Below are 121,307 nucleotides of genomic sequence, written 5' to 3'. Positions count from 1 at the left end.
TCACATAGTCCCTTTAAAGGGGATGAGGTTGATGAATGGGAATGCGTAGCAGTAGTAGTGACCCATAAGCCTCTGCTGAGATTACAGGCAGCCAGTCAGCCTGGCCTCGTCGGGGCACCAGGAAACAGCTACAGCTTAAAAAGGGATTGTTTAGAAAGACAATAGTGTCTACCTGGTTTTAATCCCTTGCTCTAAAACAGTCCAGGGGATTGACAGAGTTTAATAAATGAAAGTGCTCCTTTAATCAGGATTTGACAAAGTGCCCCTTTGTGTTAATCAGACATTTTTTACAGCATGGTTTTTGACATCTGCCGCAGTGAGTGGTGTTAACCCTCCGTTGCCCTGGCTGCACTGAGCAAACATTTCCACCATACCTCAGCAACAATAAAAGGGAAGAAACATTGAGTACAAACCCTTGTTGCTCACAACAATATCTCTCCTTGGGTTGAATCATCAGCATCATCTGAAATATAGGAGTTATTACTGAAAAACGTATATGTAGCATCAACAGCCTGTTTTAGAGTTAACTAAATACTAAGATACATTGTCAACTGCATAAAAGTGCACTTTAGGGAGCTGTCACAATGTCATTCAAAACCAAATGAAAAATAAACCAGAGCCTTAAATTAAGCATTGAGTGACTCATTTTAAAACCTGTATGAAACTGGACTTGCACAATCATCTGCAGAAACAGTGCTCTAGCTAAAGGTTTCTATAGCAGACTTTAATTGCTCAAAATGAACACAAATACAAATAAAAGTAATGTGATGACTATCATAACCGCAAAGGACTGCTTGGATGCAATACTTAGTAAGATTAATTTAAAGTAGACTGAATGCAAATTCTGCACGACAAGACGTTTGCCCTATTGGACAGACTTGTCCTTCATGTATATTTTCAGTGGACAAGATGTTTAAGAACAGAGTGGTGGGGACATTTAGCAAAAAACAAATACTAAAAAAACTAAAATAGTCAAAATGTAGGTTGATGCTAAGTGAAACATGCTTTCATATGTTTTTCTGTTATCTTGCAGCTCATATTTTAAGCATCAATCCAAGATTTGTTTTTCCAGCAATAAAGGAATGAAAGCCATCACTTAACAGTTTGGAGTGTTTAATATATAATTCAAAGGTCTAAAGATCAACCTTTCTAAGAAATTTATTTATTTTAGTTTCCTGCATACAAGGCAGCAGACTGTCATTACATCTGGCAGCATGTCCTTATTTATCTGCAACTAATCTATAGAGGCAGCTGGCCCAGGGCCATAAAGGGGGGACAACCTCATTACTTACTTAGCAGAAGCTAATCGAACAAGAATGTGTAATTACATCAAAACTAAAATGAAAATCTGCATTTTAATAATTAAAGTCCAGCGTATCAGCAGTGAAGCATGATAAAATAGTTCCAAAACGATGGATTACAACCGTAAATCCGAGCAGGCCAGATGTGAGAGCAGGAGGGGCCACATGTTTTCTGAGGCCAGATTAAGGCAAAAATCCCACAGCAGCGCTCCGTCTTTTTTCCACCCCAGCTTAGAGGCTTGTGTCGACTCAACATGCTGTAATCCACCGATTAGCTGATATAATCACCTGTAAATACACCTTGGCGTTGACGTTACCCGGGGCCAGCAAGCTTGGCTCCGACGACCTGAATGCATGCTGAAAGCAGAGATGAGTCGGATGAACTTTGTGGGAAGCAGACTGTGGTCCCAGACAGACAGCTGTACTCGATATGTGATCCCTGATTTCCCAGAAACTCAGATGAATTATCTTCAGCTCTAAATACTCCAAATGAATTGACTAAGTGCTTTGACAGAGCTAAAGTAATGTTTTACTTCTTCTCCCACAGATCAGCTTTTAATAAAGATTTAGAACACATTACATTGTTGTTTTAGCAGATGTGTGGACACAACAACTAATACATTCACAGTGCTTAGCAAGATTAACTAGTCCCTTTAAACATTTTCACATTTTTTCTAGTAATATCCTAATATGCATGAAATAAGAGAACTTACAAGAAATTTTCAGCAAGAAATAGGAACTTGTTTTAAGTCAAAAAAAGGGCTAAAAAGTATCACTGCCAGATTATTTCACTTATACAAGGTATTTTTCCTATAAGTGAAATAATCTGCCAATAGAATTAATACTTTTTCATCAATATTAAGGAATTATTGACTCAAAACAAGCATATATATTTACTAAGTTACTTGTAAGTTAGTTTTGTTTAATTTCTAGTGTGCTGATATTTGAACTAGAAACTTGACCAGTACTTGGTAAGATTGTATGTTTTTGCAGTGTGCATCTTGCTGGTATCAGTAAAAATAAGTTTTTGGCTACCATGTAACAAATTGCGAAAAGAACTGTATAGAGCTGAAACCAGAAGTTTACATACACTCAATAAACGTAATGACTGAATGACTTAAGTGGCATCAGACCAAACTCTTGTTTTTAAGGCAGAAATACCTGCATTATTTCCATTGCTATATTCCACAATGAGAGAAAGAACATGTCAGATTTAATTATTAATGTCTTTGAATTCAGAAGTTTACATACAGAATGATTAGCATATTTTTAACAATGAGGAGGAAAAGCCCAAATGATGTTATGGCTTTGGAAACATCTGATAGGTTAACTGACGTATCTGAATTAATTTTAGTCTCACATGTGGATGTATTTTAAAGGAACGCCTGGAACAAACTGCTTTGTTTGATACAATGGGGAAATCTAAAAAAAAATAAAAATCAGCCAAGAGATCAGGAAGAGAATTTGGAGCTGCACCAGTTTAGATTATCCGTGGGAACAATTTCTAGATACTGGAAGGCACTACTTTCCATCTGTTCAAATAATTACACCAGTATAGACATGATGAAAATGTCCAGTCATCAAGTGCTCAGGAAGGAGACAGTTCTGTATCCCAGAGATGAAAGGGTTTGGTCCAAAATGTACAAATAGACTCCAATAAAAAAAAAAAAAAGAGGAGGAAGTTGTTCCTTCAAAACAGACATTAAAAATGCCAGAACACAGTTTGCAAGCGTACACAGGAACAAAGATCTTCATTTTTGAAGACATCTCTTGTGGTCTGATGAAAGTGGAACTGTTTTGCCAATACAACCATAGCTACTTTTGGAGGAAAAACCAGGATGCTCCCAACTGTGAATTTTTTTGGTGGCAGTATTATGTCGTGGGGCCGTTTATGCTGCATCAGAAAAGAACATTTTGTGGAAATATTTATCAGCCAGGAAGCAAATTGGTCCTCCACATGGACAACAATCTTACGCATAAAGCCAAAGTGTTTACAAAATGGCTTAAGGACAACAAAGTTCTCATGGAAGAATGGCCCAGAACTTCAGCAAACTGTTATGAAAAATTTGAAGGGCAATCAAATCCGACATTCTCTCATTACTGTGGCGTTTAGAAAATATAAATTACTTTGGTAATTACAACTGACCTAAAAGGGGAGGTTTGGCCTGATTTAACTGCAAATAGGGAGAAAAAAGGTGTGTTTGTGTGGGTGTGTGTGTGCGTGTGCGTGTGTGTGTGTGTGTGTATTTCAACTGTATCTCTTCTGGTCTGAAAATGTCCTGGAATACCCCAGAACATGCTAGTTTCCCCCTGACAACCGGTCTACGGTTAGCAATCCAAACCAGACGGGTGGATCGATAAAATTCTGTTTCCATTTTAATATAAATACAATGATTGTATTGAAAACAAAAAATGTAAGGTATTTTGTAGGTTTTTTTTATTATTTCATAAGACACTTTGTAGTCATTCCTGAAAGAAAAGACATGATTTTGGTTCTTAGCATGTTAATGCCTGACATGACAAAAAAACCAAAATATTAACAAAACACATGTACAAATTATGAAAGCAAACATAAACAAAATCTTATATATAAAACATAGCAGGGGTAATAAATATTATAAACAAAAAAAAACAGAAGTAAACAATTTCATTTACCTATTTGGTTTGGGGAAAAAAAAAAGTTAGTGATCTGAAAAGCTTTTTTTAATCTCCTGGAGAACGTTGTTCAGCTAAAGCGCTGAAGAATAATCACCACAAACCTCTTTCTTCAACCTGCTAACATTACTAAGAAAGAAACACATGCTAGTGAGACTTTCCTTTCTTCTTGTGAATCCATTTTATTTTTATTTGTGTGCGCGCCTCAAGCCGGAACATGTATAGTGCAGAAAAAAAAAATACCAAAATGGCTTCAGTCACCCATTTTTAGTCATTAGTTCAGCAAAAAAACGCAAACAGTAAACACAAAGTTGAAATTAAGCTGAAATGCGATTGGCTTATTTGGATTCCTTTTTTTGTGGTTGTTTTTGTTTTAGTTTTTGCTCTCACAGGGTTACACAGGCCTCCCATCTTTGGGTGGGTTTGCATAATCAAAGGAGATGGTGATCAGTTTCGGTTCAGTCAAGAATCGAAAACGCATCATACACAAGCGACTCATTACATGGCTGAAAATTTCACTCCTTAGTTTTGTACTTAAAGAAAACTGTGCAATAATTTCCTTTGTTGAAGCAAATCAGGAGCAATACAAGTGTCCAGGTGGTTTTTTTTTGTTTGTTTTGTTTTTTCTTGCTAACACACAAGCGTATTCAAGATTTGATGTCTCTTTCTTCAACTCGTGAGTGAGAGGAAGGGAAGAGTTCAGCGTCTCCTGTGTGGAGTGCAGGGACGAGGTTGCCGGACCTCCGCCTGGACTTCTCCCCGCTGCAGGTTCCACCCCTCCAGTGCTACTTCTTTTGCAAAGTGCAGGCAGTAAATGTTCCCTCCCTTTTTGTTTGAGGAATTCAAAACCCAATGAAACATTAAAAAAAAAAAACTAAATGATGATGTATAAATAAAAAAGTCCAGAGTAGCAACTGCAAGGGAGAGGGCAGTGTGACAAAGAGTGCATCTGTGTCTATAGAAAATCAGTCTATCCAAACAAAACAAGCGCTAACCCTTGTGATGTTGATGCCGCTCTGCCGTTTGGAAAAGTTATACCTCCCTGGAAAGAGAAAAATAAAGATCAATAGGCATGTTGCTGTAGATGCAAAATGATCTAAAATCTACAGTTTGAAATTTCAAAAGCAGCGACTTACGATGCCGTCAGCGTGGAGTTTAGAACTAGAGTTGTGCGTATCTTGTAGAGCTGAGCTAACGTTAGCTTCTTGTGCTGCTGGGCTGGAGATTTCCTTTTTTTGTTTTTAGGTGAATTCGTGTCTGCTGTCGTCGTCTCGCATTTCCTATCTGCTCTGCTAGACGGTGCCGTCTCCCCATCCGCCTCTTCTTGCGTCTTACGGTTGAGCATGACCTTGGCCCGGCTCAGGCTGGCCTGCAGTTTGTCGGAGGGCATGCTGGAGCTCAGGCAGTCTTCGGAGCGGTTGAAGCCGTTCCGCCGCAGCTCCGACAGGCTCTTGCTTTGAGCCAGAGAGGACGGGTCTACGTCCGTGCAGTCCAGTTCCTGGGATTCAGAGTTGAAAGAGTGTGTGTGAGACACGGGGTTTTCCTCGCCATGGACTCGCTGCAGGAGGTTGTCCTCTGAGCGGGAGAAGGTCAAAGAGGTCAGCCTCTGCATGCATTGAACCTTGGACTGCACAGGAGGCCTCCGGCGAGGTTTGGTTGACTGCACCACAGACAGCTGGGACCCTACAGATGCATTCTCTTCCTCCTCCTCCTCCTCTTCTTCTTCTTCTTCTTCTTCTTCCTCATCTTCATCCTTCTGTTCTTCCACTTTCCCATTTTTGCCAAACTCCACCTCCTGGTCTTGCACTACCTCCACCTCCTCGCCCTCACTTTGGATGGGCTGTGGCTGCAGCTCCCGCTGAAACGACTCAGGAGAGAGGGTACCATACGCACTGTCCATAGAGAGCGACCGCCGCTGCGGGTCCAGCTCCTCGTTCTCCTCCTGAATCTGTCCAATGTAAACGATGGGATGAGCTCGGTAGGTGGACTGCTGGAGCTCGGACCTGTCTGACAGGAGAACCAGGTCGGGCTCCGAGTCTCTGCTGGAGCATTCCTCGAAGTTTGTGCTGGAGGCAGGGGATTGTTGGTGCTCAGTCGGCTCATCCACATCCATCACAGACAGGGTTTCGGTCGAACCGTCTGACTGGCTGAAAAGACAGGATTTTGAACTTTAACAAAAGTGGGTGTCAAAAGTGCTAAAAACAAGAATAAAGTCAAGTGTGACCATAGCAGACTTGGATTAATTCTGTGCAGCCCACCGAGTACATTTCCAGAATTATACAAATTTGGCCCATCCAGCACATGTGGTGGATACAGATAAAGATTTTCTTTAGTCAGGGTAAAATTATTACAAACATAATTGTCTTGCAACACAAAGTATTCTTTTTTTTATAACCAAGTTTTTAGAAGTAGAACCACATTTATCCAAAGACCTTTTCTGAAACAGCTTAGAAAATAAGATTAGCTATGCAGCTCCATACATCAACTGTAAATGTAATCAATGTACATGTCAATGAACTGAATGTTCCAGTTCCTTATCTGCCTTCCCAACGCTTCTCATCTTTTGACAGACATTGCCTGTGGCTAACCTTGAACTTCTTTAGCTCAGGTTATTTTTGACATTGTCTAGTCTACTTCATGTTGTCAGACATGACCTACTTAAGTGACGTCTTGATTTGACAAGTACTAGTAATAGAGCCTACAAGTCACTATGTGTTGCTGTACAATATAAATCAACTTTAAAACCATACAAAACATAAAACCAACATAACACACTAAAATAATATTTTTTTTTTAAATATATTTTTTAATATTTATTTTCTTTGCAGAGTGTAGCAGGGCAGCCACCTGAAATGTTCTTGAATAGTATAGTAAAAGACTTGAAATTAAACTATAATAAAATTATATTCATGTTGTTCTTTAAACCTGCTGTAGTTCTTAACAACTTTGGTAAAAAAAAAACGTAAAAAAATTGAGCAATGTTTAAAAAAGTAAAGGCAATTAAAAAGTACCAGTTTAAGAAGATTTTATTAGTTTATATACAATATATGCATAATTAATGCACAAAGGAAAATCCTTTTTCACCAAGTAATTTTTTTGGTTGCCAACTAAGTGCTTTGTGGTGTGATTTTCTATACGAAATGAATTAAAATACATTGAACCTAAAAGCAAAACTAAGTTTATTGTTCTTTTAAAAAAAAAAAAAGACTAACAAAAGAAACTAAACAAATTTTCTATGGTAAGTATTAAAAAAGCAAGTTATTTTGTTTTGAAGAGTCATGTTCCGATTTTTAAAGAAAAGTGCTTGGCTGAACCGAAGGCAAAAAGGCTTTTAGGGTTGTAAAAGTTGCCAATCCCTGACTTAGGCAGAAAACTTTTTACAAATGGTCATAATAAACTGATTGCAGTACTTATTAACTAATTTGAAAGGATGCAATTGACTTTGAATCTGCAAGCATTATTACATTGAACTGACTCTGTATTTAAGTGCAAAATTGTTTTGAACTGGCACCAATTAAACTGTACTGAACAGAATTGGTTGAAGAATGAGGCCAATAAGTGGAGAAAGTCAAGTGGAACATCACAGTACCTGGAGTTCGGCTCCTCCTTGTGCCGAAGGATCGGGGAGCTGGTAGCGGAGTTGCTGCTCTCATCTTCCTCTTCATCCTCATCCTCTGCTGTGCATTTCTTCTGAATGTCCTGCTGCCGGAGGGCTTCCTGACTGCGGAGCCTCTGCAGCTGGTTCTAAAAGAAATCACATAACGTTTAAAAAAAAAAAGAAGAAAGCACCAAAAAATAACCACATCATCATATAAATCTCTCAGCTGAAAATGGGAGAACCATTTCACCAACCTGGACATTGCAAATTGCATCAATCCAGCTTCGCCCCTGGGAGGCGCTGTTGGCTTGAAAAGTGTAAGCTGCTACTGCACTCTTGAACTCATTGAGGTAGATAAGGATAAAAGAACCTAAGAACACAAAGAAATTCATTATGTCAGTGCCACAGACAGAAAAAGATAATCACTTAATATTTTTATTTTACTGCTCATATTTTGGCATTTTATGCAGAACATTGTTACAGTTCTTCCATGTTGCGGATTTCCTGCTTTCCTCCAATTCACATTTCCAGACAAAACAAAACATTTGCATCCTAAATACTAAAATCTGGCCCAAAAAAAAAAAAAAAAAACTAGCACTCACCAGGATCTTTGAGCTCCTTACAGACGACGTTGTGAATGAGGAGAGGCTGTCTGATAATTTTAACCTTTTCAACTCGTTTCACCGGTTTGGTAATTAGCAGTAGGTCGGTGAACAGGAAACAGTAGACCTCCATCTGCAGGGCAAAAGTCAGAAACCAGGTGTGACTTCAAAGAGCAGAGCGCGTTGTGCGTTTACAAGCGGTCGTGTGACTCAGTCTTACCCTGCTGTCCTTGCCCTCTTTCATCCTCAGAGCTCCCTCGAGGTGCAGCTGTCGAGTCTCCTCCGGTGACGTTTCTCTCATGGGAGACATTAGATCGAAGCGGTTGTACTCTTTGAGGATCTGAAGAGGAGAATACCCCCCAAAAAAAGAGAAAGCGTGAAGCAAGAGCTTACATAAAGCCTTATAACTGACAGCTCTGTGGTGTCATAAATTAGCTTCTTGCCTTTTCCACTTCTTCACTGCTGCCCTCCACGGCCTCATAGGAGTCTATGCGGGCCGAGATGGTGGCCAGCTTCTGCTGCTCCTGACGCTGTCGCATCTGCGAGTCCACGCTATTGATGAAGCTCTCCACTGTGACCAACTGAGACACACAAAAATATTCCTGTTCAAACCTGATGCAGGGTGAATAAATCCCAGTAGGAATAGTAATGGTTACTGGGATCCTCACCATGCTGTTAACGATGTCGCGGGCCGACGGCTCGTCAGTTTTCTTCAGTATGCTCTTCAGCAGGAGGGGATACTTGGTCAGTCTCTGATGAGGCTTTGCCAACATGTCGGCCAGCTTCAGACGGTTACACTGCTTATGGGTCTCTGCCCACTAAAGACAAAGGCAGGAAGTCAAGCGTCAAAAACACAGGGGAAGGATGAGTGTGTCCGATCAGGGCATGCTGAAGGGATGTAGAATTAGCTTTATGGGTGACAGAGTGGCGTACTAACCGTAACGTATGTCCTGAAGGGTTCATTGTCCCTGAGAAGTGTGCGCATGTACTCCATGCAGCTCTCCTCCTCCATGCAGTAATGAATGTATGGCTGGAATCTGGACCCAAACTGAAAACATAAAGGCATAAAACAGATATTACTACATCGGCAAGAGGGGGATTCCTAATTGCTTCTTTAGAGCACATCTTCCAGCTCCGTTTTGTCGCTTGTTGGAGCCACAGGATGAGTCAGGTGCAAATCATCTGGGAGGTGATTGATAGGAGCAGAGCAGGGCAGAGCTGCCTAGGCATTTAGCTGTGCAGGACACTGCACTAGTTACAGGCTAAACTTATGCACCTTACTTTGTTTCTTTCCTCAACAAGGAAAACTACTTACTCCCCTATTTAGATTATACTTAGATTAACACAAAAGCCTTCTTAGTTTTTTCTGTTCTGTATGTACTGTACCATTGCTAAATGCTCCACTTCAAAGTTTTGAATGCAAATTTGATACTTAATTCTGGGTTAGCTTCAGGTACATGAAGCACCTGAAATCACGCTGCTGTCATGTTTTTCCGTAACTGTATGCGATAAACTTGGTAAATTCTCAAAAACTGAACTCATTTGTATTGTGCGTTTTTTTTCTTTACTTTCTCTGTCTTTTGGTCATTTCTTGCAGATAGAATACACACTTTTCCGGTATAGTTTAACCAATACTGACCGTTCTGAAGCCATCATGGAGGTGAGTTGGGTCGAGCAGGGCCCGGGCCTCCCTGGCCTTCTTCAGAACGGGCAGCATGACATGATTCCACAGTGAGATGTGGAGCCGGACTATTTCCTGGATGTTGCTGAACAGTTTGATGGGTTCCACATCCGTCAGCAGGCCGCTCTCCTGCAGGTTCAGCAGCCCACACTGGAACAACTGGAGGAAATGGCATTCAAGTTTTAGGTTTACTGCAGAGACAGCAAAACATTTTATTGCTTCAAAATCCCAACAAGGAAGTCATTGTGTAACTTATCTGCCAAAATACAGATGCATCTTGTTGCACAACACCCTGTAGCAGTATGTGAACTTTACATGTGTGGCGGCAGATTACAAAAGCTTTCTTTGTACTTACATCAGTGATGACTCTGAGTTTCTTTATGTAGGTGGCTTCTGTATTCAGCAGCTCCCATATCGCCTCCTGCTGGTGGAACTGTCGCTTCGTCAGCACCTACATGAAAACACAAAGGTTTTCTTGATGAGTATGACACATTGGCCCAAACCTTTGTCTCCGAAGTACAACTGACTAGTTTACCAACAGCCACCATAAATGAGTTTCAGCTAAGTTCCAATGAATTTCATGGTAATTTTTTTTTTTTAAAAGTAGAATAAACCTGTTAAGTATTAAGCAAAGATTAAAGAATCATTTTACTTTTAATTCTTATAAAGAGATGAGCAAATGTTTGAGCATTTAGATGTTTTCTAGGTCTGTTAAAATTTGTCAGCAACTTCTCCATATAAAAGTTAAATAAAGATTAGAATAAAGGACAGAATTCTAATTGAATAGCTTTACATAATATTTGACTTGCTCGTAAAGACTAACTTCTCTTGCTTTTAAGGATATACAACAGAAAAATAAAGAATCCTGCCACTTAGGTCTGAGAAAAGTTCAGTGATCATATTAGATATGCATAGAAACTACGTATGTGCTAACAAGTTTTTCCACACGTGAATTATCCAGCGACTTCATTTTCGTCTCCTTCCAGCTTTAATTTAAAATCATGCTGCCTTTCATGCAACACGGAAGTAGGACGTCAATACTCATTTCCTCTGGCTTGCAGGTGAAAAGCTACTACTCAGTGGTTATGTATGCAGCGTATTCATAATTACAGTAAATACGCTCTAATATGATTCTCCGTACCAAAATAAAGTAAAATTCTAAACTAAACCATCTTCCTTTTTGTCCCAACAGTGAAGTGGAAACATTAAATTCCAACTGTTTCCACCTTTATAAGCAAAACTGCAAACAGCGATTGAATTCAGCCTATAGAGGCGTGTCCAAAGTGTGGTCTGGAGGCCACCTGGAGCCCTTTGAATGATTTTGGGCAGGCCATACACCTAATATTAGATTAGTACAAACTTTCACCAAAAATAAAAAATTTAAATCTGCTTTTCTGATGCACCCTAGAAAGAGATACAAATTAAATATCAAACATAAATTTTTATAGTAAATCTGTTTAATAAAAAATTTGTGTTTGTGTTACATGTTACCAGATTTTTAGACCACTTTGGCTTTTATTAAAGATACAGAGTCTCCAGTTATAGTCTCCAGACATTGATGCACAAGACATGAGATTGCATTTATCTGCATCCCACTGTGGGTTGGGCAATATGGCTTTAAAATAAAATCTCTAATTTTTTCATACCACATCAGATTTCCGATACATTTTTTTCTCTCTTTCTCTTAAAAAATAAAGAGAGAAATATTTTCAAAAATTTTCCATCATCCCATATGGGAGTTGACCTGAGTCAACTCCCATAGTCCAAATAAATGCAAGCTGTAGAACATGATGGCAGACACTGGGTGGGCTGACATCACTCTGAACTACGGAAACCCAAAGAGCGCATTGGTGAAAAAAAACTTCCAGACATTCCAAAAATTAAATCTTCATAAACAGAAAGTTTGATTTATTGCCCAACTCTACAGATGGTTGGTTGATTCATCCTTTGACCTACAGACCGCACCAGGATGGTAACTACTTCCTTGCCCCCGTCCGAAATATGCAAGTCTTAAATGCATCTTCCACTGTCACCCCCCCAAAAAACTTTTTTTTCCCCTTCTGAATTAATCATCTAAAAGTGATGTCCTGTTGCGATTTGGAGCCGATTTGATTTATTTTTTTAATCTAAAACATTAAAAAGGGTAAATCTTATCAAAAACATGAGATGGTGGCTAAGTAAAGCTAAACCAAAGAAAGTAGAGCTAAAAGTAACAGTGGATCACTCAATCCCATAAACCAGAAAAAAGTAAATAAAAATCTGGAATTTGCAAATAATATTCTCATATTTTCCAGTGTTTTCACTGAGCAGCACTATAACTCTGAGTTATGCAGCTTATATAACCAGCCTTCAGCAGTAAATCTCCTATAGGAGGGAAAATACAGCAACCGGGCAACAATCTGATTAGCCATATACTCATTAACAGGTGAAAGCAAATGACAGAGTAAGATGGATGTTATCGTTTCCAAAGGCATTTACAGCTCTAACTGCAATATGCTTTGTAAGCTTTATTGCTGGAATACAGGTAAGAGGGGAACAGACAAGAATGGATGATAAGGAGGACACAAGGAATTTGATCAGCAGCATTGTTTGGTTAAATCACAAAATGGAAAATGTTGCTCAGAGGTAGATGTTGACATTTGTCGTATCTTTAATTATTTTTTAGGGAAATTTTCTTATAGGAATTTTGATTTATTGTTGTAAATTTCAATTAGTGATAAATAAAAGAAACTGACAGAATGATCAGTAATTTTATTTTTGCTGTTTGACACTGTTCTGCGAGAAAAGCAAAAAAATATCAGTAAATTCAAAAGTATGATTAAATCTAGCTATTGTGTGCAGACTAGTGATGTAAATCACACGTTTTAAGTAAAAAAGTCTGCAGAAGCCTGTTTTAAATGGGATTTTTTTCAGAAACAGTATTTAGGTTTGTGGCATTATGAATGCTGTCAGACATACAGTTCCACTTTTAAAACATAGTTACATTGTTACCACAATACTATAACTGAGTATAAAATAAATGAATAAAATCACGAGAATGTATGAGAATAAAAGTCACAATATATAAAGTTATAATGCTACGACTTTATTCTCGTATTATTTCAACTTTATTTTTGTAATTTTATGACCATTTTTTATTGGTATGGCTCTAATAGTTAGTCTTACAATAGTACCATAAAATATTCAGATAAAATTCTAAGTCCATATTGCCCACATCTACGCAGAGGGAATATATTAGTACACATGGGAACAAATAACGAGAAACTATTTTGCTTACAATTGTTCTAGATGTGAACAAAGTGTTCGTACCTCAGGATCGTCCAGCAGCGTCTTCCAGCTGTCCTCCATGACCAGGTTGGCCTCCTCCTCTCCCTCCCAGGAGTCGTGGTGGAAGGAGAGCTGCCGCGGCACCTTTGGGAGCCCAAATAACGAGTAGGAGTGGAGTTTGCTCTGGAGCTGCTCGAGACGGTCCAACTCCTGCAGCAGGAAAAGGTCCAGATCAGGGCCAAGATTGCATGCTGAAGTCAGTGTTTTAATGCTTTTAATGGCACCTTGATATTTAAATCCAAACGTTCAGCTCTTTGTTCAAGCTGGCACCCTTTACACAGTTATGAAAATGAGCTCTGTGCATTGAGACCACTTTAACAATAGACGACAGGGGAGTGGGGGTGAAGGCTACAGTTGGGTAAAGAAGCTAATTATAAAAGAGTCTGCAGTGAATTTAGAGAGAACATGATTAGATCTGAGCTTATTTGTCTGGTTTTGAGACAGAATGACTGACGGCTGCTGAACCCTGCAGCACAAAGGATGAGAGAGGTCCAGGTTCTGGTCCTGAGAGAGCTAAAGGGGGCAAATCAGCTAAAATAGAGATGAGTCTGGAACTGACAAACGACTGATTGTGTCTCTGAATGACGTCTGCAGTTGTGCCGGATGTGACCGCAGGGTTGGGTTGAACATTTTAAGACGTTAGCACAATGCTCTTCATTTGAGTCAAAGTGGATTAGAAATGTAGATAAAATGAGACGGAGGTTTGAGCAACCAATGAGCACCAGAATTTCTCCTCAATTGTTTCATATATATAAAAAATATATATAAATATGATATGGATAACTGAAAATAATTTTAAGTTTGATTTAAGGCTGAAACAATTAATTAGATTAACTGATGAATCAATTATTGAAATATTGTCAATCAGTTATTGACTGTGTGTTCTATGACTTTGTATTTTTGTGGGGTTTTTTTATGGCAAACACTTTGAACTTTATGATTATTGAAATGTGCTATGCTAATAAACTTCATTGATTGAACCAATAATCAATTAATCTGGAGTATACAGACAAAAAGAGGCCATTTGCTGAAACAACACACTCAAGTCTGAGCAGTAATCAAGTCAAAACTGTATAAAATATTTACATTTGGTATAGTTTTAGCTTCACTCAGTTCAAATTCTGTAAAATAATCTATTAAGCACCTTTTGCTTTCTAATTATCAATCCATTAATCAAAAGATATTAAGTGTACTGATGTTAAGCAGAGCAGACAGGGTTAACCTTTCACAGAAAACTGTAGAAAACTGTAAATGTATCCTTTGCCACAAATGATAAAGCGTTCACTGAAGAAATGCTTTTATTGCATTTTAGTAAATAAAATGTTTATTTTCATTAGTGAAAAAGGATTTGAAATATTTGTTTATTTGTATTTTTAATGTACTTCTAATATTGTATAAAATAAGCTTAAGTGCTTAAATGAAAAATCTACAGCAAGTGCAATTTTTTATCCGATTAATTGTCAAAAAAATCTGTTACTAAAATAATCAGTTACCGGTCTAGTTAGATTTCTTTCAAAATCTAAGAATCCTTTCGATAAAACTTAGTGAGTAAAGGCTTTCCCTTCCACCTACGCATTTCCATAGCAGCTGTGAGGAAAGTAAGTAAGCCAACAAGTCAAGAGGCTCTGAAGGGAAATGATTTCACTAGGGCTGGCGGGATGTGGCCTTGTGACCTCCTCCCACTCCAGCCAGCTACTGTTTTGTTTGCTTCTGAAAGCTTTCCTAATGCGAGACACGTCTGGGCAGCAGACCTGTTCCCCACAGCTTTTAACAACTCAGTTCTGGGGTAAGACAAAGCGTGCTGCTTTGATCGAACCAGCAGGCGCACCTTCTTGGGTTTCACTCTCTTGGCTGAGCCTTACCTTGCCAAAGGGCCCCGCTCCGGCGTTTGAGCCGAACAGGCCGCTGAAGCGGCTGGCGGCGCGGTTCTTCCAGCTGTCCGGTCCCGCCCCGACGGCGGGCAGCGAGCCGCCCAGCTGTCCCAGAGCATCCTGGGTCGGAATGTTGGTCTCCCCCAGGAACTCCGTCATGTTCTTCCTCCGTCGAGCCTGACCCTGACAGGAGACACAAACAGATAAAACTTACATGATGTACAGTAACAAAACAGAAAATGAAACAAACAGACCACTTATCAGTAATTGTGTAATTTCAAGAGAAAAAAAAAAGATTCCAGTCAGGGAGTTGGAAAGAACGGAATGAGGAATGTACAAAGACAGGATAAGCAGGAAATCAGAGGGGATTTTCATGGAGGATGACATCAACTGGCTCGTTAAAGCCATCCTCATGTTGGGACACAAACAGGAGAGGGAAGAACTGCCACTTCCTCCCAGCCAATGCTCATGACATCACAAGGAGCAGGCAGGAGGTTGTTCCATAGGAACAGACGATCCGAGTTTGGCCATTGTTCCCCCGTCCATTGTTACCCTGTCAGCAGGCCCCGCCGCGCGGCGCGCTCCGACAAACTCTGTCCACTTTACGAGCAAAGCAAATAAACAGGGGTCACCTCAGTATCGGAGGAAGCAGTTGTTTTTGTCGTTGGAGTGTCAGTGCTGAGGAATCTGCTGTTGGTGGCGGTGTTTGTGTGCCCATGACAGAGGGAGTCGATGACCCTCACCTCATCAAACAAGCGACGGGGAAATTTTACATTCCAGGACACTGACACCGTTGCTGAAACCGGCCGGCCGTTCCGACAAAATTCTTTAACTGATCAACCCCCCTCGACTAAACAGAAACGAACAAACACACACTGTGCAGTCAAAACATTGGAAATACCCCCCCACCACCACCACTCCACCACCTCCACTACACACACAAATATCTTTGCTTTCAGCATCTTGGCCAGACTCACAATGAAGAATGTTTTTTGTTGTTTTATTAATTATGACTGAGATGCACATCTGGAGTTACAGACGATTTGGACGAAGCTGAAAGTGCACTGATTTGTTTTGGGGGTTTTTTTTAACCAACCAATCCAAATTTTCTTTTTTCTTTTAAAAATTAGACAGTTTAATGTAACCAGTATTTAAAATATGTGCTGTAAGCTCCTTGATAGAGGTAGCAGTATTGACTGACAAAAGATTACAGGATTATCCCAATTCCAGCGTCAAAGCATGCACTCTTAACATTTACTGAGCTCTGTACAAAGTGGAGCAATGAACTTGCAGAGTGTTGATGCATTTACTAAGTGAGAGAAGGTGTTTTCAGCAAGAATTGATGAAGAAAACTTAAACTATATGTTTGATATGTTTTTCAACATATGCAGCCAGAACTCCCACACAAAAAAACACTAGAGAAAGGCTACCGTGCTCTGCATTACTGGACAGAATGCAGAACACATACATGAAAACAATCATGTTTTCATATATAGCAATCTTTGAATGAAACAACTATTTTTCCTTTTTCAATAACCAAAGCTACAACATCATCCCTAGTTATCCGTTTTGATGCATTTCATGAGCCAGATACATAAAATACTGACTAAAAGTCAGATTTTATGTGTCAGTCACTGGTCAAAGATGCTTAGGGATGCATAGTGAATTATTTGATTTTCAGCATTCATTTTGATTTTCTGATTACTAACCAACAATTCAGAAATTCCAAAATCTGATTTTCTGTTCAGTGAACAAATCAACCACGTTACAGTAATTGCTACATCCTTGCTGTGGATGTCGTTACTGAGAGACAAAGACTTGAAGCTGATTCCAGAACCAATAAAAGTGTTTAAAATGAGTCAGTATAGAAAAGACATAAGAAGCTATTCCAACAAAAACTGCTTTTTATGACATGTTCAGGCTTGTCTGAGGACCATTAATGCTAGAAGATAGTGAGAGAGAGCAAGACATGCAGCAGATAACAGGAAGCCTAATCATAGTATGAGAAAAGGGCTTTGTTTAATATGTCTGAACTATTGGCCTCCGTGTGTCCTGGATAATGCTGGAGTTGGAAATGTTAGGAGTCTTTTGAAAATCCAGCATTTATGTAAAGGTCAACATTCTTCTGGAAATGCTAAATTATGGCAGTGATAGCTGCTCTAATCGCTCCAATAAGATGGGAAAACCAGTGGGTAAACCTTCTGACTTTGTTCTAAGACAAGCACTGCTCTTGGTCATACAGTGTGAAGCTCAATCTGCTCCAGATGTAAATAAACACCGCCAGTATTGGCAGGGATACTAGAGAAGGTACTTTGAATGCTGCTTTCTTCTTATATTATTCATTAAAAAAATATATATAGAACATACAAAAAGATGGCCAGCCAGAACAAAATTTACAAAAATTAGTGATCAACACAATAATCTGGATAGTGCATCTCAAATATACTTAAATCAATGGTACTATGAAACAATCTTATGTTTTATCTATGAGAAAAATTTCTCCAAAGTAGATTAGCAATGTAACTAGAAAGACCATCCGTCTTTCAGAAAGTCGTGAAAACAGGAAAGTTTGCATCCATTTCAATGAAAAGGAAACCAAAATTGAGCCATTTTGGGTTTCTTTTAATAAGTGTAAGAGGATGCAGGTGTTAGGAAGTCCATATGGTGAGAAAAAAAAAATCTGGACCATTTCCCAGTTAGAGCACAGCACTTAAATCCTCACTCAGTACAGAAAGTAGACATGAGAAAGTTTTGAGCTAATCTGATCCAACATCAAGATAACACATTTTCTTCCTGAACACTTTTAGCAAAACAAAATGTTTCCATAGACTAAACCAAAGTCTGGAAGTTGCTATTAAAGAGAGGATAAAAGCTATCAACAGTTTCCCACCATAATAATGGAGCTTACCATTGAAGCCAGAGGCATGTCAAAAGTAACAAAAACCATTCTAATCCTTCTGAGGAGTTCATGGACCGCAGCCCATCCTCATGCCAGCTGCTGCCCTCACTCAACTTCTCGCCTCCTCCTTTTCCACTTCCACTGGTGGAACTCTTGTATATCCACTCCTTCACCCGGACGGTTCTTATGAAGACGACAAACCACTAATGTTTCCCAAAAAGCACTTCAGAAAGGCTCCAGCTTACAAGATCCAGTGCTTCCTAGTTTAAGCTGAGTCCTGTCAAGTTATCCGACCGGTCAAATAGCGGACCTTCTTCTGACGCGTCCAGCCTGCTTACATTTCACCCGAACACTGGTCTGAAGTCATAGCAACCAGGAGGATCCTGCCTCATTGTGCTGGCTCCTGAGGAGGCTGATCTGAATATCTGGAGGTGGAGTCAGAGTGTGACAGCTTGCAAGGAGGGAGCTTCTCGGTCGAAACAGCCATCCCGGTGCTTCTGACAATGACAAATGCTCTGTTTGGCACTTTCTTCAAGCAACCACGCCGCTCGTGTCTTGCAAAACACACCCGTTTTCATTTTTTTAAGATGAGTATTTCTTCACAAGGAAGAGGCTTACTAAAAAACCTGAGGCTTTTACAGGGGCGAGCATGTCATTTTCATGACACGTCCACCCCCGAGGCACAGTCTTTGTTCTCAGAAGCGCCTGTTTTTCTTAGAGACCTTTGAACAATGCCAGGCTAGATGGCAAAAACAAGGAAAGAAATTTCCATAGAAATAGCCAAACAGGAAATTCCCTTTGTTTACTTGTTTCAGCACATTTAATCGACTGCTGTAGCACAATAGATAAGCACATTGAGCTCCCCGCCTTTCCATCAGCAGCAAAAAAAAGTTTGAACGGCTTCCAGAGCCGAGAAGTATACCTCAAATATAAACAGAGATATTCTGTAATTTATTGAAGATATTACTTCAGGTCAGCATGCTGCCAAGTAGCCCATGAGCCCCTCTTGAACTAACATTAAGCAGCTGTATTCATGTCTGCCTGAATAATTGTGTTTACAGGATCTTTGTTGAGTCTACTATGTAAACTTGTCCGTGTAGAGGGAAGCAAAATACTGAGGCTTTCTCCATTTAAGTCCAGTGGTTCTTAAAAGACCATAACACCAAGTTGACTGACATTTTTACATAATAGTTCAACACGACATAGACTTTATTGCTATCTTATGTCATAAAAACAAATAGTGAAAAGAAAAAAATACCTTTCTATCCATGAGCATGGAAGATTACATAAAAAGTGAGATTTAATTATGCATTAAATTTTTACTAACATAACAGAAATGTTCCCTGAAGTCATAATTCTGAGTGGAAATGCAGGCGGTTTCTTACCAACATTGACTTCAAAATTCAATACGTTCCCCATGCAAATAAAACTCGGTGATGACTGCAGATAAATCATTTCCTTCTTTTTAAGATTTATTGTATTAGATATTTAACAGTATTATGCAATCTTCAGTGAATGTGTTGGTTGTAATGTTTGAAGGCACTACATGCGGCGATTTACATCCCATTTAGCTTTCGTTGCTAATAGTAGGAAGCATGCTTTCTTAGCTAATAGTTGTCAGCATGCTTCAGTACAGCAATTTCTCACTCAACAGATTTACAATTTGCGTCTAGAGAAATGTTTACTTTGATGTTTTTGATTAGCTTTCATTTAAAGCAGAGATAGGCGTGAACAACTAAATTTTTGTCTTGTGTATGCTAATTTTATTTCACAGTTGGTTAGCTTTTTGTTTACAATGTCAATTGATGACACCAAAACTTTTGAACATCTGGAAACCACACGGAACCATGAAGTTAGCAAAATGCTGAGTTTAACTGGATTACTTTAAGTTTTAATTTCATATCAGTTCAAGATCCAAGTTCTAACTTCAAAGGTAAAGATCTTGCCAGATGACGAGATTCCTGCTAAACCACGTTATCTTGCAAATAATTGCGTCAGGTTCTCATTTTGATACCACAAAAGAAGTCCTAGTATCACTGTAACTGTTTGGGAGCCATGGTTCTAGCCTGTTGGTTGATGATATCAAACTGAGCTTAGAGTTTTATCTTATCTGCTGCGGCTTGTGTCATTATCCTCAGCCTGGAAAAATCTTTAAAAAAAACAAAACACTGATTGCATTAAAATAAGTGGTGAAAAGAAATTCACTTCAACCCCCACCTACAACCTCTCACTCTACTACTCTCCTGCTGTGATGCCCCCCAGCCCCAATGGTAGTCAACTGATAACAGCTGGCTTTGATCATGTGGGGGGCGATTAACAATCGGAAAACAGTGTGACACCGACTTTCCTGAGAACCCGAACCCACATTGATCCAGTCAAATATAAATAAAACACTCACATCGAGAGTAACCAGGAAACAAGAGCCATAAAATGCCTCAGTGGTCTGCATGTGCACAAAACAAGCAGAGCAGCACATTTAAACAAAGCAACCAATCAAATGTCACAAGCTCCCAGTTGCATTCAAATGAAAAACAAAAAAAAATACCAAGGACAGAAGCTAACCTTTTTCATATTTGTAATTTAGGAGTATAGAGGTATCTACAAATTGGCTTTGGGACAATTGAACTTTACTACTTCATTTGCTCATTGAACTTAGGACCCATGTAATTAATTAAGCCAATGCCCGTCAGTTTCATTTCTTTGTAAGTATTGGGTTCCATGAATTATGATAAGTAGCTCAAAAATTGTCAAATTTTAAGTGGAAGCCAATAGTACATTTATCAAAATCTTTGTTTAAACTTTATTTTCATTGGTAGTGATTCTGATCAACAGTTGACACTCAGATCATTACCCTCTAATCAAAATAAAAGTCATCATTAAAGAAAAGTCATCATTAAGGAAAATTGTTTTAAGTCATCTGCAGTGAAAGTGGATAACAATGAAAGAACACTTGGAATAAAATATCCAGTGGCAAACAGGTACTTTCCATATCAAAAAACTAAGGTATGAATTGACTGCAATGAAATGAAATTGCCAAGAGGTGAAATATCCCACATCTCTGCAAGTCTCTCACCTGAGTGTAACTTGTCGGTTGTTTTGTGTCGGGAGGAGGCGACTCGGGGATCTCTGGGTCCAGGTGCAGCAGGTCCCAGCTGTGCCAGGATGTCAGACTAAAACGAACCATTTTCCGCAGAAAATATGGGAAATCCCACCAATACAAAGGTTTTAATTTAGTACTATCTTCTGAGGGATCAGAAGTAGATCAACCTCCACAAGTCAGGACAGACCCATGTATCCAAGTGGATAGATGGGAGAGATCTGTGAAGCATTGCAGTTTCTTCCTTTGTGTGGCTGCTGGCCGACCGGAGCCTGCAGATAAGGTGTGCTACAGGCCAACGGTCACACAAACAACAATTATAAAGGTGTGTTTTAGCCTTGCAGTAATCTCCACCTTCAGGCATAGAGGGAAAGTCTTTATCTTCCAGGCCCTTTCTCGTCAACACACACAATATTTATCTCCACCTATACCACGTGGGGAAAATTCAGCTTTCTGCTAATCGCTAATATAATTATTAGGTGCTAGCACACTGAGGTAGTTTCATGCTTTTCTCATTATCAGTGTAATGAAAGAGCAAGTTACCAAACATGAGTCATTAATCCATTCCCACGCAAGCAATGACTGGACAAACTGGATATTGAAAGCAGAAACAATAGCGAAGGGAATCCAATTTTAGTTGCAAACAGAGAATATGACGATAGGTGATTCACAATGTTTTGGAATGTGAGCTAATTCTAATCTATTATTCACAAGAAAGCAAAGATTACAAATGGTAATCCATGTCTAGAACTGACGAAGAACAGTCTAATACCAAAACATGCTGGGTTTAATGCTACTTAAAAAAAGGCAAAGTATGGTTTTACACAAAGTAGAGCTGACGCCATGGATAACAATTATGCGTCTTTCACTGATGTTTACCATGTTAAACAGTGTCTGCCCATGACAGATTTCTGCTCAGCTTCTGCTTTTTTATGGTCACATAAATATTTGACAGATTTTCACCAGATGAAGATTGTTAAAGTTATTTCGCAACTTTAACAACTGAAAATATCAGTTTTCAAACGATTAGTTTTTGAGTGGAAAAAGGCTTTCCAAGCCAACCTGGCCTTGTATGAAAAAGTAGTTATTCCCTAATAACTGGTTATGCCATTCTTGAGAGGAAGAAGTGCCATCAAGCATTTTGGATAACTCTCATTCAGTTTTTTACATCATTGTTGGGGGAATTTTTACCCACTTTTCTTGGCAAAATTATTTCAATTCAGCCACATCGGATAGTGTCTGAGCATAAAAACCCTATTTATGCATATTGACTGGATTTTTGTCCAGACCAAACTTATTATTTTAGCCATTTAAGAGAAGACTTGCTGGTGTACTTTGGATCATGCTGCTGCTGCTAAGACACAGTCTGATAACAGTTTTTTCTTTTTCAGGACTTTCTGATAGAGAGCAGCATGGCTATATCAATTTAGTCTTGTGGAGCCAAAGAACTCAAGACCATCACCTTATTAACACCAAGTTTAGTTTGGAAAGCATTTTTTGCACTAACTTCACTGCTTATGTATTTACCCTGATCATATTTGTCCGATACTGAATGAGTTTTATTATCTAAAACATTTCAGTGTGACAAAAAAAATAAATGAAATATGCAAAAGGGTACATACTTCAGTTTCACACTACATCTTTGTTAAATTGTAGATGCAGCTCAAAAAAATAAAATCAAAAAGTGGATGTATCTCAGATCTCCAAGTGAAGCTACAATATTTATTCATAAAAAAATTAGGAATTTAGGTGTTTAATGATTAGCTGCAAGCCATAATCATTACAATTAGCCTACGGATTATGGTATTCAAGCATATTAGTAGAAAATTCGATGGAAGAAAAAAGTGTGGTAGAAAAAGGCGCAAAAGCAGACAGAATAACATCTCACTTTTCAATTATATTCTAAAATATTGTGATGAAACTGCAGGTTATATTTTCACTCCATAGAGTGTTTATGCAGTTGTGTCTTAGTGTAAATCATAACTGCAACTTTGCCAATCTGACTGATGCTGATTATGCGAATGTCATTTGAATCAATAATAATGTCAATAAGACATCCATCCCTATGTTTTTAGGTCACAGAGAAAGTTACATTGCTGACCCATATGGTGTTATGTATAGAGTGAATTAAGCATTATCAAATAACAGCAAGCAATTAAATCATGTGAAGTCATCCACAGTTTACTCAAAATGACTACACTAAGGGTCAAACGCTTTCTTTCTTCAATGACTAACTTTTCAAAATAAACAATGCTTATACTAAGTTAGACAGTGAAACATCTGAGAAAGTGAGAAAGGTACTAAAATGCTTGTTGTTCCTATAAAGCTGTTTTTATTGATCTCATTTTTAAAAAGTTTTTAGACATAATATAAAAAGTCAACAGTAGATGGTGATTAGTAATGTTAAGAAAGAATTACCTCCTCATACTAAAAGACACTGATACTCCTGGATCTGCCTCAGAGCTGGGTGAGTTTGCTGTGTGACAGATAGATACCGTTTCTTTAAATGACTCAGTTCTGGGGAAATCTGTCAGTTGTCACAGAAACGCCTAAAAGCCTTCAGGGATGTAAATCTACAATGAGTCAAAAAGCCCAAAAGCCTTCAGCAGATTTCAAACTGTGGTTGTGTTGTTTTAATGACTTGCTGTATTCAGCTTTTGACAGCAGCCTCAATTTTCGTCACGTTTTGTCTTCTGCCTGGCAGAAGATGCTTGTCATGGCTTTTGTCATTTATTAAGACACAAAACAGAAACTTGGATCTGATTGTTTGCTATTTTGGACCCTACAAGTGATTTAGCATAAAGTGGAAAAAAATATACATCAGAAATGGCCTTAGAGAAGCAACTGCTGTTGGTCATTTCCAAATAATTTAGTTTAGTAAAAATACGAACATTTAAAACACTCCACAGGAATGAATCTCCCAGGAGTTGACAGACGATCCAAAGCTCGGGGAACAAGAAAAAACAAATCAAAACCAAAAGGTCTTTCTTACAGTCAAGCATTACGGTTCATTACAGTTCAATCAGAGGAAAACTGAACAAGTTTGGCTTGTTTAAAAAGGCTGCCTAGAGAAAACAATGTTCTCCAACAAGAATATGATCCACTTAAGTCTGTTTCTCAATTAATCACAAGACAAGTAGAACATACTGTTGGGGAAAAAGGAGGTCACACTATAATGAGTACCATTTTGGACATAAAGCATGGTGGTGGAGGGTTGATGATTTGGCCTGGTTTTACACCTTGTAGCCATTGAGCTGTCCATTAACATTTCTGTACGTCAAAGTATTCTAGAAAAAATTAGGTCAAAGTTAATCAAGAACTGGGTAATTAACATCTGAACCAAAGCATTGAATCGCCAATATTAGCTAATAAAAAAGCAAAGAATCAAGCTATTGCAATGGCCCAGTCAAAGTCCAAATCTCCACTTTCCTGAAATGATGTACCAGGACTTCAATACAGCTGGGCATAAGCAAAAGCCTATTATCCTCAATGATCTGAGGAATGTGGGAAAAAAATTCCTTCACTGGAAGTAAAACTGATGGAGACATGCAGGAAAAGAGCTACTGCTCATAATGAATCATGAGGTTTCCGTTTTTCCCCAAAGACTCCATTAACTGTCTGGACAGGAGTTTAGATGTTACTGAACAAAACTACAAAGATTCAACTGGCACCAAAATGCATTAAAGTGTAAAGAGCCTGCAATACATTTTGCGGTGTGTGTGTGTGTTTGGGAGACTGGTGATTTATTGTGGGTCTTGACACACACATGGAGGATCCATTAAATGACAGATCCACTCCTGGGAAAGCCAACAGCCTCCAACTGAACCCGTAATGCGAGCCTAATCACAGTGATTTGTATCTCTGGATCAAATAATGTCGCTGTGGGTTTACAGACACCACCCTGCAAGATGCCTGATTCGCATAAGCAAAAAAGGGTTTTTGCTAACTGCTCCATGGCAACAGAAAGATGGGAGGTTTTATGACCCAGCCAACTGACAGCAAGCAAGGACCAATGTACTGCACACACTTATACACCATCCCTGGGCTCCAGACGACAGGGATATCTTTATGATGACTATAAACCGATCTCAGTTTCAGTTTGTTGAAACAAGGACAATAAAGGAACAGCACCCTCCACCATTACTGGTATAAGTAATATAAGTAAAAATGTTGTAAATTTAATCTGACATGGAGCAATGAGAAATAATTAGTGGCACTCTTCTTGGCTCTCCCAACAATTCCTATAAAATTTATAAATGTGGGCTGCGGTTATCTCTGCCTGCTTTGTACCTTTTTTTATGACACTTTTTCCTTACACTTGATTTTCAATTAATATGCTTGAATACCACAATCTGAAGGCTTATCTTGATTATGGCATACAGAAAAGGAAATTTTGACTAATACCTAAATTTATCAGTTTTTGTGTTATGTGTCAATATCAAACTTTAGCTTAAGGACTTGACCTGAGATATCCATTTTTTGATTGACATCTTGATTTGAGATGTAATTTAGTCCTTAAGTTGTTCATAGTGTCAAACTTGCATTTATCTTATTCTTGTTTAACTTGATTCTTATCACAAAATTGATCACATGAGATGAAGGTTAGGCTTTTCACCAACAAACCATCCATAAATTTAGCTTAAAATGGCTGAATTTGAGTGAAAACTTCTGTTCACAAATGTTAAGTATGGTGGATGGTATGTGATGCTGTGGGCCTGCTTTCCTTTCAAATGCCTGCAAAGTCTCATATCATAGCTTTCTTTCTGCATGAGAATGTTCGAACATTATTAAACACAAAGAAATCCTATCTCTCCTACATAGATCGGTAGAGATTGTGCAAAGTAGAATGATCCTTCCTCAGTGTAGTGCAAACTTGTGAAAAATATAATTTTATAATATTAACAGCAGGAGTGCCAATTGTGACTTTGCAAACAGACATTTGCAAAGTTGAATAAATATACTCATATTAAACATTGGAGTTTTCAAAATATGTCAGCATGAGATTATCTGCAATTCAGAATGTAGATCCACAAATTATAGATTCACAATACCTTCCAGATATGTGTATAAACTGTTTCTTTTGATCAAACAGTGTAAAGCTAAAGTGTTTTAAGGGCTTAAGACTTCACTTTAGCAGATGTGTTGCATCTCCTGCTCTGTGTCTGGAGAGCTGGGTCTCTACTGCTCCGTTTGGCAAAACTATGCAACCATAGCCAGTCGCATTAACCCCTTTGCCTAATGAATGCGACGGACATTAGTATAAATTCCTGTTCTTCACTTGACCTCAGATTCCACGGAGTGAAGCTGTAAAAGTTCAGATCTGGATTTATTTTATGTATGGATTAAAAATGATCTGCTAAAGTACAAACACTGTAGAAGGATGGAATATTTAACAATAGAGGAACAAAGGGTCAGAAGCACTTGATGAGGTCAATCAGCAGGAGAGGAATGGAGCTTTGACTAATCAGAGGACTTTGCTCAGTGTCTGTTATAAAATAATCTGAATCAACAAAGCTCTCAGCAGCCAATCACAACATTGCCAGAGACTGTAAACTAATATTAATGCAATAAAAAAAACCTTGAAATTCCAATTTCAAACAAAAGAATACCTCAAAGTCGGCGCATGTTTATTTCCTGCTGAAGAAAATTCTTTAAGGATGCTGAAGGAGTGGTGAGGAAAATCTGCCCAAAAATACAAACTCAGAACTAGATTTTATCTGTTTTGGTTTTTTGAACTAATCAAAATAACCAGGGAATTTGAACAAACAGTGACCCCTGCTGGCCAAAAAAGTAAAAGCATCTTAGAGGTTGTTGAGCTTTTCCTGCTCCATTGATTCCCAGTGGAGCCATTTGTTTACCTTCATGTCTGGCTGAGATTTTAAAGCACTTTTCTAACAAGATTGTTTAATTTTATTTGATTAAATCCTGACAGCAAATTATGTAAAGTGCTGGTAAATGTTAGGAATGTGTAAATTAAAAAAACACCTAATGTCCCACTAATATTTTTGGAGAAAAAATATTAGTTTAATCTTGATTAAAAGTCAAGATGAAAGATCCAACAACACATGGATGGTCCATAGTACAGTTTTTACATATGCAAAATATTCACACACTCACCTGCCACTTTATTAGGTACAACTGTTCACCTGATAGAAACAATTCGGTTAAGTTTAAAGCATCAGGATGGAGAACGGAAAAATTTAACTGATTTTAAACATGAAATAGTGCCAGACCAGCTGGTCTGAGTATTTCAGACAGCCCTACACTGGCAGATTTTTACACTTTGAACAAGACATTTTTCCTGTAAGTGAAAAAACCTGCCAGTGGAACTAGTACTTTTCGTGATTACTGACTTAAAAGTTTATCTTGCTGAAATGTTACTATCTAGGTAGCTGTGTATTAGTTCAAGTGTTCCGAAATATTTGCACTAGAAGCTAGATGAAAATTCTTAAGGTTTTGTGCTTTTGCAGAGTTGAACAATGAAAATTAGTTTGCTGTACTCCAATAATCACCACAGTGACCAGATCTCAATCCAACAGAGCACTTTTAGGAGATTTCCATCATGGATCTCCATCCAAAAAATGCTGCAACTTTGTGATGTTGTTACTAATATGGACCAAAGTCTGAGGAATGTTTCAGACAAAATGCTGAATTTATGCCAAAAAGAACAGAATGGAAAAAAAATAATCCATTAATGTGTGTTTTCGTAATATTATGCACCACAAAACAGAACTAGACATTTTTGCTCTTGATAGCTTTGAAATTACAGCCTTGCACAATATTTTAGTAGTTCAAGTTATGTCAGATTTTTATTGTGAAAAGTAAAAATACATAAGAGCTACATTCTTGAAATCAATTTTCTATTTTTGAGTTGTACTTATTTGAAATTAGAGGGCAGAAGTCTTTGCCATGGTCTTATTTTTGTTGTTTTAGTTGCAAAATAGCACATTTACACACCTTTAATAGAAATGGATTCATATCCAATAGATTCTTGCTATCACCACTTGACTTGTCTGTTCATATCTTTTAACAATGTATTTTAATGCCACCAACAATTCAACACAGGTAACAGTTTTCTGTTAAATCAGAGCCAACCTACCGTAAGAACAGCGCTACTGCCACCCCGAGGAATAAACTGGGATTATCTCCGATTTAAACTCCACATTCATCGTCAGTAAAGCTGACGAGTCCTTACACGAACATCAGGTACGTACATTGACATTCTTTGTCTCATCAAGGAACATGTAGTAATTTTGGCCAAATTAACAAATGAGACACATGATGACTAAAACTAAACTTTCCTTGACAACCTCCAGTGTTTATGTCTCAGCCTTTATGACTAACCTTGACCATTTAGCTCCACAGATGGCAGGGAAGTGCTTTTACCGAGCCCCCACCTGTTCGCCCAGAGCAACAGACATCTGGTTTACAGCTTGCACACGTGAATGCAAAATCCAGCTCACCTGTGGATAGGTGGCTCTTGACTTTTGAGAAAGGTGATTAACAACTTTGTTTTAAGCACTTAAAAGGTCAGACGACAGGCCTGATTAGCCTGAACCTGAGCCAAACATGAGAGAAGTGAGAAGTTTGCCGCAGTAATGGATCACATAGGAAGAAACTGAGAGGGTTTGGGTTGAGATTTCTGCAACAAGTGGAAAAAAAATTATGTGATTGATGTAAAGGTCATTTTTTCCCTTGACAGGGTCAATTTAAACAAACCTCTTTGAAACGGAAGTTTCTTTTTGTGACTTTGACACTAATGCCTGGTGTTACTTCTAAAAGGGTTAAAACGGGTCAGCGATTTAGGAATCACAACTCAGGTCCTGGTGTCCCTACTTGCTACAGCCTGAACCTGCTGGCAACCGGCCTCATTTCCCACTTTTATGTTCTGCAGCCAAGTAGATCAAGAGGCCTCAGTTAGCCTCTTAGAATCTCTCATCAGTTACAAAACAGCCGCTTCCTGTGGCTGCAGGAAGCGTAGAAGTACCAGTGAGTGTTTCAGGGTACACTAATCACAACAGCAGGCGATCATGAAAAAAAAAAAAAAAATGTCCAGCATGCTCATCCATGAAGGTGAGGAAGGAAGAGGTTTTATGGGATGGAAGAAACAAAGGGGAAGCTGTGGAAAGTCGGAAAAAGGTGTGGTAGAACCAAACAGTCTGTGGGAGTGTCTGCGTTTGTGTTCAAAGTGTGTTTTTGAGAGCTGGGAAAGTTAAAAATAAGGAGCCGGAGGAGGTGTGACGAGCTGCAGCATGGCAGGAAATAAAACATGAACTGACCAGCAGATCGATGCTTTCACGGCGTCCCAGAGACTCGTGTGCCACCTTCTCTCTCGGGGTGAGGATGTAGGGGCTCTGGCCATCAGGGGGCTTCATGATGGGCAGGCTGTGCGATCGAAAGTCCTTCACACTCTGCGCCACCTTCACCTCGTCACCGGGACGTGCTACACAGATGAAAATGAGAAAAATCGGTCTCAATTTGTGCAAATTAAAAATATATTTGTACAAATTAAAAATATATTCTTAATTTTCAAAAGAAGCTCTATCTTCCATAGTTTTCTGTAACAGAAAATCCTACATTGCATAATAGCAACATTTTCCACTTCTGACCATGAGCTGGAACTAAGACCAAGTTTCAAACATAGATGAATGTTTATCAATGTAAAAAGACCTTTAGAGATTTTCTTTTCTTAGAAATGGCAATTATATGTTGAACTGTCGTCTTTCCTTGCTTAGCCAGTTATTTGTTATGACCTGTGACTGGACAGAAGTTCAGTGAGTTGGGCAGAAGTTCGGTTGTTAATGAAAGGTATGGTTGACAGTTTTTACCTTTAACTTTGAGGTAGTGTCCTCCTAAGCGATAGGCCTCGAAGTGCAGGGACAGCGGCGTATTGGACTGATCAAGGAACAGGTCGACCCGCGACAGCTCGATGCCATTCCTCTCAAACACTGGACCTAAAACCTCTCTGACAACACAAGACACAAAGACGTTTTGAAACAACACTTTTACTACAATTCATTTTGCTCCTACCATCATCTGACTTGTCTAACCTCAGTGTTTTCTTTTTCATAGCCGGTACAATCTCGGTGTTGATGTCTACGTTGAGGTCAAACTTGAGGCTGAAACACTCTTTGCTGGGGTCCTGCAGAGAACAGATGGACTATTAGACCACAGCGGTGTTTGTTCCCAGCTCATCCACAGGGGGGCTCCTTCTTTTTGAGCGGTCTGACTCGCTCAGGTGAAGGACAGTCGTGTGGAACCACAATGAATATTTCATAAACTCCCGTGAAAAGAAAACTGCTGTCCCGTTAAAAAAACAAACAGGAGAGTTACTTACATCAGTGTGTCGTCTCCTTGGCTTCTTCTTTCCCAACTTCATCCCCACCGTTTTACGCTCACTGCAAAGCAGTTGCAAAGATGAATCATTCTAAAAATCAAGCACCAGCTCTTCAAAACAAAAGAAACTGCCCGCTTAAAGTCAGCACGACAGTTAAAAACACAAGACACACTTCTCATGGCTTTAAATGATCCTCCAGTAAGAGCCTGAGAGGCAGGAGGAGTGAACAAACACTAGCAGGACACAAGAGGAAGGTTACCGACCCGCGGTCGTTGCTCCCTTCATCCTCTTCCTCCAGATCGGAGGGGGGGCTGGTGCGTGGGGGGCAGGAGCGCGTGGACACGTTCCGAGCCAGGATGGAAGCTGGAGGTTAAGAAAACACAGAAGTCACTCCCTCTGTTGGATCACAACTCATTTTACCTCAAACGCTGCACTCCACAGAGCTGACACAAATTACTAAAACACACACAAAAACAAACCATGTTAACCCTTGAGATTAGCACTCTGTGGTTCTAAAGACAACCCGCTGTGACTTAAAATATGAGTGTAGATCCTAATACATACAATACAGCCTCATATAATGATATATTTTATGTGGAGGCTGGAGCTGACACCAACAATTATTTTGTAATCAATTATGACAAATGAAAGAAATTGGCACATTCTGTACTACCTCACTTAAAGAGTGTCATAATTACCGCTGAATGTGTTCTTTGAGAAAATATCAAGAGTTGATGATAATATCAATCGATTAATCCTGATTAATCCATTACGCTGTTTCAGCCCTAATTTTGTGTATTAGTTAAACATACTAAATTTAACCCTAATGAGTTCAAAACAATCAACATTTTGTAACATCATTTATTCAACAAATATGAACTTATAGGAAAATAATCATAGTGGTAACCTAATCAGATAGCACAGGAAAGTTGCAACAACGTGTGGCTCATGGTAAGCATTTTTATTAACTCATCAGGAAATGTGATCATCTCTATAAAAGGAGGAGTTCTGTCTGTTTGATGCTCCAGGGCACACAGGTGTGTGTTAATACAATGCCACAAATGAAAGACAACAGCAATGTTCTTCGAGAAACAATAGTTGCTGCTGATCTGTCTGAGAAAGGTTAAAAGGTCATTTTCAAACATGTAGAGAAAAGAAAACATTGTTCACAAGAAAGAATATATTATTGCTTATAATCTTAGGCTTAATCCTGCTTGAGAACTGCAGGATTAAACATCTCAGCTAATTGACTGCTTACATCCTGGACTCAGTCTTAAAGATAGAGTAAGGATTATTATGACAATTATTTGGGGAGAGTTCAAAGTAAAGCCACTGCTTCTCCGCAATGAAAGGAGTAAATTGAGGTGGTTTGAACGTCTTATCGGGATGATCCCTGGGCGGGACATTTTGGGGAAATATTTTGGGAATAATGGCAGATTTAAAAAATGGGAAAGAAATATGTTTTTATCTGGAGGAAAAGCTGCACATCAAATTTAAATTCCCAGAACCAGAAGTAGTTTTGTTCGAACAGCAATAAGATGAAAGCAGAAATGTCCTAAATATGTCAACACTTGGAGATGGAAAAAAATGAAACACCCTCCGTGGCTAGTTTGCACAAGCCCCGGATCCTCAGATTACAGCCCACTCCCCGCTGCTCAGAGGTTTAGATGGGAAACTGGGGTTGTCTTTGTTGAAGATTTAGTCAGGGTTTGAAAGTCACCAACCAGTCAGAGCTTTGTGTGAGTGAGCCAACAGCGTCATGCGTCAGGTTTCAAGTCAGGTTTCTGTGGTTTCACCTGAAGGTTTACTGCATTTGCTGCTTCTTGTCGATCAGAATGTCTTTAAAGTGAGTGATCAGAGTGCTTAGGCACAAAAAGGGAAAATGATTGACATCACCTGCCTTATATAGACAACAATAAAGACCTGGCATGCATGATATTTACACAGTGAAGGTCCTGTCATGAGGTAATGGGGGATGACTTCATCCCCCTTCCAGGCAGAGGGGGAGGGGAATTGAGTACCAAATAAAGAAATCATCTACCTTGAGGTTGCAGGTCAAATCGGGGGTGTCGGTCAAAGTGCATGTTGTCGGCGCTCTCTGGATGGCATCGCGAGTCACATGAATCACACAGATGAAGGGGGCTTTTGCTGTTCAGGTCCTGGCAGTCTGGGTGGTGGCAAACCTGCACACAGAGCAATGCACAAAGTCTTTACATCGAAGCAGACACACGTTCAAAATAAAATAATAAAAAAAAAGGGTTGGGCTGGAGTGAAAATGCCATCATGGTCACACACTTTTAGAATAAACAGCTCCCTGCTCCACTATTGTTTCTGCTACAATTAAACGACCGCAGAGGCCACCACAGGCAGCCCTGAGGTTTGGCGACTCCCACCATCTATGCCCCTCTAAAGTCACCTCATGTGCTGGTCTGAGATCTGCTTACCCTGACATAATCCAAAACTGTACCCCCTACACTCAATCCACAAATCTGAGTATGGGTCAGCAACTGGGAGATGCCATGGTTCCAAATTAGGAAGCTTGAGAGCTGCAGGATTAAGGATCTGTCTGTCTCTGTTCCAGACATATCAAACCACACCCCCCAGCTTTTCCACCACCTTCAGGACCAGTAGACTCTTCAGTGTGTCGCAGCAAGGCAGCACCCACAGCCGGCTCAGGAAGCAAGGGATGTATGGGGAGATACAATGGAGGTCCTGCTAATGTACTTCCCGACATTGTTTCCTTGTGCTCGGGAGGAGTAGTGTGTGTCTGTGCAAACTGCGAGTAGGTGTGTGGGAGGGGGTGTGCGTGCGTGCAAACAGCAAAGATTGGAGCATTACACAGGGAGTGTAGCCCTCATGAATGCAAAAGAGGTAGATGTTAATCATACAATCATTACTCACTTGTTTCAAGAGAAATATGCTGTCAATGAAAGACTGTGTGCATCACATCAGGTTATTGGCTGCTTTTAATGCATCACCAGGTGAATTGGGGAGGAAAAATGACCAAGTAATGAAGGGAAATGGAAGATGAGGTTAAGTTTGGGTGAGTCCAAATTGAAGACAGCCTAAGGGTGTTTTCACACCTGATAGTCCAGTAGACTGATTGGGAACCAAAATTGCAACATTTGTGATATTTCCAGCTGGTGCGGTTCACTTTCACAGCACTGTGTCAAATGAAATAACCCTTAAAAATACATGTCTCCCTGCTCCCCCATTGTCTGTGGTGGCACTGCACAAGAACCACTGAAGACATGAGAGCAACTTCCTTTTTCCACACAATTTTATCAAAAATGAAGTGGCAGGTTTTATTGGTTACAGGATTTCTCTTTTTTCATTGGTAAAAGACTTACTTCTTCCACAAACTAGCAGGTTTGTTCTGGTTATATTTACCCAAAATTCCCTGCTCTATAGTCTACTTCCTGCTTTGGAGCAGTCTCTGGTCCATTTGCATCCACATTTGAACCACACCAGAGTTTACTTCAACTGAACAGAGACCTGGGTTTTTAGATGGACCAGAGTTCATTTTGTTTTGGTCCACATCAATGTTTGATTAAACATTCACACTTCCCACACAAACTGGACTTTCTAGTCAAACGAGCTGATGTTATAAACAAGACTAAATGGGGTTAGTGTGAATCCACCCTCAAAAAAAGACCAGAGGAAGTACAAATCCCCTAGCTCAATCGTGCAACCTAATTGGGTCCTGTACACTGTCAAAGCCTTCTGACGGTCCAGCAGAGATTAAAGCCCCGCTCCGAGTTGCACGAGCCAGAGTCTTTTCCTGCAGCACAGACTCCTCACTTCCTCCTCTACACCCAAGGTCGCTGCACCCAGGTCGAGCCACTGTCAAGCTTTAAAGCAAGAATAGATCACACTCTGAGAAAAAGTCCTGACTCAGACTAAAACTAAGGAAAGGTCAACATGAAACCATGCAGGATTCCTGTTTGTACTCACGCACTCATTCATTCCCAGATTTGTGTCTATCATCTCCATCAGTTCTGAAAATGCTACATATTAAGTACTAATTATGTCCGGGTCATTACTTTTTTACTAAACTAGTGCAGCAAATTGCAGGTAAAAATGATTTTTGCATCTCTCCTTCCATTGACTCACTGATGTCAGACCATCGCCCAAGGATCAAAAAGTAGACGTCTGTTACAACATCTCCTGATGTGTCATCAAAACCACGATTCTTTTAGTGAATTTCCCATCTGACAGAGGTAGAAGGGCAGAGAAAAGTGAGCGAATCAAACAGCAATCTAAAAAAGTGTACACAAATAGGTGAGCTCTCCATAGCACTGCACTGAGGGGTTCACATTCCTGCCATGACTCAAGCAGCTGAGGAAAAAGAAGATTTTAGCCAAATTCAAGAGTTCAAAGCAGGAAAAAGACTTACTAAAAACTCTGAAAGATTCCGCTGTCAGTGCTGGGTTTTAGTGTTTCAAATACTGAACATTCCTGTCCTTTTAAAACTGTGCATATGCAGATCCGTGGTTTAAATCCCTGGAAAGGGTTATGTTATTTTGGGAATTCTAATAAAAGGAGGGAATCAAGAGTTCCCAAGAATTAAACCACTGGTAAGGTCCATTAAGCCAAGATTGTTATAGAGATCAGACACAGTCGAGCTTGATGATTGGATGCAGGTCATGTATAAAAACCTTTTATGCAACCAGGGTTAGAAAAATTGTATGTTGGGGGAAAAAAAGTCAAGAGCAGAGTGGCCTTTGTCCTAATAGTGAGTCTGGCCTACTGATGGGGGTTTATGAGAACCTTGTTTTGTAGTCTACATGTGTTTTCTAGATCAGGAGGAGTCTTATGTCCACATCTCTAGAGGTATTTTGTGGGTGGGGTGTTGTAGGAATATGGGGCAGCTGGCTTATTCTTAAAAGTGGTCTGGTTCTTGGTATTACCAAAGCAAGTTGTGCTTGTTGCCAGTGTAGTTTTTCTCCACTAAACCTGCCCCTCACTACAATCACTACAAAGGTGTTCATGGACATCATCTCATCTCTGGGTTGTTGAACCTCAAGATCTACATGTTTGTATTTGACAGATTATGTGTTCTGCTGACCAAGTCTTGACCTTCATCTAGATTGGTACACAGTCTTGTATTAACATGGAAGGGCTGACAGTCAACTCCTTCAAGCCTGAGGTCATGATTTTCTGCCAGAAAAAAACAAAAATACTTTGTAAGATGTTGAGGTTTTACAGAGTTATGGTGAGAGACGTGGAGGACAGCTGGCACTGTGAAGGGCTGAATGTGCATGAAACAAATACACGTCATGTGATTGTGTAGTCTGCGTATCCCTTTGCGTGCCAGCTCTTGGATCTCCCTGGATTAGTGGACACACACATACATCCTCTCTCAAAACAGCTGAGAACACACACACACACACACACACAAGTGGTGCCACCATAGCTCTCATCTTGGCTTAGCACGTCCAACGCCACGTGGCACCTGACTTATGAACCCCTGTTTCAACACATCCTACAGGCATGCCCATTTAACACACAGACACACACACAAAGGAGGACAGACAGAATGGCTGCAACATCCTGAAGCAGTGGATGTAATAAAGCTTGACCTGTTTGAAAGGAAATGAGTCTATTGTGGCGAACCAAAATTATTATTCAAATAAAACTAATCTTTCCATAAGCACACCAAGGAGAGAGACTATTCAGTCATCCTGCACAGAGTTTGGTATCTTTATGGTGCAAACTAATGGATGCTTACACCAGCAGTTACATCAAGTTGAGATTCAAAGGACCACTTAGATTCATGACCATTGATGGTTTAAAAATCAGCCAAGCGGTGGAATTTGGGAACAGTTTCCTCACAGCCATCAAACCTTTGGCTACAGAAGACAATTCAAGGTGAGTTTGTGCAGGTTGTCACATCCTCACAAGCTTTTAAGTCTGTTGCCAGGAAGTCTTCAGATCTACAAAAGGGCTACTAATAATTTTAAACTTTCACCAATATAATGTCAGAGATGATGAGATTTGAAGAGAATGTGCTCAGTCATGCTCTTACCGACCTTTTTCTTCCAGAAAAAGCACTCCAGCTTTCTGTTTGTGGTTTGACTGAACTTCCTCTGAGCTCACTCGGGCTTTTCTGGAACAGCACGTCCCGCCAGAGTTCACCTATCACTTATGTAATAGCACACACAACAGAATGAGTGTGCATCATGACAGAAGTAGGTATGAGACCCGCTGGGGTTGATTTCTTAAGGAATGCATCTTCTTGCAGATAAGAAAAAATAACTGACTCCTTTCTTCCGATTTCTTTCCCTGCAAAAAGTCCATAAATCTGAGGTGCACCAACATCTTTTATGGCTGATTTAAAAGACTCACTTCCCCCAAAGCTGGAGAGTTCGCCGATATAAAACAAAATCCTCAATTTGTCATCAGAGAGAATGCCTAATGAACACTTTAGAAAACATTACAGACTTTTGATAGAGTTATAAAGGGGGGTCACACTGTGGTTAACATGAAGTTGGGTGGTTTTTATGCTTTCACATGTACATGTTGTGAGGGGTCAAGTCAGTCAAGACAGGCCACACCAACAATGAAGTCAGAAAATCTGCCTACTCAAATGTTTTCATAGTGCAGATTTAAAATATTTGAAAGAAAATGCATTAAGGTGTATTTGTTGTTTCAACGATTAAAATAGGTAGTTATGGGGATTTTTAGAGTTGGTCTCAAGTATTTGCAGATTTTACATATTCACGGCTGTCCCTAGACCCAGTAGGTTCACTGCATAAATACATATTTGCACAATAGAGAATTAAATACAAGATGCACCGACGTGAAAAGTTGAGTTTATAACAATATTCTGTTATTGACAACAATCAATATTGACCAATACTATATAGATATATAAATTTTCCTATCTTGTAGACATATAAACATGCAAATAAGCATTAGGAAATGTGTTTGGGATACAAATCACATACATATATTTCTGAGTGGGTTTATTGCCACCACTTGTGAGATGAGTGAACAGTCGCATCACTCGTATCACACCTGCTACCAGACACCTGTACTAGTTATCCCTTACAGCACTGTAAGGGATAACACTACAGCAACATCTGTTAGTCTGTGCAAAAGCAAAAACAATGACCATTTAGCCATTTAAATCCAAAATTCAGCAACTACTAAAACATGTCAAGAATGGGTTATTTATATTTAGAAGCCTCCTTGATGGCCACAGATCTTTCACCTCTATTACTGCCTTAATACACTCCAAGCTGTCACTTATTCTTAAGGGGTGTTCTAAAGTGCAAACCACAACTTGATAAAAGCTACATTTATTAGTAAAAGTTATTTTTAGAAATCTACAATTTGTTTCCAGGAACATACCAGGTCATGAGGTTCTATTTCTGAAATTAACTTGACGAGCTTGATGACAAGCTTATTGTGAAATTGCTTTCTCAGCCGTTTTTTTTCTTTTTTTTTTTTAGTAAATTCTGTGGGAAAGAGATAACACTGTCCAGATCTAATAAAAGAAGAGTGATGTTCCCTGGTGGAAAATAAAAAACCCCAATCAATATTCAGGTTTATTCACACTTTGAACTTAGATTACATTTTTTTCTGTATTACTTTTTAAGGCAAGTGTCAACAAAAATGATAAACTTTTAAAGTTATCAATCCTTAAACAGTTGTCCATAAATTGCTGTTAAAATATTTGCAAATGACTTATTTATGAATGGAAAAAGCCTTTTGAACCACTCTGGCCCCATGTAAAAATATAAATATCCAACTTGGTAAATCATGAATAAAGTGTGATTAACTATACTATCTTGATCATGCACCCCGGTCTGAGTTCTATCAGATCTGCACACCTACACAGAACCTGACAGCAAACCTGTTTAACTTTTGGTAAGTTAAAGAAACCAAAAGCCAATACATCATACAGCAATCTAACTAAATTCAAGGGCAGATGAGAAACAAAGTTTCTAGACTTTAATAAAAGAAAACAGACAGTGTAATAGTTATATATAGATATTTTAGATGTGTTAAAATTAGAATATATTTAAATTGTCACTATGACTAAGCTCCATTAGACTGATATTATATCCAAAAGTAAATTAAAGCTGTACATTCATGTGTTCTTAAAAATAGGCTTTACTTTAAGTAGGAAAAATCTTCTAAGCATAAAATTTGATTGGGTAAACATGTGCTTAACTACATCCCACATAGCCTGACTGTTGGAAATTATATGGAGTACAGAAAGCTTAAAGTATTTAGTCAACATTTCTGTTATGTTTTTTTTAAAAAATAAACAATGTTTAGTCATTGTTTATTAAAAAAAAAAACAATGACTATCACCTCTGACAATCACCTCTCCTCCAGGAGAGGAGAGGTGATTGTCATCCCTGCTGATTCAGTCTGGAGGTGAGAGTGTAACAGAGCCAGGCAGCAGAAAAACATGGAGCAAAAGGTTAAAAAAAAAAACCTTATCTGTGGAAACATGACCTGCCATGTATTACACCTCTGCTTCAAAACACACACATGCTGCCCACACCCACAGAGCAAAGTCGTATCTCGGTCATTGTTTTAAGCAACCATCACCAAGCTCACGTCCACATAGACTCATAAACATGGGGCCTGATCTCTGAAAGCTCTCACTGCAGACAAAATCCAGGCAGTGTGTTTAATTACATGGGCCAACATTAATGTTGCTCATCAACACATTGAGTCAAAAAAAAAGAAAAAAGGAAGATGATTTCAGTTCCTGTCCCAACATGCAAGTCGTCACCTATTTAGCGGTCGTTGCTAGTTTTTACAGCGTGAACGTCTCGGCTCATCAGACATGAAGAGCTGATGGAATGAGCTCCTCTATCATTTTTTCCTTATTACAAGCTTCTGCTCTTTTTACCCCCTACTCAGTTCACGCAAACAAGGTTAGAAAACACACCAATGAATTCCAATAAAACACACACCCACACACCCGCAAACGATTGGTTAGCGTTAGAGCAGCAAGAGTCATGCACAGTCTTGTTTAAACAGTGACTTGTGGGTAAGTCGGTGCAACATCCAGACAGACTTTGGTCAGACCAGCTCACGCAGTCTGAAAGTCAAACTAATCAGAAAAGCCTAAACTCAGACGCACCGCCACCTCATCAACGGTTCATAGTCTACAGGAGACAACTGCTGTCTCTTTTTTACGGTCGAATACACTAATGCAGTGACCTTTGACTAAACCTAGTTTACACAAATACAATTCAGAGCACATGAATAACACTTTAAGCATTTTGAATTCCCATGAACACAGAACCCTCCAGATGCATGTACGTCATTAACCACCATACCTCGTGCTTTTTTAAAAATCTTCTACAGCCGATATTTCAATTATCCAATGTCAAAAAGCAAAATATGAATGAAAATAAGTCTTAGCACTTGCCTAATCTTTTCTTCCATAAATCAAGTCAGAGTTTTCTAGCATCACTGTACCATTAAAACCAGATGGACTTGAGCTAAATGCAACGTTACATGTTTAATGCCTCACAAAAAATAATCAGATGTGTCTTGCAATAACAAGTTAAGAAATGTTGCTTAAACCTCATTGTTTCACACGGTGCACTTTCAGTTAAGTAGGTTATTTTGATGTGAAACCCATACTTAAAATGAAATATCGTACTGTTAAGGGTGTGGTGTGCAGAATCTGGATGCAAAAATTATAGCCAATTTAAAGGTTCAACATTTTATCACAATAAAACCACATATTTTATAGGATTTTATGTGATATACTTGCAAAGAGTTAGTCCAAGTGGAAGGAAAATTATGCTTTTTCAAATAAATAAAACCCAGATAAATAAAAACCATGGCATGCATCTGCATTTTAAACTAATGTGTACATGAATGTGTGTGCGTTGCACCAAGGATTATAGAACCATAATACCATCCAAGCAGGGATGGTGGGTTCATTACAACACAGTGTGGCAAGACACACTTTATGCTGGTACCTCACGTACTTACTGCTACTATGATACCTCTACGCCCAACTTACCAGCCAATAGCATGAAATGAACACCAGTGTGCATGCAACAAAGAGATTTTACAAAATTGAGAACCTTTGCTGCACCTCCTCCCCACATGCAAGCAGATTTGGGGGAAAAAAAAAAAAGAGAGAAACATTTTAAAAACACAGTTGTCCACTTTCGTTAGAAAGTGCACGGCACTGTAGTGTTTTTAAAGAAAAAAATATGACAACACTGGAGTCATTTTTATATTTTTCCTATATTTGACTCACTTTCTCACTCTGTTACCAGTAAACTTCAAAAAGAGGGAAGAATATACGTATATATTTGAAATAGCCAGATTAGTGAAAACCAGGTCTCAGTCAAGTGCTGAGGTCACTTCTGACATCTAAATTTATACCTTCTGCTTGTTGCAAATCAAATCACCTAAATACCAATCTTTATACTACATGTACCACATATCTTGTAGTTTCTTCACTTTTTGTCAGACTGTGCATTTATTACTCAAACCTGCATAATAATGTCTTTTAATAAAGTCTGACTTGTTTGAGATTTCAGTTTTTGCCCAGGTGATGCATCTGGCGATGACACCTAGAAGCTTTTCTGTGGTCTGGATAGTTTTTTGGGTCAAACCCTTCGTGCAGACAATTTGCAAACACCAACCAATGAGGATTTGCAGGTGTTAGAACTGAAAAAATAAACAGCAATCAGCAAACACCATTATCTCATCCTCACATACGGGCTTCGTTTTCACAACGTTTTTTGCTGAACAATTCTACACTGCAGTACCAAGTCAAAGAGTTGTGCTGATTCAAGGTGTGTTTTATAAGATCATTAAAAAAATTGTATGAAAAAATATGTTTTCCAAAATTTCCATTACATCATACTTGATAAAAACTAATAATAATAATAATAATAATAATAATAATAATTGTTTTTCAGAAATCCCTTAATCAAAAAGTAAAATTAGTTAATTTTTTTTAATAATTAAATTGATTGTGTGACCCTCTGGAGTAAATCTTTATTAACCATAGAGTCAAAGGTTTAAGGTGAAGTAGCAGATCATAAGTCTGCTTGAGCTTTTGATAGATGTTTCATCCAATGACCTATTTGGTATTTCTTTGAAGGTGTTTGCCTCTTTCCAGATGGTTTCTGTAAAGAAGATTCCAGCAACTAATCAAATTCCTGATTCACCTGCCAGAGATCAGTCAAATGATTTTAGAAAACAGCATCTCTAAAGAGGTAATATTGCTGAATGAGTCCACACTTTTCCCAGCGGAGGCATGTTGTCTGTCTTTAAAATCCACCGTTCAAAATGCAGCTTTTTCTTTAGGCTCTTAATTGCTAACTAAATATACAACATCAGCTTCTGTATTAGATGTGATGGATTGCTAGAGGAAAAAAAGAAAGGAGGGAAATGCTTGTAAAGGGAAATGCTTGCTTCAAGCCATGGAGAAGGACTCTTATGCGGCCTTTTTCCAACAAACTACTTTTCCTTGTCCTCTTGGGAGAAGAGCACATGACCCCCAAGCAGCCTCCCCCATGTATGCTGGAAGGAGCCCACTTTCCTAAACTTTACAAAGAGCTACCATTAGCTGTTGCCTGGTAGGTGGGATTGAAAACAGTGCAGAGGAAGACTGCAGGAGATTAAAGTGAGGGGACACGCCTTGCCCATGTCTGATTTATTTTTTCAATAAATAAACAATGCATCTGTTGAAGAGCCCACTCGCCTGCTTTCTTCTCCTGCCATGTGTCCTTTGGCTGAGCGGGGAGGCAGGAGGAAGAGAGCCAGGCCCTGGGTTTTACTGCGGACCTTATGCAACTGCACTGCCTTCCCGTCTGTAGGTCTGTTCTAGATTAACAGACTTGCCCCCACTGCTCTACAGTACAGTACATATGGCTTCACTCAAACAGAGGCACTTGTTGTGGTTCATGCCTCCTGGAAAAGTGTGTATGAGAAGAGTGTGCATTTCTGAGACATACGTTAGGCACAACTGTAAAGAGAAAGTGGTAAAAAATTCCTCAATACATCAAAAAGAAACAGTGGTCTTCAGTGACACTGGGTCAATCTGTGTCCTTTGTAAAAGTATGTCAATTTACTCAAGTCTATTTTTTTTTTCTTTAATTCAAATATTTACAAATTCTGGAGATAAATGGCTTTCACTTATGATTTTATTGATTTATATTTATATATAATTTTCCTGTGACTTTGTTTAACACAATACTTGCATTTATTTTGGATCCAATTCATGTTTGGGCTTTCTACTTCTTAAGACTGATTATAGCCTGTAATAAAGCAAAAATAACCATTTATAACCTCCTTTAGGTAGATATAATTTATACATTTAATCTGCAGTGGACCCCCAGAATTCACAGAGGTTAGAGACCATAGCTTCAACAAATAGATTAAATCCGCAAATACTTTAGACTCCTCTAAAACGACTATAAATGCCTATTTTAGTCATTCGACCACCAAATATACCTTAATATGCATTAATACACACAGTGGAGACCATCTTAGCTGAGGCTAACATCCACAGTCGTCCTCATCTCCAACTTGGGGGTACAGCCAATAAGAACCAAAGAAATGAATGTCGATCCATGATTGGTTAGTCAATAGTTTGTCAAGAAGCATCGAGTCCAAGTAGTTTAGCTTCCCAAGCCGCAATTTCTTTCCTCCATCATCCAATCTTGCATATGCCCAAAAGAAAACTCAAGGTGAATTATGTGTGAATAATTTGGAGCTATGTTTCATAGATTTGAGAAATTAGGAGCAAAACTACAAAAGTGTAAAACAGCCAAGAGGTGAAATGACCAGCACCAATCAAAAATGGAGGATGACTCTTATTTTCAAGTATTAATTCAACAAAACTTGCAGTGCAGCTTGGGTGAGTCGCTGACTAATTGAGGAAGTTATTCCAGGTGACCCGTAAACTCTGGAGTGCCTGGATTTAAAGATCTGGAATTTGATAAGCTCGCTCTGTTCGTGTGGAGCTAAGCCAAGTAATGACTTTTTATATCTGGTAAAATCTGAGCATTCGGTGAGTCAATTGAACAAGGCTGGATTGTGCAATACTTTTATTGAAGCCTCGAGGAAATTAACATCTGTGAATGTGACAACCTGAGCTTCGTACCATGAAGTTGAGTAGAAGTAGATTTATTATCGATATAAATAAGAACTGCACCAGACCGGGTTAAAGCTGAAGCGTGAAGAAGGCAGGTGTGGACTGAGTGTACATCAGCATTTGCCACCGGCTCGGAACTGAAGGGTAATATTAGAGAAGTACTTTATTACATTTATTTTATGGCATTATACTGCCTCAAGGATGCTTATTCATATGCAAAATATTTGTTTTTCTCATGCTTAGGTTGATTTAACTGTGTTTTTTGATGAAACCGTTTAAAAAAAAATAATCATAGTACTTTCTAGGTAACATGAACATAAATTCACATGTTAAATGAATCTTTAGTGCAATGGAAGAGTCTCACACTGAAACATCTGATGCAGTTCTAAAGTAGAGATCGTTTTAAGTTTCTTCCCATCCTCGCAATCTTATGAGCTGGTAAGATGAATTAGGTCTTTGCTCAGTCTTGACTGTCACGTTTGGAACCGTTTTAAGCCTTGCTATAATCACAGATGGGCAGCAACTTTCTTAAAGCCATTTCCAGGCTTGTAAAAACAGAAATCTTCCATACCTGAATGATTCATTCGCTTAAAAATTTTGTTTCAAGGAAAATAGGTCTCCATTTCCCATTACAATCAAAATTAATCAAACATTCACCCTAAGCTAATGTACATTCAAATATCATAAAACTGTTTCACTGGCATTGTACAGTGGACCCCCAATATTTATGGAAGTTAGGGACCACAACTGTAAATATTTGAGTCCCCTCTAAAAATGTCTATAAATCTATTTTAATAGTTCAAACAAAATATACCTTAATATGTGGTATTAAGCAAAATGGAAACAGGCCTAAATCTCGCTTTTCGGGGTACAGCCAGTCAGCGGAAAGTAAAATAAATGGTGCACCTGGATTGGTTGGTTTGCAAAGGGCAGCCATTAAATGTGTCAAGTATCACTGTGCCTAGGTATTTTAGTTCCTCAGCTATTTTTCAATTATTTGGCATATGCTATACAAAAAAATTCGCGAATAGGCAACTTTTCCAAAAATGATTTTGAGTTACATTCCACAGAAAATCTGGAACTGGGTGCATGAAACATTGAATATTTATTTATTTCGAGTGAGATAACTACAATAAAATAAAAAAATGTTGTACATAATTCCTTCCTCGAATAATATTAAGTGGGACTGCTGTATTGGTTTTCAAACAAACAATGTTATTCAAATTGCAATATGTAAGGCCTCTTCCACTTTCTTAAAGCAGAAAATAATAAGCAGAGGTGGTGGAGATGACTTTCCTAAGATCATAAGAAATATTAAGAAAAAGAAAACAAGTTACTGCACTGAAATGAAAATGAAGACAAATTTATGTTTAATCAGTTTTAAACCCAAAACCTGACATTTCTCCACAATGTGCATTATTTGTAACCGCACAGGCTGACATTTGCAGCTTTCACTAAAACAGATAAAAAACAGATCTTATCAGCCTTTGGGATTTGTTGTTTAGAGAAATGCTTTTATCACGTCTTTATAAGATATTGCTGATCCTAGAAACGGTTGCCAAGTTGATGTTAGACAACTGCTGTTCAGGTATGAGGTTTATGGAACGGTCAATCAGCAGTTTAACCCGTTTATCAAAGCCACTTGAGATAAAACCAAAAGCCATAATGGTAACAATATGCTGGAGAAACACTGACTGCGTCCACAGATAAGGAAGCTACAACAGATCCAGGTTACGGCAGGAAGTCTGTATGTAAACTCTGCTGGATGTTTACAGCGAAGGTCGATTATGGTTTTAGAGTTCTCCCTTCGGCAACGTTTGCGTAACCAACTGACCTTTTGGGGATTTTTAGAACGAGTTTCTGGATACAACAGACAACAAATAAAACGTTCAGAGCCAAATAAACTCCATAACTGTCTGACAGACACAGGCCAATGTTTTTGACTCACTCAGTGTCCAGATCAGACTGCCTGACTCACTCGTTATTTTATAGGATTTGGACACCAGACAAATTACAGTAACTGTAAACAATATTTCATAACATCATCCTCCTCTGCTCAGTGACACACATTTGAAGAGGGAAGTTATTTCCCAGATTACACAGGCATTTTGAAGAAATGGGTCAATTTACTTGAACTAGAACATTCTTAAAGTTACTGTGTAAGCAAAAGGGTCACCATTTCCTTCAGCTTTTGCACATTTGTCACATTACAGCCACAAACAACCATATATGTATTGAAAATTCAATGCATACAATGTACAAAATAATAATGATGAAAAAATTGCTTTCAACAGTTCCAAATAAAAATCTGAAAAGTGTTGTATGTATTTATGTTCTACACCTTTATTCTGATACACTAAAATGAAATCAAGTGCAACCAATAGCCCACAAAAGTTACGTATAACTTTCTAATTTTCTGTAAGTATTTATGTTGAATGATACACAATCAGCCTGAAGCAAAGAAAAAGTATATTTACAAGCAGACTTCTTTTTTAGAAAATTAAATATTAATTAAAAGCTTTGTTTTTACTAATGATTGAGAACTGAATTCAGGGCTGAAATTTCACAGAATAAACCATCACCATGATGAAAAATGGTGGTGGGAGCATCATGTAAGGGGACAGAAGCTGATTAAGGTTGAGACATCGAACTAAACACGGGGAAAGCCTACAAGAAGCTGCAAAACACAAACATTTTCGCCTAATGTTAAATAATAAACGTTATCTACTTCAAAATCTGATTAAATGAAGATGACAGCTCCCCTGTAGCCAACTTTACAGACACATTTTGGCATGTGGCCTTACCAGTTTCCAAGGTACACCAGAGGCAGCAAAGCATTGTAAATCTCTATTTCCCATTTTCCCCAGTGTGTAGCAAAGCATCAAGCTTCATCTTCATCCCCAAGCTTCGTCTTCATCACCTTTCATACTTTTTCTCTTATCATAGAAAAGTACACTCAACCTGCAGTGAAGAGCACGAGTAGGGTGAACCTTTTATGTAATGTAACTATGCATTCCAATAAGAAAGGTATGTTTCAACATGCAGTAAAGTTTGCCAAAGAAAAATATTGCCTCCCCAGCATCTTTCACAATTCATTTTACAATGCAAAAAAAAAGAACCCCACCTCCTTTTCCAGTGAACTCTAAGTCAAAAAGAAACTTTGTGTCATCACAGATTGAACAAGTTTGAAAGAAAGTCGCTGTGAAGGTCTTGAATGTTCCAATTGCTTTTTAGAAAAATGCTGATCCAGGTAACACCGTCTAATGCTTACAGTATATGGTGCCTACCTAGGACACAGTCACAATATCTCCAAGAAAGCAGCAAATTCCAATAAACCTAAATGAAAATCTTTTTCGTTTAAGGGTAATTAACAACTATGCAAGCAAGCACTCACCAGTTTCCGCTTTTTTCTTTCGCTCCCTCTACTTCTACAATGTCAAGTGTATCAATGGCTGTTTGAGGCGATGCTGTCTGGCTGGACTGTGACGCAACCTGCCTTCCTATCCATAGCTCCAGGGCAGAAGAAGGAGGGATAGGCAGGAAAAAGGCCAAAAAAGGAGGAAGTGAAAGGAACATAAGTGTGTATTCCAGGTCAAGTTAGACCTTACAACTGAAGTCGATTTGTACTTAAGTTGTTCCCAGTGTTAGTTGGAAATTGATTTGGAAACCTACTTCCAATTTGTTCCAAAGAATATGGAAAAGGAGAAAGAGAGAGAAAAGAAGCGGTGGCGGGTGCCACACTGGTCTGTTGATATAAGAAGCAGATGTGAAATATCCAGACGCAGAAAAGAGGGAAGGGGAAAAAAAGAGTAAAAGTGCCGGTCTGCAGAGTTGTAGATGTGTGTTCCCTTTAGAGTCTCAGACAGCCAGACTGGAAACCATAACACTCTGTGAGAGGCTGTATACTATGATAATGAATTATTCACCTAAACAAATCAGAGTTGTCATTTATTTCTGCGAAGGAGAAAAAGAGCTGGACATTTACAGATTCCCAAAATGTTCATTGTTTCACCACAATAAGTTTTGGGCAAATTGAGAATGTTACAAAAATAGCTGATTAAGTCCAATTGGTAGCGTAATATAGAGCCTCAGATAAAGATAATACATCAACATATAGTAATTTAGTTCTATTACTTACCATAGAAAATAGCGTCCCAGGATTGGAGACCTCTCTGACTTTCAGGGCAAAGAACCAATCAATGTTTCCAGGGTCAAACAGGCAGCAGGTGGTGACGGTTTCTTAGTCCCAGGCTGAATCAAACTTACTCTTTAATTTCTGAATCTCAGCTTTAAGTAATCCTGAGCTTCTGTATTAGAACACCAGAGGCAGTCAACGAGGCAGACTTTTAGATAGGACGACGTTCACCGTGTTTACCACAGCGATCTACTGATGAGGTACACTCAGAAGCGAACAGAAATAATGGACCCCGCCTCCGTGCTCAAGCCCCACAGGCTCACACACAGCGCGGCTGACTCATGCAACGCACAACAGAAACGGGTCCTTTTTTTTCCCTTCCCTCCTCCTGAAGAATGTTTGAGGTTGTCCACCAACTTCTAAACAGCTTAATCAAGCTGCAACTCTGTTTCACTGGGCAAACGAGAAATGGCTTCCTCTATAAGTCTGAGTTCAGCCTTTGACTGATTCAGTGCTTCATTTGAACTTTAACCCTGCTGGGAGCTAAGGTCGGATGAACCATTACTGACTGGGGAAACAGTGATGAAATAAATCTGTCAACATTGCCTTTCACAGAATAATGAAATTACATTTACAGCGCCTTCTGTTCAGTCTGAACCAGATCTTAAATAGTGTCTTACACTGCAAAACTAAAATTCTCTGTTTTTTATGTGCTAGTTTTTAAAGAGATCATCCAAAAAAGTCATTAATTGAATTGAAGATTGATTTGATGTGAATCTATTTGATTCTTTCACTAGGATTATTAAGATTTTCAAGCAAAAACACAAAAAATATCAGATCTCTCAAAAATGCATCCCCCCAGTTATATACTGAGCATATTCAACACTATGTTGAGGGGGTGAGGGTAAGGAAATAGCACCAAATAGAAAAACAGAAATAACACTTACAGATAAAAAAAACAACAAGAAAAAAACATGGCGGATTTTGGGTCAATTCAGCCATTTAGAACAAACACATTGCCATTTATTTCCTTCCTGCTTTTACTTTCCATCTGTAAATTGCAAGTTTGTTTATTCATCTTGGTAGTTAAACCTTTGTCACACCATTTCCCATCTTCCCATTTATGGTAGCGTACTGAAAAGTGCAGGTTAGACGCGTCTAACAGTGAGGAAACGAAAGGGATTTTGTGCAACATCAAGTTCTTTTTCTACCCAGACAATAGACAATCACATTTCCCCCCTTGCCCTGCTTTGACCAGACACAAGAAGGTCACAGTTGTAACTGCAGACTTTTTAAGCTCCAACTCAAGCAACACCCTTAGCTTAACTGAGCTGACTACTAGCTTACAGCAATATGTGGCAAACTGAGAGCTCATCCAAACAGATTGTTTCTTAGCTGATGGCTCACAATAAAGTTACATCTAAAGAAACCAATTAAAGTTCTAATTTTAACAAATGTCACAAAACCACAGTAGTTAGCTACAAAGCAGACCACTTAAAAGTTGTGAAAGCTAGATTTAATGTGAAAACCAAGACTGCTTTCAATATAGCCTAGCAAGATGACAGCAGCTGAAACAGAAAATGTAGGTTTTATTGACCAGAGATGCTTAATTTAAAGAAACTCAACTTTTATTTGTTTACACTAAATCCTGCCTGCTGAATCTTCCATAAAATAAATGGGATTATACTGATAAAATCTTGATGCAATGAAATTTGGAGGCGTTGCCACATCAGAAGTTTGTGAATTTTAATTTCAAAGTCAAGACAACCAAGAAGGAATTATAATTGTATTTTACATACAGAAATGATCCTTTTTGTCTACTGCAAAGTAACCTTATCCTGTGGGGAAACAATGAAGAGCAGAGTACCTCCACCGATCGGTTATTTGGTTACCATGGAGACTGAACATGGACTTGTGGATAAGCATCATTACTAATGAGTTACACAGATGTCTTGGGCTCACCTTACTGTCTGGGGTCCTCTACAAAGAAACTCGATTTCCTACTTCAAAGTTAGCAATGACCTCTAGACATTGCTGACTTGTAACTGTTTTATTGTAAATTTTGAAAGTGAGATTAAAGTTTGGTACTTATCGTTAGTACTTTTTGTCTTTTGTACAACAGATGTACAAACTGAAAGAACCATTTCAGTGACATTTCTGAAATGACCAGGATATAATGGAAAGTTGAAACAAACATCTTAATTTAGAGATAGCATCATAACGGTTGACATATAAAAAGCCAAGACATCAGCCTGAGTCTAGACTTTAAGGCCAAGTTCTAAATAACTTTAATTCTTTAGATATCACACCAACTTTAGTTCTGTGAAATCATTGTCAATAAAAACTCACATCTTTGTATGATATGGCCAGCTTCACCAGAGCTGCATGAACATCTAGAGAATGTATCCACACAAAAACAAAAGTTCCTAAAGACTCACTGCTTAAGATTACATCAACATGGATCAAAACGACAGAGAAGTATTTTTATTACAACAGCAGAAAAATGACTAGAATACCAGAAGATTTACACCACCTCTCCAAGTCTGATTAAAATCTCTTCAGACCATGCCAAACCAGATCATTCTGATTAGACATGTTTGGCTTGATCTTTTTTTGATTAGAGTATTAATCTGATTATAAGAGACCCACAAGAACCCATCTAGTAATGTCATCATCCATAAACAGTTTACGTGTTGTACTGACAGTTTTTGTAGAGTCACCACTTTGGACTTGCTGGGATTTTTCAGGCGTATTCACAGTCTAAAAATAGTCAAATGATGTTACGGTTTGTAACAACCCTCAGACTACAACTCTGTTCTTTAGTCATTCAGGTTAATCCAAGATGAGCCATCTTTAAATCCTCCACAATTAGCTAGATAAAGAAAAACTATTCAAACCCCCGAGGCAAAGGACTGAAGAACAGGGGGTTGTTGATGCTCAAAAACCACCAAGGCAGCCTGTTGAATCCCTGTCTGCCCCGCCACCCCCCACTGCCAGAATTAATTAGGGGAGGCCATATATAAAATGCGTGGACATCAGTGGAGCTTTTAACCTGGAAAGATTCTATAAAAATGGAGCTGCCATTGTTAAATCAAAGATAAGGGGGACTGAGGGCGTAAAAGACAAATAAACTGAGTGACCCTCCCTGCTTGAACTTAGCATCAACTCCTAGAGAATGATAAGCTCCAATTCGTCAAGGAAGTGTTTTAAATAAAGGTGAGAAACAAAGGGAAACAATAGGACTTAAAATCAAATGAAAACTGAAGGCTTAGAAGTGTGACAAAAATAAAGAGTTGCAACTAGAATGTACTAGTGATGTAATTTGAAGTCTTGTACATTCTGAACCTTTTTCAGTTCTGAACAATCAAAACAATTAGGATAAGACCCAACAGCTTCTCCAAGACATTAGACAGCTAGATGTTGGGATTTCCCATGACTGGACTCTGGATGTAGAGAAGTGAAATACGAGTGAAAGTGGGCAGAGTGGAGGTCTCTTCTTCACTCATTGAAATCCACTCAGAGCAGCTGAAATATAGCCGTTCCCACTGCAGTGTCAGTAAGGTACCCCCTTCCTGTTATTCTGCTGTCTACTGCTTCCTGACTGAAACGCTCCCGGGGGTTCGCCTGATGAGAAACTGTATGAATTTTTTTTTTAAAAAGCTGTGACAAGCTTGTTTGTTATTTCTGAATTACCTAAAACAAATTTCTTTCCACTGTATTTGATGGACAGATGCATCCTATAAAGATGCATCTGCATAAGAGTAAAATATAATTTTAAATAAAAAGCAAACAAGCCCAAGCTGATCTGCTGATACAAGTTTAAGAACTACAAAAAGAAAAAAATTCTACTTTCTCAATGACTTAAAAATTAAACTGACTTTGATTTTGCTATAAAGTTTAATCTAAGTAAAATCTTCTGAAAATGATGAGTATATTTACACCTGCACAAAAGGTTCATAACATTGACAAAAGCTCTGGTCCGGTTTTAAAGAAGAAAAAAAAATACTCCATACTCTACACTATTTTTGATACCATGGCAACATGTTTTGAAGGTTCAGGGCTCTTTCTACTTAACAAAAAACAAAACTGTGGATTGGAAAATATGGCAGTACTTAAAATATCTAACTAAAGCTTCATTTCTCAGTTTGGAGACAAGTTAATATGAATAACATTCTTTATAGATACTTGATTAGGAGCTTGGAATGGTTGAACACCATCATTGAGCTGCTTGTATTGCTAATATTTAAACAGACAGCAATAGCTTGCAGTATTTCTGCAGCTAGCATTTAATATTTTAGTCGGTTTCTTCTATCCATCCGCCACATGGGGAAAGTAGCTCCATACACCAAGCTTGAGTTAACCAGGTATTGATTATGGATAAATTAGCTAAAACTAATTATGGATAAATTAAACTCGTTATGGATAAATGAGCTAAAACTAATGGGAAAAGGCACAATTTGGTCACCCAAGACAGAACACACCAAGACAGTATTGTTAGATTGTAGAAAAGCGATTAAAGGACATTCTGACATATGCACCTGGCTTCTGGAAAAATACTCCGGATATGAAATATGGCTGTATTTCCAACTATTGCTCAGATCTGACCAAGACACATAACTCCAAAAATGGTCTTCAGGTGTTGTTCAGCTAGCTTACAGTACTCTTGCAGTTGAAGCACTAGATGATGAAAAAGATTTTCCCAAATTACATAACAGATCATGGTTCACCCTTTGATTTGGAATCCAGTATCCTTACTGGCTTGGCAACCTTCACTGTTTCGTGACAGTAGCCTGATATAAAATGAGTCACTGGGTGAGAGTAATCAGTTTCTCTTTTTGATATGTCATGTTAGCAGTGAAAAAAAAATAGAGATCCAGGAAGAAGACCTCCCAGTTTTACCACACCAGATTAGATCCTTGTGTGTGTCTAGAAAAGAATGAGCTGCTGTAGCCTGTAGCAGTGGCAGGGATCCACATCTTAACTGTCCTACTTCACTGGAGAAAATATGTTCAGATAAACATTTTTAGCATCAGTAAAACCTAAGGAAGAAATGTTTATATACAAGTGAGTAATATGTGGGATACAAGAACACATTAAATATGCCAAAGCTGCGATTCTGGTTGAATCCATGTGTTGATCTTTTTATGGTGGTTGACAGAGGGCAGCCAAAAAGGTTGGTCTGAAATTTCTCAACCAACCAACCAACAGTGCTACACTTACAGGAAAGCTCAAAAGTATTGATATTAAAGCAAATTAACCATTTTTATGAGAAAAACCAGCATTTAACATGTTTCCACTATTATTTTGATAAGGACCTCCAAGTCCTTGAGGTTGGAAGGTCTAATTGCCATCATCCTAATATTTAGCTCTTCCACAGATTCCCCATCAGATTCAAATCAGCACTCTGGCTGGACCATTTCAAACCATCAATATTACTTTGTGTCAGCAGAAACCTGTCGGTAAAATTAAATAATTACTTTAAACTTGGCAAGGTTATGAATAATTTGGGGCACAGCTGTTACTGAGATCAGCAGACTGTGATTACCAAAAGATTTGAACTATTTTTATACTCATTGACCTTTGCAACCCCACAGGTGACACATCAGGATTAACAAAAAGGTCATTTCCATAATAACCCTCGGAAAAGTTTAATAGCCACCAGATTCTCCCACTGAGGGGCTAACTGGTCAGTAATTTTTCTTTCAAATGTCACTTGCTCTCATTTCCCAATATCATAATTGTGGAAAAAATAACCATAAATGTGAATAAATTCAGAAATATCACAACTACTGCCTTACATTCCCTGCAGGAAGTTATACCATAAACCATCTACTTAAATATGCAGTGATTTCACATTCAGACAAGTTAACTCTGCAGTTTAAGGAGTTCTATTGTTTTGTTTTTAATGTAAGGGAGTGCAGGAATTAAACTTGATCTAAAATAGCTAATGCTTAAAAACAAATGGTAAATTTACCCTAGTAGATGTTGGTCTCATGAACAGTTTTAACAACACAGAATCCCTGCTGGGCTGAAGCACAATTTGTCATTTCATCTGCACATTCTGTAAACAAGCCTGATTCCCAGTCAACATGTATTAGTTGGCCCCACATGGATTTTAATCAAACTAGATTTGTCCAAACTGGACTAAGGCTTACATTGGCTTATAGTTTAGGTCTCATCTGTGTTGACTAAATACAACCTGTATTACTTTATCGTATTGCTAATTAAAGGCAACTCTGTTTATGTTGACTGCCTTATACACTTAAGCTGACAAAATATTTATATTAAAGCAATGCAGTCCAATTACAGAAACAGAGGGTGAGGTGTATTAGGAAAAATTATTTATGTAAACTAAAACTTTTTTTGAAGATGATCCTTCAACATCATGATCGACTCTACTGGGCAATAGATCTAAAAAGTCTGTATGAACTTGTTCATTGAGCAAAATAGTTCCCATTTTGACAGTGTAGATCAGTATGATAAAGTGACATATGTAATCTCCAAATAAATGCAAAGTTTCCAGACTACAATGTTCATCACAGGGTTTCCATTACTGTAAAATGGTGCAGAATTTTCCATTAAGTTCACAAGAAATAGATTTGTAAAAATCTGTTAATGGATTTTGCTGCAAAATCCATTAACAGACCCAGTAGAAGTCACAAAAGTGAAAAGATGCATGTTGAATTGCTAAAAGCTGCTAAGTTAAATTAAAAAAAATGAACAAAGGTTTTTCACAAGGTGGTTAGAGACTTGAGAGAGCAAAACACATCAAGCAATGATAATGATTTTGTATCCTCTCAAAAAATGTTCTGGAGTGGATTTTGTTCATCAGCAGGACTGATGAGACTCCTCTGCATTCAGAAGGTTGCTGAATGAGAAGAATAGAACATGCAGGTCATCAGAAAAAAAACAAGATGTGAAGCACCAAAATCTATCTCCCAATATAGTTGCTCTTGGGGATTAGCTACTGTATTCCCACTTAAGTCATTGGTTACTTTGCAGACATTAAGTACGTGGACAGGTAATCTCTTCAAAGAGGTCAGGAGCAACTGAATCTCAGTAAACTGATTGGCAACTAAAACAATCCATCTCTGCCAGGATACAGCAACCAACAAACTAAATTTCTGAGCCTCTGACAAATACAGAAAGAGGGGTATCATGTTTACATCGCAGCTTCCACGTCCCTGTCAGTTTTAGCAAGGCAGACCTGCCAAATGAAAAGATCTGGAACAGATGCAGGAAGAACCTTAGGGCAGACATAGTTGCACAGTGCGTAGACATTGTCTAATAAAATGGAAAATAAACTAGCTCTGAACCAGCACAATGTTAAAAGAGAGGAAAATGAACATCTATCTCAAGCATTATTAATAATTTTGTTGAAAAAAATCCATAATGATAACCTAAGAAATCTCAAACTGAAGCACCAACAGTATCCAATTAGCATAACCCTGCTTTAAAACTGCAAGTTTCAAGTCAGTTGTTTATGTTAAACAATTGACTACAAGCCGTCTGTCCAAGCAGAAAGCCCGACTAAAAAGCTAATATTATCTTGGTATATTTCATTTTTCCCTGAAAAATAAAAGAAATGCCACACTTTTCCAGACTTCAACTCTGCATTGGGAAGGCACAATGTTAAAAACTGAAAGAAGAAGAAAATAATCAGACATGTATTTGCAAAGTAATTCAGTTATTCTGGTCTAGATGCATTTCCATAGCCTTCTCAGTGTTTCTGTGACACACCAGAATCTTTTCATCCGAGATAAATCTAAATCTTTCTTGGAATCCTTTAATGTTCTTTTTCGGCAGAAACTGCATTGAAACGCACTGATGACGATGAGAGCTAAACAGCTGACTGACACATTTCCTCATCCTTCCTTTCTTCACGACATCCCTTTGCCTCCAGCTGTTTGGAATAAGGAGGGGTCCGTTCCCATAGTGACCCACACCTTTTTTTCAGGTTATCCTGTCTGGTCCTGTTAAAGCTGTGGCTTTCAGATCCAATGAGTAAAGCTAGGAGGTAATGAGCTCCACTATGTGTGAGTCTTGAATCAGAAAACAAGCCCAAACCTGCCCTGAACGACAACCAGTGTAATCTGAAATCATTCCCAACGCAAATCAGGACTAAGCTTCATTTTTCTGACACCCGATTTGAAGGATGTCACCTTTGGATCCTCTGAAAAAGTGTTAGTCACTTCTAAGCGCTGGGTTGCGATATGGAGGAAGACACCTGGGAAGATTTCACTAAATTATGATGCAGGTGAACTCAGCAAGGTTACAGCCAGTCATGCTGTGACTAGAAGACAGTGCTGTTGGGAGCTGATATATGGTATGAGGAGACTCCAGGCAGGCCTGTCTGGAAACAAAAGGGTTTAAATGGAGTGCAGGACTGGCTTGAGAGTCTGCGTCTGCCTGTGTGCAGCTGCCAAGGCACCGACATTTCAAAGGGAGCTTTTGGAAAACTTAAAAAACTAAAAAGAAGAATATAAAAGTTATTTTTCCTTTCATTTTCTGAGTAAAAATTCTTCCATGTGTTTAAATCTGTTCAGCGGGTGGAGTGGGTGAAAGTTGAGGGATATTTATGTCCTTTTTACTCGAGTCAAGCCAAGGTTGACTAAGCGAGTTCATGGAAAGAGTAAACAGCAGAGTCCTGTAGGTCAGGATTGTCATGACATCGCCCCCTGCTGTTTAAAGCTTGATACAGACAGCACAAGTGAAAGCTGGTATCTACAAACTTGCACCATTGCACAACGGAAATGATTTTTCATCAACTGGAAACAAAACTAATCTGACTCAACTTTTAGTACTCCTTATCAAAGTAACAGAATATCAAACATTTTATGAAGTTGTGACATAATGTAACATTCCTTGTATGAGGTTAAAGTGTTGTTTTACTCAGGATTTTCCCTTCTGCTCTTATAGCTTATTACAGAGGAATGTCATTGGTCCTAACAAGTCTGTTGTCTTAAAATTTTTAATAAACATGCCATCTTGTCAATAATATTCATCAAATATGTAGAAAAATATCTACAACTTTAAACAATGCTAATAGATTTTTCATACATGTTTTTAGGGATATCCATCACATCATACAAAAGCAAAAAACTGCTCTATAGAAGTTTTGTCTCCCTTCTGAGGTTGATGCTAACCTGACAACAATACTGATAAGGTATTGTCATATTCAGTAAATTATAATTGAAAAGTTCATTTATTTACTAAGTGAAAAATATTACATAAACTCATTTCACAGTGTTTTAAGCCTTACATCTAAAGAAAACACTTAAGAACAGAATTTGACTAAAAAATTACATTTCTAATACGGAAACATGGTTTTAATGAAAAACAGGTTCACTACCTCACAAATGAGCCTCACCGGAACATATTTTCAAATTTTTTGAAGATGACTACAGCTCATGTTCTAACCATTTGGTTTGTCTTTATTTACTTTAGAGACTATCTTAAACAGGCTTTAATTGGTGAATAATGCATTACTTTTCTGTGCTTTGTTCACCATTTATTAAAGGAAGGGTGTAGAAAACAAAATCTGAGGTTATATCATGTTATAATGTCATCAAAAACATACTTTGCATGTAACTTGGACTCATTCGTGAATACTGGTCTTGTAATCTTTGAATCTCCCATGGCAACCAGTAGCCAATGATTTTAATCAAGCTTTTCAGGCACTTTTACATCATCTTACTCTACTGTGCTTCCTGCAACAACTGAAGAAGTTGGAGGGTCTTAGCAGTGTCAATCAACTTTGTGGACGTGATGTTAAATGTGCCAAAGGCAGAGAAATAACTCACCGTTACAGTTTATCCGCAGTCATCGGTGGCTATGCTAAACAGCCTTAGAATTTATGACGGATTCTGCAGAAAGAAGACGTATCATAGCAAAGCGAAAGCAAGAGGGTGAGCGACACACAGACAGGCATGATTGACAGCACTAAGGCCTTCCTCTTGGCTCTGATTGGTTGTTTAACACTGGATTGTCTCATGCTATATTGTCACTATATAGTGACAGTTTTAACAAATATGTAGAAAAATATTTTTTTCTAAAAGTTGCATTCTGTAGGCCAGAAGGCCGGAGTAGTCAGCGGCTAATCTTAAATAAAAATATGCATCTGTCCTTCTGTGCTGGTGTACTTTGTTTTTTTTCTTTTACATATTTCTTGCTCTTTTCTTAAATCTCTAAAGTCTGTATGTACTGAAAGCTTGTGAAAGCAAAGTAAAATTCCTTGCTTGTTTGCACAAATTCGGCCAATAAAACTTATTTTAATAGTTTTATACTGGCCATGATCTGAACCAGAAAACAAATCTTTTCCAAGCACAGAGTAGACTGGCAAGCTATTGAAAATTATTGCTTTGAGTACCCAAATCTAGTGAAAATTGGGTGATAATTGCCAACAAGAAAAATGGTCTCCACCATCTACCAGCAGATAGGAGTAGCACTACCGCAAATGAGGTACTTTTTTTATCAAGTGTCTCATTAAATAGTTTATGGCCAGATAAGAAAAGAAATACGAGATAAATAGAGCAGACGGATGAGACGCCAGGAGTCCTGGAGGGAGGAAAAGTAGGGGAGTCTAACTGCCATCATACCGACTGATGAGATGCAGCGTTCACCATTGGTCCCCTTCCCTCTGTCTGCAGTCAACACAGGAAAATGTCTTTCCTTAATCTCCTTACATAATAACATCCACCCTGACCCAGACCAAGGAGAATGTCCTGCATCTCATTCACAACTCTCCACAATTTTTTTTTAAAAAGCAGGGAATCTATCAAGAGGGGAGGCTGGAGAGTCTGAAGTGATTTCATCTTTCAGGAAAACTAGGTTTTAGTGTCTCAGACAGAAAAATAGGCAGTTCAGACTGAGCACTTTGTTTTTTTCCTCCCCTTTCTTTTTTATTATTCTTAGTTGCCATGGAGAGAAACTATATATAACCAGCTCTCTCCCAACAGGCCGTCTAAATTCAAAAATCTTTTCTCTGTCATCTTTTCTTCCCATTGTTCTCGCAAAGAAGACAGCAGGAGACAACATCTCGATTCAATGAGAAAATCCTCCCAATGCCCGGTCGTAATGGCAGGAGGGGGACGTCCAGGCGGAGCAGACAAACCAAAACAACCCAGTCTGACGGACAAACCAGACACTATGGCGGTTTCCCCTGGCCTTCTGGCCCGTCTCCCGTTTTCAGAAACCAGTGGCTTCAAAGGAATAATTCATTTCACAGTCTGGTGGCCAGACGCAGAGCCCCAAGACTTTCACCTCTTCAAACACCTGAAAGAACAAAAGCAGCATTGGGACTCTGCTTCACCTTCTTCCTCTGCTGATACAACACACAGCGATGAGGCCAAATCACATCTGCCTACATCCATCTTTTCCTATCCGAACCCCTAATCAGTGTCCGATCCAAACCAAAACAAGTTTTACCGTTAAAGTCTGGTTCAGTGCAGACTTGATTGGAGTCATGGAAAAGTTATGGTATGATTTTAAAAAGCTGGTCATTACTTTGTCAATTTTTAATCAAGGAAACCACTAATTATAAAAACAGTGTGGAACAATTACAGAAAATATGCAACAATTACCGACATCTAGTGGTAAAGTGGGAGATTGCTATCATCTAAACTTACATTCATCAACTAGCCAGAGTAGACAGAACTTATCAGTAGACAGATGTGAAGTTATATTAAGTAAATGTGTGCACAAGCTGTTTCTGCAGCCAAAAGCTTTACTCGACAACAATGAAGGAAGATGTGTAGTTAGTCTTAATAAAAGAGATTGAAATTTACTGCAACATTTTTCCCCTCATTTGTCATGTAGCTATTGTAAGTTATTTTTATCAGTCAACTCCTTCAGATTCTTCTTTGTGTTGTATTTATAGCAGTGAGGACATCTTCAAATATTTGCCTCCCGCCCCTTCAAAGATTTATTCCACGTTTGCTTTTTGTGGCAACATCTCCAACACTGCAAAAAACACAAAATATGACCAAGATTGGTCTGTTTGAGGTAAAGCAAAAACAAATTTTACAAGTAACTTTTTAGCAATATCGTAGGAGCTTGTTTTAAGTCAATAATTCTTTGATATTTATGAAAAAGTACTAGTTCAATTGGCAGATTATTTCACTTATGGGAAAAATACTGTATATTGTTATAAGTGAAATAATATGCCAATGGAACAAGTACTTTTTCATCAATATTAAATAATTACTGACTTAAAACACAGATTTCAAATGGTAAAAGCAAGCATCAGATTATTTTAAAGGACCATTTGTACTACTACTAATGTATTCATATAACATGGCTGGTCACTTTCGGAAGCAAGTAGCCATGTTGATGTTTACCTGCGTTACAATGGCCAATAATGGTATTATGGACGGCAGCAAAAGGTGTTTTTCACTTTGAAACGAAGACAAAAAATGTACCAAAAACTAATTTTTGGTCAAGGACTGAAAACCTGGTATGTCATGGATTGGATAATACATAAAAATTTTAACTGTTAATTTTTATTTCTTAAACCTAAAATATACATGTCTTATCAGCCGTTAGCAGCATTGCTTACCTTTTTTTCAAAAAACATTTCTTTTGTGGTGTTCGGTGCAGACCAACTTTAACATGGGTAAGGATTTTCCTCCCAAGGTTTTTCATTAGCAAGTGAAGGCAAATGTACACAAAAAAGTAGAAAATTGAAAGGAACATCTAAATACAATTCAGTTTCCATTGTGTTAAAGATCTAGCCAACAGATTTGGTTCATTTGCAAATGTCACAACTTCAAACCGTAGCAAAATTGCAAACCAGTTACTCAGTAATTATAGAATACAACTCACTGTAAGTCGTTGAATTAAATCTCTAAACGTACTTCTGCTACCTTTCTGGACATTGGAGCCAGAATCTGCCCAGCATCAACACAAACAGGTGTGTTGCCTCAGTTAAATCTGAGGCCATAGTGTTAGATTAGCATGAAAACTAAAAGCTGATTAAAAAAAAGACAACCACTTTTAAACTGTCCAAACTGCAACCTGATTCAATGCCCTGAAGACAGTCGTTGGCTCCAGATAAGGGACTTCTTGAATCATCAAGACATTCTCTTACATTGACAAAGTGCTGCAGTTTGTCTGTGTTTGAAGAGAGACGGACCAAAAATACAGTCTATTACATACATCAAAGTCAACGAATTTCCCACTCCATCTCAAATCTTGAAGCCAAAAATGCCACAACATCCAAATGAAAGGTTTATGGCAAACTTCTCACTGCCATGCAAATAAGTTTGGTAGATTTATGTCCTTGAAATTTAAGAATCTTACCTTAGAGGCCCTTCGGTGGTCAGGACACTCGGGGTGCTGACAAACCACCCAGTCTTCCTCCTGGACTGGTTTATCATCTGAAAGAGAACACATGAGTCACTCTGACATTTCTTTATGAATAAAAACACATTAAAATCAGTCATTCAGCAGCCTTAACTTCCACCAACACACCTTTTTTTGTAGGGATGTAAGAATACATTGCTAGGTTTAAGACTAAAAATGTGTGTTTATATGACGGTGAAGTGAGGAGAGAAAAATGGAGAGCGGTTGTAAGCACAAGAAAGTCATCGGTTAGTCGGAGAGGCCGAGTGTATAAAAGTAGAAGAAATTGGCTAAAGAGATTTCTTGATGGAAAGGTAAATAGAAGGAAAAAGGATGGGATGTTTTTAGGAAGAACATCAAAGAGAAATAATGACTAAAGAGACAGGAAGCAAAAAGAGTAAATGAGAGGAAGGCCGGTCTGCTTATTGTAGGAAAGTGCCCTCATCATGGGGGAGCTTGCTGCTTTCAACTGCACGACAACAAATCACCATTGTCAAATAAACCCCCAACATCGATTTGACTGGCTGCATTGAGGCCACGATAAAAGGCAGTGTTTACATCTGTGTCTTCTACACGTACACAAAAGATAACAATGTCATAACAGAGACCCTGAGTGCACCGGTATTTATTGGTCCACCAAATGAGCAAAACATAACAGGGGGAAAGGAGAAAGTAAGAGCAGGAAAGTGAAGTAGAGATTGGCATGGGACTGGCAGTAAAGGTGCCAATTGCAAAAGTTCTCAAATTTCCAAAAATTACGACAAAAGCCCTTCCGGTGTGCCAAGATGGCTGGTCATTGCAATATGAGTGGTGGAATAGCAGTAGATCTTCTGTAATGGAGATGGAGAAAATGAAGTCCCTTTGTGGTTGTTCTTTAAGGCCAAGAAGAACAATAATGCATCAGCAAGAAGGAAATGGTAAAAAATCTGTGCTGCTGCAAACGGAAAATGTCACCTTTAGTCATGCAATCGGATTTAACAGCCCTTGTAGGTCAGGGGAAAATGGAAAAACACTGTAATTGGTGTATACCTTTCAACCTTGGCAAGAGAACTGGTCAGCCAGCCTGCATGTTAACATGCTAAATAACAGTAAAAACAAGACTAAGTAATAATGATTGATGTGAAAATACAGCATGAGTTACCTTCTAATACAAATCCACTGAAACGTTTTTGTACACTAACAATTCCAACCATTGTTCCATTCTCAGCACTCACTTTCACAAACAAAAACTTTATTTTGTTACCACAAAAGTCAGTGTAATTTATTTAGATTTTATGTGATTATATGCAGTGGCTAGAGTGTGACATGTTTTTTTTATTATTATTTTGACAAATTTTGTCGAGTACGGCAGTGAAATTAGATGGAATATATCTGAAAACATTAGTTTTACGTATTTCAAGACTCGGCAATGATAGTTCTAGAGTTTTGCGTTTGGAATATTTTCTCCATTATGACTTTCCTTTAAGAAAAAAAAAGGGCAGATGGAGAATAATATGACACTTTTTTTTTTTTTTAAACAGACTAGAGTGAAACAATGAATGCTTTAGTAATGAGGCATGTGCCCTGACCGTTGGACAAATACTTTTACTTGCACTGTCATACTAATATGGTAATGTTCAGACACTATTCAGTAATTTGAATTAAAACAGCCTTAAAGAAGATGAATAGTGGCAGGGAAGTTGTGCCCAATAACCTGCCAAGAGGATCCTCATGTATCCAAGAGGATTCATTCTCGTTTGACATTAGTGCCTGAATATCACCCCATTAGACAAACACTGCAATCATGCAGCCTAGACCTAAACAGCAAGTTGGCCAAGCAGCAGACCTAGTCTCAGATCCCTGCCAGTATATGAGCTAAAAGCTTTCTTTGAACACCTTTCAGTAATCCAGCTGAAGCAAGGTCTATTTTGTCAGACTTCAGCCACCTTCTGGGAAGAGGTGAAGGGGGGAAATGTCTCTCCTGTGTCTCCACTCTGCTGGAAGAAGGCCGAAATGCACTCTCAGTCATGACTCCGGCCACTGCCAGAAGGCTTCAGGGATAATGGTTCCCTGTGGGTTTACAAAAGCAGCCGGCTGTAGAAGGAGCCTCCAGCTTTTATGAAGTGTTTCCCAAAAATCTAGACCATTCAGTATCACAGCCAAACTTCACAGCTATGCACGAAACAAATGCTATTTGGCCTCACTGGTGACATATCGGATCACAGCGATCTGGAAAAGTTATAACCCTGACAGTGAAATATAAATGTTTAGAGGCCATGCTATGTTTCAGATCAACTCAAAACCTAACCATGGCTAGACGCAGAGGTTTCTCCTTTAATCAGAAATTTCTGAACCATAAGTGCAAAAAAAACAAAAAAAAAAACCGCTTGAGTGATGTTCTTAACTGAAAAATTCTAAGAATTTACCAACTCAAAGCTAAAAAGCTTTGAATTGGTATTATTATTTACCAACTCAAAGCTTTTTAGTTGGTAAATAAAAAGCTACAATGTTAACATACCAATATTATGGTATGTTAACATTGTAGAAATAAGAGCTGCATAAGATTTAGAATCACAATTGTTATGTGCAAAATCACTAGAAATAATGCTTGGATGCCATATTTGGTACCCTTTTAATATTTCAGGTGCCATGCATTCAACTTTTACTTGCTGATATTTTGGTTACTTGTGTCTTATGTTTTACACCAGTTACTAGTGACCCACAGGGTGCTATTTGTAAAGCTACACAGTCAACCATTAACAGTAATTTGTGTTTAGTCTGCAATAAGAAAAAAATGGAGGGTTCATTTTTCAGTCATATTTTCATCCTGTACATTTACTAAATATTTATTTCAGATCTAAATATTTGGTTGATAGACTGAATATTTACCTTGCTAATTAAATGTTTAGTTTGAAACTGATATTAATTCATCATAATTCAAAAAGAATTAACCCTCATTGTTTTCCATAATAGCCTAAATAAATTCAGGGTTTCATAATATCATGCAGTTGTAGCATTGCTCAAGCATTGCTCTGACAAGCAGCATCAGCCTCAAGTAAAGACAAATCTTATATAAAACCATTTTAGAAAAAATTACTTAGAGAATTATTTAGTGCAGGGAAGCCACTAACTAAATGCTCTATGCAATCCCACTTTTAAAAAAATAGCATCTAAGACTTGGAGATAGAGATCAAGACATTGTTTATATATTTTTTACTGAATTTTATCTATTATGAAGGTCCACGTTAAAGCAACAGGAGCTTTTTCATCCAAGCTTTGGCAAAAAAGGAAAAAAAATGAATATACGACACCTACAAACAAATAAAGTCAGAATCAAACCTCGTTTTGGAGTCTGAATTAAAAATCTATATATTAGAATAAAAGTTTTTGCAACGAGTTGTTGAAAAAAATGTTAATTTATGAAATATTGAATTTTTAAAGACAGCAATATAGTTAAACATTTTAAATATAATCTCAGAATACATTTTAATAAGCATGTTAGTGAAAGTACTATTCAATACTGTTGTAAGAAAGCAATCCCCACAACCAAGCTCTGCTTTTGATGTAAAAAGAAATGTCCATTTCTTGATAATTCAACTTTAGGTTTGTCTAATTTAATAGAAGACAGAGTCCAATGCAGTTTATTTTATAATAAACAGATTTGTAAATTATATCCCTAAATAAGCTTCCCACCCTAAGTGCTAACTTTCCCTCAAACCTCTCCTGATTACTTGTTTCATTGTAAAACACAGCTCTATCTGCTGAACCTCCATCTTCTCTCTTACTTGTTCATATCTTGCTGACTCTCCTACTTTCTCTCTCTGATGAACTGGAATCCCTGAACTCAGCAGTGCTGATTAAGCCAGAAAGCAAACACAAGCACACACAGCGCACGAACACACGTGACGGCGAACAATGAGTCTGCACACTAAAGAGACGGTTGTGTGTCGCGTCCACACAGCCCCTGCGCTGTGTGCCTCGACGAGACACTGCCCGGGGGAAAGATCCTTTAGGTGCCCATAAATAAGCCACAGCAGTCAAGGCCAGCTTAAATCAACCACGTCGAGCGTTCCACTATCCATTTCCATTTCCTTATTTTGCATTCACTTAATCCGAAATCCTTCCTTCAAATTAGATTAGATTGCATCCTATAAAGGCAAATCATAAGTTACAATGCTCAGTGAGATCTGAAATTTTAATAACCAATGTTCTACAGCTTTAAGCAAAAACCTTTTATATATAAAAAATATTTAGATATATTGAAATAAATATCCTTGGACTGCAGGAAATGAGACATTTTACAGTAAATTCTAAACAATAAAAGCTTATTAATTAGGGAAAAGACTAAGCAACGAAGCAAAAGAAAGTCAAGAAAAGTCATTAAAGTCATCGATAAAGCATGTACTTTCTGGTTTTACTATGATATCCTATGAAGTATGTCTGGAGTCCAGGGTTTGCAGCTTCATTGCTTTTTAAACATCACATTTGCCAACTGTGCACTGCCTAAAATCTGTTATTACTGTGACTCACTCAGGAAAACTGAGCCCACAGCGGTTCCTGTGCTGCACTGTGGAGCCCGTTAGCTCCTGTGATGAGAATATGAGATGAAACACTGAAGTTTTACATTTCATCTCAAGATCTTTTTCAACTGCTCTGCTTACGCTGCGTTTAAATTCGTATGCAAATTTTGTGGGGAAAAAAACGTTGAAGATGAGAAACTGATGAATCTGACAACGAAAGACAATTAAATCAAGGGTGGAGTGAGCAAGAAACAGAAGTACGAAGCTTTACAAAGAGCACACAGTTTTCCGCAAACTCATATTAGTCATGTTGGAAGATGTCCACTTTGATAATTCACATTTCATTTTTCTGGGTATGTCCTGCAGAACTGCATAATAAGCAGTGCACACTATTTTGTTTACCTAATGAATCTGGGTTTTCCCCTAGTCTAAATATTTTTCACTCTTTATAATGGTTTTTACTATGAGGGAACGACTGTATTGGATGTTGCCGCTTTCTGTCTGTATGACAGTTGCACTTTGCTCCATGATAAGACAGCTGTCAATGTCTGTAGAGATTCATGCAAGTCATTTTTCCAAGTCAACTCAATCATTTGTTGGGGTAGAAATATCAGAGCTAGTGACTTAAATAGGCTAAACAACCTGATAAAGAAGGCTGGTTCTGTTCCTATGGACTATTCTGGATCATCTATAGATTATTGTGCAAAGTTACATACTTCAGAAAACTCAAGGAAAATCACAGAAAACCCTGAGATCCCTTAATGAAACCATTAAATAATGGGGTGTCTTCAGCCAAAAGCTTCATCAGAACTGATGTAGCACACCGCTAAAGCAGATCTTTTCTGCCTATTGACAATTTGAGCGTAACGTCATGCTCATCTGAAAGCGGCGCACTCCACCATGACAGACATCAAAACAAACTCTTTGTGTGCCAACTCCTGTAAAGGTTATCCAAAAACAGACAGTAGGGAGCCTAATACCCCTCTTATTTAGTTGATTTCACTGAAAAAGGTCATATGGTGCTGCGTGGTCGTCTACACAAACAAACTCAGGATTTTATCGGTATCATTTTGATGAGGAAAGAAGTCATCATTTGTAAGGACTTGTCAGTCCTTACATCAATTCAGGATGAATACACTGAAAATCCTCAGTGTATTCAAGGATTTTTTTTCAGTGAACACTTTTTACAAGGCAAGAAAATAAACATATACTTTGTAAGTAACATTAGTAAGATTATGGAAAACAGATAAGTCTAAAAATTAGCAGCGAAGAAAAAAAAGAGAAAACAATATGATCAAGTGACATGCTGGTAGATGTAGTAGAAGATAGTTGTGTGAGTTACATCAACCATTTTTTCCCCTTATGATTAATACATTTGAATATCCTTTCAATAATATGGCAAATTGAATGACGAAAACAAATAACTCAAACTAGCTGTAAAGAATAAGAATTTCACCAAGTGTTATACTTTATGGTATAAAGGGGGGCGACTACTAAAGGCAATAAGCTACTTATCAATAGCGGATTACATTAGGGTAGAGGAACAGACTGCATAATCCAATCAGATTGGCTTTTATTTGGGATTTTAAGCTACCCCCCAAGCTTTGCTGGCACTGAACATCATTCCTGTTCGTCTTCATCAGCAAGGTGGTTACAGTATATCAAGTCAAGCATAGGTAAATAATTGCACACTTTTGGATTAAGACATCGTCCGAATTTTGCCAAAGCAAAACCTCTCCCTCATGCCCTGAACTCTTAACTTCATAACTCCATGTTAATGAGAAGAGGCTGAACTGAACATATTTAGATTTAAGCCTTTTTTTCCTAGGAATGTTAAGAATGTGAGGCTCTGACTTTAGTTAAGTGAGGTCTCGTCATGGCACACGGAGAAGAGTAGAGCTTATGAGTGCCTTTGTTAGGGCTTAACTCTTCTCATTTTCACACAGTGTTTTTATTAGTTGAACACAGCCCCTCTCCCCCCAATCCTCAACAAAAAGTAACATACACCTCCCTGCAATGGGATAGTAGGGAAAAGGCTGGTGCAGATGGGAAGCAGGTGGATGGCATGCAGTCAAGGAGTGCTGGCATAGAAACAAACACATCAGCACAAAGCGGCAAGAAAAGCTGTGAAGTAAGAAAGCAAGATGGCAAAAATGCATAAAAAACACTTCCTAAACTTTGTCTCAAAAGTGTCCTCTATACACATTTCTTTTCCAAATTAAGTTGTTTCAAGTAATTTAAAACATTCTTGAAGCTGATCTTGTTCAAAATTCAACAATTCTGCATTAAATTTCTTGAGTTAATCTAAAGACCACGTGACGTTTCAATGTTGGTGACCTCTGTGCATTGTGATTTTATGTTGCCTACGTTTCGATTTCTTTATAATACGACCATTATGGAATACATGATTTCCCCAGAAAACTTGCTAAGCCCCTCGGTCTTGTCACTTAATTCGCTGAAGTTGTTAGCAGGTAGACCAGTAAAGACAGGCAATATTCACAAAGTTCCAGTGAATAAAAAAAAAAAAAAAACTGACCTTAGCCTCCCTGTGTGTTCACATTCTGACCGTACTGTGTTGCCATTGCACTTCCAATTGTGTCAAAGAGACTCTAGCCTCTCTTTGCCATCACTGCTACTGGTGTATTAAAAAAACCCTATAAAACAATAACACTTAGCCTGGTGGGGGTGCAAGAAAAGCCTGGTGGCCCGCCAGGCTTATAATACACTTTGGGAAACCTTGGAGATATTGTGGAATATTTTGTACAGACAACTTGACTTTTTTAGGGTGATGAAGTCATTTAGTGTGAAGACAGAACCCTGGAACATTTTCAGAACCCTGGAACATTTTTCCTCTACAGTACAGGTGGAGGAATCAAGCTGAACACAGCTGTTTTTAATGCTGAGTATCCAGTGGCAGCGGGGGCAGCACCCTCCCATTTAGCAAAATGTTGTTGGTGAAAACACATATGTGCATCACCCACTCTCCTACTCATTCCTTCCATCCTTCTCCCTCGTCCACCACATCTGAGCAAACCTGGGGTCGCCACGTTTAAAACTGAAAACCACAGAACAAGTGCGGATGCTTCCAAAGGGCGGAGGAGCACTCAACGATTTACAGTTTACAAGACAGACTGCAAAACAAATTTCTGAATAAGTACTGACTCATTTAAAATTTGTTTAATGACAATGTGAAAACGCAAGATTCTTCCCCCTCTCTGTAAATATCCCAGGACAGTGACTCCTACAATAAGGTCAGGTATTAGCCAAGACCTTAACAACCCCTCTCCTGATTTAAGAGGAGTCATGAAGAGCTTAATGCATTGCTTCAATTTCTGAGGTATTTATGTCAGAAAGTACAGTGGCTGGTCTTATACAATACATTATTTGATGGAATGACCTTTGGAGATAGGTTAGTCTTTTTATAGGCATCATGAGTAACAAACCTCAAGGAAAATAACCATGTTCTAATCTTCCTTGTGAGAATACGACTTAAGATATGCAAGCATGTGCTTTTAACTTGGTTATAATGTGCTTTTCATTTGTGTTAAAAACACCTGAGTTGACATAGAAGGTTTTTGTGTAAAAAAAAAAAAAAATGTCTCATCAAATTCCAAATGATATCCTTAAAACATGAATTTTGTCATAAGTTAGAGTTGTTGATACTTCTACTTCACAACAAAACAGTATCATAACAGTAAAAACACATTCATAAGAACAATAAAAAAAGAACGTTTATTGCACCACCCGAACAATAAAGCTGACCAATCTCAAGGAAACATAAAAGCATAAATAAGTCTTTCATAGTGTTTAAGAAAAAATGAGGTTGTAACTAAAAAAAAACAGTGTTAGTTTTAACAACTGAACAGATTTCCTAAGTTAATTTAAGGGAGATCTGAAAAACTATGCCAAGATTTTAGCAAAAGGGCAGCCCTAGGAAGTGAAAGTTTCAAAAGGCTATGGGGAGAGTCTAATATTTCAAATACAATAACTTCTGCTTCATCGCTGTCAAATGCCTATATTTTTAATTTATCTATACATAAGGAGTTGTTTGTTTTTCTATGTGTGGGTAGATACATTTGGATGTTATTTGCAAAGCAGTGGGGGAAAAACTATGTATACATAACCTTCCCCCTGCCCCCCAAAAAAAACAAATATAATGAGACTAGAACAGGACCAAGTGTGGAACCTTGAGCGACTCTACTTGCAAGTGGTGGAAAATTTGTTTATTCTAAAATAAAACCTGGCATACAGGAAAGAAGAGCGTTTCAGAACCTATCATCTGGATCCAGAACCTATCAAATATATCCAATTCAGAATTTGGCTCCAAATGATCACAAAAATATATTTAATACAGAAGTTGTTGTTGCAGCATATTAAAAGCACATTAAGAGATGTTTTTATTAAGTTGACAAAAATAGTAAAAAATGATGTTTGATAGCTTACAGTTTAATATGTGGCATTCATCTTGTTGAATTCTTCTAAACAGTAGCTAGAACAATAAAAGACTAGCTGGCAGAAAAGAACAGGATGAAGGACATTCCTGTCTAACTTTTTTTTTTTAGTAATTTCCCTTTTTCCTAATGGCATGAACTGGGCAGCACAGCGGGAAGTGAGTGCCCCTGTACCACATCAAAAACATCTGAGACGAGACGAGGAAGCCTTTTAGCTTCAGCCATGCACTTCTTCACCGGTAAATATTTCATGTGTGTCGAATCGCACTCCAAATTTCCTTCATATCTCTATGACCTTATTGTCCTGCCATTTTAGTGAGTTCACTCTACTAAAGAATAAAGTAATGAGGAAAAAATTACTTTACATAAGGTGATATCAGACTTGGGGTGTGATGTACCGTGGAGCCCTATCTATTTTTGGATTTTTTTAGGAATACAACACCAAGTTATTCATGGAAAATCCTCCTAGTCACAGAATTTTACATAGAACATATCTAAAATATTTGAAAGAAAATGTAGCTTGGGAATCTTGAATGCTTATCTCCAATGCTACTTTACACAATATTGCAGAGCAGCCAATCCAGGAGCCGGATTTATTTTCCTCTGTGACACGAGCAGATGTTACGTTTCTGCAGTAGTGAAAACAGTTTCTACTGAGCGTATTAATGCACATGAAGGTATTTTTGGCTATTAAAATAGGCAGCCATAAGTATTTTGATTGGGAGTCTCGAGTATTTGCGGATTTTAATTATTCACGTGTTGCCCTGCGACAGACTGGAGACTTGTCCAGGGTGAACTCCGCCTCTCGCCCGAAACGTTTGCTGGAGATAGGCACCAGCATCCCTCCTGACCCCACTAGGGACAAGGGTGTACAGAAAATGGATGGATGGATGGATATATAGATATATTTTTTGCATTACAATTTTTGGTTGGTTTTTTTCCTAAATGGATTGTGGACCTGTTATTTTTATTCTTATTATTTTAAATCAGAAAAGACTTCTTGGTTAAATTATTTTCGGTTTAATTACATTGCAGAAAAGCAAGAAGTGTACAACTCTGGAAAATCTCAAAAACAATTTTAACTTCATGTTTGTCCTAATATTTAACTCTGACATTTAACATTAGCCCCGTCACCAAAAAATAAATAAATCCTTTCAATAACTACATATATGCCGTCTGACTGAATCCACATGCTCATGCTGCATCCATTATAGAGCTTCCTGTTCCCAGATACAAAGTCTGAGGAGTTGATCTTCCCATTTAGAGATGAGCTTACCAGACAGATCATGGATGACGTCCAGTGATGACGACCATGAGTAGCGCTCCATTGTCATTTGTGTGAAGGGAGGCATCAACGCCTCCAGCTCATATTCACCTCGCTTCTTCCAGTACAGAAACATCTTCAAGGAGTGGCACCTTTATATAGTAATGAATATCAAGTGTGTGTTTAAAACATTACCTCAAAACTGAGCTTCACCTGTACTGAACAATAATTATAAACCACCATCTTCACTTTAGACTTAGACTTAGAGACTTAGACTGACTTTATTGTCATTTTGCATGCACAGGGTGTAGTGAAGATTAGATCTAAGTCTAATCTTCACTTTAGACACAAGGAAAACCAAATGTCTTGCATTAAATCCTTTCAATGTATTAGAAAATTGAACCTGGCAACCGGTTTAACCGCCATCTGGATGTCCTGCATCTTTACCTCATCTGGCAAGCACTTGCTAAAACTTTCTGAATCTGACCTGTCATAAATGAGCAAACTAATTCAATCCATTACATCTCCAAGGTTCTGAGCCTGGAATCACCTTCTCCAGTGCCACCAACAAAGCAATTACCAACATCCATCTGTGGCCGTTCTGTTTCAGAACCTCTTCCTGTTGATCCTATGGACCTTTTCAGGTTTTCCACTAATCAGTCACTGCATAGCCACCCACTGGGCTCTGTCAAGCACCAACTGCTGTTCTCTTTTAATCCATTTAAGCAGGCTATTCCTGACTAAAATTACAGACGTCCAGCTGCTAAAAGGTGTCGCAATCTTATCTCCAGGAATAAGTAACGGTTCCTTTCCTGTTGCTGCCTTTGAGCCTTGATTTCATCCATGGTAAAGTTTCCTCAAACTGCACAGAACTCTTGTGAGAGCCAAGCAGCTCATGTGTAGGATCTCCTGGCGATGAAGGGGGGGTCTTTCTGCCCACTCCATCGGACAAGTGTTGTATTCATGCTGAGGTGAGTTGCATGCTGGGATGGGCAATCTAGGCCAATGGCTTTTGGACCGGGTGACACAAAGATCTCTTTTTGAGCACCCTCCTACATCCAGAGGGGATTTTCTTTATGTTTTGCTCAAACTGTAAACGGCTGACATTTTTCTGCATTGATTAGTGCCCTCGCCCTTTATGAGTCTTGAAAGATTTATTTCCTTCCATGAAAGCACCAGCTCTGTGCAGAGGGAGCTCAGTCATTTCTGTGGAGGTACAATGAACACATTGGTCCTCTTGGATGTGAGAATGAGCCACAGAAAGCCTAGTTACAAAACACTCAGCTGAGACAATGCACTCCACTAACTCGATATCTTTGAAGGGCAGCTGAAGGGGTTGAAGCAACATGCAGAAACGTTTCCCGTCAAGCATAATATTTTCCGCCAGTGTTGCTGAAATGTTCAAGCACTGCTATTATGCGTCTAAAACTGGAGAAGAAATACTGTGAGAATGTACTGCACCGGCCGGGGGAAGGGAGGGACGTTGTCACACATAGCGACCCACATGTCCAATTTTGGGATAAGAAATTAGAGGGTAGGATGAGAGCTGGTTTGCTGCTCAGCTCCGGGCCTTGCAGACATATGGTAATAATCTGAAGCAGCTTTGAGAGCGCTGCTTCCCTTTTAATGAAGAGAGCAGTCGTGCAGGATGAGAATGCGGCTGCAAACACAAGGGCCAATTTCCACCTACTACAGAAACAAAGCGGGAAGCTGAAGGGGAGTGAAAGGGGGGCAGAAAAATCGGACGGCCTGCCTTTTATCTTCCTTCTTAAGATCAGTTTTTAATAAAGGGGCCCTTTTGTAAGCAATCTGAAGAGCAGAAAATACCAAGTCTGTTGTGTCAGTAGTACCTACACTGAAAAACATTTTAATCAGTTCTTCCTTAAACAATATGTAGACCATTATAAAAAGTGTCATAGTTACGTCAGTTGAATAAAGACTTCATATGAGGAAAAACATATTCTTAGCAGAAGGTTAGACTGAGCAGGAACATTGTCCAATTTCTAACTACTACTGCCTGGATTGAAATTGCTGTTGTATAGCATTGCAAGATTACACTTTGATTTCTTGCAGCCCACAAAGAATTTGAATGGAATTATTTTAAAAAATACCTAAATGTTTTATTCCTCCCTCACCAGAATGTAAGGATTGTTTTAATACCAAAATCTTTATGACCTGACATGTAAACGTTTTGCTCAACAAACACCCAGGACCATCCGTTCCCATCACCTCTACACAAAACTTCATTTCTTATGTCTGATTAGGTTTGTATTCAAAACCTCTAAGTCATACTGAACCTTCTCAACAGAAAAAATATATATGCCCTTAGTCAATAAAAATCTCAGCTGATGTTTTGCCTCCACCCCAGCCTCTCTATTGCATTCCTCCTAATGAGGCTTCCAGTGTATTTTACTAAAAACTAACTAAATTCTGCATCAAATTCTGATGACGTAGTCTTTTCTTATGCCATTTGTGTGAGCTTTACACAGAAAAGTATTACAGAAAGGTAACACTGATTGATTATAATGCTGAAATGTAAAGTTTGTCGAGTAAGTAAAGTAAAGCTAGAGTCTAAAAGGAATGTGGTAAAGATGGAGTTTGAAGGGCCAAGAGTTTTAAGTTGTGTGTTGTCTTGTAAAAAGAATAAAATGTCCAACCATAATCAAAGTAGCCATGTGGGAATTTATCAAGTAGCCATGATAAATACCTCTGTACATCATCTCTCCCAGAGATCAGCAACCTTTATAACTTTAAGAGCCATTTATGATTTTTAGCCAACTGAACAAAAACTACATGATTATTCACAAATAAAATATTTATTTTTACAATATCTACTATTGGAGATTTGCTTTGATTTTAAATGACAAGAAACCAATCTTATTTGGGGGGTTTAAAATAAAGAAAATCAAATAAATAAAATGAATACATTTTCATCACTGGAATTTTTAAATGACAAAAACGTAGTTTCCAACCTAAAGACAAAAAATACTTCACAAAAATATTTACACTATTATTGTAAAATGCTGCTAAGGCTAACCTTTTATTTATTACCTTTACATTTTAAGATGTTCAATTCTTTACTATTGTTGGCCAAAGTCTAAGAGCCACAGGTTGCTGACCCCTGGGTCTAACTAGTCCTGGACTTCCTTAATTAGATTCTTTAAAAACTACAGATGCAAAAGATGTCTAATCCCAATCGGTGCTGCAATGCCTGCAACCAGGAAGTTGTATTTTGTAGGATAGAATATTGTAATTGTCATGAACTCCAATTCTGCATGTGAGAAAACGTTGGCTGTTGGATTGACTTTAGCCACCCTTAACATTCATAACTTAGGTGTTAAAGCTGGCAACTTTAACACCTAAAGTTGGGTGTGGACATCATTAAGGTGAAATGGATATAAAACAGGAAAACATGAGTGAATAATAATTTATTTAGTCATTGAAATATTTAGCAATAGTATTGCGACTGCATGCTCTCCAAATAAAATACAACCCTGCTTCAAAGATTTTTTTGGTTTGATAATAATAATTTTGGGGCAAAATTTAACCAGCGTAGATAATCAGTAATTTTATATTTTCCAAAATCCTGCAACATCTCCTGACCTCGATCAGTCTGTACACTCTTAGTAAATAGAAAGGCAAAATTTAGCCAAGTCTGGATATGACGTTTCTGAGAAAAACGTCAATTTGTCTAGGCCATCCTGAGGCCCAGACGTAGGAAGAATACAGTAGACAGTTTTCACATGTGGCCAACAAATTCCTGCAGCTTCTTTAGTGTTGCCCAAGGCCTCCTGGCAGCTTCCCGGACCAGCCTTATGAATTCTGGAGTGACGCCCTGTAGTACCTCATTGCCTTTGTACACCATACTTGATTACAATTGGACTGGTGTACGAAACATGTCATAAATTTCTTGTAATGCTCCTCTGATTAGCTAAATAGAAAGCCAACTAGTTTGATGTTGCTGGTGTTTCATGAATATCACAGCTGGAGCAAAGACTAAATCCAGAAAACTCTAAAAAAAAAAAACCAAAAAAAAAAACATTATTTTAAAATTATTCTGATTCCACTTGTAAAGACTGTGGTGTTAAAGATAACTGTTGCCTTCTTTTCCACATCAAAACAATGTACATCTTTTACAAGACTGTGGAGCCTTTTTATAGAGACTGTAAAACAAACAAGTTGTGGTTTTATTTAGTCTACTGGCTGCCTGAAGACATCTCGGTGACAGTAAGACTCAAAGAACTGCACACCCATCCAATTCTCAACACTGACTTTTTCTTTAGTTATCTGGTGGATTTTAAAAATGAGAAAAAACTGAAACTGATTTGTGTTTTTTTCCTCAACATGTGTGCAATGCTCTACATAGAAGAGGGAGGTATTGATTTTCTAATAAAGAGTTGAGATTTTTTTTAAGCCAAACAAATGTCTTTGAAAATAGGCAACTAAGCTACCTCTAAATTATTGCAGTTAGACAAGAACAGGAAGAAAAAACTGTTTCTGTATGTCAATCATCAATGAACTGGATCCCCAGTAGATTCCCACTCACTGAAGTATCAATGGTGCTCTGAGGAGAAGTGTGTGTGCAATATGACAGGACTGTAAACAAGGCCTTTTGGAGTGTGTTTGCGGCAAGGAGAGAAGTCGTGTGAAGCTTAGTGTCATCATACATGGTGTAGTTAAAGGCTTCAGCGTAGCCATGTGAGTGAAGGTTGGAGGTTATATTTAGTAAAAGCAGCCCATCACAGAGGCTGAAGTAAACCCTTTACTTAATCCAGAAAATCAGGATTCAGATCCTGAGACTAACAAACGTATATGTGATTTATGTCATTTCAATGTTCTAGTTATGCAATTAAGCCACAAAAGGTGGAGCAGCAAATGTAAATGTTCAGTTTTCTGTTATTTGGTCACAGCTAAATTCATTAGCGTCAGCCTAAAATCCCCTTCTTGTCTTTTTTTTTTCCCCCAATAAGTTTTTCAGAGGTAACCTGATAAGGCTGAACTTAGTAATCTAGTCCCATCAAGTGACACACACACAAACACAGTGAAGAAAGTTCACCTCGATTAAGATGTTCTAAGGAACAGATAGCATTATCAACCAAACAGTTCTGTCCAAACTTTCTTACACCACAGCTTTTCTACAGCTGCAGCACCAAATGGCTCCCCACCCTAATCACACTTACAGTTTTATCTAAAATATTTTAGATTGAATTTGTAACTCTACTATAACTTTGGTCAACTGTATTATGCTTCTTTTTTAATAGCACAGAAACTGGACTTTAAGAAAAAAATCAAATTGCTTTGAATTGAACATGCATTGTTAAAAAAAGAAAAACTGTAGCTAATATTTCCAAATTCCACAAATGAGCTAGACTTTTACTTGTACTTATTAAACTTTTTACAGCCTTTTTTCCCTCATAAGACCACTAAACGTCATATTGACATTTCAAAAGTGCAAAAAACTGAACATTAAAAAAATTAACACCTTTTTTATTGATGACTAAGACAATTTGCCTTTTCCAAGGCACACAAGTAAACAAATTGTTTTGAATCTAACATGCTTTGCTATTTTTTTGTGTTGACATTTCAAAATATGATTGAAAAAAATATTTTAATTCCCAGCAGAAGCTGAAGCAGTTCAGTTCTCTAAAGGAGGAATGGGCCAAAATTCCAGCAAACTATTGTGTGAAGCTTGTGAACGAATTTGACCCAATTTCTACAGTCTAAAAATTGCATATTTATGGATGGAAATGTAGCTAATGTGGCTAGTCCAAAAAACAAAACTGAAACGTTTTTGAAGAAGTTACCCAAAAAATATCAAACCCCCAAGTGAGATAGTTTTAAAAGTGCATTTAAAGTATTGCAATGTACTCCCAAAAAGTACATTTTGTTTAGTTTGCAATGCAATGCAAAGAGACAACACATGAACCATCTGAGTAAAAGGGACTATCCTCTCTGACAGAATCACCATAAAGCACTATATAATTTAACAGTCCATCCCTGAACCAGTAGCTCAGAGGAACCAACAACCACTCCTCAACTTGTTGACAGAAATAATCCCATAATTGGAAAAATCTGGCTGAAATTGCAGTGGAGGTTATACCTTTGAGAGACCGATAACAGAGTCAATGGGAATCAAAAACACTTATTCGCTGAAAGTACAGTTATTGTCAGGTGGAAGGCTGCAATGTTCATAAACAGTCATTTAGCCAGGGTGGAGGTTAGAAGTGTGGAAGGACACATTCAGAGATAAATGGTTGCAGTTCTGTTTTCCCCTCAGAGAAGGTGTATGCAAGTATGTGTGTTTGACCTTAACATAGACCCTTTAATTATCTACTGCTTACTTTAAAGAAAAGCAGCTCACCATTGGCCTTTTAACACAATGAGAAACTGGAAGGCTCTTTGATCAACTGAAGTCATTTCAGGTTTACTGCCTGACGTCTTTCTTGACTTTAAAAAGCAAAAGTATACTAAAGTTGTGCATTAGAAAAAGCTCAGTCAAACAAATCGTTCTTCAGCGCATGTCCCTTCAAATGACAATTTGTTTGAATAAGGGTAAGCGGAGTCGAAGTTAAGGCACGAGGAACTGTTTGGGCTTCTGTTCTCCGACAGCCAAGAGTTCTGGGAGGGCGTAAGAGAGACGGATGGTAGGAAAACATGCATGAGGAAAGACTGAAGAAAAATAAGCCTCCAGCTGTGGGACGTTTATGCGAATGACTTCATCCCTGACTGCAAACTGGCTGAAACTGCAGTCACGTGTGGAAATCCCGCAACACCTGTTTCTGTGTAATATGATATTCACCTTTGCTGAGCAGGGAGAGCCTCGCCAAAAGACAAACCTCTAGATTTGCATATTTTCTTGTAAACAGTATGTCGACCTTTCGTTTTGTCTGGTGTGCCTTAATAAGATCTCTTAAAGAATTTTCTCATTTTTGTACATTTAAGAACAAAGAATGCATTTCCTTCTAAATAAAAGCTATGAAAAAACACACTACTGTCAATCTTGCATTAAAAAGCTCACCTGTTGATCAGAGCTCAACAGTTAAAAAGACAAAGTACTTCCTATAATGGCAAGTTCAGTTGGGTTATATTCTGTAAAGCTTCTTAGCTTAGGTATCTGGTTGTACAGAACTATCAATCAGACTCATAGTCTGCAAAACAAAGGGTGAGCTTCAGCCAAACAGAAATTGCTAATGGAGAATTTGGTTGAATCCTGATTACGCATGATCTACTCAAAGAAAGACATCTCAGTGTTGTCTAGCAGAAAATCTATCTGGTTTGATCAATCTTATACAAAACTACAACATGTGCAATAAACTGCTCAGTTACATTTGGAACAGTATAATAGTTCAAAACCTTTGTTTGCCAATATATTTTTACAACCTGTCCAGGAGACAAACTTTCACTTGCTGCATTTCCATTTACTAAATAATTGCACAATTTGAGAATTCAAAAATAAATTCATGGAAACATCAATTTCGAAAAAAAAAAAAGTTTTTGACAAAAAGTGTTGGCACTATAATGTGGTGGATTTTTGGCCATATCACAATGGATTTATTTCACAAAACTGCAATGGAAGTCAGATGATAAACAACCGGATATTGCCACTGGCACAAACCACAAAGAAGAAGACAACAGGAAGTAGTTGGATGATCATGACACAGCATGTTTTTAATCACTTATCACGTGAACAAACTTATTCACCTAAGATTTTATTTCTTATTTTTAGTTTCTTATTTAATGGAAACACCGCAAATTTTCTAAAATGTTTTCTAAACATTACCGGAACATTGACAAAGTTTTGCACACATTTGTTGTTTAAGCGCAAAACTGAAATGGATCTTTGTGACCAAGACGCCAGAGCTCAGGGAAAGTGCTGGGCTTATGGGAATTATGGAAAAATAATATCACCAATGAAAATTTGGGTAAATTGAAATTAATATCATTGCAATATTCAACACTATCATTAATACGAACCGATTTCCTTCAGTTCATATTAGTGAACATTCCAAATGGAACGTTGGTAACATTCCAGTGGCCAATGTTAACCAAACGACAACCCAAATTTGATGGAAATATCTAAACTCAATTTCCTTTCAAAGTTTTAAATTAAGGAGATGGGGTTATTAGAAGAGTAACTACTTTAACATGACAGCTTTCAAAAATAAGACAGAGGAATCAAAATGACAAGACAGAAAAGATTCAATGGGGAATTCCCATTGTGAAGAAATACGACCCTAGAAGATTTTCAAAAATCAAAACAAGTTTACACTCCCTAATTTCGCCAAAAGGGAATTTTTTTTCTTGACAAACATCTCTAAATACAATATAAAGCTCTGTCAGAGTAAAATTCACATGCAGCAGTACCATAATACTGAAATCCATGAAAATAAGCATGTTTTCTGTTGGACACAATAGAGAGGATTACTGTGTAAGTGCATGAATAAACTTAATTATAGACTGTAACACACTTTACACTTAACCAAGAGGTGGAGACCAACACTACTGAGTCAGTTTTGACCAGTTCTGACTGTGGAGAAATGCAAAGCACTCTACTGGGTGATTTCAAACAAGAATTTTTTTTTAAAAATGTCTCCAGGGTCACTGGTGTTAATGAGATTGAGGGCAGATCAAGGCTTTCACAGAACAATTGTGTTCGTGCGAAATACATATTAGAACATGCTGCAGCATAGCTTGAGACTGAGAATTTTACTTATGAAAGCTGGAGGGGAAAAAAAACAAAACAAAAAAAAAAACTGTGTCCTGGGATGGCATCAGGAAGAGAAATGCAAAGAGGGGAAAGAGAAAGGAAATCACAATGAAACAATGGAGAGACAGTCCAGACACAGAAGTTTAGAATGCCAATAGGCCTTCTGCTGGCTAAAAAACCTGACATGTATACAACACACACACTATGGCAGACACACCCACGTTATACCAGACTCCAGCAGAGAGACTGAACCCTTCTCCATATGTTCCCTCAGCACTGAGGAGCCTGTGAAGATTAAGTCCCACGCAACTCCACTTAGAGAATAATCTCACAGTGTCCATCTCACAGCAGTTCTCCACCTTATTGTCATTATTATAGCTGGCCCAATCTCTACTTCTATTTAGGTCCTTCACAAGCCAGATCAAGATTGGGATATGAAATGCAATAAACGCTCTGCCGATGGCAGTTTCCGAGTATAGAACTGACCTCATCTTTAGAGTTAACTCAGTAAGGTCATCCTTATATGGCACAGAGAGAAGACTTTCGGGAAACTGACTTCCTGGTGACCGGGTAAACCTGCAATGTTTCGCAAAAGCGTTTATAGTTCTTGACCTTTTTCAGTTTGTCACATTATAGCTGTAATCTTGTATGCATTTTATGTGATTCAAAGTATTACATTATGATTTTTTTGTGATAAAACAACACAAAGCATCAATTCAACTCCATAGAAGGCCTAGCTGTATGTTTACGATCCACTCTCCTGGTTCTAGGAGGAACATATCAATGTATACATCAAATATACATTGATATGTATAGTTGCTTGATGATGGCATTTGATAAAATGTAATGTTTATTGCTCATTGTTTTATACATTTATGACGTAAACCACTTTGAATTGAATTGTTGCAGAAATATGCTATACAAACATACATGCACATTGAATACTTTCTCTTTAAAAAAAATCTTACTCAGCTCCACATAATCCAAGTAGCTATGTTTAGAAGCTGTACAGTATTATTTAACTTATGTTGTAAATTTGCCCTTACTCTGCAGTCTTATCCTTATTTGTATGAATTTGCTTACCTTTGTGTGAATCTCAAACTTACTGCTGTTACACCTGATTTTCACCACAGAGATATTAAAGGATATTCCCATTTCTATGTTGTTTTGTTTTAATCTAACCCTGCTTTAAACTTCCTCACAACTTTATCCCTGACCTGTCAACTGGGTTCTTTACTCTTCATGGTGATGTTTGTTCACTAATAATCTCAACAAACCTCTGATGTCTTCAAAGGAATAGCTCCTTTTATCCTGAGATTAAATTTTATGAAGGCGGCCACACTTGATTTTCTTCAGGTGCGTCAGAATAAAAAGGGTGGTGGGGACGGGGGGGGGGGGGGGGGTGAAAACAAACGCTCTTCACAGTTATGGACTAGTTTGGGTTGATCCATCATATAAAATCCAAATAAAATACAGCTAAGTTAGTAATGTGAAAATGTTTAAGGAATGTGAATACTTTGGCAAGGTTCTAATGACGTAACATAAGGAAGTTGGTACAAGAAGTCAAGGTAAGGAGATTTGGCTGAAATAACTTCTAAAAAAAAATACATTGGACATAGAAAACTGCATTTTAACATATTGAAAAGAGTAAATGAAGGCTACACTACAAACAGCAAATTTGTTGGCATACTTCTTTAAGGATATGCAGTAACTTAAACCTTTGTAACTTTATCATTCCCAGACTCAAGTTCACACAGTTTGAACTGTTGGAGCATCATTCATAAAGCCAAAAGGTTTAATTGTCCCCAGAGCGAATCACAGCAGACAGAGCTGAGATTTCTGGCCTGGGCTCCTTGTTTTTCAGAAGAGAACAGAGACCAGACAAGACATCTGGTCCCAGATTAGACCTGTGTGTTTAAGACAAGCTTAAGACTCCGGTGGCCTGGAACACTGAGGGGCTCCAGACTCAACCAATTAAGACCGCTAAACTTTAAACTCTGTGCTTACTTTACTTACTGCGTGAACCCATGAACTGCCAGCACTGCGTGCATCACGCATGAACATGCACCATCAGGCAGATACAGCAAAGCACTTTGAAGAAGAGATAAAGAAAATCTTTGTCTCTTATCCTTTTGTAGATTCTAAACTTTGAGTTATGAGTTTGTGTGCTTCGCTGTTTAGAACTATTCTACTTTGGCTACCTGTGCCATGTATTGTTGCCAACTACCTCAATATGTAGAACAGAAGCAGTCAGAGGAAGTCTGTAAATATCTAAACTATAGGTGTGAGAGAAGAGAGGAGTAGAAAAACAGTGCAGTCAATGGGATTGGGCTGCAGAGAGTGGAGATCCATCATCTGAATGTTGTCCCAGGGCAGGACTTCAGATCAGCCTGTACTATCTCCTCTGACTTTACACAAGTCTGGATGACTGCTTAAGGTTGCCAAATCCAACCATTAGCTTTGATGCTTCAGAATTCCTGACCAAAGTTCATGGAAAAGTTTGGAATGAATATTTAACATTTTCCAGATCTGGACAAGTACAGAAAGAAAAAGAGGGAAAAAAAAGCTATTTCCAGACTTAATATCCCATCACATTGTCAGGAAATCAATGCAAGATCCACCTCGCTGTTTGTCGATCATCCATTTGTTTGTCGGCTGTCCATCATCTCAAAATCTGTCCACCAATCCAACATCCATCACCTGGTTCCATCCACCAATTTCAATGTCCACCCATTTCCTTGCTCATCCATCCAGCCATCTCCTTCTTCATCCATCCATTTCCTCATCCATCCATCTTACAAACTGTCCAGCAAGGTTTGTATTAAAAGACTGTGTCATCTCCTGCATTTGCAGAAGAAATGTCTAAAACTGGATTGAAAACTTTGTTGTCAGAGTCTGGTAAACTGGTCAAGAAAACTTGTAAGAACCCTGATGCCCAGAGGAATCAGAGGAATCTGGGCATCAGGGGAGTTCCCCTGGGCACACAGGACTGGTGGATCCCAGCCTGGAGAATTGCTCTGTTCCAAGTAACTTAAATAAGCTCGACTTTAACACGCCGACCTGTCCACTGTGTCCCACTGGTACACCAACACATACAACAAACACGTAGGCTACTCACTCAGTCTTAACCGGAGCCCAAGCCAGCTCCTTGGAGGCGATTTGTGCAGAACCGAATTCATGCTCCACTTGTTCGGAACCATCAATCCCTCCTTGCAGAACCCTCCTCCTCCTCCTCCGCCGAACACCAGGTACTTCTCGGGTCTTTGTCGGCGTTTCGAAGCTCCACACGGATCGGACTCTACTGTTTGTTCGGCTGTCTCATTGTTGGGGCCATTTTCATTTCGCTCCTGCTACCACACTAGACGGATCGGTGGGCTCGGGCTGCGTGGTTCAGATCAGATCGGTGTGGAGCACAATGCTGCATGCAGCTCAGATCGCAAAGAAAAGCATCGCTCCCCGCACACAGCAGCAGAAAGTTACCTGAACTAACCAGCGCTGGAGATTAGGGCTGCAGGCTGGACGCGACGCACAGCGGTAAATAACCTGTTGCAGAAAAACGAGCAGAAAGAGCTCCTCGACGTCGGTAGTTGGGGGGGAAACAATAAAGCTCAACTGGTGAAGCTCGGTCTGTATGGGAATGATGGGATCTAGAGGACGAAAATCTTGTCCGGAGCCCTTTAAAGCCGCAGCTCTGAGGAAAGATTTCCTTACAGCAACTTTACGCAACGCGCACAGCTGAGAATGAAGCCTAGTTTGCTCTGTGGAGTCTCCGATCGACCATCCGGCTCTCCTCCATTCATTCCCACTGACTGGGCTCTCAAAATGACTCGCTGTACTTTGTCGCTCTAGTGGCCAAGAGCGGAGGTTCATTCAGGTTATACACTTTTATCCACTGAACATTGTTATATTTTATTCTATGCACACACTATTTCTTATGAAATATAAAAGGGAGAAATGGTGAACCTTTGAACTTCACTGTCATGCTAAAATCGGCATTTCACACATTTAAAATCAATTAAAACCCCTTTGGGCCTTATGAGGATGGATAATTGGAGCAGCCTAATGACCTACAGATGGAGAACAGGTGATGACGGCCCTCTCTGGTTGGCTGGAAGTCCTAGTTAAATCCAGATTGGAAACCTTCACCACTTTAAAAGACATAAATAAAATGTAGGCTAGAGATTCCATCTCCCAACAGCAAGTATCCCACTGTAAATATTTGACTGATTTCCAAAAGAAAAATAAAATTAAAGATGAACAGTTTAAAAGCAAACAGTATTTAAACTGTTTCATATTTTGCTTAGTACCTGTAAAAGGTATCAATACATACAGGATTTTTTTTTTCATGTTTTCAATTAAATAATCTTATTTTTTATGTTTTCATTTAGATCTTATTTAATTTGTAAACTTTTTTTTGTACTTGTATATCTAGCTATTTGTAGTTTATCCTTAGTTTTTAACAACATTGAAGAAAAGAAAGTGGCGGTCAGCACAAAAAACATAAAATAAAACAAAGCAATGATGGAACGACAAGCTTAATATTTGGACATTGGAGTTCATAATTTAAAAATATACTACAGAAGTTGGGGGTTGCTATCTAGGAATTGCCCATCAGTTTCTCAATGCCAGAATCAGCTTTTTACTGTTAAAGTAAAATAAATTCCACCCAGAAAAACAAAAGCTTCAAATGCATCATTAAAAGAGTAAATATGACTTAATGTATGGAACTCTGTCAGTAGAATTTTATTGGTTTCCTTGTTAATTTTAATTCCATCATAACATCTGCAGTTGACTCACAATAACAAATTGTAATTCCTGACATAATAGTTACTAGAATTTAAAATCATCCTTAGTTTCAATATTGAGTACTCAAAACAACAATCAGTCTGTGCTTGGAAATTGAACACATGAATGTTTGTCATAACTATTAATTTATTTTTAATGACACTCCTGCAGCTGGATTTTCAATCTGGTTTGCATAAAATCTTTGTGGAAAATATGAGACTGACAAAGCCAAAACAATGGCTCCTCCAAAATGTATTTGTGCTCTCCCATCCTCAATAAAGGAGCGGTGAATAGTAAACATAGAGAAGCGAGTGGGCAGATGGGGCTGTTCAAACAGTCCGCTTATATTAGCAATTCTGCGCTGTGAGTGCTTTTTCATCTGAGTTATTTTCAAGACAACAAAATAAAAGTCTCAGCTTGCCTCTGAAAGGATAATACAGGACTATTCTACATTAATATTTCAAGAATGGTGTCTCAACTGCTTTTCTTGTGGCTTTCCTGCCCTTGAGGCCCAGTTTGAGTCAGTTAACATATGCTGCAGTTTAAAAGCAGCATACCCAAATATCTGCTGCCCCCTTAGGGGAGAAGTGAGAATAACTGCATCTTGCTTGGGAGTTCCTACATTTTTCATGTCGAAATTCAGTGATTTGCAAATCTTGCAAGACTGAAAACACCACTCCAACTGTGAAATATGGAGGTGGCAGCATCAGGTTGAGGCAGATGTGCTACAGGAGGGACTGGGACACTTCGGAAAATAGATGGCATCAATAGGAAATAACCTCTGATTATTCTGGTATCAAACCTGTTTGGTAATCCTATGCGACTTAAAATAGGAAATATTTTGTCTGCTTGATATGAGACAGAGAAAATGTGTGGTTTTTATACACTGTACAGAAATATCTGGTTTTAACTATAAAATATGATCTCTTCTAATAAGTTGGATGACTGATCCAAAAACAAGGACAAAGTCTCATCAGAAAGTTTTTTTTTGTTGTTTATTATGTGGCAGGTTTTTAGATCAGGAACGTGACAAACAAAAACTAAAAGGTATCATGTTATACATCAGTGTCCATGTGATACGCAGCAGCTTATAACTCCTTTCCAGAGGTACAGTAGACAACTGTAAGTCTGTTATCCAAGCACCTGAATTTGCCAGAAATAATGTCCACTATAAAAGATTGCAGTGAACGCCTCCTGCAGGGCAACTCAACTTCAGTTCTGCACATTCACAGCTCAGCGACGACCAGTCTGATTCAAGACAAGTCAAGAAATGTAAAGGCTAATAAACTGATTCTGTCAGGTCACTTCACTCCCATCAGACTGGGCCTCATCAGGCCCTTGAAGACTCGTATCTTCCCTGCACCGGTCAGATCGAAGCTGTAGTCTGCAGTGACATATGGCATCTCACCCTCAAAGCCAGGCTGAAACAGAGAAACACGTACCTGTTAAAACAAATACAAACACGCATGCATTACTTTGATAAGTATGCCGAATGAACTGGCCGCAGACCTGTTCAGTTAGGATGCATGAAGGCAAAGAAATCGCCCCCAAGAGGAGGCAGTTGACATTTCTGAGGACGGAGGGATCTACAGGAGTCAGCAAGAAGTACAGACCTCGTGCTGTGTCAATACCTCGAAGAACACCTGGAAGATATGACAGACATTCAATGCACAACCTAAGCCTTCAACTTCTTTCAATTTGGCAAAAACAGAAGGGCCAAATGACATTGAATGTAAAAAGTCAAGATAGAAAACATACCAAACCCCACACATGGGCAAAGAGTCGCCTGGGACAGGATGACGGGCCCTCCTTTGCTTGTTACTTTCTCTGCCAAACAGCAGAGTCCCACCAGACTGGCGTTGATGGCGTAAAACATATGAGAGGGTGCCACCTCACAGTGGATAACACCCAAAGCCACTGCTGTGTTAGGTACCTGCAGGAGAGTCAACAACTGTGTTTAACACCTACAACCAAAAAATGGTAAAAAGGAAATAAAACCTTTCACTGATATTGTGATGCGCAAGACAAACTGATCTGATCTTTATGACATTGTAAAATATTGTAAATGTAACCCATGTGTCCAAAATCAAACAGATCAATATTGCTATTAAAGAATTGGTGCATCTCTAATAATTTACCTGGTAGGGGGTGAGGGTGTGTAGTGGTCTAACTGGTCCAGGGTCATCAGATTGCAGCTGACTCAGGTAACCCAGCAACGACAACTCTCTCTGCTCATTAGACCTCTGGTGTTTTCTGCAAAATACATCTAGAAGTTACTGAACTGCCTCGACACGTCCTCCAGTCACTCCGCGTAGAATTTATATTGTACTTACGCCGTCCCTTGGCGTGCCACGCCTCGAAATTCTGACTGTACGTTGAGGTGTGTGTAAGTTTTCGGGGGGCAGTGCCTCTCCGTGAGCTCGTCCAGGGCGGTCTGACTGGGCGGGTGTGTTTGATAGCCCTGTGCCATCCTCAGAAAATCTGGCGTGAGGGAGGAACACTGGGTGGAGACTCCGTGGCTGAGCTGGACGACGTGAGTGACGGGCAGGAAGCGGATCAGGTCCACCAGCAGCTGGAAACCAAGTCCTGCAAACACACGTGGTTTTAATGTGGGTAAAGATCTTAACTGTGTTTCGTTGTCATTATGGTGAGGAGCCTGAACTGACCTTTTACCCAGCCCATAGTATTAATGATGACGGGTATTTCTCTGCTCTGTGGACGCCTGCGCCATAAAGACTTCAGAGACTCGAGGTATCCATCTAAGTCTGTCTCGCATGAAGACTGACCGTAGTAGATCATGTGGTCCGGGGTGACTTGGTGTGTGAATGGAGGACCTGGAAAGCAGCAGGAGGTGAGTTCACAAGTTCCTCCTTGATTATTAGCACTGGACGGACATTTTTATTCCATATTGGAAACGCTTTCATTCGCATATGCACTGGTTTTCATTTCTCAGTTGGCTAATAAGACAAAAAAAAAAATCTTAAAACCCTCGGTAGTCTGGGTCCTAATGAACTAGACTAAATGTTCATTGGGTTTGATTCGCTTTTAATTTTGCGGTTTTGAAAGTGGACAAAAATCACACAGACGGAACAGCTGCTTGTTCAGGGCGCTATCACAAGAAACTTCACAGCAGGAGCAGCAAGTTTTTAAACATTTAATAAATTAATTAATGAAAAAGTAAGAAAAAAACCTTAAATTTCACATGAGTCAATAAAGAAGGTAAATAAAAGATTATCTGGCCACGGAAGAGTACAATAACACCAAAAAAATAATAATTTTCTCCTATTTACAAGATACAACTTGGATATTTTCTAATGTGAAAAAGCCAACATTTCTATGAAGAATGGGTAAATTTACCATATTTATTGTAAGATAATCCCTGAAATTGTAAAATCAGCCATTAAAAAAAAAAGAAGAAAAATTCTGATTATAAAGTCAGACATTCACCAAAAGTGACAGAAATCCTCTAAAATTTAAGTGGTAAATTTAGGAGATAAGCAGCTGGATGTTTTCCAAAGTTTAAGTGGTAGAACCGGGTTCTATTCTAGAACCAGAGCAACATTTTCCATGTCCAGACTTATCATGAATGCCTAAAACAAAATCCAAAATACACATCTGCTAGACTGAGAAAGATGCTGCAACATGGTTGCATCGAGACTGGACCCGGGAAATGTTCTGATACAGGTAAAGAGCCTGAATCTTCCATTTACACTAGAAAATATCCAGATATACATCTCTTAAATTTTCTGCAGTTTTTGTGGAGACATGTTGGCTGTTCACTCAAGCTGTTGCTTTGGACTTCAGCAGAATTTAGGAAGCCAAATGCATCACAGGCAGAGTGCTCTGATTTACTCCATTCGAAATAGCTTTGTTGCAAGGTCCTTTGGTTAAGAGATCTTTATGGCTAAATTAAATTGTTTAATGTTGAAAATCAGTAAAGAGGAACACAAAGAATAACCAAAAATGAAATCAAGCAAAAAGAGATTATGGAGAAAAGAAAATCTTACCCAGAAGTGGCTCTTTGACAGTCGACAAAGACAGACAACCAGGAGGGGTGAACTCTGTTTGACCAAGATCTCCTTCCAAATAGTCCACATTGGAAGTACTATAATTAACATGACACAGTTATCTTTAATTTCAATGTTATGAACACAATAAACCTTTAAATACAAATTGTCAGACGTAAAAAGTCGAGTTTGAGTTGTGTGAACTCACTGATTCAGCAACGTATTGATGAGGATCCGGATAAATGTTGATTTGCCCACATTCTTGACTCCACACACAAGAATAACAGCACAACCGTCTATATCTCCTTAACAACAAACCAAAATAAAAAGAAGACATGAACATATTGAAGAGCTGTATTTATTATTTACTACATAAATACACATAATAACATTAAAACTGGAACTTTTACTGTCAAAATCTAAATGTGTATATTAACTCATCACCTGTGAAGTTCTTGCATTTAAGGAGACACAGTTAGAGGCAAAATGCATAAAACAAGACAAAACAAAGACAATACAGTGAAAAATTAAGCAAAAGTGAATTTTCTCATGAAAAAAAGGAATCTGAACAAAATGCATCTCCAAGGTGAGAAAAATCATTTTTTAAAATGAGTGTGAAGAGTTTTTCAGACAACGTTAACTTTCAGCTGCAACTAGGCCGGTCGCGATAAACGGTAAATCAATTAATCGTACGATAAATTAAAACTATCGACGTCATTTCAATTATCGGCATTATCGTCTCTTCCGGCCTTTTTCTCGTTCTGTTGATGACACCGAATGAAAAAAGGCTCAACTCCGGTGCTCTCCACTGACCCTCCTTCCTCATTTCCTTAGTGTAAAGCCCAGCGCACACTACACCATCTTAGAGCTGTTGGCCGATTGTCGGCCCATTTTCAAACCCTGACAGACCACACATTAGCCGACAGAAATCCTAGGTATAATGGTTCGATCAGGTTCGGTCCTGCCGTGTGGTGTCCAACAACGGGCACAAAATAATGGCTACAAGTTTAGTGAACTAATTTTAAAACCAGGCATTAATCAATGCGTTACTACAGTCTACCTGCGATGCATGTGGCTAGTGTCAGCGTAAAGTCCTGACCGAATGAAAATCATTATAACCTATTTACGTCACGTTAACGAAGAACAGCTGAAAAGTTACCGGGTTTATCAACTGCAGTAGCAATTTCGCTCCAACTCCTCCTCTTGTCATTTCTATATTCTTTGCATGTTGAATAAACATTAATGTTGTTTCCACATATCATCTCCGATGTCCGCTGGACTTCGGGTTGCGCCGTATCAGCTGTTAGGGATTCCCCGACGTAATTTCCCCTCAGAAAGCACAGAGGAGAATCTGAGCTTTCTGATTGGTTACCTGTCACATTCAACAGGCTGCGTTAAACTTCCAGTCGGGGAAAACCCCTGATTTAGATCAGAGGGCAACGATGATTTACCGTAACACACCACACAATCTTAGAAAGACCAACGATCTAAGATTGTTGTAAGGGGAAAAATAGCAGCAAAAAATCATGTAGTGTGAATTATTGCATCAGGTAGTCGATGTGCCCATCTTCTCTATTTAAATCTAATTATTACTGAAGGGCAACATAATACACAGACTTCATAATCTTTTGGTTGAATGCAGTTTTTATTTCCACTTTGGCTTTATGTTGTTTAGTTTTTATCAAGTACATTTTTTGTTAATGGAGACTGAGAATCCATTTTGTTTTTGGTTGTTTTGTTTATTTTGTTTATCAGTTCCAGTGTTAAATATTCTTTTGAAAATAAAGTGTATCTATCTTTGGCAGGAAATCGCATGCATTATTACGTCATTTCCATTACATCAGTGTAAAAAGGTCTTCAAACAATATTATCGTTTATCGCAATAATTTTTTGAGACAATTAATCGCTCAGCAAAATTTGCTATCGTGACAGGCCTAGCTGCAACAAAATTTAATAGATTTCTAAGAGAGCATTTGCGTTCTGTGTCTGAAAGTCCAAAAGAACCAGGTCAGAAATAGAGCCAAGACATGTAGATGCTCACCTTTGCAAGCATTGATAACTGTGCCGAGAGCATCTCTGCAGCTCCTGGATATTTTCAGTCCCTCTATGTTGCTGGCAAGTGGAATCACACCCAGACCGTTCAGTGGGGTGTCAAGAACAGCCGACATTAATTCACTCTACAAACCCACAGGAAAGAGAATCATTAGTTATATCAAAATTTTTCTAACGTGCCCAAAAGTCTACACGATCTCATAAAAGAAGAAATAAAAATATCCACCAGCTTACCACAGGGGGACTGAACAGTTCACTAAGGTGTGTAAAGCTTGACAGAAAGTGTGTCAGAGGAGTCTCTAAAGGTTCCAGGAGGATGATGGATGATGTTGGTGTTACCTTTTTTACCAATTTCTTCCGTGATGCTGCAAAAAAGAAAAAAAAAAGTTCAAATGGTTTAGGGCATAATCATGTAAGGTACTTTTAATTTTCCTCTTGCTGAAAATTTGCTATATAAACAAACCTGCCTCGCCTAGGGAGAAACAGCTTTACACGGCCCAACTGTTTCAGGAAAATCAACAGTGCTGATGATGAAAATCCCCACTTTCAGATGCAGCAGGAAATCTACTTTTGACCAGAATCAGCAGATTTTGAGTCTGACCAGTGACTGGATAGTCAGAAGCTCAAAAATCCAACTGTGTTTCTGTCAACGAACGCACCATACACAAGTTCTACTATGAGCTGAAAACATCCTGTTTAATCTGGATGCTTGTTAGTGAGATAAAAAGACTCCAAGTTAGCTATTTTTATATTATTTATTAAAGCTGCAACTTTAATAGATTTAAAACTTTTGAAAAAATCTTGTCATATCTTTTTCTTTTGTAATTCCAAAAGGGAAATCAAAATTGATTTAAACTCTTCAATGAGGTCAAACCAGGGATTGGAAATTCTGACTGGGTTCATCTTTCGTTTTCCTAAAACCTTAGAATTACACAAGCTACTTCTCACAGAAGACCTGCAGTTTACCTGCTGAAAGATAATCTTCAAGGATGTTGGAAGCCTCTGTTCTGTCATCTCTGACGTAATCAGTGTGTCCTAGTGCTCTGAGCGTGAGCGGGCAGTGTGAAGCTGGGGAGAACAGGGGGTACGACTTCTGACCCTCATCAATAGTAAATCCCATCACTTCAACACGACCGTACAAACAGGTCACAATGCATTTCCCACGGAAGCACAGCGTCTGCAAGAAGGTCAACAGGATGCTTAAATACAGAAGTTGTTTAAGTTGCACCTGTTAATTAATTAGGGATTTTTTTGTGAAGCATACCTGATTTTTCTGCATGACCAACACTGCACGGTTTTGCTGGTTCCCTCTTTGTGCACAGTGATGAAGAGCCTCCCCCTCCAGTCTGCTCTCTGGGACTTCCTCTGACTCTTCTGAAGTTTCCATACCATTTATATGAACCGACTCAGAACCCTCCATAAAGTCCGGTAGGTTTTCTATCTCATCATTCAAGGCGAATTTTGAGCACCCATTAGCTTGAGACTCAAGTTTCTTAAATCCAGATGGAGAGTTTTTCTTCTTTTCAGAGACAGTTTTTGGTTTATTTTTTAGCCTCTTTAAAGAGGGTTTTTTCTTCATAGACGCCTGGTGCTCCTTTACCATCTTGACCATGACAGGACTAGAATTGAGATTTGAGGATTTGATGGAGGATCTGCACCGTTTGCTCCTCACATCTTTCCATTTTTGAGGTTTACCTTTTACCTGGATGTTTTTGTTCACCTTCATGATCTTGTAATAAACATGCAGTAATGTTTTACAGAGGCAAATCAAAGCAGGGAACCTGGAAGTAAAGAAATAGAGAAGATATTTAGTGAAAAATCATATTTTAAAAAACAGTTGTCGTACTAATTCTTTTGGAGTGAGTCACAATTGTTTCCAACATTACTAATTCTGTTTATATAAATCTCACTCTTTATAAGGCATTCGAGAAAAAAATATTTTGTATACTCCTGTTGGCCATGGTGGACAAAAGCAATCTTTGTTTTACTTTTTATATACATATATACTGTATATATAACATCAAACATAAACAGATTGAACACAAGATTATTTAGAATACAAGGTTCAATATTTTAAAATCATTATTTAAGTTGATGTTTGGTAATTATGGTGGTAATAAAAAGAGAAACATATATTAAATAAGAATGTTTTAAACTAAGCCGTTTATGTTATTCTCTATCACAACTTTACAGTAAATAGAGGGAAATAAGTTACTCCAAAATATAAGTTTTTATAACACTTCATCAGTTTTAAGTGAATGTTTTATCATACAACCTTTCTAAAGTTATTTTAAAAAATAAAGTAAATATAGACAAAGATCACGGGCGGCTAAACCGGTTTTCATGAGCTTCTGAATCTCTGTTGAATTTGTGAATCTTTTAGCCACCATAAACGTGACAACTTTTGTTCCATTTATTATTTTCAGAGTGCTCCTATACTGACTTGCATTTATTTATCCAACATATTTTTAATAACTGACCCCAGAAGGAGCCCGAAGTTACTGCAAATGTTAAAGTTGTCAACCTTGTTACAAATCTTACCATCAGTCTTACCATCAGAGCAAGTTAGCCTCAGCTAGCTTCAAGTTGCAAAGCATTTAAGGAGGCAAGATGAACACACTTAACCATAATTGAGCTAGTTTTTAACATAAAAATGCTCAAATAAAAGAGCTATGCAGTCACTAAACATCCTATATTTTAAATTAGCTGTGAATTAATAGTTATTAACATTAACGGAGCACAACCTGTGCACAGTAGCATTAGCCTGAAGCTAAAGCTTTCCAGATAAAAAAGATTAACTTACCACCAACTACGGTGAAAACGATGCCAAGCTATGGCAAAAACACCTCGAACGCCTGCTAAATAGACAAAGTTTATAAAACATAAATCTAAATAAACTAAGGGACAGGAGTTCTGCTATTTAGCCGCCGCTAGCTGGCTAACTTGCGTGTGTGAATATCCCACACTGCATCAACGCGCTGTTGTGATTGGTTGTCAGGCAACGAAACGATTAACGTCGGAATATGGCCGTCAAAAACTTTCTAGGAGTGTTTTCATTTGAAAATAAAAAGTGATAAACGGGAAAATAGATTAATTGCGTGTATTCAAGAGCTAAAATGAGCATTTTTATAGAAGCATAAATCGTAATGAATGCCTTTTGGATGAGGTTTCTTTTCATAATATGTAATCTAAGCAACAAAAAACGTTCCCGGAGTTAAACGGCGTCACATCCTCTTCCTTTTTCATTTATGGGCCTGCGAGTATAGAAAAGAAGGTTAATGTAGCTACGTTTTTCTGTTTCGCCTAGCTGTCCGCATTATATATGCCGCATAACAGAGGCTTCTGACTAAAACTGGCTATAAATGTCGTCCTGCAGATGCAGGCGTCCGGTTCTCGCAGTTTGAGGCGTTACGCGCTAAGGGAGCGTCTTTAAAGGTATGTGCTAGAAATAAACGTGGAGGTGCGCAGTTTGGGAAGGGTGTCTATTTATTCCTAAGCAACTCAACTGCTGAATACTAGCCAATTGAAAGACTATATGAGTGCTTTGACGTGTAGAATACTGTTTAGTTATTTAGTTATATAATTCAAATGTAATGTTAAATCACAACAATAATTTTCAATGTGCATTTTTACAAATCTATTAATTTGGAAATGTATGCAGTGGGTTGAAAAATTAATTAGCAATACAGAAAGCACACTGCCGAAAAATGTTCACGGCTCCTGAACTTTTCCACATTTTCTCACATTATTACGACAAATTTTATTGGGATTTTATGTGATACGTCAACACAGAGTGGTGTTGAAGGAAAAATAAACATGGTTTATATTATTTATATAATTAAAATATAAAAAGTGTTTGTGTATTTAGTTTTATTTATGTCAGTGCATTTAAATAAATCCAAGAGAGACATGGACAACTTTGTATGTACCGTACAATTAAATGTATTTGCAGAGAATCTGTCGACATTACAATTCATAGTAGTAATACACTCCACAAATCTAGCCATAACAAGCACCATGAGTCTTTTTCCACAAGCCATGCAATAATACAAACATGTGGAAGAAAGCTCTCTGGTCAGACCAGTATTGGAACGTTTTGACCCTACATGTACAATAAATTAGATTTGTAAAGCAAAATTCATCTATAGCATGCTATTCTTCTCAAAGTGGAACTGCAAGTAGTTTATGTTGGTTTATCACATGCAATTGCAATAGAAAATTAGAAAAAAAATGGCAAAAATTAATTGCTTATGAATATTTGTACAAGGCACTGTAGGTGTAATATTCTCAAAAATTAAATTTCCCTGCCATTTGTGTACATTGTAAATTGAAAAGCGAAGAAAGAAACAAGTTATTGCAAATGTTTTACTTACAGTATGATATGGAAAATGATTTTTTAAATGATTTTTAAAAAAATGATATTGTTTCAGAAATTAATGTAGAAAATTACCAAGTTGATGGATTAAATCTCTTGATTTGATTGTTGCTTTATAAAATGCCACCCTATATCAGTACAAGTAAAGAAATGTAGCATTGGGTTACTTATGCAGTAATGATAATACCATATGTTAAAGGTTTATCCTCTTGTGGTTGCAGCGAAGCAGAAAGGATGCCTGGTGCCGAAACCAGTCATGCGCATCGCATCCTTTCCTCCCTGAACCAGCAGAGGGCAGCAGGGAGATTCTGTGATGCTGTGCTTAACTTGGGAGATGGGGTGCTTTACCAGGCTCACTGCAACGTCCTAGCCTGCTTCAGTGATCTGTTTGAAGTGTCCATCTCAAACCCCACTCAACACACAGAGTTTGACCTGCAGGGTTGCCCCAGCGACGGCCTAGAGCTGCTTCTGACCTTTGTCTACAGTGGAGAGCTGAAGCTGGAAGTAGACAATCTGCAGAAAGTGCAGCAAGCAGCAACCAGCCTATGTGTGCCTGAAGCCCTCGCCCTCTGTCAGCAGTTCCAAGTAAACTCCGGAAACCCCGTACCTTTGAAACGGAAAAGAGGTCGACCCAAAAAAGGTCAGACAGATGCTGTCAAGGAGGAGAACTCTCTGATGGTCCCGGCAGAAGAGTCCTGTTCTGCAGGCAGTTTTAGCTTAGTGGATGCTGCTGTTGCTCCCACAACCACCACCACACGCTCTGGTCGAGTAGTGAAGGGCCCTAAGAGGCTGGTGACCGCTGATGCCAGCCCCACATTGGATCCCAAAGCTGTTCTCATTCCTGCGGAGAAGGAGACGTCTGAAGGTGTTGTTGAAAATGTAAAATCAGATCAACCAGCTGCTGAGTCTGAGGTACAGTATATACACATATACATGATTCTCAAGTGGGAGGAAAAGGATACATTTTTTGCACAAAAAACATTTTTAAAGTTAGCTTTCCATTTGTATTTTTCCCTCTTTACTTAAAACTTTGCAGAACCCGTTTTGCAGCAGAACCAGCTGCGGCACTCAAATGTATCTCTCAGTTTTGGGCATCTAGAAAATGTAATATTTGCTCATACTTCTTTGCTACATTGCTCAATATCAGTGAGGTTGGCTAGAGAGCATCTATAAATCTCCACTGGATACAAGTCTGGGCTTTGACTTGGCCATTCCAATGCCTGAATATGCTTTGATCTAAACCAAGGGTGTCAAAATATAGTCCTCAAGGGCCGCTGTCCTGCAATTTTTAGATGTGCCACAGGTACAAAACACTGGAATGAAAAAACTTAATTACCTCCTTCTTGTGTAGATCAGTTCTCCAGAGCCTTGCTAATGACCTAATTATTTTATTCAGGTGTGGTGCAGCAGAGGCACATCTAAAGGGCAGTGGCTCTCCAGGACTGGAGTTTGACACCTGTGATCTAAACAGTTCCATTGTTGCTCTTGCTGTATGTTTAGGTAGGGCTTGATGATTAGACAATTTTATTGATTAATCAAATTTTCTGTTTTTGAACATTACATTTTTGGAAAATCTGTATTTTTTTTTCTAACAATACAATCTTTGGGTTTCCATAGTTGAGAGAGATATTAGCCCACTCAAGTACTACCTTTTTTTTGACAAGCATGTTTTATTGCTTAAATTTATTTTGACTTTGAATTAAAGTCAACTCACGTTGACTCACAAGGAATGATTGAATCAAAAGCCAATTTTTAAAATATATTTTCATTTGCATTTTTTAAGGAAAAAGTGTTTAAAATTAGAAATTGAATATATTGTCATAAAATATTGGAGATTTTATCTGTAAGCCATATTGCCCAGCCATAGTTTAGGGTAATTTTTACTGCTGAAGGTCTACATTTTTTTGCAGCCTTTAACAGGTTCTCTATTAGGATTGCTAAGTATTTAGCTCCACTCATTTTCCCTAAGTATCTTACCTGGTCCAAGATGCACAATTCACGTTTTTATTTTCAAAGTTGAAAACCATGCATCATTTCCTTTCACTTCACTTGCTGTATCACATAATATCCCAGTTAAATACATTGAATACAGCTGTAATGCCACAAACTCTATAAAAATATCCATCACATGCATGCATTTACTGAACCTATATGTTTAGCTGCATCTGATTTGTGTTAATTGCAGGTAGTAGAGCTGAAGATCAACACAGATCCTGGCAGTGATAGCCAGGAAGCAGATGAAACTGCAGCCGAGGTGGAGGAGGCAGGAGATGATGATGGGGGTGAACTTGAAGGTATTGTTGATGACACAGATGAGGAGTATTTACCTCCGGCTGAGTCCGGCTCTGCAACGTCGCCTGCATCTACAGCACAGAAACGGAAACTCCAGAGTAAAACAAACAACAGCAAGAACAATGATGGCGTAGAGGAGTGCTCCAACAAAGGCTCAGCGCAGTGCCCTGTCTGCCTGAAATCCTTTAAAAGCAAATATTACCTCAAAGTCCACAACAGGTACAAAGTTAATATGATTATTTTCCAGGGATTCCTGTCGAGAGAATATCCTCTTACTTTTGTTTCCTGCAGGAGGCATACAGGGGAGAAACCCTTTGTTTGTTCTAAGTGTGGAAAGAGTTACTTCAGGAAGGAGAATCTGTCCGTGCACGAGAGCAGAGGCTGCGCTAGAGTGTCAGTGAGTGAACACAAAGAGCCTTTTCAGGGCGGTTCTGGTCGTATTTGTGTCACTGTTTGTGATTCTGTCATTTCAGACATACATCTGCCCCACATGCTCCTTGAGCTTCAACACGAAGGAAGAGCTGCGAGTGCATGTCGTCTCCCACACAGGAGAGATGCCACACAAGGTGCTGTTTACGTATACAAGTTACATAATAAACAGGATTTATATTAAGGTGGTTTTCTTTTTTTTAAAGTGTTCGACATGTAACGAACAGTTCATGTACAAGAAGAACTTGACGATGCACCTGATGAAGGTCCATGGACATCCCAAACCACATGCAGTGAGTATAGACCTTGTGATACATCACCTTAAACCAGTAAACTGGTAAACTTTGTATTTGATTAAAACGGTAAAACTGAGTATTTGGAATGGAGTGATGAAGGTTCTGTGATCCAAACTGTACAACATTGCTTTTAAAGTGACATAATTAACTAAATAACAGCAGTTACAAGTTTTTCTAAGAACTCTTTTCTTAATCATACCATCATCTGCATGTTGTCTACAAAATTGTCCAGGGAATAGAAGCAGCACACTAACAGCATACAAACGATGTGTTTAGTGTCCACAGTGCCCCAAAACCTTCCTAACTCGGACCGAGCTGCGCGTCCACGAAGCGGCCAAGCATCGAGGCGAAAAGCCATTTGTGTGTGAGGAGTGCGGCCATCGAGCTTCCAGTCGAAACGGCCTGCAGATGCACATCAAAGCCATTCACAGGTAGAAACGCTGCAGCTTTTACCAGCCATCCATTTTTTACCAGAGACCAAAACTTCTCCGTTCATCGTTGTCCTCGTTCTGCTGCAGGAACGAGCGTCCCTTTGTGTGTAACATATGTGGCCACGCCTTCTCCCAGAAGAACAACCTCAGCATGCATCTCCGTGTGCACAGCGGCGAGAGGCCTTACCAGTGTCACCTCTGTGGGAAAACTTTCAGGACGCAAGGTTAGGGCTGCATAGCCGCCATCTTTACTGAAAGCTACAGATGCAGCAAGAAGTGACAGGAATGACTAAGCAGTCGTTGTTCTTCCTGTCTTTAAAGTCCGAAATTAGCTCAGAGAAATGGTACATCTACTGAGAGTTTTACTTGTGAATCTCTGCTACAATCTTTGGAGGGAGTTAAAGATTAGAGTGATGACAAGAAGGGCTTCCAGTTGCTCCATAAAACAAAAGCTTAGATGAATTTAGATATGGTGAAACTGGCAAATTCCTTCATAAATAAAGCCTGAGTGATAATGTGTGTGTTTTAATACCAGCTGATAGGTTTATTTTGTCATAACCTGCAAAGAATCAGCCAGAGACAGAGATTAGGTTTCTTTTGATTTCTTTTCTGCAGAATAGGAGAATTGAGAACAGACGCGACGAATCGCTGTCAAACACTGTCTGGACTCAATTCTGCCAGATCTTTCTTTGCATTTCTCTTTATTGTATAGAAAAAGGAGGTTGGGCTTCTCTTCACACAGTCACACAGAGAATTGACCAACCGTCTTTACATTCTGAAACCTCCTATGGACATGCCCTTATAAGGGCATGTGGCTGACCACAACTAATCAGTTACAGATGGAACTAATAACACATGAATGTTTAACGTTTTTAGCTTCCAAGCAATCATCCTAAACAAAGTTAATAATATACTACAAAAGAAAGAAAAGTTAAGTAAATATAAAAAGAAGAATAATATGAGAGTAATAATATAAAAAGAATAATATGAAAAGAATAATATGAAAACATAACTTGTAAAATAAACTCATGAGTAAATGAACAGGAGGATAATTTTTCTAACACCAGCGAGTCTGGATAAGCACCACCGTACACACACCGGCGAGCGACCCTACGGCTGTGACGTCTGCGATTGGCGCTTCACCGAGAAAGGCGCTTTGCTCCGCCACAAGGCCAGCAAGCACGAGGAAGGCCGGCCGCACTGCTGTTACATGTGTAACAAAACATTCAAAGGTAAGAGCACACATCCTCATCAATCTGCTATTATTCATGAAATTAATATCATTAAAACAAGTGGCAACTGTTGTGTTTCCTTTCATCTATTTCAGCGCTGCAGCAACTACGTGTCCACCTGCAGCGCCACAGAGGCATGAGGAAGTTTGAGTGCACTGACTGCGGCTACAAGTTCACCCGACAGGTCGGCTTATAGATTAAACTCAAAGAGACATGGCTGGTTGGTTGACATAATGACACAGATGGGAGATTTACATTTAAAAGTAACAAAGAAAACTACAGTGGTGAGCTGTGGACGAGAGAAATGAATTAACAGAATATATTTAGAAGAAATGTTTTCTTAGTTGTTTAGTTGAGAATAAAAACTAATGTAGCATTCAATAACTTTACACAGAGTTCCTACAGTCTGCATTAATGTGAAAAAATTGTTTTATTTCCAGATCTTCTTCCATTTAGCAATATCAAATGATTTCTTTTTCCTTCTTTCTTGTTGTTTCTTTTATTTCATTCTTTCCTTCCTTCCTTGGGTTCTTTCTTGCCTTCTCTTTCCCTTCCTTCCGTCTTTCTTTACAATAAATATAAATGACTGCAAATTTGGGTCTGGAAAAGTCTGATATTTTAACATAGAAGATGTTAACAGAATTAAAATGACATCTATACTCAAAAAATATATTTCTCAAAATAACAAACCTGAAAAGTTAATGATTCATTAATAGAAGGAATTATTAACCTGTAGGCAACTACTTGTAAACATTCAGGTTATTATTTACTGATCAGACGTCTAACTTTAGCAAAAGATTTATCAAGATCTCTTCTCTGCAATGTAAAAAGCAAGATTTCACACTGAATGTGGATTTTAAATACTTGACGAGGGTCTAAATCAGGCATGTCCAAAGTCCGGCCCGGGGGCCAATCACGGCCCGCGGTCAGATTTCATATGGCCCGCAGCTTCGGTCTTATAATGTATTATTTATGGCCCGCCTGCAATGTCAAACAGAATAAATAAATCATAAAACTTGAAACTGTAATTCCTCCTTTCACCAAATGGTGGCAGCACCACTTTAATACTATCAGTCTCTGCCTTGGTGCAGCGAACCCCTCTCCACTCATTTCTGCCATGGCCACTGCAAAGAAAACGAGGAAAGTTTACAGTGAGGGCCGCCGCTTTCAAGAGAGATGGGAATTACAATACTTCTTTTCTGAAAATCAAGGCAATTGTGCTTGTCTAATTTGTAATGAGACGGTTGCCTTGTTTAAGGATTTTGACGTAAAGAGACACTACCAGACTAAACATGCCAACACATACAACAAGCTAACAGGGAGTGACCGTGCTGAAAAACTGAAGCAGCTCCAAGCTGCACTGGCATCACAACAGCAATTTCTTTAGGCCTGAGTCAAAAGAAAATACCACCAAAGCAAGCTACGAAGTGGCCATGTTAATAGCTAAACATGGCAAACCTTTTACTGAAGATACATTTATCAAAACTGTGTTATGAAAATGGTGGAGAACATTTTGCCCTGAGAAGAAGCAAGAATTTGCGAATGTTTGCCTGGCACGTAACAGTGTGGCACTGAGAGTTGAGGACATAAAACTGAGTGTTTTGAACGGTAACATCTGTCACTATCAGCAGCGAAAAGCCAAAAGAACATTTATGCACTTGGGTTTATGGCACTTATTTTTATTAAACTCTTGAGTAAGATTTGGTTATGAACCTGTAGATGTGATACAAACTATTACTTTCTGAAAGATATTGTAAATGACGAGCAAAATTCACTTGTTTTAAGATTTAATAATAACAGACAACTTTGCATTACTTATAACTCCTGTTTAAAATGTTCTTGAGGCAAAGATATTTTTAAACTCATGTAAATTTAAGGTATTTCATACAGTTTGTTCAATGTTATCTGACTCTCCAGATATGAAAGAAAAGCAGAATTTGTGTTTTTAGAGTTGTTCTCATCTGCCTGAGTGGCTTATATTTGGTTATTTTGTCATTTGAAAAATAAAGATAATTGTGACAATGAAAATTGTTTTATAACAGTGTGTATTTGCATGACACTTTTGTAGTTAAAAAATGTCCGAACAAACTATTGGCCCCCGCGCATCTTGACTTTATCAAATCTGGCCCTCTTTGCAAAAAGTTTGGACACCCCTGGTCTAAATAAAGATTTGAGGAAAAAATCAAAATTGGAAATGCCTGGCAGGCTCTGAAGATGGAAAACACTCTTACATCCAGATAAAGAAACACCTCACTTCTCCTGAACCAATTGTTCAACATCTCCCATCCTGCAGGCACATCTACGACGACACGTTCAGATCCACAAACGCACAGAGAACTACAATCCCAGGCAGAGGAAGCTGAGAAACCTCATCGTGCAGGAAGTCGACGGAAATCCTGAGGAGAGCGAAGCCACTCGATCTACCGCGGCTCATGTCACCGAGTGCAGCCCAGGGCCGGCTGCCAGCCAGCAAGCCGCCAACAACAACTCGTCTCCAGGCGTCGGAACCTGTCAGGACACCGCGATGGAGGAGGTGACATCCAATGAGGAGAGGGAGCGCAGTGAGACAGGGGAGACTTTCACCGAGCTGCACCAAACTCAGCTAGTCGGCGAGACATTTGAGTCCACAATGGACATGGAGGAATAGCTCTGCTAACACACACTCAGCCAGACTGAGTGTTGTAAAGGTTTAAATGCCATGAAAAATATAATGAAAGGGGATGTGAGCCTTAAACCAAAATCTGTTAATAAAATGAAAGAACTGCATGCATAGCCAGGTTGTTGGTCAAGGCTACAATATTTTCAGGCTTAAACATTATGACTTCAGTTACAATGGATGTAAATCATCATGGATGTATGGCTGAGCAGACATGTTTTTTTTAAGGGTTATTTGTACATCATTAAAACAATTATGGTAATTTCCACATGAAAGAAAAAAATAAATATAATTAGTTTAAATTTATCATGGACTTGTGTGAAAACAACTTTTCTAATAATAAAACCCCGGAGATTATCGTAACAGCAGGTGGTTTTTCTCTTACTCACTCGGTCTTAGTACTTAGCTATTTGATAGAATTCCTCAAAATGTTTTTTTGCTGATGAAAACGTGTTTTCCATCTAAAGAAAAATACATACAACTCCTTTTATTGTATTAATTCAATTTCAATGTTTTTGTGTGATAGCTCAACGCAAAGTAAAACATAAATGTGCCGCAAGGAAGGGAGATAATTTATGGTGTCTTTTTTTTTTTCAAAATAAAATGAAAAGTGTGGTGTGCGTTTGTGTACATCTCCCTTTACTCTGATGCCCCTTAACAATCCACCACAACGAACTTCCTTAATAGGCCACCTGAAGAGTAAATAATCTACATGTGAGAAATTTTCAGTATAAATCCAACTGGTCCGTTAAAACGTCAGAGGTTTTTACAGAACAGAGCACATATTTATCCTAATGTAAATTAGAATTTTAGGAGTAATAAAAACAAACACAATATATCTTTAAAATATGCTGTATTTACAACACTGGTTCAACTTCACAAAACTATATGAGAACTTTTACAACACAAAAACTCTTCAAAAACTGCATACTTTAAAGCAAAAACATTTTTTCAAACTGAGATTCTTTTGTACTTCCAGTCAACGTTGCTGGAAACGCATTACAAGCGTTATATATTTGGTTAAGGAAAGTTTTTCATGCACAATTCAACTGGAGCATTCAAAGATTGATGTACAACCAAGTTGATGAAGATCAACTAAATGACTAAACATCATTTAGTTGATGTTCAGATCAACTAAATAAAAAGTCAACACTGCAAGCTGGAGTCCTTCAGACCATTACTCAAATCTTCATTTCTCACACTAAACAGAAGAAATGCAAGTCTGTTGTGAAACTTAAGAGCAGTTAGGGAATGTAAACATTTAACAGCAAATTTCTGATCTAATTTTAACTTCCATGTAGAAAAATGCTGCTAATTTAGAACTGCATTTAAAACAAACTGAATCAGCAGCAAATCTTCTCAAAATCCTGCGTCAACCACAATATACCCCCACCCTCAAAGTCCCCAGACCTTTTTAACAACATGAGTTAAAGCTTTTGAACTGTAAACGGAAATGCATCTGAATGTAAAAGAAACCAAAGAATCCTAAAATGCACATGGATGCTTTGGACCATGAGATGTCCAGGACAGGCTGGACTTATGCATCGTGATCCTTCAATCAGTTAGTCACAGATCAAAATTAGCACATTTTAACTTGAAATTTCTCTGGAAAAAAAAAAGTTTTTCTTATGCATCAAAATTGAAAGGTCCAACTTCTTTCAGTACCTTTGGATTGTAATAAAATCTGATTAATGTTTAGAGATGGATCAATGAAGAAATTCCTGCAAGTCCTTCATTTTCTGTTGAGGTAAAAACTACAATCAGACTTAACAGGAAACAACTTGCAATATTTGAGAACTGACATTTTCCTTACTTCTACGTCTTGTTGCTATAATCACATTTGCCCAAACTTCTGTTTCAAACTGTAGACATCACCATCAGTTAAAGAAACACCAAATGTCTTCATGTAGGTCATTGCTTTTGTGATTCTATGCAGTTGTGATCTTGAATACTTGGGAACTGCAGTGAAAACGTATCTGCAGGTCAAAGTAAAAAAGAAAAAAAAAGTCTAATCTGTGCATCTTTACTAGTGTTTCACCCTTTCATCAAGGCATACAAACAGCTATCTTATCTAAAACTCAAAGTTGCCTATCACTACACAGAAAAGAGTAAAAATAAAAAAAATTAGCACAAACTAATTCTGTCTCTAACCCCATGTAGTGACCAGGAAAGTCCACAAGAGGGCTGAAAATCACCAGAAACCCATGCATTAAGTAGTTTTGAACAACAATGGGTAAAACTACATCTAGGTTGGATGTTACCCAATCATTTCAAATCTTTTCTGCACATCAAATGATGCTAATGCTGTAAATCTTGACCCATTTCCCTAGCAGATGCACACTGTGACGACCATATGTAAATAAAAAAACATGTAAGGAAAATAATATGGATTATGTGTTTAAACTATATGTAGTCTTCGCTCATGCATTAGAGCCAAACAAAGAAAAAAAAAAACTCCTGGTACCTTAGAGTGTGATGGCACACACACCATGGTCTAAATAACACAGATTATTTCAGCACTTTCACAACAAAAACGTTCAAAATTATTTGGAGCTTATTGTGAATATAATATGATTGTTAAAAGTTAAAGTGCTTTTAACTGTTTTCACCGCCATCCTTCTGCTGTTGCAGTTCATGTCCCTTCATTCTCTCAGAGCCAAGATGTAGCAGGGTTCAAAATCTACTTTAAAGCAAATAAATCTATAACCCATATCATAGATATTGAGCAGCAATGTATCATGTCTAATCAATACCGAACAATTACATCATTCCCAATCGAGATTTCCCACCAATCCTTGCAGCAATGAGGTAAACTGAACTCTGCAAAAGCAAAATCTTACGAAACATCTTTTTTTATCGTTTTCAGTGCAAATACCTTAGTATACTTAAAATTAGACTAAAATAACTTGGAAGTAACTTTTCAGCATGTTATGAAGAATTTTGAATTTATACAAGTTACAACATTTATTTCCCTTTGGGATTATTAAAGTATATTCTAATTTGAATAAGAGCTAAGTCAACAATTCTTTAATATGGATGAAAACATACTAGTTCCACAAGCAGATTATTGCTATCATCAATATTAAGAAATTATTAAGTCATATCTTGCTGAAAGATTACTTGTAAGTTGTGTTTTACTTCAAGTGTAATAAGATATTTGCACTAGAAACTAAACTCAAAATACTTTGTAAGATTTAGTATTTTTGCAAAGAGAGAACACAGCGAGCATGTATGACCGCATCAATGTGCTGGGTTTACATCCTGGTTCTGGTTCAGATTGTTGTTGAGGTTGTGGAGCGCTTGGTGGCGCTGGTGCCGGTGGAGGTGTATGGTGTTGGACTCGGGTGTGTCGGTGGGTTCAAACGAGCTGGCCACCAGCGGCATGAACTGGCGGAAGATGCTGACGCTGCCGTGCCAGAAGGTCCGCTGGGGGAGCCGTCCGGCCGCCGTCCAGGCGCGGTTCGTCGGGTCGTACGCCTCCACGACGTCCGACAGCTCGAACGTGTTGTCGTAACCGCCGGATACGAACAGCTTACCGCCCAGGACTGCCACGCTGCCTCCGACGTGGACCTGAAAAATTCAAAATCGAATCAGCTTGCTGGCATCTTTATTTTTGTGTACCAATGTGTTGGAAAGTTTTCTTTTCTTCAGTATTTCTAGAACGTCTGCTGTGTTTGGACAATAAATCCATTAGAGACAAACTGCAGCACTGGAAGCATCAATTCCTGCTTGTTTTTATTGATCTCGTCCTGTTCTGTGTGTCCAACCTGTTTACTGTACAACACTGAAGGTCACAGAAGACTATTATTAAAGCAGGGCAGCACACAAGCATCTAATCTGAAATACAAACCTGGTTCATGGGGTTAATTTTATCCCACTCGTTCTTTTGTGGATTGTAAACATCAACCTCCGCCGAGTCATCCCTGCAAATAGAGACAGGCTGTTACTGGCCAAATACCCGCTGCGTCACATATATCAGAAGCTCTGATGACTGTTTCATCCTAGTAAATCCTTCTATTTATTAATATTCAGCCATTTCGAACATAAACACATCACCACCCAAATTGTGTGGAAATAGAGGGAATTTTGAGTTTTTTTTCTGTTAGATTAAGCCAGAATGAACAAAAAATGTCACATTCTTTGAACTTTGACTATAACACAATCATTAGTATGGTCTAACTAACAAAGTAGTAAATCAAGGTAGTTTTCTTCATTTTTTAAACAATAAACATTCTATTGCCTAAAATGCACTAATGTCAATAGAATGTAAGGATGATCTGTTGACAATTATGGGATTAAAAAAGCAAAAGGTGCTCAATAAGAGATGTTTTTACAGAATTTGAAACAGGTGAAGCTAAAACTGCCACTTGTGAACAGATTTACAGGTAAAGTTTTTCTTTTTATATTTTAAATGCAAAAACATTTTTTGCACAGTTTTGACTTAACTATTGCTCTGACTGCATTGTTCTTTCAGTAAATGACATGTTTTAGTCTGTATATTACAGTTAATGATTAATCGATTACTAAATTAGTTGACAATTACTTCAATAATTGATTCATCACGATTAACGATTTTATCCATACTAGTGATGAGATGTTCAAGAAGCAAATTAGTTACAGTCACAGAAGAGCAAGTTGCCATTTTATAATCATCTTTAAAAATAGCTTGAACTGTTTATTTACACTTAAGAACATAAAACAAAAGCCTTTTGTGAGTGAACTAATTAAACTAAAGGCTAGCCTGTCTAAATTGTTACCATAGAAATAAAATATACAGTAAAAGATCCCTCACCTAACAAAGTAAATGAGGCAATTGAGGGTCACTGTTTTGGGAGTGAAGGACCAGGGAGGCAGCTGTCCACAGTTGACCATGGTCCAGCGGTTGGTGTCGGCGTCGTAGCTCTGGACGGCCATGGTGTCCTCGCCGGTCAGAGAGCCTATAGCGTACAGGCGGCCGTTGCACGCCGTCGTGGAGCAGTTGTCCATGGGGTGCAACATGCCTGGCAAGGCCTCCCAGCAGTCCAGAGCCTGGTCGTAGCGCTCGGTGCTGTCCGACGCCACCACGTACAGCTGGCCTTTCAGCACGCACGAGCTGTGGTACTCGCGGGCCTTCAGCATGGGAGACACCTCCGTCCACTCGTTTACACTGGACTTGTAGCGCCACACGCCGTCGTACAAGCGGGAGCCGTCAGAACCTCCTGGAGAAACATGGAGAAGCAGCTTTCAGCTTCCACTCACAAAAATCTGGAACAAACTTTCAGATAACTGCAAAAATTCAGAAACAATGGCTTCCTTTAAATCAAGGCTAAAAAGCGGCTTGTAAGTAAATGGAACATCGATCAACATATTTTACAGAGCAAATATCCAAAATAAAACACAATTACCAAAAACAATAAACCATAAATATAATGGATTATGATGTCTCTGAAAACAAAATTGATCTTCAAAAAATATTAATCATCAGAATGGAAATTATTGACCTTATTTTAATTTATCATGTGACTTATTGCAGGCTTAGTGTAAATTACTTTTGAAATGAATTATGCTATGCAAATAAACTTGACAAGAATATGAGCATTTTTACCTAATAATTTCACCGACATCCTGAGATGAATAATGATTTATCTCAATAAATAATGCAATAAAAGTTATATTGATAATGTTGGGAACTCAGAGAGCAAATAACATCCAGACATGAATCTTCAGTTTGCAGACAACTGTCTACATGTATGACATCTTTAACAAGTGTAACACCATAAACTTAGAGACATTGCAAAGAACAAACAAAAATGAACCAAACGTAAATGCATAATCTCTCCTTGAACAAATGAGATCGACATACAGTACAGACCAAAACTTTGGACACACCTTCTAATTCAATGGGTTTTCTTTATTTTCATGACTATTTATAAGGCAAGAAATCCCACTTATTAACCTGACAGGGCACACCTATGAAGTGAAAACCATTTCAGGTGACTACCTCTTGAAGCTCATCAAGAAAATGCAGAGTGTGTGCAAAGCAGTAATCACAGCAAAAGGTTGCTACTTTGAAGAAACTAGAATATAAGGGTTATTTTCAGTTGTTTTACACTTTTTTGTTTAGTGCATATTTCCACATGTGTTATTCATAGTTTTGATGCCTTCAGTGTGAATCTACAATGTCAATAGTCATGAAAATAAAGGAAACTCATTGAATTAAAAGGTGTGTCCAAACTTTTGGTCTGTACTGTACATCTGTTCAACACCCCACTGTCCCACATTTCACAAGTCTAAACATAGACTCCACTAACTTAATGCAACAAAGCCGCAATAGTCAGCTGCTACTAAAACAGTTCTACAGATGGACTTTATTGTGTTTCTCTACAAAGGCAATTAATTCTTGTGGTTTTAATTGAGTTATGTGAAGACATAATACACAGATGTAGATTTTAAATGAGTTAGTTAGTTTGTAAATTATTTGTCTAGTCCACCTCTGTACAGTTGAAATCATTTTCTCTACTAAAAGACATTTTTTTCACAGCATCTTCTTTTCCATTAGGATTTACTAAAATTATTTTTACCTCCTTAATGCCAGAATAATAAGGTGGATTTCCTTGATATGCCATAATAACTGCATGTGGTGTATTAGACATTAAGTCTTTCCATAAATATATCTTTAATTATTTTTCCATACTTTTCTGGACATTAAAAACATTTTCAACCAGTTCAGCGGCTATTTAATTTCAGTTTTATTCAGAAAAAGTCAGTGAGTATGTTTGACTGGCCATTTAAACCAGTTCAGATGACAGAGATGTTAGTTAAATTTATGAGCTGTATTTAAGTGACTGATGTGGCGAGGTTGAATAGATTCATGAAGTGTACTTCTATGTCTGTAAAACAAACAAAAATGTGTTGTAAAAATAGAATGTGACTGAAAATAAGTCACCAAATAATTTGGAAATGTAATGGCTTTAAATAGTAATATCAGTACTTGGTCATGACAATTAACTGCAATCAGAATAATCATACTCAGTCAGCTAAATCTTATTATTTCTGATTCCCTGCAGCAAATGGTAGGTGTATACCCAAGAAGATCTGAAACTCAATAAAAAGAGCCTGAAGAAAGTACATTTTTATTTAATAAATTGGTTGGCTTTTGTAGGTTATCCTGCAATAGTCAGCCCCGCCCATTCCTCACTACTCCCCAGGGCTGCCTACTGACCAGTTCTCCGTCTAACAGGTCCGGAAAATCTCTGAGTCCTGGGTATTACCCTAAGAGTACTCTATAAGAGATAATCTATTTAAACTGGTAGCGAAAGTGACTCGTCTAGCTCTAACTACCTCCAATCCAGAAGTTATGACCCTTTACAGTTAAGAAACAATCAGCTGAGTAGCCCTCGCAGCTGCATAATTCCCATAACCACTTCTGTTAACGGTAGCCCACTTTCTAAATCATAACTTGCACTTGGAACCGGCTAGATTATGTTTAGTGACTTAGAGGTAAGTCCCAGGGTCATTATTTACTCTCACCAAAGGAAATTATGAAGCCTCCTATTTACTGGAATCATGTACATTAGTTTTACCTTGATTAAAAGAACTGGACAAAGATTAAATGACTCTATTAATTCCAATGTCCACCAACCTCATCAGAATTTTATAGTATAAATTTATTAAGCAAGCTTAAGCAGGGATATGCGACATACAGATCAATAATCAATTGTAAATAGATCAAAAACAGTGTAATAAAATTTACATGTACAATCATACTACTCTGTCTCCTTTCCCTAAGAGTGAAGTCGCAAGTTCTAAAATAGAATTTCAATGAGCAGATTCAACTCATACCCAGACGATGGTGGATCTTTTGGCAACAGGAATTTCTTGCATCCTTGGTTGAGGTCTTTGCCTTGTGTGGAAAAACCCTCCTCAGAAAGGAAACAAAGCAGAACGGGTCTGAACCCTTTTTGCAAGACCCAGTTCTTCCTCCCTGTGGGACCTTTGTCCTTCCTCCAAGTCTTGCTGCAGAGTTTAAGTGCTGAGTTGAGACGAGACCAGCGGTCGAATAAAGAACCAGAGATGGGGCAATGGAACCCAGTCCGTTCTTAGCGGTGTGAAGTCCGAGCTTCCCCGTGGTACTGAAGTGCGGTCCGTAGCTTAATCTGCTCCTCTGTGAGTTGTTTCTCCTTCTGCGCCGCCGGACTGGGAACAGCTGGTTCCTCTTTTCAGCCCCTTTTTATGCCTCTCCTCACCATGTGTGTGTATGGGGAGGTTTGGTCTACGTGACTTGCTTCACATCTGCTGTCTCTCATGAAAAAGTCCCTACATTTCTCAACCTGTTTTTGCTGACCATAGCGGAATTTCCCATACTTCCTCTTTTTCCGTTGCCTCAGCCAAACTCACCGCACCACCCATCCTGTGCGCTTTGGCCATCTGTTCAGAACTGCTTGCGACATTTCCTGTTCTCAGAGCTGTACTGCACCTTCGTCTCTCCTATATTCTATAACTCACTTTATCTATTAAAACTCAGTAAACACATTCAACCTCTTGTTAAATTGATTTCAGATGATTATAACTTCATATTCATTGACAATACATCACATCTTTTCCATATTGTTAATTATTAACATAATCATTACATATTTAAATCATTACAGATCATTAATCAGAGATTCTTTGCAGAAAGTTATTGAGTGATTACTTATATTCATGTTATTCAGACTTATTCAACTTAATTAACTTTTAATCAAACTACAGGATTACTTTATTTCTTCCAAGCCATTATGCATCTTTTTCTGCGTGTGCCTGGAAAGATCTCATACCCTTATGCCAGTTTTCTTGACACTTTTCACTCTGATTCTACAGAATCCACATGAAATTAAATCTGGGAAATGATTTGTAATTGTTTTAGCTCACAAAAACAGAAGAGTGTTAAATTTTGAGCACCACTGTACATCAATAAGAAAGAACCAAATGTAACAAAACTGGGCATGTCAATGTTGTGCAATCATGTGTTGCTGTTATTTCTATAAATGATGTTATTAGCTAATGCTGCTAAATCAGTGCATCATCATAAGTCATCTTCAGGAGCCAGGAGATCAGAGCAGAATATCTGACACCTCATCTCGAATATACACAGTCAACTTCTCTGTGTCATATCAGACATACGACATAGAGAACCCTATTCCAGTGCTAATAACAACGATGACAAGGATAGCACAGCTGTCCTGGTAGCACCTGCATTGCCTCATTTGCCCTCCTCAGGCAATATTTAAAGAGGATGTACATTTATATTCTGGAGCCCTTTTGAAAAAATTAAGGAACAGAAACGGAAATCGCCTGATAGTCCGGTAGACTCAGTTCAATTGGGGATCAAAATTGCAACATTTGTTACATTTACTGTCTCAAAAGAAGTAAAACCTTTGAAAAACACATTCCCCCTCTTCATTTGTGGTGGCGCTGCACCAAAAATCACTAAAGGAAAAGACACAAAAACCTCTGAAGAAGATCAGGAACGCAACTTCCTTCTTCACCAAATATGAACAAAAATGGAGTAGGGTCAGATTTTAATGGTTGTAGGATTCTCTTTTGTCTTTGGTAAAAGACCACGACCTATTTCTCCCATTAATGCTTTTGGTTGTATTTACCCAGAATGCCCTGCGCTCTTCCACTTCCTGCCTTTGGAACAGTCTCTGGTCTGCATTTACATTTGCAGTCCAACCGCACTGAAGATCATTTCAACCAAACTGAGACCTAGGTTTATAGGCAAACCAGAATTTACGTTTTTGCATCAAACAATCTCTGGAAACAAACTTGAGTTTGACTGAAACAGACTAACCATACCTGAGGTGAATACACACCAAAATACATGAATCTATCAAATATCAAATGTGGACTATTGGATTCAACTGAGAACTGAAATAGTTGCTTAATTTACCCAGGGATTAAAAAAATTAGCCCTTAACATAACACAACCAGAGCTAGGTCAGAGCTGTCTGCTGAAGGTTTGGGTTTCTTACCTGTGACATACATATCATTTCCGAGGGCTGCTATGCTGTAACCTCCTCCAAGGTGGTCGGGGAATTCGGCAAGGTAGCGCCACTGTCCGGTCTGAGGGTTGTAACAGTCCACAGTGACCAGTTCGTCGCAGTCCTGGTCACAGCCTCCGACCACCACCAGGATTTCCGCCAATCCCGTAGAGGGCCGAGGTCGCATGCGATGGCACAGCCTGTCGTGGCGGTCGTATTCACAGGACTGGAAGCTGCGGGCTTCGTTCACCATGCGGAGGCAGGTGGGTGACAGGTAGACAAGCGGGTCACTCTCCACGTGGGCCAGGAGGAAGAACCGCCTGACGAACGGGAGGCGGACCTGCTGGAGAAGTTCGGGCCAGTAATGCAGCCGTCGCTGCAGATCAGCCTTTACCCACCGCACTGCAATTTGGTAGACCGTCTCCTCCTTATCCACGCAAAGCTCGTCGTCGGACACGAACTCTAGTAGACGCTTCCATGGCAACCGCTCAAAGTCTGTCCCTTTCGCCAACTCCATTATGTTTTTGAGGACGAAGCGGCGCGCGCTAGTCGCCAACTCCCTGCAAGCGTAAGCCTCTGCAAAGTCTTGTATCTCTAAGCAGTTGGAGACATCTAGACGCTGCTCCAGAAACGCACAGCAGGCCTCTTTGACCGAGGGGAACTGGAACAAATCAGCCGTCTTCAGCAGGAGATCCACGTTGTCCTGAGTGACCGTGACCCGACCCGTGTAGCAGAAGTCCACCAGTAAGCCTAGAAGCTCGGCTGACACCTCATGTAGAACCACTCTGTCCATTACGCTCTCCCTCAACGTCCCGGTGAACATGGCACGGAAGTAGGTGCTGGCAGCAGCCAACACCGTGCGGTGGCAGTGGAACTCCCGCCCCTCGGCACATAAAGTCACATCGAAAAACTTCCGCTCAGCTCGTAGCTCATGAATTCCTCTCAGGAGGTTGAAGGCATGCGAAGAGTCAAAAAAAGGTAAGGTGGACGGCTGCGTCTGGAGAACTGGTTTCTCCATCTTTCCTCTCACTGTGTCTCACTGGTGGTCGAGTTCAGAATGAGGATTTCATCTGGAATAGACATCAAAAATACCTGTTAAGCATCAGCAGAGCTTATCAGTAATTCTGCTACAAATTCCTACCTCATTATCAGTTACGTTCCAGAATGTTTCCTTCTCTAATAATTAAACCATAAAAACTTGCCAAACAAGATTACTAAACCAAAAAGGATTTTAACAGTTGCTTTCAAATTAAAACAAAAAGTTTCAAACTGCAGTTACAAATCAAAGATGAGTGGTGGTTGAAGTTTGAACCCTGAAAGGATCATTATTGCAGAGTCATAGTAGCATTTTTTTCATATATTGTGTCAAACATTTCTCATCAAATGGTATTACATTTAAAATTATTCATTAAGAAATGTATGAATTTTTACATGAAGAAAAGATGATTTCAGTAAAGCATTTTTAATTGTCTTAATGTAATGGCAAAAAATGACAAACTATGAAAGCCATAGTAACAGAAACAATAGTTAAAAACCTTTTCAGTTTGTTCTCCTACCTGATAAGCCCCTTTAGGCTGGTTACACAAGTGAAAAAGTAAAACAGTCAAGAGAACACAACAGTGAAGCTCAGTCCGTCTCTGACGAATGCGACCAGCTCCTTCGACGTGTTTAAGAAAGAGCTCGCTTGTGGTCTGCAGCTATAAATACGCCCACAGTATCCATTTCCAGACGGGAGTGGGGGTTGGATTTTAGGGAGAACACCTAACAGGCAAGGGAACTGATGCTAACAGTCAGACACCCCCCACCACAACCTCTGGTATGTCTCTGAGGTCACTCAGACTGAGTAAGGAGTCTTTATGGGAATTGCCAGTAGAGCCTTGGCCTCCTCACCACCTGTAGGGTTGCTTCCTGTTTGAATTTCCAGCAATCTCTTGGCAAAACATACATTTGCTCTGAGCAGGCAACACGATCACTTGCTTCGGTTTTATATGAAAACAAAACCTACAACCAGGTTCTTCTAGGAAAAATAGTATCACTCCAGACTTCATTTGACAACCATGAAATTCAATCTATCAGCTTTATGAGAAACACATTTTATTTTGACATTCACATTTCAGTTTAGTCAAATCACTTAGACAACAAAACCACTGATGACGACCTTCTCTGAGAGTCATCTAAGGAGAAGATAACTTCTTAAAATACACAAGTATCTGTTTACAGAGATTTGTATGAAGGTTGTTGTAAAGCCCGCCGTCCTCTGGCTGAAAGACGGCGCACATTCCACACCAGGGTTCAACAATGCAGCAGTCCAAAGATCTGTGCAGGGGATCAATCTTCTCTCCTGAGGGCAAACAGAGCCCCATAACCCAGAGAGGAGATAAAAATAAATGGAAAACCCAAATATTCATATTCTTCAAAAGGATAAAAGGTAATATCTACTCAGCATGTCTGTTCAGCATATGGTGAATTAATTACTTGATGTAAAATTCAATCCATCAAAAAGTATCATCTTGATCTGTCACACTAAGGAGGACAAAAATAGAGTATTTCCAAATTTCAAATTGTCTGGGATTTTATTGAATGTCTTAAGTGAAGTAAAATTTCTTGGCCATGTGTTGACAGACAGTCTGTCTGATGATGAGGACATTTACCGTCAGGTTTGAATGTTACACGCTCAGGCAAATATCCTTGTCCGCAAGTTTGGATTCTGTTCTGATGAAGTGAAACTGAACTTGTTTAGGTCATATTGTACACTGCACATTTGTGGTGAAATTTTAAAAAAGCCAGTCTTCAAAGATTGAAGGTGGCTTATAATGATGCACTGAGACTCTTGTTAAATAAACCCAGATGGACCAGTGCCAGTGAACTGTTTGTATCTGCTCGCGTCAGCACTTTGATGGCTGTTTTAAGAAAGCTTATGTATAAATTTATTTGTCGTTTAAACGAGTCTAATAATAGAATTATACTACTGTTGACTAATGTTAAATATAGTGCAGTAAAATACTCATCTGTACTCTGGAGACACTGGTATGATTGCCTTCTGAATGGCTAGGAGTCGTTTTTTTATTGTACTTTTTATTCTTTTATTGTCTTTGTTTTCCTTTTTATGTAATCTGGACTCTGAGTCTGTAATAAATCTATCATCATCATCATCATCATCACGAGGACAATGCTATGAAGGCTTCTACCAAAAACTAGGAAGATAAAGGACATCACCCCAATTTCAAAGACCTTACACTGGCTCCCTGTAGCTCAGAGAATAGACTTTAAAATATTTATTTTAGTCTACAAATCACTGAATGGCTTAGCATGAAAATACATTAAAGATCTGCTGCTGTTGTATCAACCTTCCAGACCACTCAGGTTTTCTGGTATGGGTCTATTTTGAATCCCCAGAACCAAATGTGCATTCAGTTTTTATGCTCCAGTAATCTGGAACAAACATCCAGAAAACAGCAAAACATCCAAAACACCGAATTCCTTTAAGTCAAGGTTAACGGTTTATAAAGTTATCTTTGATTCATAATTGCTGGGTTTCAGTCACGTGAAACCAGGAATTACGCGGATGATGCGCGAAATTCAGATGGAGGGCTGGAAGAGGATTTCTCTGGTTCAAAACAAAGCAAAGTTGATCACAACAAGTATGCTAATGCTCCAAAATAGGCTGGAACAGACAAGGCATCTCGAAAAAATACGTGTATATTTAGAAAATGATCCGTATTATCTTGGTAAAAAAAAGACTTCTCTTATAATCTTGAGGATTTACCCAGCATCGAGGCGATCGACATAACTAACTGGAGCTGCAGACCTCATATTATATGACAAGCCAGAAGAAAGTTTTCAAAAGCCTGGAGAATACATTCATTTAGTTTCAAGTTGGGTCAAGCATTTAGGATCAAAAGAAGATTTAAATGGCTGTCGACTTGTTTCTGCCGGGTGAGTATTGAATTGTGCTATTTTAAGTAATTAGTCTATGATAACAATGCTATCACTAACAACAAGCTAATCCATGTTATTTCTGTAAGCTTGGATCTCCTGGTAAATAATTTATTTAGCTTCAGATTTATGCTGGATTTGTATGTTAATGTTGCGTCCTACAACAATCCAGCGTTGTAGGACGCTGGATTCAGATCCAATGTAGGTCAACCATTCGCACAGAAACCCCATGTTCATGTCTGGCCACGAATGTAGTTCTTGTCCAGACATGAACCATGTATGGGAAAAGTCACAGCTCACGGTGACAGTATGGCGGTGTAGGTTATATTTAATTTATTTAGCTTTTTTTTTTTAGCATGAAAATCCCACTCAATAAACATTATATTTTCTGTCCGGGACTCGGCACTGAGCTAGCTGCTAACAACATTAGCACTCTGAGGACAACCACGCCAGGGCATAAAAATAATATATCTTACCTTACATATGAATGCTTGGCTTTCTAAGTAACTGTCCAATAAAACATCTGAAAATACAATTTAAACGATGCCATCATTACCTGCTAGAAAGTGGGCGCTACAAACTCTGGCATTGTTAGTTTCTGCAACTCCTGTTTTAAGCTGTAGATTGTTGATCCACTTTTCTCCTCTTTTTTCAGTAAGTTTTTTTTTTTTTAATTAACTCCCTTGTGACCAAATACCTTCGAAACAGGAAAATAATGTTTATCTTTCTCCCTATTAGAACGGTAGGAACAATCGCACAGGACACAGACTTTAGGCATTTTGATGTTGGATCAAAAAAAATAAATGGGCTCCATTTATTTCCTGCCCTCCATCTGCATTGGGTGATGTTGGTGCTACGTCATCTGAAACCCAGCAATAACTGGAACATTGATCAATATATTCGATACATAGTTACTTGATGATTTTGCTGACGCCATCTGACAAAATGTAATGTTTTTTGCTGTTTCATGATTAGTTACTAAATTATATTTGTATAATGTAAAGAACTTTGAATTGCCTGGTAGCTGAAATGTGCCATACAAATAAACTTGCCTGACAATTTCTCCAGGAACAACTTAAAAATATCACCAACTATAATCTGAATGTGTTAAATTACTATTTTACTTCAGTCTGTTATGGCCTGATGTTGTACAACATTAAGTACAGAACACGTCTAAATCAGCTCTGAAACTTGGACACAAAACAATCTGTGCCACATCACCTTTTCTAGAAAACTTAAATAAGGAGCACAATGCTTCCTAGAACTTTGTGTCCTTCAGGAGTATGATTCATCGGAGAGGTGGGAGGGTGTGGGGAGTGTTTATATGGAAGCTGCTGTGTGGATGTGTACACAGTAAATCAAAAACAGACTCAATATATGTGAAGGTTTATGCACCATATCTTCCCCCTGCTGGCATAACTTTGCAACTACAACCAAATATATATTACAGTCCAGTCCATAAATATTTGGAAGAGACCATTTTTTCCCCAATGTAGGTAGGTAACTATTTTTTTTTGTTTTGTTTAAATTATCTGAAATACTGACAAACAAGTGATGTGACCATTCTTTTATGAACAGTTTCCTCTTGAGCTGTTGTACTTATTTTCTCCCTTCACTCCACAAAATGGTTTTTTTATTATTATTATTATTATTATTATTATTATTATTATTATTATTATTAAGCAGATAAGAGGCACAATAGTGAAACCTGAAACTATTGATGCACTTGTTACATAACAGGTTGTTGCTAGGAAACCAAACAGTGAGTGAGTTAGTAGATACCACCCACATTGCTTAGCTGGCCCTGATACCGATAAAATCACAACTGCATAAAATTACATGGATGCCATATTTGGTTGGATGTATTTTAAGCAACATAGTCTCACATTCTGCAAGCCAATTTATTTAGCCAAATGGATGGACAAGCTGCTCACCATATGTCGATTTTTAGTGGCTGAGATGCTGAAGCTGACAGAAAATTGATAAAATTGCAATAATCCAATTGCAATTTGGATTATTGAGAAGAAGGAAAAAAGAAGAAGAAGAATCAGGACAATGTAGGGTAATTGATATAATCATCAGAATATTCAGCTATGGTGTCACAATAACATGTTTCCTGTTCAGGTCCAGCACTAATATTCACGTGAGATTTTCATAACTACTATTTTGAACTCAAAGTAAAAGAGTACATCGTTTTCACCAATTCTTTTATTTGGGGCTTGGACACTCCTGATCTGAACAGAAACTAGTGCAAACATCTTCCTTAGGAAGTGTTCAGATTTCACTACAACCCTACCCCCAACCTCCCTCCTGTCTGGAAAAAAGGAGCTCTACGGCAATCAACTCATTCTGCATCACTGCTTTTTGATTCAGGATTGTGAGAGTGAAGACAGCTGCTGAGACCAATGTAACCATCCAAGTGGAGACACATGAACCTACAGCCCTCCCCAGCTGAGCCTCTCCTGCCCTTAAAAAGGCAACCTAACACACTCACCTCATTCCCATCTCTCAACTGTGGAAGGCCAACACAAACCTAACAGACGTAACAGTAAGACGACAGCAGGCCGGATGTGTTCTTGATATTTTATCGCAGTCATGATTACCCATCTAAATAGTGTGGTTTTATTTGAACCGATTATGTTACGCAGTCATGTAATGGATCCCTTGATAATATGATTTTTTCTAGTTATTTAATTCTGGGACTTTCCAATTGCTTTGAAGAGTTTTACGGAATCTTCTTAATGGTTACAGAAAGACAAAAGCTACAAGGATGCATTACAAGTATGCTACTTATAACCAGAAAATCCACATTTGTACTGACATATCAAATCGAATTGCCTGATGCTTCATTATGCAGCTGCAGAAATGCTACACATCTTTCAGTGGGATCCACCTAAATAGAGTTGCACAATACGTCAAATCACAATAATAACCAGAATGACAGGAGTGGCAAAAGCAAATGAGGTGGATTAGCTGACGGTGTTATCTAAAACATGTTTCTGAGAAATATCATCTCCACTGCCTGGGTATTGAGCTGTTAGCATGATAAACAGTGTCTGTAGTCAGAGGCCTCTTCAGATTTGTTGCAAGACTGACTGCTACTGGAGATTCTTACTGCACAACAGCATCACCTTCCACACCAACTCTTACTTGGAAGATGTGAGTTGTGACAATGTTTGATTTCCGTTTGTGAATTTTTCAGTTAAGCTGATTTTTACCAACCACCGAATACTAAAAAATATCAGTTTTCTCCAATAATATGAGGAGGAATCAGAAGGAACCATGCAAGTCTTCCAATATTCAGCATGTGTTGATGTGAGCAATGGACAGAGCAATAAGCCATGTATAGTCTAATATTTAAATGTGAAACATCCGATTAAACTGCACTGTGTACAGCTCCGAGTTAGGAACTATCTGCAGATGTGTCAAGAAAAGCTAACAAACAAAATAAGTTATACGAAAGCTAAACGTGTGGCACTCTGCTTTAATCTGTTGATTCTTATTTCATCATAGTTTTGTTATTAATACGCATACATGTAAAGCTGTTTATCAACCAAGTAAAATCCCGCACTTCACCAGTTCAACACCAACAGGCAGCAGAAAAGTATTTTAGCTCAATTACGCAGACCTTTTGGTTAGGCACAACGTTCAAGCTAAAATCAAACAGTCCGCTGAATAACTAAACGGGCCAGTCATGTTGTTAGGTTACTCACCAAAGTGTGCACTCGTCGGGGAATGAAGATTTTAGAGAGTAATTATAAGAGCTGATATTCCAAATCGAGCCTAAATTAAAGTTTGACGCCGCAGAAGTCTTCGGCCTCGTCAGCGCCATGACAGCCGTGCTGGAGAAAGTGATGCCTTCAGGTACCGTCGTAAACATTAAGATTAAACTGAAGCGAAGCAGTATTATAACACTTTAGTCTATGAACCAGAATTACCTACTTCATGCTAAGAAATACCGGTTTGTGAATCTAATTGTATTTTTATTTTTATTTTTACATTATCTGCTTCTGATATTTAGCGTAACCGAAAACCATACTTTATGTTTCGTCTTTACATTTATATTTTACTAGATGTTTTTTGCCTTCCCGCCATGTAATAGAATTTAAGGCAGCTTTTAAAACGAAAGTGCGAAAATACAAACAAGGTTAGAGCACTTTTTTATTTTTTGAAAAGACAAAAAATTAAACTTTCAGAATGAGTGTAAACGCATCTCAAACCTGGGTCATTGCATAAAAAGGCCTGTCTGTATTACATGCACTCTGATGTTTTGTCTGCCCCTTTGCTCTGTTGATTTTTGCAACTTATTTAATTGTAAGCACAGTCAGAAATATTTCCAGTCAAACCTTTTAACGATGTCGGTATGCAAAAAAAGTTATTGGATGTTGTAAATAAAATATAGTTTCTATTTCTTCTGACTCTTTTTTTAAACAACTTTATCACTACACTAGAATTTCAGAACCTAATGCATATTAAGGTATTTTGGTGTTTGAACGTCTAATATAGTCAGTTATAAAAATGTCTATAACTGTGGGCAGTTGTGATCCCAAACCCCTGCAAATACTTGGAGTCCACTTCCATATAGTAATAAAACATACAAACAAATAAACATATATTGTATAGCAACAGGTGATTCTGTATTTTTAAGAGTGATAAAAGCTATTATTCTTCTGAACTACAACACCTTTAGTGACTTCAAATGAGAATCTCATAATCTATAGGACCTTGGCAAGGGGAGTTCATGCTGGAGAGAAATAGAGTCAAAGCACTAAGACATTCTGTGAGGGAGGTTAATGCACAATGTGATATGTGCACAGCAGAGACAATGAGGTGAGCAATGACAGTGACTGTAATAGTTGGAAACAGGGCAAGTGAAGAACTAGTGAATGGACTCCAGGGTGAAATGAAACTGAGAATACAAGAGTTGTCAAAGAGGCAAAAAGTGCAA

At 38.4% G+C, this 121,307-nt stretch overlaps 4 protein-coding genes across 9 annotated transcripts; 1 reads left to right on the top strand and 3 right to left on the bottom strand.

The window, feature by feature from the left end:
- Positions 1 to 3,716: 3,716 nt before the first annotated feature.
- Positions 3,717 to 83,653, bottom strand: plekhg5b (pleckstrin homology domain containing, family G (with RhoGef domain) member 5b). 5 transcript variants are annotated; one of them, XM_032558361.1, is made up of 21 exons: positions 82,986 to 83,653; positions 60,905 to 60,981; positions 32,410 to 32,551; positions 30,632 to 30,731; positions 30,369 to 30,429; positions 30,082 to 30,173; positions 29,860 to 29,996; positions 29,311 to 29,474; positions 15,027 to 15,218; positions 13,147 to 13,314; positions 10,193 to 10,288; positions 9,796 to 9,996; positions 9,094 to 9,204; positions 8,825 to 8,974; positions 8,600 to 8,737; positions 8,377 to 8,496; positions 8,157 to 8,289; positions 7,809 to 7,924; positions 7,546 to 7,700; positions 5,093 to 6,103; positions 3,717 to 4,998 (listed from the first exon to the last, which is right to left on the bottom strand). In XM_032558361.1, the coding sequence occupies exons 1-21, from the start codon at positions 83,065 to 83,067 to the stop codon at positions 4,989 to 4,991; spliced, it is 3,456 nt and encodes a 1,151-aa protein (XP_032414252.1). In that variant the 5' UTR covers positions 83,068 to 83,653; the 3' UTR covers positions 3,717 to 4,988. The 5 variants fall into 5 exon arrangements, with proteins under 5 accessions (XP_032414252.1, XP_032414235.1, XP_032414271.1 ...); XM_032558344.1 differs by lacking the exon at positions 82,986 to 83,653 and adding an exon at positions 71,173 to 71,394; XM_032558380.1 differs by lacking the exons at positions 60,905 to 60,981; positions 82,986 to 83,653 and adding an exon at positions 47,609 to 47,878.
- A 1,980-nt stretch (positions 83,654 to 85,633) lies between these two features.
- On the bottom strand, positions 85,634 to 93,669 carry nol9 (nucleolar protein 9). Its single transcript, XM_032558406.1, has 13 exons — positions 93,515 to 93,669; positions 91,976 to 92,492; positions 91,678 to 91,888; positions 90,946 to 91,076; positions 90,701 to 90,836; positions 88,868 to 88,964; positions 88,660 to 88,757; positions 87,319 to 87,486; positions 86,986 to 87,238; positions 86,791 to 86,905; positions 86,411 to 86,585; positions 86,162 to 86,295; positions 85,634 to 86,073 (listed from the first exon to the last, which is right to left on the bottom strand). Exons 2-13 carry the CDS (start codon positions 92,435 to 92,437, stop codon positions 85,954 to 85,956), a joined length of 2,100 nt encoding a protein of 699 aa, XP_032414297.1. The 5' UTR covers positions 92,438 to 92,492; positions 93,515 to 93,669; the 3' UTR covers positions 85,634 to 85,953.
- Positions 93,670 to 93,975: 306 nt separating this feature from the next.
- zbtb48 (zinc finger and BTB domain containing 48) lies at positions 93,976 to 102,917 on the top strand. The gene is made up of 11 exons (XM_032558393.1): positions 93,976 to 94,146; positions 95,308 to 95,998; positions 97,272 to 97,597; positions 97,670 to 97,775; positions 97,852 to 97,944; positions 98,014 to 98,100; positions 98,380 to 98,534; positions 98,622 to 98,758; positions 99,602 to 99,766; positions 99,862 to 99,950; positions 102,060 to 102,917. Exons 2-11 carry the CDS (start codon positions 95,321 to 95,323, stop codon positions 102,411 to 102,413), a joined length of 2,190 nt encoding a protein of 729 aa, XP_032414284.1. The 5' UTR covers positions 93,976 to 94,146; positions 95,308 to 95,320; the 3' UTR covers positions 102,414 to 102,917.
- Positions 102,918 to 103,258: 341 nt separating this feature from the next.
- klhl21 (kelch-like family member 21) lies at positions 103,259 to 120,222 on the bottom strand. Of its 2 annotated transcripts, none has more exons than XM_032558321.1 (5): positions 120,073 to 120,222; positions 112,415 to 113,493; positions 107,215 to 107,620; positions 106,273 to 106,345; positions 103,259 to 105,992 (listed from the first exon to the last, which is right to left on the bottom strand). In XM_032558321.1, exons 2-5 carry the CDS (start codon positions 113,439 to 113,441, stop codon positions 105,663 to 105,665), a joined length of 1,836 nt encoding a protein of 611 aa, XP_032414212.1. In that variant the 5' UTR covers positions 113,442 to 113,493; positions 120,073 to 120,222; the 3' UTR covers positions 103,259 to 105,662. The 2 variants fall into 2 exon arrangements, with proteins under 2 accessions (XP_032414212.1, XP_032414221.1); XM_032558330.1 differs by lacking the exon at positions 120,073 to 120,222 and adding an exon at positions 113,980 to 114,611.
- Between the last annotated feature and the right edge of the window lie 1,085 nt (positions 120,223 to 121,307).

Source organism: Xiphophorus hellerii, chromosome 1, assembly GCF_003331165.1.
Source record: "Xiphophorus hellerii strain 12219 chromosome 1, Xiphophorus_hellerii-4.1, whole genome shotgun sequence".
Taxonomy (NCBI): domain Eukaryota; kingdom Metazoa; phylum Chordata; class Actinopteri; order Cyprinodontiformes; family Poeciliidae; genus Xiphophorus; species Xiphophorus hellerii.
Note: the sequence above shows the minus strand (reverse complement) of the source record. Positions and strands in the feature narration are given on the sequence as shown.

Bases quoted from the DNA above. Each gene is read 5' to 3' on its own strand.
- plekhg5b (XM_032558344.1), bottom strand. From the start codon at position 71,296: ATGTTTCTGTACTGGAAGAAGCGAGGTGAATATGAGCTGGAGGCGTTG. The intron at 29,997-30,081 runs GTTAGACAAGTC...TTGTGTTGTCAG, and splicing joins ATGAAAAAGAAAACACTGAG to AGAGGTTTTAGGTCCAGTGT. The intron at 8,290-8,376 runs GTAAGACTGAGT...TTTGCCCTGCAG, and splicing joins AAGAGGGCAAGGACAGCAGG to ATGGAGGTCTACTGTTTCCT.
- nol9 (XM_032558406.1), bottom strand. From the start codon at position 92,437: ATGAAGGTGAACAAAAACATCCAGGTAAAAGGTAAACCTCAAAAATGG. The intron at 88,965-90,700 runs GTGAGCATCTAC...TTTGTTGTTAAG, and splicing joins AGTTATCAATGCTTGCAAAG to GAGATATAGACGGTTGTGCT. The intron at 86,296-86,410 runs GTATGTTTTCTA...CATATCTTCCAG, and splicing joins TTGCCCATGTGTGGGGTTTG to GTGTTCTTCGAGGTATTGAC.
- zbtb48 (XM_032558393.1), top strand. From the start codon at position 95,321: ATGCCTGGTGCCGAAACCAGTCATGCGCATCGCATCCTTTCCTCCCTG. The intron at 95,999-97,271 runs GTACAGTATATA...TGTTAATTGCAG, and splicing joins AACCAGCTGCTGAGTCTGAG to GTAGTAGAGCTGAAGATCAA. The intron at 98,535-98,621 runs GTAGAAACGCTG...GTTCTGCTGCAG, and splicing joins CACATCAAAGCCATTCACAG to GAACGAGCGTCCCTTTGTGT.
- klhl21 (XM_032558321.1), bottom strand. From the start codon at position 113,441: ATGGAGAAACCAGTTCTCCAGACGCAGCCGTCCACCTTACCTTTTTTT. The intron at 106,346-107,214 runs GTGAGGGATCTT...CTCTATTTGCAG, and splicing joins TGCCTCATTTACTTTGTTAG to GGATGACTCGGCGGAGGTTG. The intron at 105,993-106,272 runs GTTTGTATTTCA...TGAATTTTTCAG, and splicing joins AAATTAACCCCATGAACCAG to GTCCACGTCGGAGGCAGCGT.